A 144,179-nucleotide genomic window follows, 5' to 3' on the forward strand; every position below is an offset into this window, starting at 1 on the left:
TCTCACCACTGGTTGGCCAAAAAACCCAAGGTGGTATGTCATGTCTGATATTTTGAGTTCTTCATATAAATTATTTGAACTCCTTGTAGTAGTGTTGTTATTATTTTTAAAGGGACTATGTCATGAAAACTTCGTGTTTTTTTTGTTTTTTTAAAGGACTACTTTTTCAAAGTTTTGCTTATAAGATTTCTTAATCACATCAATTTAAACAAAACGCGTGTAAACACTCATTAACCCATCAATTCGTTTTTAAAGAATGCACAACGAACTTATGACATTTACAGACTAGAGTAGGCTTTAAATTAGCTAAGAAAAATACTTCAGAAATAAGTAATTTTCAAAATATTACTGAAACAATTTTTAAAGTATATTATTAATTAGTATTCTATATTTTTTTCACCTTATTTTTTCCAGATTAATTCAAGAAGAACTATTTACAAAAAATTACCTTTGGTTATTGATTGACGTCCACTCACCTAAGAAAATGGAAAATCTATCTTTTTTTCTAATTTACACAGCCAAATCTTTCTTGATACTCGTTTTGGGAAAGAAAAATACATTTTTTTCCTTTTGTTGGAATTTTGAGACAATTAGCAGCCCAACTATTTTCAATAACTTTCATTTTATCAACCTTGTACATTGGAAATAAGTATTGTGTAGGAATGACTCAACATAGTTTTCTTTCCCATACATCACAGAATTTCAAAACTTACTTGGGTTAGATATACAAAAGAACGATTACATCCTAAAATTCTTTGGCGTGAAGAGCAAGAGTTTCAGCTGGTCTCTGTAAAATTATCTATATTATGTTTTGCTTTTTTTTATTATCAACATGAAAAATAATTACGGGTTTTTAATAACAGAAAGGTTAAGGGGAAAAAAGTAAAAACTTACCAATCGTTGAATCGATAATCCAAGAAAAATGTTAAGTGTCGCATTTTACGAGGGCCGACTTGTATCACAAAATATATACAGTTTTAGTGGCATAAAAGGATTTTACAACAAAACAATCCGTCATACTTTGTTATGAAGCTTAAATAGAAAAATAATACAAAAATAAATATACAAATTATCCTATTTTATTCTTTGGATTAAGGCAACTGATTTGAATTTTCCAAGTAACCATAAACTATAATTAAAAGTGATTTACACATACTAATATAATATTCTGTTTACTAATAAGTAAACACTTCTACATTAATATATATATTAATTTGCCTCATGTTCTGAAATATTTTAAAAAATTAGTTTTTTTAACATAAACTTGAATGTACTTTCTAATCAACCTTAAAAAATTACCTGGCATTACTCTATTTTTTGTTATATAAGCTATTTATATAATGAAAAGTTAATTAGTTTTTTTTTTTATTTTCTGTGCAAAACAAATGCAAGTTGTGAAATATTAGTTATTTTTAACCTTAGTTAATGTTGATTAGATTCAATCAAATATAAAAACAATTATGCGTCATGTATATAAGTCTACATAATGTAAATATCAAGCCTTATATTTAATTGCATATTTATAACTAAATATATACACAGAAGTTCAATAGTTACTCATAAGTTCAAATAATTGAACATATTCAAATATACTTTCCAGATGAATTTTTATTATTAATCCAAATATTTTTAATTGGTTTTTTGGTTTGTGTTAGTTACAGCTCATACCTTTCTTAACTTTTTGGGGATTTAATGTTTAACTATTGAAATATTCTTGTATTAATTAGTAAGGATATTATATATTTTTTATCTTTCTTCTATCTGAATGGTTATTTCATGATATAGGTACTTCTTGTATTCAAGTTTAACAGTCAAATATGATATGATTTTGAAAGAAGGGAATAATATGAACAAAATATCGGTAATAGGTTGATAGGTTTTCTTCTGTATAAAGTATTAATTGGTATTTAACAATTTATTAGTATATAAATTATATATATATCTATTTTTAAATTTGGTATTCTTTTTGCCAAATATATTTTAGAGTAGAAACTCATATCCCAATTTTAATAAAATCCTTATCAAAGTGTTTTTGATATTATATTTTGTATCTTTTTTCATCATTTTTTTTTTGCTCTAACTAGCATGAGCCAACTTACCTCTTATTAACATAATTTTTAAACAGGAATATCTCTTTAAATATTTAAGTGATTAACTTTTAGATTGTGCAAAAATATTTTTATTTCTAAAATATAATTAGGGTTTAAACATTGTAGTTTAGTTTTAAAAGAAAATAAATGCATTCAAAATAAGTTAGAAATTCTGAAAATGAGTCATGGCTCATGTACATACTACCATAGCTTATCCTCACAAATATACAGCTATTCCGAAATATTTCTAGAAAAAAACTCGGAAAAAACATTGAAGAAGTTAAAGAATGTCAATTATCAGCGTACGCCACCCAGTCCCACTCTACCTTATTATATCTGAGTACTATGATAGGATAACAAAACATACTTATTTTGTAACAATATTCATTTTAATTTAAGGGTGATTAGAAAATCCAGGAAAGTAGTTTCATTAAGTTTTCAAGAGAAGTCAGTGATTAAAAAAGGACATTATAATAATTTTGTGTGTTTCTTACGGCATTTTTGATGTTAATTCCAAATTAGCAAGTAAAGTTTTAAAAAAATAAAAATTTGTAAAATAATTTACAATTCTATTAATTCTCAAAAAAAAAAAAAAAAGGAAATGAAGAAATAACGACCCTAATTAGTGATGTAAAGAGTGAACAATCGGGTTTTATGAATTAAAAAATAATATTCAATTGATGTTTCCAATTGTTTGTAAACAAATCAAACTCCAAAGTAACTTTTCGGCCTCTACTCCCTTCCTTTTTCAACTTTTTAAGACGATAAGAATTTGATAAAAAGAAGAGTGTCAAGTTTGTTTGGACTCTGAAAGTATTTTGAACTCATGAAAAATTAGATATTGAGCCCAATTTTGGAACAAATTAAGGTTGAGTAAATAAATTTCCATTTATACGTTAATTGTATGTCACTATTGACCAAAATACGATGATGAAGAAGATTTAATCAAAAAAAGTTTATCGTAAACTAGATGTCACCACTAACTTGTAACTAATTCACTTTATCGACTAGTGATCGATTACAATGTTATTATAATGGGATCATTATTCATAAAAATTGGCTATAATAAGATAAGGTTTATGTGTGAAATAACTGTCATTTTCTATTACCCAAGAAATCACATCACAAAAAAATATGATGCTCTCAATCTACAAATGTGTAGTTGTTTTTTTCCCTTTATCTTTTTGACCCCCACATAAAAATCCTTTTCTGATAGGCACTACATACTTTTGTGTGTTTTCTCTCTCAATTTTTTTGTTGAGAGAATATAAAATATTCATGATATATGATTTTTATATCCACTACTCATACTGGAAAAAAATATATATAATACTAAAAATATCTTTTTCCCCTCCTGCAAATAAATACATCGAATATACATCTCAGCTTTCATAAAAAGTTATGTGTTTTTTTTTGTTTTCTTTGGTAATATATTGATTTCGTGACCTAAATATACTGCTTCCGTTCCTCATGAAATATTTATAATTACATAACTTTTTTTACCTGAAATAAGATACATGTATACTTTTTTTCAACTCTTCAAACAAAGGCGAAGACAAATGTATTTAGCCTAATTTGTATCCATTTTGATTGAACCGGTGGTTTTTGGTTGAATTGTAAGCATTAAAAAGTTGCTGGTACATGTACTAGGAAATCTGAAAAGTTAATACTGACAGGGAAAAGTTGTAATAGTTTAGATGAGTGGATTGTAAAATCAAAGTTGCCTTTACTCTACAACATAATTTAATTTTTAGATCCACAGTTCAGATACCTAAACTAATTTCATTTGTATATGTTGAGAAATATGGAAACTAAGTAAATGAAATGGTGATCCAGACCCTTTAAAGAATTTTTCGGAGAAGATAAGTTTAGCCCTCATAACGTTATATTGACGCTCATAACGTTTCTACAAAATTTTCATGAGTTGATTTGCTGTTTATTACAGGTAACAGGTGCGTGAACTCGTGATGCCAACAGTGAAAATATGTACTTGGTATTCTCACAGTCTTACGAACTCTAGATTGCTTTGATAACCAGAGGGAGATAATCATAGGGGTAGAACGAATCCTGGATATCAGAGTGGAACAAACGGACAACCGGGTAGCCTATCTGTCAGTATCAAACAACGCCTCCTATAAACAGCGGGGCTTCTAGTATCATTGACCTGATCCACTGGTCAGAAGGAGTGTCAGAGCCACCTCTTAACTGTTCCTTAACAACTTCCGAGTTGAAGAACTCTATCCAAACACATTAATGAAAGTCTTGAAATAACCATGCCACTCACAAATTTGTGAGAGGGTTTTTAAAATGATCACACAAGCTTATTCACAGTATTTCTCACAAGAAAGGAGAGATGGAGTAATTAGGAATCGGAAGGCCAGCAGGAGACAGATGTCCAAGTATGACTCCAAGCAATACCTCTATAACATTCTAAATTAAATAAATTATAAGAATGATATACTTAAACAAAAAGTTGAAACTCTTCAATTAATTAAAATGTATTTTGAATATTTCGTCATTTAATGAAAACCAATTTTTGTTAATAAATTATTCTGAATTCTGATATTTATTTTCTCTTGTTATATATTCAAAAACGAAGTAAATAAACTAATAAAATTAAACACTTAATATGAATATCTATAAATTATATAAAGAAAACCGGCACTGGAAAATATAGAAAAAACTGCATTTTCTCTCATTTTTAAAGTTAAATTAATGTAGCTTAGGGTTATTCTACCTTTTTGAAAATTACATTTTTGAAATATACGTGAAAAAACACAGTAAAAAAAAACACTACCAGTTTTTGATTTTTGAAAAAATGAAAAGTAAGACCCGCGTTATTGTTCATATAGCTTGAACAGTTTTGAAAAATGTTTAAAGATAGCACAATGGTTCCAAAGTCTTGAAATTTCACAATTTTTTTCAAAATAATTGTTTTGGCCTAAAAATGTTCTAAACACGACGTGTTACAAGAAATCTCATCATATAAGAAATTTAAATAAATAATTTTTTTTTCAAAAAGAACAAAGACTACATAACTTGCATTTTTTTTTGCTGTATGTCCATCTGATGCTCGTTAAAAGAAATTATAATTAGCAATTTATGTGTCCCAAATTATTAGAAATTGTTAATTTAATTATTAAATAGAAAAATCAGGTTAAGTTAGGATAAATTTGTCCTCTGATAAAAATTCCCTTCATTCGAATAAAAAGACTTTAGCACCTAAATCCATCGAATAATTCGTTATTGAGTATTAAAAATACTCATAACAAAAATGTTACCTTTATCTGGCTTTTACTTGATCCAAAGAGTATTAACAGCAATATTATAATCAATATGTCAAGTAACTAAAACTTATTCAATTTTAAACTGACATAAAATTTCAGAGCACGGCTATTTAGTTCAAATTTTTCATGACGGAAAAAACGTGATCAAATTAAAGGCATGAGTTTTGACACAGCCAATTCAAATATGTGTCTTTTTCTTCAGAAAAGAACTAGAAAAAACCTTTTATTTCTTTTATTGAATTAATCATAAGCACAGCATTCCAGTACTATTTTGGACTTACGTCTTCCCCTGATATTTAAAAGATTTCAAAAGATCATAAATTAATACAGCTAAGTATAATACCATAATTGAAGATCGTGAAATAGCTAGTATCGTATAAGATGTGTGACAAGAGGCCCTTGATTATTCGAAGCAATGTATGGAAAAAAATCTGCCTCGACACGACTATAAAGAATTTTTTAACTTGATAATTATATTCCTTGGTGATGTGAAGACAAGAGGTGTAAAATTTATGTAACCTGGTTCTTATTAACCACCCCAATGGCTATTAAAAGTTTTATAGTACCTAAAAATTTCAATTTTTCTATCTCAATTCAAATAAACTGACATACAGGAGGGAGGATAGCGCAATATTTGTTTATTTATAGTGAAAGTATATCTAATGGCCTGGATGTCTGCTCCTCAAGCCTTAAGCGCACCTAATAATGACCTGAATTTAATAAAATTCCTCCTTAAATATTTCTCCACTAATTCAGAAATATCGAATCTCGACATAACAAAAAAAATTCAAGCAATTATGGTAGTTGTCCGAAGACCTTGTTGTATTTTCTTCATTTGACAGTGCAATAGATTAAGAATCAAACAATGTTAAATAAAGGCCATCCAAAATTTTAGTTTTTCACTCTCAGATGAATTAAAATATAAAAACTTGGAAGATTTTATAAAAGAAAAATCAAAGAAACTGTTTTAAAGTCTGGACCTCCAAGATAAATTTCTTGAGACGATCTTGACTTATGGAATGATCGAGATGACTACTGACAAGCTCTTATTACCTTCATAAATTTAAAGCTTTTTATTGATCTGGCTGAGCGTGGAGTTGAAAGAATATAGTTGTGTATTAACATCTGATGAATTGCAGCTCCTATTCCTCCTCCAAGTGGTCGAAGATCATTGAAGCTATTATATCCTTGATTCAAAGAAAAATACTCAATGAAAGTTTTAATTTTAAAAAAATATGTGCAATAAAAATAATTGTAATTTTTTTAAGTTATAATCAAAATTTAGAAAATATACGAAAGTTATATTATTGAAAAAAATATTTATATGTTTTATTTACGTTGTAATATTTTTTAAGGTTACCCCAGAATAATCTTGATTTAAAACTAACTAAACTAGTTAAAACTACAAGGAAAGATTAGATAAATAAAATTAATTTAGTTTATAAAGGCTTTTTTATCGAAGAAGGTCAGTAAAAATGTCAAATTTATGGTAGTTTAAACTGCTTTGTCTACTTCAAGAAATAAATTGACCATTGTTACCTTAATATACAAGGTTAGTCTTTTTCAAAAACAAAGAGAACTAATATAAGAAAAAGACACGATTTCACATTAAGGCAAGTCCAACCAAAGCTATAACCCAAGTGGCAAACGAAGACCATGTGATTAACATTTGTTCCAAGCGAAAGAGCCAAATATTTTTCTTTAACATTATTTGGTATACTTTCTTGACTTCTTTTCGAACATTTCCAAAGCTCGACTAAGTTTTAGTAACCTACAAAGAAGTGAAATTACTTTCCAATCTCGCATTTACAAAAAATGAATTACATATTTTTCTTTCAATCATTCATTCTATTTGTAAGTATAGGTTAAATTTTCAATAATTCGTTTTAAATTAAAAATATATTTTTCTATAAAACATTTTGAAATATTTTATACATGATTTATATGGGTAAACGGATTTTGATGTGCCCCCTCTTATTTCCAATCATAACTACTTTTTTGAACAAGATTTGATAATTGCTAATCCCTTTTTTTCATTTTGATAAGAAATATTGATCATATAGCATCTATTATTTACATCTTGACATAATCTCATACATATTCTATCAACTAAAAGTGTTCAAGAAATTTTATTTTTTTAAATTTTTTGAATTCCAGATTCAATCCCAGTAGGACTTGGCCTGCAATATTGATTTTAATCCTTTCAGGCCCACAAGGAGTTGAAAAGAAAATCAAAGATAATTATGGTCAATTCTTGATCTCTTTGATCATATTAGAAATGATTAGAATTAATTTTTTTTATAAATTCAATAGTTTTGCCAGAATTTGATGGGATATTGGTGTCCCTCCTCTAGCTGTGAACGGTAACTTTTTATTATGTATAAATAAAATACTGCAGTTATGTTATGGAGTTGAATTCTTAACATCATTTAATTATTTTGATATACTTTTTATTTATAATTCAATTAAGTAATTATTCTACTATGAAAAATGGATTAAAATTAATCCAGTAAATACTTTAAATGTGAAACATAACGAAGCAATTTCTATCTCTAACCAAGTATAGAGCAAGATTACAAACCATACAAATGAACAAACTTCATTTTTATATTTTTGCTTAAACAGTGAGTATATATATCTCTCTCTTTGTGTTCAAACTGCAGAATATGTCCACTATGATTGTAAATTATAAGAGATACATTTTTTCTTTTCATTGGTCTAGACGATTGGGGTGCCCTCTTACGCCCTTCATAATAACTAATAAGACTCTTATCAATTACAACTTTGAAGTCAAGTAGCGATAACTTATTTGGATATTCAATAATGAATATAAACGATATGACATCTATATCTAGAAGATCGTAGTAGATTCTTAGATAAAATTGTGTTGATGACTGAATCTTAGTGGGACGAAGCAGTTCTTTGATCTATGAGAACGACTCCCTAATGCCTTTGTTGTAGTTCTTAGCAATTGTAGAACAAAAATTTTATGAACCTTCCGTTCAGATAAACCATCATTGGTCTTAATTTATATGTTTTATCACTCTAATCATCTTTGAGATTATCATCTTAATGAGAATTTATGAACAACTCCACATTTAATTATAAAGTATTTATAAAAATATTTCTATGTAGATGTATTACTTTTCAATCTGTCTACAAATAAAAAGTACTTTAATATGAATATTCTAAAAGAAAACAAAACAAAGATACATGTCCCATCCTCAACAAATTTAAAATCAAATAAAAAGAGAAAAAAATGACCAGAGGGTCACCTGTGCCCCAAAAAATTTTAAACTGTCATAACATTGGCATTTTTCATCAAAACGTGGCAAAATTTTCAACAATCACTCCTTGTATCATAAAAATATTAAGCAATCAATAAAAATTTAAATTATAAATACACGAAAAGCATATGATAGGTAGAATGTTATCTTATGGCATTCAAAATAATGACATGATTTGAAGACTTATGTAGGACGAATTTAAAATCTACAATTATTCTTTCTAATTACTTAAAAATATCTTAAATGTACTGAAAAATAATGCAAGGACAAAGGAATGAAAATACCGGACACCAGTGTCCCGTCGATGCAAAAGGGATAAAATAATAGATGAAAAATCATATTGGTGTACCAAATTTTATTAAAAAAAAAAATTCATTTTTTATGGAATATAATTTATTATTATGATGTTTTGAAAAGTTCTACTTGAAAACCTAATTCAAATATATATTGCAGTTGAGGTAGAACTTCTAGAAACTAAGTACTCATATGTAAATAAAACTATAATTTGTAATACTTCAAATACATTCATTAGGGAAAAAGAAATTGACAACCTAAATCATAATTTCATATAAAATAAAAACCTGTAGAATATCAAGGCATTTTATCTTTAAATTGTTTTTTTTCAGGCTTGGATGATTACATGTAAAGTATGAGATCCCGTTTTTGAAATTATAATAACATTTTGCAAATAGTTAAATAATGTGAATTATTGATTTTTTTTATTTTTAAAAGTTGAATTAAGAAATTTTTTATTGCTCAATCATTTAACAATAACATAAAATATAATTAAACAGTAATTAGAATTTTAACCAACAAAAATGTTTTTAATATTAATAACTAAAAAATTGTAACGAAATAAAAATATATTTATACAAATTTCAACACTTTAATAATTACATAATTTTCTGTTGCACCTTCCTTTCGGTCGGCAGACGTGCTGCCCTTCCAGTTTTAGTTTTATACATTAATTAAATCAACACTACATTCTTACCGAAACTCTCCCTCGTTGATATTGATTTCCTGATCATCTTCTTTATCCCTTAGGTATTGTCTTTGTATTAGTTCTTGCTCCGCGCATAATTGTCATTATTTTTTATATAAAGGCTTCTATTCTGAACTTTGAATGGTAATTTGACCATGTTCACACTAACCAATCACCCATTCTGTTTAAAAAGTTCCATTTTTATTCAGATTATTGATTTCCGTACGGATGGACATGGGAAGAAGAGGTGCTTTAATTTTCAATCGCTGAGGCACAGAAAGTGCACTATTTATTTTCCAGTGCTGATTTAAAAATGTATCTAGCCTTGAAATGTGAACTAATGTTAGTTACTAAGAATATATCAATATATTTTTCAACATTTAATATTCATGTCAAATAAGATATTTTTTATAAACTTGTGTTGAAGATCCACTAATTACATTTTTTATAGCCTTTGTCTATGTAATCCATATTTAGTATTTTCTTCTTTTTAAGCTCAGAATGGGTAAATTTGCTTCTAAAAAACTTATTTTATTATTTTCAAAAAATATATAGAAATTTTTTTGTTACTATCTATAAACATTTTGACTGAGGAGTTCATGTAATTGAATTCATTCATATTCAATATTATAGTGAACTAATGAACATTGAATATTAACCTCAAAAAATATAATATTATTCAAGTTATAAAATAAAAAATACTCAATACTTGGACGTGCACTTTTTCACTTTTCTTTAAACTAGATAAAGGCTATTTTATATTATTAAAATACTTATGAAAAGAAAGCCAAAATTGAATTAAACCCATCAGATTATGATTGCTCTAAAGAATTAAAATAACTTGTTTTATGAACTAATATTTTGATTACATAAAATAAATAGATCAACAAAAAAAATATTTGATATACTGTAGAAATTCATTTTACGATTGCTTAAACTCAACTTCCTTTTTATTTCATAGCTATTAAAATCTCAAACCCCTTATTTGGTCAAAAAAAAAATAGAAAAAAAAGAAGAATAAAATTATAGTGTATGCCGCATGTATAGAGTATTCCAAAATTTACTTAATAAAACTGTATGAAATTGAATATTTTATATATTTGATATCCGTCCTTTAATCACCCAGACATGATTAATATACATAAAGTAGTAGTTGCAAGTGTGGTATAAAATCAAGTATTACCCAGTATGTAAATGCACAGAGTGGGATTTTAAATTTGGAAAATTAATGGAAAATGTATATCAAAATGTCATATAATAAATATTAAAATATCATTAAATCATTATCATTAATGTATATAATGATATTATTAAAATATTGTCAATATTAAAATATATCTCCCAAAAATAATTAAGCCATTCACAAATATTGTACTCTTACATGTAAGGATGCATAGTTCCGATCCAGCGAGCTAGGAGACTATATTTCCTTTCGTCAAAACATAAAGATCTTAAAACGGCTGTGTTTTTTTTTATTTATCCGTTCCCAATCGTCTAATTGGGACAAAACATACCAAAATATTGTCAAATAACAATGGGAGATAATAACAGAAATGAAAAGATAAATGTGTTAGATTTTTAAGAATTTTCCCATTACCATAATTTCATTTTTAATATGGGTAATGATAATAGTAGGAAGGAGACTTTGTGGCATCTCACCGAATTTATTGCTGTCTGGACCGTTGAAATGACTGTCTCTTTCCATTTTGTTGAGATAGTTGGCTCCTGACTAATCTGTTTAGGAGAGGAAATCTCCGTAGTTATTTGCAACGATCGCATTTACAGCAGAAGTTAGAATGGAGACGAAGGAACACGAGAATAATAGGTACCCTGAACTTTCTACAGCTTCCTTATAGGATGATCATATAACCCTATATTACAGCCATTTTTCATCCATTTAGGTAAAAAGGATTCTTGTGAATCACCTAGGAGCCTAACCTGATTAAGTAGACCTCCGAATTTCGAACATCTTCTCTGAACTATTTTACAATCAGAGCTCTTAATTTAGCTTGCCCCCAACAAACTACACCAATTTAAAACTCTAGCAGGACACCAGACTTGTTAACATCGATTTAATCTCTCTTACATAATTATCTATGGATTTATTTGCGTCCCCGGGCCTGCGCCCAACATGGAGACAACAATAATTGCCGCAGGACGTTTGTATATATTTGGAGGACATCTTAAGAATTTTTTATTAATATTTATACAGTTATGTGAGTTGAATCTGATAAGTACGATTTCATAAACATAGATATCAGGGTTGCCAAGACATTGAGTTCTAAGCTTGTGGCGGATTGAAAGTACCTCACCAAGTATACTACCTATTGGTCACATTTTTTTATTTATAATTCACTGAACAAATTTTGATTTTACTTAATACTTTAAATATCTTTCTATAATACTTGAAATGGAAAATACTTTATGTCTCTACGGATAAAACAGAGCAAATAGTTTTATATTATACGACTAATATGTAAATTTTGTTGGGTTTCAGCTCTTAAACTTTTTCAATTAAAGAAAAATAATGTTTTTATCAATACATAGATAAATATGTAGGAACAAATATTTGGGTATTTGAAACGAGTATTCCCATCAATGCTTAAACGTATTGTAAATAATGTATAAATTAATTAATAATTTTTTTAATAAATAAAGAAATGAGAGTGATGAATGAGAAGTAGACTATCCCATTGCAAAATAAAAGTTATATGGTTATATATATGCCACATTAATCATTAGTCTAATGATACTGATTGATAAATATATAGTATGATAATAAGTTATTTTTTAATGAGGGTAAACAGAGGAGCATCAATTACACCAGGGAAAAATCGCAGGCTGAAAATTTTCATGCATAGAGTTTATTTTGAAGATTATGATTAAGTTTGAAATATTTATTAGTTATTTTCTAATATACATTAGTTTATTTTTGGTTTAATTAAGTTTTGATAAAGATCTTTAAAAAATTACTTTTATTTTCACTATTACTTAAAAAAACAATTATAGGGTCGAAAGAATATTTAATAAGTTGACTAACTTGTCATAAGCTATTGGAAGAAACAGAGCTTACCAAGACATGGAATGCATTTTAAGCAAATGTAAAAAAAACTGCTTAATATTAATCGAAAAAAATAAGAACCGCACATTAACGATTAAGCAACTTCTTTTTTTTTTACAAAACCTAGCTATAAAACGACATGTTATAGATAGTTTAATAAACAAAGAACTCATGTCAAAACATATAAGCTGTCCAAAAAATTACAAAAATATGGAAACATCACAAATGTACATAAAATACTTTAATTGTCATTCTAGCTTTATTTAGATCAGGAACTTTAATTTACTTGCTAACTAAAGCAGATTTGATATTTCAAGTTTTGAAAACAACTTCTCAAGTCTCAACTTTCTCTAAATACACATTGGTACAACTTGCCTCTAAACTAACAATATGTCAAGAGAATGTTGGCTGGATATATTATAGTTGAATATTGTTTTTTTCAAATTTTTTTTTTAGAGAGAAAAATAGTTTGGCTAAAAGTTGTTGGACCTACATGTAAGTAATTTTTATACATGTACTATAATATGTAGCCATTGAACAAAAATATTATGTCTTGAACCAGATATGAAATGTAGCTAGAATCCCTTTTGTGTACTCCAGTCAATAAAACAGTATTTAGAAAACACTTGAAATGCATGTAATGTGGCTTTTTCAATGTATGCATGTTTAGATTTAAGAATTAAGAAATATCACACTGATGTAGACAAAACCGAACAATTTATGAAACAATGATATTACAAATATTTGTATTTACACTTGCAAATAACTATTCTACATTTAAAAAATGTTTATTTTAGCAATACATATTTATACTTATCTGCGTGGGTACAAAAAGTAATTCCCATATTTGCAGTTTGAATATGTTATTTTTTATATCTGATTCTGAATTGAATCAAACATAATTTGAAGGTAAATGAGATGGAAAGTCTTATGAAAGTAGAACAAATTCCCTTTGCCCTCCATCTACCTAAGTTTATTAGGTTATCAAATGCTAATAACCATCTTATCAATAATGTATCAAATGCTTCCAACCACAAATTATCGGCATTTTATCATTATTGGCGCTCACAACTGTTAATTTCTGAAATTTAATATCTACAAAACTGAGTAATTAAAATAAAATATATTAACGTCTTCATTTAATCATTAGCCATGTTCGGTAACATTTTTATAAAGTAAAAAAGACAAAGTATTAAATATTTTAATCTTTATTTATCAAATGGCTTTGAAATTTTTTCTAATATTGAAGGTGTATGTAAAGTCTATTTAGTGTTTTCATTCCCGTTGTAAATTACATCATAATTAAAGAACATGTCATCTTGGGGTTCAAAGTTGATATTTTGATTATAAAAATGGACAAATTTCCAATAAATCTTGAAGAATAAAAAAAGACATACCAACTTCATCGAATAATACCTTTATGCTGTATAAAAAAAGGGATATTTGAAATAAACCAAATCAATGGGTACTGTAAATCTCTATGATATGGTAAATTTTTACTATTGATTTTGTTTTGATTCCTTCCAAATTTAATAGTTAAAATATTATCTACACTTCATAAACAGTAATGTATATGATATAGATGTATAGGCATATTTTTGATACATATTAGGGTATTTTCTTTAGCCAATGACATAAAGTTTGATTGTATATGTCTCTTCTAATATGACCAACATCAACCATACTAGGTATCTACTTAGTTCATATGAATCCAAAAATAATTAAAAAGATGAAAGTGATTTTATTTTCAATTTTAATTATTTTTCTCCCTTTTTATGAAAATGGTTATCCTGAGGTAATTTAATTTTCAAATCTTTTCCATATTTTAAAGACCCCTCGAGATTATTCACCATATATCATCATTTTTATGTTTCAAAAAAAGAATTTATCCGATTTAGTGTGAGAACTATAGTATAATCATTATCTTTTCGTACATATCTTTCTTAAGTAGCTCCACATTTTTTTATTCATGTTGGATAAAATTTAAAAGATAATAAGAAAATCAGAGCCTTAAAAGATTTACAAAAACTGTTTGAAGTACTTATCTAATTCACCTTTGATATTATGTATATATATTATTATATTTTTGAACAAATGTTCAGTTAAATAGTATAAATCGAAAATTAACGTGGTGGCCTTGACAATTTGACGATTTTTTTTAGAGGAGAGCAGCTTAGATGTCATCAGCTGTGAGAGCACAGAAATACATACAACTTCACCTCTATATTTATCAAGGGTATAGACAGGAATTACTCCAATGTAGATCCTCAATTTTACTCTGGGTCCCACTAGAACTTACACAAATAACTTCCCAACCAATATTCAGTGTATTTTACCATCAGCTAATCTATCAATACGTAATGAGGGCTAACCTGCTCCTAACCTAAATCTTTGGAGTGACCATGTCATTTTTTGTTTTCTTATGATTACATAACCAAGGTTATATTTTATACAACTCTAGTAATGGATATTTGTAGTAAAGGTTTCTTTTAATACATTTAATAATGTTTGATTCATTGCTTTCAGAGTAATATAACCTTTTAAAAAATTTGTAAAGCCAAAAGATATAACTATAATTGTTTTTAAATGATGGAGACGGAATTCTGAAAAATATACAGCATGGGCGCCGTTAGGGGATTGAAAGAAAACATGGTACACATACAGTTTTACTAAACTTCAAAATGTAGTTTACAGTTTTTACATCATTTATGAAGTGACACTCTGAGAAAGGCTCAACAATTTAAAAATCTTAACTGGGCTACTTATATCCTTAATATGAGCAATTTTAGCGTCACAGGATAGTTAGGTGTGCCCATCTTCTAGAGCAAAAAAAATGCAGCCACAAATTTAATATTACAATGTGATAAATAATGTAATACAATATTTTATCAAAATCAATCAATAATATTTAATCATTTTCGCCAAATTTCATCGAGATATTTAATATAACATCCTATTTTAGATGGGAAAATGTAATTTTTTTTTTTTTGAATAAGTAATTATTTAATTGTCTTTGATGTAACTTTTTTAATTTTTTAGCTATAAGTTGATATAATTTGATCAGAATTGAAAAGTCAGTCATTCGAGAGAAATTTGAGAATTTGTAACGTTTGGTCAAATGAATTTGCATGATATTATTAATTTTTCTATGTATTACCGTTACTTTATAAAATATCAGACATGCGTATGGGCCAAGGCAGAACCCTTCAAATTGTTGTGAGAATTCATTTATCTGATCTACTAAACTAATAACTTATTTATACTAAAAGTTGTATTATACAACTTTTCATGGATCGCATTTAACTTTATTCTGAAGACAAAATAGTGAGTTAGTTATCTTTAAATAAATTTAAACAATAATACATGAACTAACGTAATATTGTGTTACACATACATGTGTCTAAATCAAACAATTTTTGTATAATTGTTCTAACAAAAAAAAGTTGAAACATTTAAAAATTAAATATTTTTAATTTAATGGTAAATTCGTTAGTTTAATTTGGGTAAAATAAAAAGTTTTTCCATATCGTTCTTTCTTTGGACTTTTTATATTCTGAAACCTAGAAGGATATTTTCCAGTAACCCACGTTTTTTCTTGAGTAACCTTATGTAAATTTATTTCTCTAACAGCAACCAGGATTCAAATTCCTGCACAAAATATTTTTGTAGCCCTTCAACTTATTTTTTTGTTTAAAAAAGAGATCATTCTTTGAATAGACTTTAAGAGGCACATTTTTTTGCTTAGCCTCCTAAAACTATTATTTATTTTGATGCTAAAATAACTATATAACATGTTTGTAAGGATAATTTACTAAAAAGTATGAGGATTTATGAGGCAAACAATAATGTATGTAATGTTTGTATATGCTGGATAATCTTCATTTATATTATTATTTATTCCTACAAAGCCATATTTTGGAAAACAAAAAAAACAAGAGCAGAATATATAAAAATAAAATTCATGCAAAATAATCTCTATTAATCACCCATTGTAAATACAACATACATTTAGATACCAATGCTTTAAACTAAGTATTAAAATGCTCTGGTTAGCTTAAGTAGATTTCTTATCTACACAATGTGGACAAAAAACTTGAAGTAGCATGACTAAATTGCAAAAAAGTGATTATTATGGAGTCTAGAGAAGAAAAACCAAAAGCAACACTATATTTTTAATCAATATGTCCTCCTTCACAAGCCATAACAGCCTCAACAAGCCAGCAACCAGATTGGCATGTCTTGACGTACAACACCACTGTCATATTGGTAGCTCGAAGAAAATCCAAATTTGTATGAAATATTTGGCATGCTGGTGGTTGAGTTCGGGGCTAGAGGAGGCCCACATGGAGGCAGGTCAGCAGTTATTCAAATTGTTGCTACAAAATTTTTGTTTCTTCTTGGCTATATGGAACGTTGATGAACTTTTTGATGTTATAGGCAGTTTGTATTGATATGTCAACGGTTTCTGAAGTCTTTTCGACAATAATACCAGCTTGAAAGAGAAATTACACGTGTACTTTTGTTGCTCCGATATTTTAGAATCAGGAAGGGATAAAAAGTAAAATAGTTTTATTTCTGTTTCAGCGGTTGTTTACTTGCATAATGCGACCTCGTAATTAAAAGTAAAGGGGATACACACGTAATTAAATTCCATAGCAAACTTCAGGTTCCCACTTTGCATATGAAATCCCTCTCACATTACTACAAATTTGCACTAATTGGAGACTTAATCAATTTTTAATGCATTTTTACATAAATTATTAGGTCATTCCGAAGGTTTTTATGGCTAATTGCATAACAGTTTTCAATCAATATATGTAAGTGCAAAGGAAAGGCCTTTTCCTTTATGTAATTCGATAAAACATAAATCATTCTAGCCCAATGTTTTAAGTGATTATCATTGCACATTTATGTATTTATCAATAATTTTTGGTACAATAGTTTACTTGGTGGATGTTCAAATACATTGTAAAAAGAGTAGTATAATACAAGTTTTTAATTTAATTAATACTTGTTAGACGTCTGTTAATTTTTCATTCTGTTTTTTTATCTAGGAATCAATAAAGGTAAAATAAATTAATCGTACTATTTTCTATTCAAGAATTTATTACAAGTGTTTAAATCGTTTCATGGCATATTAAGTTTTTTCGAGAAAATTGAATCCTGTTTTCAAAACACGTAAAGACAACTTATATTACTTTTCTGGGATAATTATCCATCCAAATATGAATCCAAGATTTACTTCTATCATTACATTTTGATTTATTTGTAGTTACAAAATCTTATAATCATTTATAACTTGATGGCTAACTGTTTTAATTAAGCACTTTCCCCTCCAGAGAGCCCATATCATAATCTCTGTAGAATTATGTTTGTAAAGTTTCAAGAAAAATGTTCAAGAGTAACAAATATTCAAATTTGAACTCTTTCAAGCGCAACATTGTTGATTTATTCGAATAATTTGACGAAAGCTACATGAGTCACACACTTTTGCTGACTTCCAAGGCTGGATAAAGGCTGTAATTGATGCTTCTATATTGAATAAACATATTTATTGAAACAAAAATTTTAAGCAATCATAAAAACTAATACGTTAAAGTCTCACCATTTCTATAAAAATTTGTTACTTTATTCAAAAAAGTAAATTGTAAACATAATTATTGTGTATTAACCTCACCAAGTATGTTGATTGGAGATCATGCTTTCGCCTCGTTTTGCTTGTTTGTAAGCAAGATTACCTAAAAAGTAACGGATCGATTTGGATGAAACTTTGTAAGAAAGTTATATGTGACAACATTAGGAGGCTATAAAATTTTTGTAACGTCAAGGTCTTACAAAATGTTAGAAACGCAAATCAACCCTAATTTAAAAAAATTAAAATAAACAAAGTGTGTTCCAAAACTAAGATGACTTTGTACTTTTAGGAAAAAACATTTACTTATTTATCAATATTTATGTTGCCACCTTCACAGGAATCCCCCTGAGATAAAATACACTTATGCCATCGTTTTCCAATTATCGAAGTTCTTCTCAAAAGGACATTTCGATATAGCCTTGAGCTCTTCTAACAATACAGTTTTTATCTCATCAATCGTTACAAATTTCTGTCGTTTCATAGGTGTCTGCAGTTTTGGGAACAAAAAAAAGTCACATAGGCCCAAATATGGTGGTTTAATATGATTATGGTGTTGTTCTTGGCCCATTAATTCGACGATTCTTTTTACATAAATTAAACAGTTTCGGAACAAACTTCTCTGATACTTGTATATTGCCAAAAAAGTTCATAATCATAAGTTCATAATTTTATGGTATGAGTCAGCCAATATGTCCATATCCTCAGTAACTTTTCTAATAGTGGTTCAATTTTTTTTATCTATTGTTGACGTGCTTAAACGACTAGAGCAAGGCTCATCATTAACATCTTCCGGCCATCCTGGAAGAGTTCATACCACTGGTAAACATTTTTTTTTCTTCTCAGAACTATTTTAGCGTACACCAATGTCAATATTTCAAATGTTTTGGAGCACTTATTTTCGTTTTTTAGGCAAAATTTGATTTAAATTCAGAAGTGAGGATCACAAAAATGTATAATCAAAAACAATCATGGAAAATGATTTTAGGCATAGTTGTACACTCTACCGAGTGCCCATTTTAAACCTACCAATGAATTGGTCAAGCCCTAGATTCGAGAGTTATGAAAGAGAGCTTATTATTAACAAAATAGAACATATTTTCAAAAGAGAATGTCTAATGGAGAATAATGTTTCAATTTATACATATTGGTGGTTAAATAAAGATTGTCCCTCGCTCAAATATTGCTGATTAGCAGAGATATATAATTGTAATTTCAAATATGGGATTATTAATAGTCCACCAGTTATAAGAATAATCATTTTAAATTGGGCGTAAATAATATGAAGAGATGAAAAGGGAGTTAGATAATTACATAACTAAAAACAGAATAAAATAAGAAAGGACTGAGGATATAAAGTATACAATTGTAAATAATCTACATTCTGAATAATCATATTTTTCTATGATTTAAGAGTCTCTATATATTTTTATCTGCGAAAAGAACTTGCAAAATGTCAAAAATTACTTTTTTTCAAGGAAGGAAAAAATATGATAGTAAAAACTTGATGGCTTTCTTTCTAACAATGTTGTCTCTACGCAAAGTTAAATCCGCGTAGATACTAAGAGAAGCAACTCGGAAAAAAAGGGAGAAACCACACTGTATATAGAATAAAGAAAAAAAGCGAAGGGGGAGTGTATAAAGTTTTTTTTTTTTGTTCAAAGTAGTTTGGTTTTCAACCTCATGAATGAAAGATCTTCTCTTGAACTTTTGATTTAAAAAGAGTGATAATAAGCATATTTTTTTGAATAATATCATACAGAGTTTTGAGGACTAAAAATATCTTACAGGTAAGTTAAATGTGTTATTATATCTTTTTTTAGAAAAAAAAATATTCATAATGAAGCCTAGAGCATTATGATTAAAATGTTATAAACTATTTTTATAAAGATTTTGACTAAAAAACTTCACGTAGATATAATTTGATAAAGTCAGTCATACATAAAACTATGATAGTGATAATAAATAGTATATTTTTAACATTTATTTATGTAAGTGTTGATATTTAATCATCATTTGAAGTGAGATATAATTTTATAAAATACATACCAGTTACTGATTAATAACTTTGCCGTGTTTGGAGAGCTTTTATAAAGGAAACAATTTAGGAGATTTGAGATAAAGACATTCCATACAACTAATACAATTATCATCATAAAATATTTTGTTTGTGATCAAAATTATCAAAGAGTTATGTAGTAAAAAATGGACTTCTCCATTAGTTCATAAAGGTGAACATTTGCTTGGGTATTTTATTAACACTTTATGAAATAGTGTATTAAAATATTATAGTTCTAATGAAAACGATTTTCTTATCCAAATTTTGCTCGTTGATTTATATATCTCTTACACCCTGGATATTAAACGAAGACCATCTCTACCGCGAAACAAAACTCTCTGATCACAATACCATTTACCTCCCAAAACGAAAATAAGACTTGCTTGCAATTTTTTTTATAAATCGACCTGCCTTTGGAATTTGTCAGGGATTTAGGATTGAGCTTTAGCCTTTTTTTAGTTAATTTTTTTATTACATATTTATATTATTTGCATTATACAATTGGTTTTTTTCTTAAAATTTTACATCGGTCCTACTTATTAATACTCTTACATGTTATGTATATCTTTTACTAACAATAATATTTATATATTTTACTTTTTAATTATGAGTTGACTGTTATAAAATGTAACTATTGACATTTTTTGAAAAAAAAAAAAAAAAAGAAGCTCAGTTTTCGTGAAGTTATTTGTTTAACTTACTTTTATTTTGCGATAAAATCTTTTAAATAAAGGAATCGAAAGGTTTGTCTTCTACAGAAATTGTACAAACTTTTTTTGCATGAACTCTGAATTACTAATAAAATAAACAGGTTTTAGAATATATTATTATTATTATACATTTGCAATCTGATAAAATATTTTATAATGTGATAGAAAATTTCCTATAGCTTTAATAATTCAAAGTTTTTATAAACTTTTTCAACTTTATGTATAATTTTTTTTTTCAAATTAATTTTTGATCTCGATATATAAGTTCCATATATCCATATAAAAAACAAATTTAGAAAAAAGTGTAATATATATTGTTTGATTCATATCTCCAATCATATACAACTATACTATATAAACACAAATATGTGGACTAAATAATGAAATATTAAGTGATTAACACTTTTTTTCAATTTTTAAGATATTTAACTCTATTTTTCCAAAAAAAAATTGATTTAGATGAATTTAAATAGTTTTTGTTGAAGCGTGCTACTTTTTACTTAATCAAAAATAACTTACTTTCAATATTTAGTCACTTTCCTTTTACCACATTCTAAAATTTTATAAATCAAAGAGTGTTGATTGTTCAAAAAATCCACAATAAAATTCTTTAAACTAGAATATATAAAAAAATGATAGAAAATGAGCGAAAAACCTATAAAAGAAAAAAAATTGAAATATTATTCAAGAAAATTAGTGATATGTTTTTGCTATAAATTTTAATTAATTATCCATTTCTGTTTTGATATATAATCTATTCAAATATAAGGCCTGTCAAAATAAAAACATGCCATAGTAATTTTTCTCAAATTGTGTCTAGATTAAAAATACATTCTTTAACTATCTATCCTTTAATTTTATTCTACAACTATTTTGATTAACTCTTTCTTTGAAGTCAAATATTTAACTTAATTCACATTTTCAATAAATGAATACAGTTATGATTGATTCTGTTGAGCTCTCTGTTACTTCCCTGGATTATTTATGAATCCAAGAAACTAAAATATTATTGTAAAAATCTTGTTTGTGTCACATTTTTTCTTTATACATTTACACGTTAAAATGTCATGAAGTAGTTTTCTTCTAGAGACGCACACTCATGTCTTTTATATAATTCGGGAGTGTATCCTTATAATCAAGCTCCTATGGGTGTCGCCCAAAGTTGCAATTAATGCTGTAGTAGAACTAGTAATGTACTATCAGGCATTCCTGGTGTCAAAAATTATTTAATGACATTCTCAAATTTGGAAGAGACTTTGATGAACTTATTTTTTGGATTTTTGAAATTTTTGCATGATGTGAAATTTGGGGCATCATAAAGTGAAAAAATAAGTTTAGTCTTGTTTGAAACAGTGATATTGGTTGGATATATGTTTCTTTTGTCTGAGGGTACAAGATCTGACTGAACTAAAATTAGAGATATTTTGCAGAACCAACTTTTTTTTACTAATTTGCGTTGTTTCATGGCCTAGCAAATAAGTTTTCAGATTTTGTACCTTGTATTAAACATCCCATGATTTATTTTCAAGATATGTTATATTAAAATAATGCAGTTCTCTTGACCGATGAGCAAGATCAAGCAAAAGATCAAGTCAAGCATGTTCTTTCTATCCTAGAAGGACTTTTATTAGTCATTCTATTCTAATCCAAGTTTAACTGTTAAAATATTGACTGATACATTTTACACTAGTATTTTATTTATAGTTCTTCATCAAAGTTCAAATTATGTATTCAAAAATATTAAGTTTAATCAAATCATCAATTTTGGTTCACACTACTTAAGTCCTACTGAAAATAATAATGTTATGAACTGGAATATGTACTATTCCATGGCCAGTATATAGGAGTTACTTTTATCTCCCTGATAAGAATATTGACATTATCACTGATCATAAACATATCGTCAGTGTAATGAATAGCAAGAATATAGTTGCAATCTGTATTACAAGGATTAAGAGAATACTGTCTAACTTTTTGGGATTCAAATATACCGGTTGGTCCATTGAAATATAAATACTTATTAATTCAATAATTAATTAAGGCTGAGTGATTGAAATTTATTCATATTTCGACATATTAGAGCATAAACAAATAGTTACAAAGCAAATCAAACCTGAACTTTCTAGCTGACGTAAAAGTCAAGAAAAGGACACTTGAACGTGTTCGATAAATTTCCATTCGCGGACTCTAAGCAGTTGAGCGTTTCCGAGACCAATGGGTGGATAGAAGCTTAATTAGATGGAGAGGCCACTTTTGACATCAGTAATAAAAGAAACCTATCTCCTCTGTTAGAAGAATCTTTTGAATGAGCCTTTTAGTTATTTTTTCAATATTTGGGCCCCTACAGTCCTGATGCCAACTGTTTGAACTTATGGGTGCATGTCGAGGGGAAGGCCTGCTAAGGGCAGCTGTATAAATGATTAAAAGAGCTCAGACACACATCTATTTTTAGATTTTTTTAAATATATAAATAATTTGTAAATTATATCATGTTGAAGTTTAAAATTAAAAGTGTTTTTGAAATTAATGGAGCACTTGATACTGTTAAAAATGTCTCTGGTGTGAACACACTCCTAAGCAGACATTCATTCTTGTGCCTCTGTTTTTCTACCAGAATATAAAAATAATATAATGATACCGTCTGCGGCACAAAAAGGAGAACAATTGGATCCTGATAAGAAATCATTATCTGATGCTTGTAACTCTGATGCCGAATATCAAAATGTCACTCAATTGTTGAAAGACTGTAAATTTTTGAATAGTTTGCACAATAGTTATATTTTTTTAACTACTGATCACAATGGGATTAATTGCCCAACGATGAAAATTATGCTCTTCTTCTTTATCACTCAAGAATTTTTGTCCCCAATGAAGCAAAAAAAAAAGATACACAGAATGCACGACAATTTTACATTTGGCCAAAAATGAATATTGAAGTTTTTCGAATGGTACTGAATGTATAGAACTCTTACCCTCTCAAAAAATTGAGCTACAAAATAAGAAGAACTGCTTCTCGCCCTTTTGAACTTTTTGGGAAACATAATGGGGCTAATTATCTCATTCTCGCCGACCGATAATCTGTATTACATCTGATTACACATTTACGCGTCTTGGTACAAATACTTTATGTCTGCTTTCGAACATTGGTTTTTAAGATTATGGGAAGCCTCTTAATCTAATATTTGATTGTGGTCCTTAATTCCAAGGAAAATTTGAGGAGTAGTGCAAGATCAATAATATTAATCCATTACAGGCGATAATTAGTTGGAACAGTTCGAACAGTGACTCAAATGTGATAATTATATTAATGAAATTTTTCAAAAGATCCCTGCGACCCCAAAAGGAGACGGTTAATTAATTAATCTTTTGTGTCAATATCAGTAGCATTTAGATGCTGGAGGATATATTTGATTTGGATACTTATTTTTTATCTAATCATTTGTTTCAATCTTGAATAAATAAAAAAAATATGCATATTAAAATATGTTCATTTTTTATTTACATTAACAAAATTTCAAGAAAAATATTATAAATACTAGTATAATTTTTATTATTTGGGGTAATAATAGAAACAATGTTGTCAAATATTGTATCTGAAACACCAAAATTTCGCTCTTCCCTTACACATTGGACTTTTGCAGCGTCTTAACCGAAGGGTATACCTTGTAAGGATAACACCATTTTGCTTCTCAAGGTTTTACTAGCTGCTTTTCAAAAAAAAAATACAAACTGAATCAATATGACCGATAAATTATTATTGGGACAGATAGCCTACATACGTTACTAGGTTTGAACATCAAAAATACTACTGACTTGTTTAATATCGTCCACCACTCCTACCTTAATTTAATTCTCTCTCCATAGACCGCTGTTTTTTGTATACATGAGATCAACTCTTCCTATATTCCTGTTATATTTAGATGCTATCAACAACGTCAGGTTCATATACTTTTTCAACTCTCTTACCTTAAAAAAATGGAATATCTGAGAAATTGTCAGGAAATTTCGTTAAAAGTAAGATATTTGCTAGGACATCAATACATTCTTATAGATTACTAATGCTTACCCTACTGGCGAGAGGTTATTTGTATAAACATCTAAATTCGAAAAAAGAAAAAAAAAACTGTAATAAGTGAATAAAAATGAATTTTGACCAACAACAAGGATCACAAAAACATTTCTAATTGAAATTTAATTATCTTCACGTGATAATTCCCTTTCCCTGAAAACATAATTTATATTTGAATAACACTCTGGATTCGAGCTTGACTTTTAGAGTAATGTAGCGCCAAAGTAAAAAATGTATACTTTTCTTCGTATTATAATATTAAGTGAAGTTCTCGAGACGACAGATAAACAAAAATAAATTAATAAATTTTCCATGTAGATTAAAAAATTAATACTTATATGTAGTGTCAAATTAATTAAGCTATAGCATGGAATGGGTTAACCACAAATTCGCTTATGCTTACTATCACAAGGCTTTACCTACATTTTATAAGCTTGTGAATGATTCTAGAGACTCCGTTTATGAAGCTTGCCGGGAGATGATAATGGAAAAACAAAAGCAATTTGCCCATAAAGTTCAAAGGTCTCTCAGCCTCTTGAAGTAGGATCAACTGTATTAGTGAAAAATCCTTTATCCAAGCAATAGAATCAAGAGTCTACCATAATATCAAATCAAAATAAGAGGTTGTACGTGGTTTCTCATAATGGGAGAGAATCTTTATACGAAATTGAAAATTTTTATGACCATTACCAAATCAATCAAAACGTATGGTTACTGTTATAAACAATAGTTATTTTATATTTTATTAAATTTAAATTATTTTATAAATGATTTTATCACATGTCAATTTGTGGGAAGTGATGGGATTTCCCTATTTTATAATTGTGTTTTTTACTCCTTATGATGCCATAAATTGGTTGTCTTCTAGAGACTCACACGTAAGCAAATCTTTTATATAATAAAGCTACATATCGACTCCTCATTCAATCAATTTGATCAACCACAAAATATTTTAATGTACTACATATTCTACATATAAATGTTATTTGACTCAAATGTATTGTAAAGAGGAGTATGGAGCTACAGGAAGCATAAATAAGTTTCTTTAATTCAAAGACTCCCAATGCAAACGTAATTCTTCTTATTACCATACTATATATTTATAGATTATTTAGTTCAGATCTTTTTGTTAGACTTTTGGAACATAAATTCATAAGAAATGAATATTTAATTTAATTTAACTGAACTTCTCTAAAAAGTGTCATAATTCTAATATTAAAAACATTAAAATTTAATATATGTATATGTTTACACTCTTAATATAAGCACCAATGTTTCATGGATAAAATAAAATGTATAATCTATTTGATATACGCTGTTTCCCTTATATTATGTCACAAACATTAAACGATAATTGATGGCCATTTTTCCCGATTATCGATATAGGAAATATAATTTGATGTATTATCTTTTAAACACAATTTTGACCCTAATAAAAAGGATATTCAAAACAAAATATTTTTATTAGACAATTGAAAAATAGATAAAATTGAATAACTATTCTAATTTTATTGATGTAGTAAGATGCTTTTTAACTTGTTAAGATAATATGGCTTTGTTGATGCAGCAAACTATTCAAAAATAGCAATATTTTATTATTAATGCACTAAAATGGTAGATTTTATTGTAAGTTTTTTTAAATAAATAATTGTACCATTGCAAAACCCAGACTGATTTAATTTGTACTAATAGAATAAATCTACTGCATCACATATATGTTTGCTGGTTACGTAATATAAACATACAAATATAACCTTAGCAATGTTTAAAGATACACTGTACATATTGTGAGGAAAGTTTTCAATTAATTATGGGCAAAATACGATACCCTTGAGAATATGTGGAGGAGAATGTGGAAAATTCAGCTAGATAAAAAAAAATTATACTATTTATGGAAAGAAGGACGTTGTATAACTAAATGCTTGTTTCAAGAAATTTCACCAAAATTTTATAAAATGTGTATATTTAATATGATAGATATAAGCTTTAATCTTTATATTTAATTCTACAAATTATACATCAAATTATCATTGTTTTACAAAAAAGGGATGTCTTTGTATAATTAACTATCCAATGAAGTTTTATTCAATAATTATAAAAAAATATTCTTTATCAATTTTAGCTTTAATTTGAAGTAGAAACTATATTAAGATCAAATATTATCCTTAAAATGGGCTACTTTAGAGTAAACATTCTTTAAACAACACAACTAGAGACAAAGTAAAGGATAGACACTATTTTCATGGAAGAAATATTAAAAAGTGGGCTTCATTTTGTGATGTAATAAATATAAATCTTACAAATTTATTAAAGAAAGTCTGAAATCATCGCACGCCATCGAAAACTCAACGGACGAACATAAATTTAATGTATTTTCTTACGTAAAGACTCCTTGTCATTGTCGAAAAAATTTATTTATCTTTTAAGAATGAAGTTAATATATATTAGTATTTATTAACTGGAATTGAAAGTTGCCTGACGCCATGAATTAGCCAATATTTTATTTATTATTTATGAATGTTTTTCAATTTTTTGATCATTTTAAATTATCCTTCATGATAGTAAATCAAATCTTATTGATAATCAAATTGTTTTATAGAAATGTAGCAAATAAAATAACCAAGTAACTTAGCTTTATGAATAAATAAACCTCATTCCATTGCGGAAACAAATAATATATTGTTTTCATTGCAAATTATACATTATTTCGTTAGTGTATAAAGTATATTTTTATACCGAATTTGCCAATATCTTTACTTAAATTTCAGCACAATAAAAAACAACAACATAGAAATGGAAAAAATAAAGAAGATTGATTTTCTTTTGGCTATAAATAACATTTTCTAAAAACAACCCTAAAATCAACATTTAATAAGGGTTCTTGATTTTGTTTTAGTTTATACATTTTTTTGCAGATGGATGTTATTTACTTTTAAATCTACATTTATAATCACGAATGTAAGGTATTTTTAAGGCAAATCCAGGTTATATCAAAGCTGTAAAAACTTTCTGACTCTATAAACCACTTAAAATAAGTAGAACATACAATTATTGATCGAGATTTCAAAGAGTGGACTAAATGTGTTCTTATTATTAATTGACTCAAACAATGAATATATATTAAAAAAAGGATAAAGAAGAGTGATGATATGTCTTATTTTGCAAATAAAAAAAAACATGGCCTGGAACAAAAGTATTAAAAGATAAATTTTGTAATTCTTTGTTTTAGTTTATGAAAAAGCTTATACATATATATTTTATATTTTTAGTTAATTGGTCAGATGGACTTTTACGTATCATATTGTACATACTTCTAACATATAGGCTTCTGAAATAGAACTGTCGGAGAGCTGATATTTCTAAAAATATTAGACGTATCTAAATTCTCAAAATAACTATTTTCAAAATGTCACTTTTAATTAATTTGCTCCATGCCCACCAAATCTTGTTGCATAATAATTTATTAATTTGAAAATAATCCATAGTGTACATAATTTTCTATTTTGTATCTAATTGCCATTTTAGATTATGATTTTGCAGGTGTGGAATGTAATGTGTACCATATTTAACAGCTCCTACAAAAGTGCCAAAAAAACATGTCAATGGAGAAACAATTGTCACGTTAACAATTTTAATAGCTTTAAAATCTGTTGACTATCTATTTGGTGTGGGATTTTTGTAGTCAAACATATGCTCTTTAATAGTTATATCACTATAGAAAAAAGAGGGAAACAACCATAAAAACAGTTAGTAGTTAGTCAACTCTATTTTCCTTCCTTCAAGTTTCTTTAGTAATTTGCTAAGGGAAAAAAAAAATTATATTTCAACGAAGGTGGTCTGAAAAGTTTACAACCTTAACGTGAACATGGCAGTACTCGTAAATAAAAGCTATTCACTTTTATATAACATCTATTGACAGTTACTCAACAAAATTTAAGCCATTTTGGACGCGTAGTTGTTATGTAAGAGTCGTTTGAGTTAGTTGAGGTGAGTGTTTTTGTGAAAGTGGACAAAATCAGATATCGGTATCTTGGCGCAGTTAAAAAACAATCATTCTAAGCTTAAGCGCGGATTAGTTAATGTAGTTGAAACTTCGATACAGCATGATACGTCCAAAATAAAGAATACAGTCTAAACAGAGATCTGCAAATATTTTATCGAATTTCGGAGGCAATCACCTTTGTAAAATATTATTTTTTAGAGAAAAACACGGATTACTATTTGGATGGGTTGCATTGATGGAAACATCGCTGGTAGAATTGTGTAGAACTACGAGAAGACTATGTCGAAAAATTAAAATAAATATTCAGAAAAAATGTTTTTGATTCTTTTTAAGGTCGGAAACATTTTAGACGGCCCTCGTAAACTATCTAATATAATATGTTGGGGGACTAAAATCCCAAATAAGTATTAAACTTACCATATGAAAAGATGTAACAGAGATATTCAAATAATACTTTTAGAGCATATTTATCTGCTGTACTTCTGACAATAATCATACAACATATCAAACATGAAAATGAATATCAATGTTGTCTGAGAGGGGGGGGGGAATCCAAATATGCATATTATGATGTTTAAAATTTATTTAAATTTAATGAAGTTTTTAAACCATTGCTTCAATTCATGGGGTTCTTAAACCAAAATATGTTTATGAAATTTTGCGGTGAAAATTTGAAATTTTAATTTTTCCTGATTTTTGGTAAATATTGTTTTCATGTGGACGTTCAGCATATCCTTGTATAAGTATATTATGTGGTGTAGCTCCTATCTGAATTGCATTGTAATTACATTACTAATTTGCTCAAAAGGTATTTAAGTAATAATTAAGAGTTATTACATATTATTTTCTCTATAAAACATAAAAACCTTGAAGATAGAAATACTTGATCATATTTTAAGTCAAACAGAACTATAGAGCATACATCATGAACTTAATTATCCACAGTTTGGCTTTCCCCATTCCGCTTTTATTTCAATTATTTTGTTGTGACGTTAAGGATCATTACAGGGGAAATTAAAAATAATTATGTTATGTACTCGTATGTATCATTGGTAGGTGCAATTTGGAAGTAACCTTTAGATAGTCATTTTGAGTAAATGGTAAACACAAACGACAAGAATAATTATTTTGCATTTTTTTCTAATCTAATAACTTTCTTTTGGTTTATTTCTTATTTTTTATATATAATTTCACATAAAACAAAGAAAAAAGATTTAAACAATGTATTTATTATATGACGTACATTGGATAGCAAAAAGTATAAAATTGCTTGAGAAATAATCAATATTCAATCATTTATGATGATTACAAAATGGGGAATGTAATGTTATTTGCAATTTATAAGTTTATTAATTATCGTTTTAAAAATAATGTATATTGTAAATACTACAATATGGATTTATCATTCCTTCTTCATTTTATTTAAGTTTTGAGAAAAAACAGTCTTGAGTGAGCTAAAAGTTCATTGCATTGTTTATGTGTCAGTACAAATGCAATCTTAAATTGAAGTTAAGAAAACAGTCAAATCTTTATTTATATTTTTGTACAAACGGCCAAATAATCAGTAGACATATTTCATTTAATTATTGACTTTAAGTAGACATATTTCATTAACTATTGACTTTAAATTTAATTTGATTTAGTATGTTGCAATTCCTACTTACATAAAGCATTTAAGTATGAAACTTCAATATATGTTTTAGCAATATAAACCATAATTTGCCCCTACCTGTGGCAAACAAATTGAGTAATATTATATGTTATAGTTATACTTTCAGGATCTTGTGACTTTTTTAGAATATAAAGGGATTATTACAGCTAAATTAATAACATGTTACCAAACATGAAGTCTTCTTAATAGAATAAAATATATCTTTTTTTTTTTTTATGTTTAGGATATAAAATATATATGTGTATATACTTGTATATTAAAATTGTAACTTGAATAAGTAAATTATATAGCTCGAAATATTTTTCAAAAAGTTTAAAGCAAGCTTATGATATCTATAGACTAAAAAAACATTATAAGACCCTAAGAATTTCATATTTGGAAGATTTAAAAAATAATCTCTTTGCTAATGTACATGTATTGCGGTTTACCTTCCGCTCTTTCTTTTAAAATGATAATTGCTTTAATATCATTTCTTTATTTTTTGTATAAAGTTTGAAGTTTAATGGTTCGTGAAGTCATATAATTTACTTTATACATATGTACAATGTTTCTAAATACGTAAATATAGTGGTCTTGCAAAAGTAGAGCTAGAACCATTGCCCCCACGCCCTCAATTTTTTTAGACAAAGTGTAATATTTCTATAATATAACATAATGGTTACACTATTATGAGTTCCCCTTATTCAGAAACATATTCTTCTGTACTGCCTTGCTATTAAGCTTTATCAAAAAGAGTATTAATATCTACATATATGTAGATATTAATCCTCCTAGATTACAGATTTACAAAAATAGTTTGCTTCTCTTTTACAATTTTTTGATTAGTAGGAAATATTTTTTTTGATTTTGAAATTATTCAAATATAAAGTGTATCACATAGAACGATGTCCTGCACTTTCAAAATAACCAAGGGGAGGGTATAGTTAAAGATTTTAATCTGGGAGCATTTTTTTTTATGTTAAACAATATCAAGGAAGCAAGGAATTCTAGCACCTAGTCTTAATTTCACCCCAGCATCCGGTCTGGTATGGGTTTTTGCCGAGTGTTATCTGGCCTGATCAGGCATGTCTATGAGTGGTAAATTGGTATGCCAACATGCCGGAGTTCGTTCAATTCGACCAAAAAATAAACTGCCACCAAGGTGTCATACAGTAGTCTGCCAAGACCATGACACAGCACGGCCCAGTTTTCGAAGAGTTTTGCTATCAGTAAAGTTATGATGGGAGAAGGAAATAAGGAAGAACATAGGCAATAATTATTTCAGTGTCAATACTCCATTCAACTCAGAGTCCAACAAGGACTTTAATTCTAACTCTGCACTTAAACCTCAAGGGAAGTATCCGTCTTTTATTAGCATACACAAATGTTCTATCACATTTTTATTTCTTTGAACTTGATGAACTAAAAAGGAAGTTCATTCCTCAGGAGCAAAATGATAATGACAACAACTTAGAAAAGGAAAATTTATACTTTCTTTTACCAAAAGGATAAAAACAAGTGAGCTACGAAATACAAAGTTTAGGAGTACATTGCGAATTTTTAATATGTTGGTAAACAATAGGGTTAAAAAGAGTTTGCAATTTAAAATTTTTGAGTATTATTACCCTTTTTATTGGTTTGAGCCAGCTTTTGTATATATAAAAAATCAATAATCCATATAAAGTTAATTTTCTTGGTTCAAAATTTTATGCACTTATTTGATATGTGATCATCAGAATATTTAGAAAATGCATTTTAAAGGGTAAACAATATTATGTATTTTAAGGGTTTTATTTGAATAGGAATATTATTTGGATTTTTCATTTGTTTTTAGGGGAAAGGAATTCAGTTAATACTTAGGGTGAATCAAAATCAACTGAGCGTATGGATCCAAGTTAAATTTAACTATTTTTTATATTGAATCATAAATATGAAAATGTTGTTGTTGTAATGAAACATGACATAACTCTACATATTATGTATAAAATGGTGTGAAAGTATATTGTTTGTAGCTGCATTATAAATAAATTTATAGAAGTATTTTGCTTTTGCATCAATAATTTTGTACTCCAAATACAATTTTATATTAAAAGTAAAATAAAATATGTCATCATTCAAGGAGCTCTTTATATTATTTTACTTCAAAACTATGCCACTCTCAGTCATTTATTAATAAAAAAGATATTAAAAAAAAAGTTCATACAGTGGTTTTCAATTTATGAGCATTTAAAAAATAAGATCCACTTACTGTACATCCCTTTTACAAAAATACTTTATCATAGAAGACAAATATAAGTATTTATGTATGTACAACTATTAGATGTGATATAAGTTTTAATGTAATGATATAATTGGATTAATATAGACCTACATAGAAAATTGATTTTATTATGCATTTGTATGCATAAAAATTATTTTTTTGTATATACAAAAAAGAAATGTTATAAAACGTATTAAATAATTTGAGAAAATTGCAATGGGAGAGTAAAGCAGATTTATCCTTTTAATTTCTGTTACAAATATTTATTAGATTGGTTCGTAAATTTGTTTTTATATTGTAATATTGAAGAATCATATGCCGAAAATCGTCATATTTGAAAAAAAATAATTGAAAAAACTATTTGAATAATGTTTCAAAGTTGAATATTGCCCATTTATTGTCTAAATTTCACAATAATTAGAATATTAAAATTCCTATTTATATTCAAAAATAGTCAAAAAAAATAAAAATATAGCATTTTATAATTAATAAATTTATTTTATAAATTTAAAAAAAATCAAAAGTTGTTCCAATTGTTTTCCCTAAAAGAATGATTTTTTATGTAAAAACTATCAATAAACATTGTTGTATTTTTTTTAATTACTCCAAAATTTTCTGTGAAGGAAAAAACTTACAAAAATCATTAACAATGATGGCGTTGGAAAACTTCGATGGATGGGGTTTCGTGAATAGGACCTTGAAAAAGAATACACATTCTTATGGTAAATTTTATGCCCGTAATCTTTGATTCAGCGGTTATTTGGTTCTTCTTTTTTTAGTAATAACGTCATATTATTTGCAAACGTTCAAAAAATTAAAAAAGCTGAAGGTATATCGCCACAATAAATCATCGCTCAAATAAATATCATTAATCTGATCATATATGAAAATAATTCTGTAATGGAATAGCGCCCAGCTTTTTCTAGTTGATACCTGAATATATGTTTTTGCGTTTTCTAAAGCTGAATCATTATTCATTCAATATTGAAGAGAGAACATTAATATACGTATAATGCATAAAGTGTAGCCACGGGTGTGTTTTCTTATTAATGATGGAGAGTAACGGTGAAGAGTTTAAGTATAAATCCTTGTTGGACTCACACTAGGAATGAGGATCAACATCGCTGTCATTCCTTATAATATTATTGCATGATCCGGAGTGGGTTTATTTTTTAGCTCCTCACAGCTGATTTAATTAAATGTCCTGACAGCTAAGCTGCTCTTCTCCCAAACCTTTATCAAATTGACAGGGTGACCACCTTCATTTCCGGGGTTTTTTAACACAGCGGTGGATAGTATTATTCAATAAATGGTGATGACACTCGCTGAACATAGTCTTGCTCCAATGAATGCAGGCTATCCCTTACAACATCCACCTAGCATATTTCATTGCTCCTGGACGACTAAATTGTATTCCTCTATGTAAATATGGATCAATATTAACCAACGTTATACATCTTTATTTTATATAAAAATAAATATTTTTAAACAATGTCTTCCCAACATTTTGAGAAAAAAAAACCAACTAGTTCAATATATTTTTTTTACTTATATTTACATATGTATTCATACATACGTTTTTAGATATTTTTGAAAAATAATACATTGATGAAGATGCAAAAATCCTAATATTTTTTATTGTACCACCATAGATTTAATACTTTATTGATAATGAATCCTAAATATGGCTCTGTAATAGAAAGGGGATATAATTTTTTATTCTGTAATAGAATGCTTTATACTCCCTGTATATGTGTAAATATATTTGCATCTTAGTAGAAGATTGATTACTTCGAAAACTACGCATACACTTTTATACTTCGTCAAATAAATTATATCTGCTCCCAATTTTTCATTTATATTTTTACTTAAATATATTTTTTTAATGTTCATAGGTATATTTAAAGTGTACATACAAATATTTACTAAAACGTACCTTTCAACCAAGATTGAACTTATGCATTTTTCCTCAAAATGTAGGATTATCCACTAGGGTGCGCCAATGGATAAGGGAATAAATTAATTTTCTTTTTCTTTTCTGTTGTGTGCCTCCTTTACATTTACTCACTGATGTTCTTCTGCGACCTAAATCATGAACTAAAATTGATCTTCGTACTTGGTACGCCCGTAAACTCTTTAATTAAAGCTACTCCTTTTTAAGCTGCGTCATTTGTCACAAAAAGTGCTTTCATTCTCTCCTCCCTTTGTTAGTATTGGTGTATATGTTGTAGTATAACACTCTTCCGGTGGTAATGATAAAAATGCGTACCAATATCTAGATGGTAGAAAATTTTCTTTGTTGCCAATGTAAAAAATTCTGAAAGTTCTTTGAATACTTTCATTACTTACCGAATCAGCTGTTAAACGTGGAGTTGGCCTCAAACAACTTTTTACGGTGGCCATATTTGAGACCATCTTGAGTTTGTTTGCCATTCGTTACACCGCCATCAAAGAGAGCAAGTCCAACTGTAACCTCAGATAAATACTGATTCATTGCCTTTGTACCAACTTCCTTAATAATAGGGTTATCATGCGATTCAAGTTCTTTGAATAGTGTAAGGTACTTTTAAGTTGCCACATGAGCATCCGTAGCTATAAATTATGGGAACAAGTAATGTTTAATTATAAAAACCCAAATTGGCAAGTTTGCTCCAGTAATGTGCATCAAATGAAACACAAGATGAAGCTTGCCTTGGTTGCAGTCCCTTCCCCTGGAACATCCATATTTTTAGAGAATATATTGCTCGAGCCATACATCGTGCAGGACCTACTGCATAAGGAGTATAGAAAGAAACTGAAGAACATCCGTGTGGAAGAAATCCAAGAAAAATAACAAATTATTCCAAGAGCTCTTTATAATAATTCAGTGGTTGGTGAGAGTGAAGGAGATTTTCAGAAAATTGAATAATGTGATCCTTTGAATAATGTATTTGGAGTGGCATTTATTCTAGTTTCTTTAAGACAGCAATCTCTAAAGTGTGGCAACAATGTAATTAATGCACTTTTTGATGGCTCTAAAACAAGATTAGAGAATACAGAGCTAAGAAGAATCTCCATAGTGTGATGTTGACAGGCAAGGTGGAAGAGCTCACGTTCAAGTAACATTTCAATCCCCAGAAAGAGGCCAGATTAAGATCCTGTATGTGTCATTGTTGTGTCAAAGGAAAGCTAATTAACTATGTCTTTTATATTCCATTCTACAAAAACTAATACGATCTCCGAAGCAATTGAGTTTGCGTCCCTCCTATTAATCTTGGGCAATGGAAGAATCTGCTCTATACCCTCACCCGAAAATAAAATTGTTCAACGTTCCATTTCCTTTCGCCAAACCAAGTCAGCCATTAGTTTAACATCCCAATATAATGTTGAAGGAAGGTTTAGAGGATAGCATTACTTCAATTGAGCTGCCAGAAGAGTGCAGTTAGTAATTCGTTTCCTTCTTATAGAACTTGGGCTAATGGTAAGATCCTCGATGTTATGGCCAAAATGAGCTGCAATAGAAAGTAAAATATACGAGGCTTCTCGGTCACTGATCTGAGTTTTGTCTGAAGCTACGATTTGACTTGTGCCAACCTATGGTTGAGACACACATCTTTTAACTCGTTGAGAAGAGAAAAAAAGGATTACTCATTTTCTTCTGACGAGGAAGAGTCTGCTGATGATGACAGAAGTTGTTCTTCCAGCCATCCATAGCAGTAACGTTGCTCCTCCTCCAACCCTTTTTTTTGTTAGTTTCCCGATAACCCCATTTTCTGTCTTTTCCAACCATGCTAGCCCACTCATGCTTGTTTGCATAACATAATAAAAAGATATGTGTTTTCTTGAATTTTTATAAGGGCAAGGCATCTGGATTTGATATTTCAGATAGATTTTTTAAACTTAGGACAAACAACTTTTGAGTCTTAATCGTTCTTCCACTTGGTTGGCTTTTACTCTTTCGAAAATTGTAGTACTTTTGATGGAGCTTACTGAGCTTATCAATTATTTTATATGGCGCAATTATTGGTGTTTTTGCCTTATCCCAGATGTTAAAAATCATGGTAGCAGTCATTTTAAAGCATTGTTTAATTTCGGATTCTGATTGATGAAAATAAAAAACAACGGCTTGGAAATTTAGTTCCAGGGAATTTAGAAATTGTGTTGCCTAACAAACAAATTTCATCAGTTTATTTCATGCTCTCCAATGCCATTTTTTCTCTCCGAACTGTAAAGACAACTTATTATAATTAATACTCATTTAATTATATAATCCAGATTCTAAATATAGTTAATGTTGCAAGATCCAAATGAAGTCGTTTGAATTACTAATTACATATTATAGTTTAGCACCTTTCCTAAGTTCACTCCTTACACTAAAAAATAATAGCTGTTCATCTTGTAACCTATTCAAACATTATAAGATGACGAACCACCCGACAAGAATTCCAGAAGTCCTTTATTAATTTGTGGGCATTGCACAATCCCTAAATATTAATGTATTGACTTTTTTTTACGCTGGAATAGAGTTTCATTGAATTAAACCAAATTAAAAGCGAGCGACCATATATTATAACTTTTGGTTTTATGTCGCACACTAGTATCCATACAGGAAATAGAGATTTATATAAAGAATGATTCACAGAATCTAAAATCATAATATCATTTCGTGGATAATTTTACATCTGCAATTTTATTGTAACTCATTTTTATTTGTTCAATAGCAAAAAATAGATCAAATCTGGTTTTGTCGTACTGCAAAAGGTACGTTTCAGCTTCAGAAGTACTCATTTAAGTCCATATATTAGTACAAATATTGAGTTATTTTAAAAAATATGTCCACATTTTGTTTACATAGTTTAATAGTAAATGTCTGAATATCAAAAAAAAAGTTAGAAAAATTGTTATATGCAAATTTTTTGAATTGTTTTGGTATAGTGTTTTAGTGCAGTTTTTTTTTTTTTTTTTTGTGTGTGTAAATGGATTGACATCAATTAAAACGTAAAAACAATATTTGATCATGGAGAATATCTTATTTTTTTACACATATTATGTTCAGGATTTGAATGTCAAGTTTTTGTAAAACCTAGACAAGTTGTGACAAAAAAATTAGTTGTCGTCATTGCTGCGGATAATCCAAACTTTATTATCGATATATATGAGTTAATCTTCTGTTTCTTACTCAATATACTTTTTATCAAATCAATAATACCTAAAAGATTGGTTTACTTTGCGTTCTATGATATATATAGTATGACATATGTTATGATATTTTAAGCGACGAAATATATAAAAAAATAAAAATGTTTAAATAAATTTTCCTGAAAAAAAAAAAAAAAGGGTCATTAACTACTAAAAGTATGTTTTAAACTACTTACACCTGTTTCTACTAGGAAAAATACTTCTCGTGTCAATTTATAGGGTGTATTATTGCTTCTAACAAAATATATATGTAGTCATATAAATGAGGTTTCTCAAATTTTTTGACTTTATAGAGTTAAAAAAACGTATTTACAATGCGACAATTTTTTTAAATATTACAGCATTTTTTATTTTATAGAACCTATCCTTATTATAATAACTATATCAATTGAAGGTCAGAAACTAATAGAGGTATTCTTGATACTTCCCTTAGAAATATTGTCCAATAGACGGGAAATATTTTCTATGAAAGAATCTTAATTTTGTTGAGGAGTAGAATTGGACTCCCTTTCGACGACGCTTCAACAAAAATAGTCAAGTACGTTGATATCAGAGTGTTAAGGAGGCTACTTTTACGAACTACAAGATTTTCTAGCCTGTTTCATTCCTTTTTCATACCACTGATGATGTTATAAAGTGTTGAAAGACTGCATATAACCTTTTACTGTCAATGGCTAAACTCACAGCCTTCGACACCAGTGTCTTAACAATTTTAAACTGCCATAAAATTGACATTCTTCATCAAAACACGGTAAGATTTTCAACAATTACTGTTTATAATATAAAAATATTAAAAAATCAATAAAAATTTTATACCATCCATATATAAAAAGCATATGATAGCTAGAATGCTATTTTATTGAATTCCAAAAAATGACATAGTTTGAAGACTTATATAGTACAAATATGAAGTCTTATGATAAAATTTTTTTATAATTTTTATAGATATATTATTACTCTTTTGATTAATTTAAAAATATCTTAAATATCATGAAAAATAATGCAAGGACGAAGGAATGAAAATACGGGAAACCAGTGTCCCGTCGATGTGAACGGGTTAAATTTTAATTTAAAAAAGTCTTACATTCGTGTAAGGTCATTTTTTTTATTAATATACGTCAAGTTATGTATTTCATAACAAGGTATTTCAACTCTCAGTTTGTGCAAACTGGGCCTATCTATAAGTTATTTCATAAAAATCTTATTCACATAATGATAACTTGGTAGCAGAATCATACAAAAACACTTTTCCTGATGACCTTTATTGAATGAAAGTAGCTATTTTTAATCTACCTAATGGATTGTAAATGGATATGTAGAATGTAAGTATATTGTAGAATAGTTCAGTACATGTATAAGTATACATTATGTATCTTTAACATGGATATATAAACTGAGTAAATTTTAGTGTTTTGCTATAATATAATTAACTTCAATATTGATACAATAAAATTATTTTATTATTTTATATACATAATGTGAAACCATAAACCCCCAGCTTTATATACCGATATTTTAGTTGAAAATGTAATTCTTGAAATGAAATTTCCCTTTGGGTGTGTGTAAAAGAAACTCTTTGTGTATGATATTGCTTTAAAGAAAGACGATATGGTTTGATATATGTTTGTAGGTACATCATCTTCCTTGTGTTTTTTTCTCTTTGTACACACATATGCAAGTGGAAAAAAATGAGGTAATTTGTCAATGCTTCAAGTTTTCCAGGGGGATGAATAAATTTATAGATACTTTTTCTGTTTTGGAGTTCTCCCAATAAAACTTTGTTTATTGTATACGTAACTCAGACATGAATTTGTCTCCCTTCAAATCCATATTTTTTTATAATAATTTATTTATGAAAGATATTGACAAAGTACATTAATAACATAAGAAATAGTTTTTTTTAGTTTACTATCTTGAAATAGGAGCAGCTTCACATCTGTAATATGGTTTTTTTAATATAAATTGCATATTATATCAATATATTACGTTTATAAAATCCACAAAATATATATCCACCCATCAAAATTTCCCATTTTTTAATCATCCTAATACCTAAAAGGTCAATTTATACTTCATTTAAAAGAGATAAATAAATCTTAAATAGATGCCGCATATTTTGACTTCTGGTTAGTGCTTGAGATCAGGATAAAATTGATTTAATATAATTAATTGATTTAAAATTCCATTGGAAACTTTAACTATATGTATACTCACAAATTCTACTAGTTGAATCATTCTAGGCTCTTTGGACCTGATTCTGATAACACAGGTACTCTAAAGGTATTGTTACCCTTATGTATTGAAGCTCTTTTAAATGAAGTCAAAGTTAATAGAAATACAAGGTTAGACCATCATGTAATCGGGCTAGCTAAATTTTTCAATTTGATGTACCGTACCAACTGCTGGCAAAACAGATAGATTTTGACGTCATAGAGAATAACAACGTTATATTAACACCATAAAATACTAGAAATTATATGATTAATATGATACGTGTGTGTGCGTGTAAAACTGAACACTCTGAATTTTATAAAAATGGTTAAATAATTCTGTAATTTTTAAAGTGGTCGACGAATTATTTTATTTAACATGAAAGATGAGTGTCTTAGACACATGTCTATTCAATATGTCCGCCCATGTTCTCCACTACCAACTCCAGCCTGGACCGGAACTTGCTGCATGACTTGGCGATGAAGCTCTGGTCGAGGTTGGCTCAGGCATTCTCGAGGACAGACTTCAGCTGGTCCTTGATCTTCTATTGGACTCCTGACAGCATCCCCTTTAAACGCCCAAACACTGCAAAGTCAAGCGGCGAACAATCAGGCGAGTGAGGCCTTTTTCTTAAACTTGTTGAGAAGAATTTTCGACCTTGCGAGGCATTTTTCCTTTTCTAAAGGCTTGAGGGCTTGACGAGGAGTTATTTTGTAGACCTTAAGGCCAAGATCTTTCTTAACTAGCTGGTCCATAGTCCTTCTGCTGACTTTGAACTCCCTGGAGAGGCCACTGACAGTGACCTTTCCTCTCTTGTCCTCGACAGACTTTTTCACGGCAGCAACCATTTTGTCCGTCCTTCGAGGCCTTGACTTAGATCTTGTGGTCGCCTCAGGAGTCCCTTTGGCTACCACGCTGTAAACGATGGTGCAGCTGCAGTTCAGAACCTTGGAAGTTTCAGTGGGAGTTTTTCTCCGAGCGGAAAGTTCCAAAATTGCAACTCGACGTCTCTCCATATTATCTGCTGTTGTTTCACTGTTGCTATTTAGATTTTGCTGGAGTTTTGTTTATAACTAGTCAAGACCCTTGCGCCGAAGTAGAAGCCGGTTTCAACTCAATAAAATCATAAATATGTGCATGGCGTAAAATTTGAAGGAGTGTTCGGTTTTAGACGCGAACACCAGTATATACTCATTGACGTCACTATTAAAAAACGTGGTAGAAGTCAATCGTCTATGGGAGAAGCGTTACGGTATAACCTTATATTTTTATTAACTTTGAAATGAAGTATAAATTGGCGCATGAGGGCTTCAGGTTATCAAGAATTTGAAAATTTTCTTGGGTAATACATTTTTTTTTGTTTTTATAAATACATTGATGGTCTGAAATTTGATAAATATTGAACGAAAAATATTAAATAAAGCTAATTAGTTTAAATCCAATTAATTAAAAATACTGAATGAACATTGAGTTATTTTTGTATTTAAAAAATTGGTGGATTTATCAAAATAAATTAGTGTTCATCTAAAAAAAACTGGAATTTAGTGATGCGCACATAAACAATCTTTTACAATAATCCAGAACGAAAAAAAATCCCATCCTTAATTTTTAGAGTATACAATACAGCCCAATAATTTACAGAAATATTTCAGTCAATTATATGCCTAGTACTCAAATTTCTGGGATTAGTTGAGATTCATAAAAATGAGACATATTATTTATGGGACTTAATTTAGCCACAAATTGCATATTCAAATAATATCTATAAATTTTTAATTACTTCACAGTGAGAATGAATTTTTGCTATTTTACAGAAATGTTACTTCAAAAAAAAAAATCCTATAATTTTTTAATACTTCGAAGAATACAAATGTAACTTATACTCAATTTTTAAACAAATCACTTTTTATAAATTATTCTCTAATCTCATTTTATTAATGTAACTTTTCAGAAAGCTTCTGAAACTTCTAATCAGAGTAATTTTGTTTATTTTTGGTTGTTTTGACAATTCATTTCTAAGATACATCAATGCATATTTTTTGATCAACAATTTAAATTTTGATGAATTTAATTAATTAATACACAAATATATCGTTTTTTCTTCATCTTATAAAGTGAAACCTTATGTTGTTATATCATATTTATAGCTTAATCAAAAGTAATGATGCTAACTTAATACTCCTAAAAATTCGTTTTGAATTAATTAATATTTTAAATTACAAATTTTGTAAATATGAAAATAACAAATTATATTTTTTTGAGACTTCAAACTCAGGTTTAATTATAAAAAGCTTTTTAGTGTTATAGTTGAATAAGAGAGCAAAATGTTTGAATAAATAGTTCAAAAATGTTGGAAACTTGAACATTGCTATTATGTGTCTATTTCGACTATGTATCATGTAATAAAATTGGTTGTTTTTTTCTTTCTTTCTTTCTTTTTTTTTTTTTTTGGGGGGGGAGGGGGGTAATGTTTTACACAAATTTACTAACAATATGTTAATTGCTATCTAACTGAGGGGTTAGAAAGTTTTTTACTAAGAAAGTATTGAAAAAATTAAAAAGCAACTTCTTTTATGTAGTAGATTTTTCATTTGAACATTGCGTGTAAATGTTATAAAGCATTAAAGTCCTATAAAAGATGAAAATAAATTTTTTATTATCATGAAATGAATAATATACTCTGAGAAAAATTTAATTACAAAAAGATACATGGAGTGACCTAGCTCAGTGAACAACTTGTTCTAAAGAAATTATTATGTTGAACTCAATGGATCTAGGTTTCAATTTTCCTGAAGATAGAAACAAACATTCAGTAAATAAACTTTAAAGACCATTTCTATTTCACGTGGAGTAATTACAATGATATAATGTTTATTAATAATTAATCTTTGCAACTCCATTTGACAAATTAGAGCAAGATTCAAAAGAGTATTTTATATTAGTAAATTTATTTATGTATTGCTTTTTTTTAATGAAGTCTAAATTAATGAAGTAAAGTTAATGATAGTCATTAGTTTTGATTTTACTTATTAATGGGGGTGGGATTTTGAGAAAGCGTAATTAAAAGAAGGGAGAAAGATTTATAGTAGTACTCAATTAAGACCATTTTTAACATCAGCTGCCTTATATATATATATATGATATTTGAGGGAGAAAATAAATTACTGCTCGATAGAGGAGAGCATTTTACATTTAAGTTATCATAAGTGCAGGGATAATATTAAAGATATATTGAAATGTATACTATTATTATTATTTGGTTAATCTTTTAAAAGAAAAAATATAGAAAAATGAGGTGGGATATCTTTTTCCAGAGATAAATGTTGACACCACGAATTCATGTTAAAGACTAAAAAAAACACAAAAACACACGAACCAACCATTTCTCCTTTTTTAGTCACTAAGCTGTACTTTTCTCTACAACAATATCATCCCTCCTTTTAATGAGTACAGACTTCTCCAATCTGGAATAAAAAATTGCATCATTCCAGTTTTAATTTTAAAGTGAGAATGTTTTAAGCAAGTCTAATACCAAAAATGTTTTTCTTTAATTTTCCATAATTGATTTATAAAACGTAAGCATCTTACGACTTTTTGATACATTTTCATTTTATAAAAAAATATAACCAAATAGTATTCTTAACAATTACTATAATAAGAGCTAGCACTTTTATAAGAAGCTCATTTCAAAATGAATTAGTTGTGAATATTTATATGATGTATGAAGATACTTCTTATCCCTCCCGTTTATCTCTGAATAGTGTATCCCCTTAATCCAAAATACATCAAAATGATGAATCATAACTCATATACTTCTTATTGGTATTTTGCTCTTAATTATCGTCTTGTTCTGTATCTTATTTTTCTACCTCACAATTAAGGAGTCCTTATTCGCAAAGAAATTGTAAAACATGGGAGTAAGCACACTTTACATGATACTTTTTATAATGATTAGTCTTAGTGACTTTTTTTAATTTGATGGAAACACTATTATGGATAACCTAATACATTTGTCTATATTTTTGAAAACAAATTTTTATAATAGCATGTACCTCAAAAAATTGGATTGTGTTAATTAATGAAAAGATAATTTTTCTAAAAAATAAAAGGCAATTATATCAATCAAAACATATTGATGGTTGTATAAACGGTTAAATATTCAAGGAAAACTAAAAAGTAAATAAATGTGTTTATCAATGCATTTATCGATTTCTAATTATATAATTGCTGTTTTCATTGAAATAAAAAAAAACCAATTTCAAATCAACTAATGATTAAAAATATGTCAAGAAGATCAATTGAGAGTTAAAACGGAAAATAAATTTAGAACAATGATCACTATGGCCGTCTGTGTTTCAGTTTTAGAGCCTTGTGTAATTTAAAACTTTTAATCTTGCGTTTGTCAAAGAACGTATTAATTTAGTTTCTTGGGGGTAAGGTGGAAGGGTAAAAGATAATTTTAGAAATAGTTGGTCACTATTATTATCAAGTTATCTATAATTAGCTTACAAATACAATGTTGTAGACGATTTTAGCTCTGCCACCTCCTTTGTTTATGAAATATATTTAAAAATGGGTTTTCTTTTTATTTCATTAAATAATAAAATTTTGATTCCTAAGTGAGTCTCAATATAAAAAAAATCTACGAAATAGAGGAAAAATTTACTTTTAAACTTCAGCCATACATTTAGATATTCAAATATTACTATTTATTAAAGATACATTGTGTATTTTGTATACACTCTGAGAAAATTACTGAGAAATCACAATTTGATATTAAATGATTAATTTGATGAGTAAATGTTTTTAATTATTCCATGGTAGTTGAACTATATGAGTATCGCTATACTAAGGCCATGAGAAAACGTTTTAATAAATTAAATTGATTGGAAGTTTCTTTGGAAGCTTTCCTGAAATTGTTCATGAAATTTCTTTGATCAAATTGACAACACTGCTATTTGAACTTATTTTAACAATACTTTTTATATTTTTACTTGTAAATAATGTCGTCTCCCGTGAAAGCAGTAGTAGTTATTCTCAATATGAAGCTATTACGAGTACTTTTTTTATTGTCAATTAATTATTACTTATACAAGTATATGAGAGAAAATAAAAGTGACGTAATGACTTCAATTCTTGCATGAAGTAATATAATAATAATTAAATCTAATAGCTATTTTTTCGAAAAAAGTATAATTGTCAAATAAATATATATATTATATTTAGCGTATGCAGTATGTGTTTACAGGTAACTTTATTTTGAATTCTTAGTTCTCAAAAATATTGTATAGGCATATTTTAATACAAAATTTAAATTTCATTTAAATAGTTTTTAAAGCAATGCTTTCTATTTGAAGATTATATATAAATTGCAGCTACATTTATGCATTGAAAACTGTTTGCAAGAGTATAATATAATCAATAATGAAAAGCAAGGTTTATATACCCTAGGTTTATATACTTAGATATATTTTATGTATGGCTTAAATAAAAAAGATATACAGGGAGCGGGGATCAAATTGTTGCCTACTTTAAACCTTGATAACTTGAAGCCGACATTATCAAATAAAAAACCGGTTACCACATAGGAAAGCTATTCTTGTCAGCTGACGATACGTAGTTCAGTGAGCATCATGTCGTCATCATATGAGGAGATAAAGGGCTATAAGTGGAACGAGGAGCTTTCGAGGTCCACCATAGTCATGGCATTGGTTAATAATGGAGGTGAAATCTCCAATTCAACGATTGCTTCAACATTAGGAGTGAATTTACGGACTGTTCAGCGTATCCGTAAGAAGCTAGAGGACACCTGGGATGTTGATACCACATCTGGGCTGCCATGAGAAATCAATAAGGGACTGTATATCTGAGGATTTAAGTTGCAGGAGCTACAAGATGCAGGTGGGCCGGATCTTGACCCAGAAGGTAAAGGGCAACAGGCTGATGAAGTCAACAAAATTGCTCAACAAGTTCAAGCACCCAAAGCAGCCCGGGATGCTGTGGTTTTTCTCTGATGAAAAGAATTTCTGTCAAGATCAGAAGGTCAACAAGCAGAACAACAGGTGGATAGCCACCTCCACTAGCCATGTGAGGAAGGTAATGAAGACCAAGTTCCCTGCAACAGTCATGGTGTTCGGGGTGGTCAGCAGTGAAGGTCATGTTATGCCTCCCCACATGTTTGAAACGGGTCTAAAGGTCAATACACAGGTCTACCTGGATTTTATCGAGAAGGTGGTTCTGCCCTGGATCCAAGGGGTGGCCGGAGACAGGCCCTGGGTGTGGCAACAGGACTCAGCACCCTGCCATGTGTCCAAAATCTCCATGCAGTGGTTAACCGAAAACTGTTATGACGTCGTAACCAAGGATTTGTGGCCTCCTAACTCTTCCGACCTTAATCCTTTGGACTATTTTGTCTGGGGCTATGTCGAGAGACATACCAACAGACATCCCCATAGCACCAAGGCCAGCCTGATGGACTCCATCAAGGAGGTATTTGGCAACATGGACAATGAGATGGTCAGAAGAGCCTGCGGCCGTTTCAGAGGCCGTGTTGAGGCGTTATTGATGCCAAGATTGATTATATCGAATGAATGGCTACTCTATACCTATATGCTTGTCGTAGTTTTGATTTTCAATAAAAAAGTTAAAAAATGTATATTTTGTGTTGTTTTTTGTAGAAAAATATTTTGGCGACAATTTGATCCCCGCTCCCTGTAGTTATATTTTATGATAAATATGGGAGTAGCTTCTTGAGATAAATTTACTAATTATTTGTTCCAACTGTGATCAATTGACTCTTAAGTCTCTTCCCAAATAGGTTAAAAAACTAGTAATGGATTCATTTATTATGAAATTGTTGTTTTTTTAGTGTAAAAAGTTGACTCTTCTTTTTTGTAGTTTTCATTTTTATATTAAGTACTTGTAACACATATTATGAAGTCATCAGCTTTAAATTAGAAATGTGGGGGACGAAAGGACCGTGCCTAAAAAAAGAAAGAAAAACTTAAAAAGATTATAACTAGTATCATTTTTGGGATTCAATCAATATCTCTTAGAATAACCTTTAAATTACACTATCCAACAAAATCACACTTTTTTTATGCACAAGAACAGCATATGCTCAACTTAGTACAATTTGATCCGCCTATTCCAAATTTGGTCTTACTTTTTTTTGCATAGCCTCGTGACCTTCAGAAAAAAACCATTCATTTTGTGTTATTTTTACTATTTTTAAGGTTCAAAGCTGTTTTCATCAGATCTAGGCAGATCCTGAGGTAATTGGCAATTTCAGTTAGGGACATCTGTCATGAGCATTTCTAGCACAATAGTTCTTTTGGCTTTAATTTTGTTTTTTTGAAGATACAGCAAATTTTCAAAAATAAAATTTATTTGCGAAGAATTATTAAAATATAAACAACCGTACTTCTATAACAAATCCGATCAAAACTTGAGCTGTGAGCATTTTATTAGGTGTAAACTTAAATTTGATGCATTGGATAAAGTATTTTTTATTTATAGATTTTGTAGTTATATGTTTTTGTTTTTCAATAAATCGCATATTGATATCCTCAACCTTACATATGTACATTAATGTATTTACAATCCAACCCGTACAAATGATTATCTTTAGTTATTAATGAGCTTGTTGTTATTTTTGTCCTTATTAACAAAATTGAATGTATGTATGTAATAATATTGTTATTTTGTATTCCTGCTTTAATAATGGACAGTCCCTCAGATACTACCTAATTTTGATACAAGGATACATACTTATATAAATACTATATCTACAAACATTAATAAAAGTATGTATTTTTTCTATTGCATTTTGCTTTTTAGAAAAAGAGATGTGATAAATAATACTTTATTATTTTGTATTTATGTTAATACATAGTTAAGGAAAATAAATTGAGTAGAAATAATGAGGATGGAAAAAACAAAGGAGTTATTAATTGGCCATTGTGTCCATAAAAAGCATGGTTTTATTAGTAAGACTGGACCTACTACTGAAAATTAATATTTTTGTCTACAATTTCAGTAAAAATAAAACTTTTGTAAAGTACAACTGCATATTTATAACTACATATGTGGATTGTCAATAGAAAAACATGCTAAATATTTATTTTTTTAAATTTGAGTATGAATTATATTTGTATTTTTTGACTAATAATCCTCAATATTAGTTAACAACTTATTATTGTGAGCCGTATGAGTGTGTTGCACGTTACACTATAAGTAGCCAAAATAGATCGTCACAATATAAGAATGAGAAACTGATGGATTTCCTTTGAACGGCAATATCGTTAACAATATATATATAATTTTTTTTTAAACAATAGCTTACATTCTTATGTACCTTATATCATCCCACAACTTTGCTCACCTTAACGCTCACACTAATCATCAAGGTTGCCGGAACAGAGTCAAATTTAGGAGCCAGTTTTATAAATATGGCATAATATATTGATGGTAATATAATTATATAAGTTTTAATTGATATTCCATTAAAGGTTTTTTGCACTATGCCCCTCTGTTGTTAATTGATACTAAACAGCAATAAGAATGTTGAATGTTAAAAAAGAAAAAAAGCTGTTAAAGGAATAGCACTCAAGTTTAAGTCACTTAGAAGAAGAGGATGACGTGGAGAGATAATTAAAAATTATCACCAGACGTTCTAAAGAACTCCACAAAAATTTCATACTAGCTCAAAAAACCAACAAAAAAAACAATGGATTGATTATTATCAATGTCGAAAATAAACATCGACTCCGTGGAAAAACATCCCTTGACAACATAAATAAACTTGTTTCTTTGACGGCCTTTCTTTATTGTAAGTGATCCAAAGGCATCAATGAAGGAAGATCTGCTAAATATAATGTTTTCACTGTTAGAGAACTGGGTAAAAATTAAAGCCCAAGAATTAAATGTAATTATTTACATGATAGGAGAGTTCAACGGTTATAAAAATATCATCATTCAAAGTTTGTACCATGCTTTTAAATATTCCATCCATTTTGCAAACTTATAGGTAAACAGGAAAAAGTAGCCTTGTTAATTAATGTTTATTGTCTCAACTATGAAAAGAGATTATATTTTTGATATTCGTTTTCCGCCGTCCTTTTTTCATAAACAAACTAATCATTTAGAAATTTAATCAACTTGAGCGAGCAAAATGCAAAAAGGTAACGCATCTCAGATCTCCTAGACACTGGAGTTGATGTGATGAAGATTACGGACATTGTTAAGTGTTGTAGAAGCCTGGTTTTTAAGTTGAACAAGATGGAAAAAAAAGAGTATACTGCTCCAGGATGTGTGGAGAAGTATACAAAGTTTTTGCTAAGTTTGAAGAATATAGAGGAGGATTACACTAAGTCGGGGAATCGCCTCGCCAGCGACTTTTCTGTGGCTCCTAAGACAATCAGGAGTGCTGCAAAGTATAGCTTGAGATTATTTTCTTTCACATGGATCCCACACCACTTTTTGATAGAGAGCAGAAAAGCCAGGAGACTCGATATGTGCAAGATAATCCTCACATGGATCAAGGCAAATTTTTCAATTGTGAAAATTTTCTCAGAAAAGAAGATTTTCCCAATTGATCAATTCTACAACCGTTGGCTTGCATAAACAAAAGAAGAGGTCATACGGCTTTACCACACCAAATATCCGGGTCAAACAATGGCCTTCGGCGTTTTGGCTTTTGATCGAAAGAAGGTACCACTGTTCTTTTTCAAGGGTGGATAGACAATTGGACAGGAGGGCTATTATAAAATGCTTACGTACACCATCTTGACATAGATTTAGACCAACTACCCACAGTGTAACTACGTATGGAATCAGGACGTTGGCCACTCTCACACATCTGACAAATTCCAAAAATTCTGTGCAGATAACCTGACTCGATTCTTGTCCAAAGATATATACCCCCTTCCTCACGAGATTGGAACCCACAGGACTATTCTAAATGTAGTACTTTTTATATGGAAACCAACAGGACCTCACCCCCAAAAGTAAACACACTGAATACCTCTATAGTGGGTGCATGGGACTAATTGTCAAAGGAATTTATCATCAACGCCTGTATGGGCTGAAGGCGACGTGCAAAGCCTATGATTGATAGGGAAGTGGCCTTATTGAGTGAAATATTTTGCAAAAGCCTTGTCTACATGTTTTCTTAACATTGTTTTTTTTACCGTTTCATAAAAATATAAAATTATTGATGTATTTCGAAATCCATTTCTCGGTTCCACAATTTGCTACCCTACCATGTCTCTCATTTAAAAGGCTAAAAATAAATGTATGAGAAGAAGACATCGATAAAAAAAATCAATTTTCAAAATGATTTTAACTGCATAAGTTTAGGGTTTCAAGAAGATATAATCTGCTATTCTTGTATTAAATCATTCTTCTTTTTTTTGTTTTTAGTATGAATATTTTTTTTTAAATATTCATTTGTTTATGCAAATTTTTGGAATAAAATAAGTATTCATCATTTTTGTTGCGGTTGGGTATATTTTATAAAATAATAACTGCAACATAAGGTTTCCTCACATTGAAGAAAAGAAAAGTACAAGAAACCAAAAGGAAAAAACAGTTAATTAAAGTTACTGAACCTCGATTTTAAAATTGTTAAATATACTAATACATCCAAAACAAGGCATATTATCAAATTGAATACTTCAAAAACATACAAGTGCTCAAAAGTATTGGGGATAAAATATAGATTTCAAGGGAAAAAAAAGACATTTTTAACAATCTCGGAATGTATAATATCCCAGTTCAATAAGGGAGGGTTATTAAACACTCTAACCATGTATACACTTTTTTATTTAGTATTTCGAAGTATATTTAACCCATTCGAAAATGTTTATTCATGAAGATAATTATAACATTCCATTTTTATTTACATTCAAGCAAAATTACGTCATTTATATTACTCATACTCTGTTGTATGTTAATCAATTTTTAGAGCATATACGTGTTTTTTTATCTGCTTCATAAGTTCATCAAGATTAATAGACCGATTTCAATATAAATATGGGGTGTAATTTTCCGTATTCGGGACTAGGCTTGAAATATCCTTTAGACTCGGGACGTAGTATTGAAGTTCAAGTCAGATCCGGTACTTGATCTTAAAGTTCAATTTGGATTTTGGAATCAAACTTGGGCAACTGCAGTGGTAAATAATCGTTTTCAAGGAAATGATTAAGAAAATTGAAAAAAATCAAATTGTATCTTAACATATTTGTTATAAAAATTTATGTATTGAAGTTATAATTGGAAAGTGTTCTAATTAATAAATAAAATATGGTAATTTGATGATCTAAATATATTTCATTACTTATCAGAGAGCACTTATTTTTTTAAAATTTTTATTTTTGTATACTTGTAAAAATATAATTACTTATATAATCCATTTATTATCATATATATATATATATTACTTTTTTATAGGTATGTTTTGATTACGTAAGAGGTGTTTTAATGGAAAAATATTGAAAAGAATACAAATTATTGATGAAGTAACTAATAAAAAATTGAGGAAAAAATATTTGTATCATTTGGAGAAGAAAGATTGATATATGTATATATTTTTTTGAATGAGATGGATCACAATCATTAGCATAAGATAAATACAATTAATATTGAATTTTTTAAAATTATTATTAAAAATTAAATAGCTTTGTAGATGGTTATTATATTTTAAATTGCCCTAAAAAGGCAATTTGTCAAGCTACAACCTAAGAATTTGATGAAACTAAATATACATTTAGATTTGTAGAAGATAGGAAAATGTTGAAATGATATACAATTTTATTTAAGAAATATTTGATCCTCTTGATTACATTCTGGGCTAAAAAAATTAGGCAATTTAATCATGTTCAATCAAGGTACACGAGATCAGAGTCATGGCTTTAAAAAAAGGTAATATATATGAATAATTATTGAATTACATTTTTTAGATATACTTATATTTTTAAGTAATACCTTGTTTGTTGAAATTAAAACTACTAGTTCTTTAAATAAGATCATTAGGGTAGTCTGAAAAGTGTATTACCTCAACGTGAAGATGGGAGATCACGTAAATAAAGGCTATTCACATCTATCTAGCATCTGTTGACAGTGAATTATTTTAGTTTCAGCCATTTTAGACGCGTAGTTTTTATAAAACAGTTGTTTAAGTGGGTTGATTAGTGTGTTTTTGTGAAAATGGGCAAAATCATTTTTTGCTCAAAATAACTAAAAATTTGGTGATTACCTGTCAACAAATGCTAAATAGAAGTGACTAGCCTTTATTTACGTGTTCTCCCATCTTCACATTTAGGTCAGAAACCTTTCAGACCACCCTTGTATTTGAAATTTGATACACGAAATAGTTTTTTTCTAAAATTGCAGCAATAAAAGTCTCTATATTTTGTAAGACCCTCATTTGAATAAAATTAGAATTAAAATTGGTAGGTAAAAATACAAAAATTCATAAATTTCAACGATGCTCAAGTAAGTTTTTAGGCACCTGGGTGTGGAATCACAATAATCCTATGGTACTTACCTAGTTGATAACAAATATTATTGGACCTAAATGCATTCCTTTAACAAATGGTACTAATACATCATTCCTAACAAATATTTCATTTGTTAACTTACTGCAGCAATTACTCATAACATATGATGATTAAGACAATGACATTGTTGAAGAAAAATATATCTTAATAAATTAAGCAATAAATAAATCATCTTTTGCAGCATTATAAAAAACTTCATACTACATAAATAATGACTGAAAGTGACGTATAAGACAAGATCTTACCACTAGAAAAACTGTTTGTTTGCAAAACCATCAAAATATTATCAAGTAATATGGTAATAAGGCTCTTACCAATTGCAATGCATGAGGTCCTTTATTTCTCTGTTTTAAATAAAAGACAATACGTGATCTGATCGCTTATTATAAACTCCTGGTATATGAGCAAACAAACTTTTGGTTACACTTTATACTTTGATCTTGAGGAGTGAAGATAACACAGGTTAAATTAAAAATGTTTAAAACTAAAACAAATATTATACGTATATTTACACAGAAAACGTTGGGGAAAATATAATTTCGTATTTTTCGATTAATTTCAATGCTCTATAAGAAGTGCTACAATAATCTAATTAAAGACAAGAATAGCCCATTCTATTCAATAACTTATATATTATAGATTTTTATAAAATACATTATATTTGATAGCAGGTTCATACAGTCGAGTTGTTCACAGTAGAGGGCAAAATTGAGCGCGAATAAAATTTGCTCCAACCACTGTTGGATCCGTAAAACTCGCAAATTTTCCTCGTTGATTTCGATGCAGTTTTCCCTTTTAGGTAGTAAACATGTTACTTATAGCAAATTTCTTTTTTTGAGACATCGATCCTCGCCGTATGCTAATTCACAACTGAAGCGCTTTTATAACTTATAACTTTTATAACGCCATATATTATGATCCGATGTGACCATAGATGAAAAAGATATACTTATGTAAAAAAAGTGGACTCCTAATACATTGTCACTTTTTCCCAATCTCAATTACGTTTAAACATTACTGGTTCCTTCAAAAATATGGAACAGCAATTAAAACCTCTAACTTTGATATAGTTAGTTTAATGATTTTTAAGTTATATATAATTTGAAAAAACAGATTCTGAAATATAAAAAAATATTTTATTATTAAAAATAATTCATATTTTTCAACATAGAGTGATTTCCAACCTTGGTTGGTGCTCTGAATTTTATAATTTTTTTACTTTACTGCTATTTTTCTGACCTTACAGAATTTTTCGGAGGGTACTCTTGCTGCTGTAATTCCTTTTCCTGTATATTTGGACCTTTGGCGTGCTTATTGGAGTTAGTCTCTCCCTCCGCCTCAGATTACACATAATTACTCAAACATTAAACATAATTTCAGTTGAAAAATTATGATATTTTCAAAATATATATTTTTTTCGTAAGTTTAACAAAATTTGTTACAATTACGTTACTCATGCCAAAGCTAGAAGCCTTGATTGTAGATATATATTTTTGACGGACGTTGTAGTGGTTAACTTATTTTGAGAGGAAACTTTCTATTCTAATATCTTCAAAAAAGGATTTATTATTCATAAATAATACTCTTGTGTAAATGTATGTACGTATATTTAAAATGAAAGAAATACTTTTTTTAATTGCGTATGCATAAAAGAGATATTTTTATCTTTTTTCATGTTACATACTATATCAAAATGTATATATGCACGACTATAAACATATTATCTCAATCATCAAAGAAGAGAAACATATATATAGATGTTCATGTTTGCATTTTTTTACAAGTTGCAATTATTTGTGTACCTTGTATAAGTTCGTTTTTTTACATCTTTTGAAAGATTTGCATATAATGTATTAGAGATATCTTATCTTTGCACGTAAAAAATATCAAACAAATATGTGTGAAGAACTTATCTTCATATTTGAAGTATGTAAATGCCGGGTGGCTAGAATATTTGGATCATTCCCAGATTATTGAGTCTTTGAGTCCATTAAAAATTGAATGACGCATGTAGCAAGCCTTCCTCTCGGAGACAACTCAAAAATAAAACGCTAAGTATTTAGGCTTGGTGAAGATGGGTTTAAATTTTAGTGTGTGCTATGAAACCAACTTAAACTAAACCAAAATCCTACCTGATCACGACATGAATTTAGATTTTTTTTAAATATCCCACAATATTTATTTTGTGAGGTCAAAACTCGAAGGGCTTCTTCATGTCAAAGCTTCAGGTCAGTAATAAAACTCCTCCAAAATGATCAAAATCAGATTAAAAGAAAATTTATTACATAACAAAAGTCGATTGCTTAGTCAAAAAAAAAAAAAAAAATTAAATATTCATTTATGGAGTTCATATACAGTTCAAATATAGTAATACAGCGAGCGCGTGTTATGAGCAAAGTCTTACTTTTGGACAAAATAATAAAGAAATTGGAGTTGGAACGCTATTATTTTTCTTGTTTAAAATATAAAGCCCAATTTGCAATGCAGTATAAGCAAAACATGCGTTTGAATAAATGGTGTCAGTCGTATTGACAGGAAAAAATAGAGGTTGGATAACTTTACTTTCTAATGTCGTCACATCCAAAATCATCTATGGTGCAAGAAACATTATTTTTGTTTGCTAAGACATCTTTAAAGAAACTGCCACGTGTCACAACTTTTTTTGAAAGCTTGAAATCTTAGGGTTATTGCGTTGACATTGGATTATAAGAGTAGAATCTATTTTAGACATAAAAAGCTAACTAGTTACTTAATCCAAAAGTTTGCATAGGTGAATATATATCTTCTTTGCATTAGAAGAAGTAATATATACCACAAAGATACAAGGGTGATAATAATATACACAAGAAAAAACAAACAAAATGTAAGAAATTAAATTTTCTACAGTTATAAACATATATATTATATATTCATGATGAGTGCTCTGAAAATTTTGTATTATATTTAATTAAAAAAAATAATTTACTTAGTTTTCAAACATTATTTTTTGTTCTCTCCATCCTACTTCTTATAATAACTATGCTATTCAAACTGGATTTATAATGGTAAACCAGCATTTTTAAATTTTTTGCGTAGCTAATTATTTAGTTATCTAATCATCCACAATTATGGAAAATATCAGAAGATTAAATTGTGGATTTTTTTATAGAAAAATTTTAAAATTCCCAATTGTATAGTAATTGAAAGAGAAACAATGAAATAAAAAAACACTGGGTATTAAAATACTCATGTTATGAATGTGAAGAATTGGAGTACATATCAAATGTTATTTTCAAAACTGAGTAAAACATAACTTAAAATGTGTAATATTATTATGAAACAAAATATACTTTACTTTTTTTTTTAAATTGATTATGGCCTTATTTTAGAGGAAGTTACTTGCTACACCCTGTACATATAACGGGGGAATAACAATATATATCGAATATATATAAACAAAAAATGGAAAACTGCTCAATATAACAGCAATCACAACTCCCAGCTTAAACTTGAACCTTTAACAGCTGAATTATTCACTTATTTATCCATGATGATGGACTTGTGCTGTGTCTTAGGGGTAAATGTTACTCTCTTTCCGTCTCTTTTCTTCTACCTTCATTCTTTGTTTCTATTATCCTCTCTTCATCCCTGCAACACGGTACCCTCCACTAATAGATATAAATGAAATACACCTATACATAAAAATAGTCATAAGACGTTGTTGATAATTGTAGGAGCTAATCCCCACAAATGATTAAAGCAACTAACGCCGTTCTGTACCAAATTAATCAAATCGCTGAAGAATGGCCCAAATATCTCATTCATAGTCCAAAATATGTTTTTTACAATACTTGTGAGGTACCTTTTAATTGATTTCTCTTTTTCATCAAAAAACATCTAATTAAATCTCCAGTTTATTAATTATCACTCAACAATATTTATAAAAAACAGGTATATTGTCTTCCTTAAAAATATTTAAGATTTAAAGCATCTACCTTTTAAATAGATGTAAGTATGTAAATTAACTTTTATTAAAATATTTCCCAAATGAAAAAGAAAAGGAAAAAAAAGCAAATATAAACTTAATTAAATTAAAAAGTTTCCCGTTATATATATTTTTTTTTTTTCGAAAATTAAGGGGCTCATTTATTATTTATTGATGAAGTTATTTTTCCTTGATCGTTATCAAAGTTTCAGCGTAATTTTAGAAACCTACATAACAACTTTATGAACACATAAACAAGGAAGTAAAATTTGGATTTATGTATTTTCATGAGGGGTGCAGTAGTGAACATCATTTTTTGAACGTAGTTAGCGAACTTATGTTCGACGTTAACCCAAATATTAAAAGAGTTATATTTCCGGATACATAGTTGACATAGACTTAACATTACGTAAATTAATCTTAACAACATCAGATTTAGGCATTAAAAAGATATAATTTGGGATTATTGTAGTGAAAATATTATTATTACAATTTCAATAAAAACTTACATTATGCATTAATTACTTTTAACGAACTTTTAATACTAAAATGTGATCATTAACTTTGATTAGATGTAGTGAGATATATGGAATAACAGTAAAAATTACATTTGTAGCAATAAGTATACCTTTAATTGAAAGAAAAGGAAATAGACAGAGCAAAATAACAACTAAAAAGTGAAAAAATTAATCAAATTTACCAAACTTTGATTAAAGACTGCAAATTTTGCAAATAGTTCCTAGAAAATAAATTTGTATTCAAAAAAAGAGGTTGTTTTTCTTCTAAATATGTTTTAAGAGCTAATTAATTCTGTTTCCAATATAAAAATCTAGTTTGAACAGATTTAAAGCAATTTTTAAGTGTAGAAAATCCCAGTTAACTAACGTAGGGGTAAAAATTAAAGTTTTACATATACTTGTCTTAACCTTCCATTTTGTTCCCTTTATAATCAAATTTACTGTTTAAAAGAAATTTGATTTTAATTGCTATTTTATGGAGGCTCTCACTTTTTAATGTTTACTCATAGTAAATAAAAAAAAAAGTTATCTTCTATTTTTTAAATCAAATAAATTTACCAAAAACTTCTTGCGTTGTCTGTAAGCATAAATAAATGTTATTTATTGATTTTGAAGTTTTAATATTACATTCCTTTAAACCTTCCACTAATGAACATACTTTTTCTAACGTGGTTAGTAAACTAGGTGAAAAAGAAACCCCTCCAAAATAACGTATTTTAGTATATGATAAAGGGGTTAACAGTTATAATCATTTCGTCATTTAAATTTGGTATCATTTTTTTTCAACATCAACATGTCATGCGTAAATATCAATTAATTAATAAAATACTTTTATAAATATAAGTCATTGAAAAAATAATCCCAACAACTGCGTTTGTGACTTAACAAAATATAATTTGCTATCCAAATAATAAAAACATGAAATTTTTTTGCAAATAAAAATTAGTATGAAATATTCATTACTTTGTGCAAATTTTGGGAATCCTATTAGTTTTGATATGGCTGCACGTATTTTATAAAATTATAGCTACACTAGAACTATTTTTTAGCCACTCAGCCATCACATTGAAAAAAAGGAAAAATCATAAGGAACGTTTTTCAAGCTAATCAGTTTATTACTTTCATTAAACCTGGATTAAAAATTGCTTAAAATACGAATAAATTCTAAATAGGGCATTATCGAAATGAATAAGGAATTGCATATAATTTAATTAGGATTAGGAGAATACCAAAAAGTATACGAGATAAAATGTAAATTTTGAGAAATAGGAAGCATTTTTATAAATCGTTGGGTGTAAAACATCTACAAAACAAACCAATATTTGGAGCTTATTCTATTTCCAAAGAGTTCCAAAGAGTATTTCCTATTTGAGTTATAAATCAAAAAGTGAGTTGCGTCTTAAAAACCAACTATAAAAATACGAAAGATTTGCAAATTTATTCAAAACCAAAAAGTTATTTCCCAAAAAAAAAGGTCAGTAAAATTGCACTTACTTTTTTCTTCAGGTCCAAAAAAAAATGAATTTTCAATGAAATATTGGATTTGTAGATAAAATAATGTGTGTAAAAATTTGTCTGAAAACCCTTTTGCATATAAATTTGAAATAAAAATTTATGTTAACTTAAATATCTATTATTATCTGAGTAATTTTGCTCTTGTTATCACTATCTGCCAATTTTTAATTTTTAAGAATAAATACAGCAAAACAATTCATTTTGTGCATAAAATTTTAGACATTAATACAATATTGTAGTATTTTTAATTTCCGAAATATTTTATCATTTAAAAGTAATTATACTAATCCAGAGTTGTTTTTCGACTTTAAAATTTTCAATTTTTTTGCAAGAACAAAAAATAAATTTGTTAGAATTGTGTTCCACTTTACGATATCAATAAATGTCATAAACTACTTTTTTGCAAAATTTGTGTAGAATACTTGTTTATTTCTGTAATTTTCTTGCTGAATTTCCTGTTCCCTCTTTGGCCCGAGCAAAGTAGGGTAATCCTTTGCTAGTAAATTTATAAACATCAGTAAATAATGCAAAATGTACAATGTTAGATAAAAACTTTAAGAGCATGCCTTGCCTGCCGATTATCCTTTAAATATTAGTACCGATTGAGAGGGTCAAAGCTTAAAAATAACAAATTTACTATTTTAGTAGACAATTAGTGCCATCCTATTGTACATAGGTAAACAGGATATTAGGTTAATTTGTTATTAATTTTCCTTTCTCAGGGTTTCATGATTAAATAAATAAAACAATGTATTTTCATTCAAGGTGCACCATTAGTGAAGGGTGTGGAAATAAGTTAGTCATACTAAATACATACAATCAAAATAATGAAAGGGTGGGTAATGAGGCGAAAACGAAGGAGAAAAAGGAAAAGCATGTTCCTTCATTAACATAATGAAAAACTCTTTATTTAGTATAATTAATTGATAGTTCATACTAACAATATGAATGACTCATGATATTTGTATGTAAATATATCTTTCAGAACATTCTCCATCCATTAAGACCATTCAACGGAACTCTATGAATGTAATGTATGGGAATGAGTGAATCTAGGGTGTTTTCCTCTTAACAACTTTGATTTATCAAAAAAAAAAATCAACAATAATAGTAACAGGAATAGAGGAAATATCCAATCATTATTTTTTTCCATTATCTATACTTAGTGAAGTCCTCTTTAAACTTTTTTTTGAGAAATATTGAGAGTTTAATTACCTAAAATATGCATCTTGGTAAAACATGCCTTCAAGTTTTGAAAATCGACTTTTTATATAAAATTTTGATTTCTTCTTTAACTTTCTTTCAAACAATGCAAAATATTATATTTTTTTAAACATTAGTAAATTATCTTTAAAAGATATTATTATCAACTTTTTGTGAAGTTATTCTCTTCTATTCAAAATAGAGTTGGAGTGAAAGGTAATTTTGGAAAACTATTACTCATTGGGCAAATTATCTATCTGCATTACTTTAATTAATAAATACAGACTAATAATTCAAAAACATTCATTAATCTATTATAGGCTTTGTGTTCTAATTTCTGAAATGATTTAAATTACCAAAGTGTCTTAACTAATGTTTAAAACTAAAATTTTATTGATGAGACTCAATTTAGAACCGATATTGTTCTATTAATAAAATTTTCAACTTTTCACTGAGAGGATTCATATTGTCTTGCTAGTTCAAGTGCAGTTTTTGAACCCCTACAGAAAGATTAATTAATGACATTAATTTGTTCTAAAAATTGAAAATTATCCGTTGAAGATTTGTAGTTGGTTTTGAAGTTCCGCATATGTTAACGATGCTTTTTTAATCATTATTTTGAACGGGTTAAAATTGATTTGAAAGGAATAGCATCAGTAAAAAGTAATGCCAATATTTTATATAATATAACAAAAGTTGATCCTATCTAGTAGTATCCATTTTATTATTTTCAATTTTTCAACAGGAAAAATTAAACAAAGTGTTTTGTGAGAACATTTATCAAACAAAATTTTATGAAAATGATGCTTGGCACAACTTTTATTCAATATTTTAGCCCTCAGCTCTAATAAGTGCATTCAATACGAGGCTTAAATCCCGTGAAAACCTTGGTCCACTCCTTCTTTATGCGAGCCTCTAGAGACCAGACACTCCTGTGAGGAGTAGCACGTGTCTGGAGAGGAGGACGGACACATGTTGAGGTTCCCCAGTCCTGATAGTTGTCTCTCAGGAAGGTCTGGGTCTTAGCGGTGCGATGAGAACAGCTCCTTTTGAGTGAAAACAAAGTTGTCCCCGAACTTTTATATGGCTCAAAGTAGGATTTTCTCATCCAAAACTTTGGTGTAATCATCTGCATAGAGCCACTCCTTCCTCTTTACAAAAATGGGAGGGTTAATTACACAACGGCAGAGACCATGGTTTTAGCTGGATTTGTTTTCTGAAGACATGTTTCACTGAAGCTGAGACGTTGTCTGGATATTCTGTTTTGATGTTGAGGCTATTTTACTTATTCACAGTGGCATCAACAGTGAAAAATTTTCATCGGAAAACTATTTCAGCTGGCTCTGTTCAGGGTTAAGATCTCTTGTTGTGTTCCTCCATAATTTTTGTAAAAATGTTATTTGGGATTTAAAATAAGGAAATGTTTGCAAAAATTACAGAGGAGCACAACTGGATATGATCACCCTGTATTATAGAAAATATTTTTTTTTATGAGTCGTACAATTTTACAAAGAAATTGAATATAGACCTCACATAATTATTTACTGCTATAAAGATTATCAAAAGGAAAAAAAATTTAAATTTTTCAATTAACTCGCCTACTTTTGAAAAATTAAAAAAAATATATATATTTTTACAAAGTTTAGTATTAATAAGATGTTGATTTTTATTTTTTTTGTTATTAGGCTAAATTAGGAAAAGATACATATTTATATAAAGTTCAAATATAAATATAATTAAATTAATTTCCAAATATAGTGATTTATATATCCAAAGTGATTATATGTGCTGTTATATGTACGTCATCTTTTTATTGAAAATTTATCCATTACTTTTATATTTCTGAATACAAAAAGATACTAAAATCAAAGAAGTAGTTAACGTTTAGTTCTATAAAAATCCTACTTTTTAAAATAATTATAATATAGAGAAGTACATAAAGGTTAATCATATTCTACTTGAAGTAAGAAATATTAAAATTTTGTTGAGATGTACCCTGTATATATGACATGACAATCTTTTTCGTTTGAATTACCAAAGGGCCTTTATATTATTCTTTATATTAAAATATAGTATATATTACCAGATTTTTTAGTCAGGGATAATTTATGTAAGCTTTTTTATCCTTTTTATACATTTGAATTAAAATAAAATCCACTTATTTATGTATTCAGATAAATATACTTTAAAATTAAAATAAATTCTTAAGAAAACGCAAAAAAATGAAGAAGAATGAAAATGCTAGCGGCAATTTATTTTATTAAATTTTTATATTCTAAAACTATGACAGAGAGAAGGTTGAAATGAATTGCTTACAAACAAGGAGGTTCTGTTCTTTTGAAAGTATTATGTAAAGAACATATGTTTTGATTCAATTGAAAGTCAAAAACGCTACCATATGATATGATGAAATAAGAAGAATATGGTAGATAGATTGTAGAACTTCCATAGTTACTACGTTGCAAAAAGATGATGTATTAAGAGTACTGATTCAGTAAACTTTGCTAATAACAAATATAACTAAATCCATTAATATTTAGAATTAACTTAAAAAAATATAAGTAAACAAATCTATTAGTATATACTTATCCATATAATCTATTTGCCATGTAAAAGTATTAGCTTGTACAAACAATAAGCAACGAATAAGATGAATCATTATTTGAATATTTTTGATTAATTATGATGAGGATAATTCAAAATGTGAATATCTCTCAGAGTAGTACTATTCTTAAATACATCATTTGAACTTACAAAATTTAAATAAAAAGATTACTAAATTATTATAGATAGAAATATAGAAATGGTAGATTGCACCATTGTCTTACAAATAACAGATAAAATTTGTATAAAAATATTTTAAATACAAATAGTTCAATGGTCTTTAATTTATCTACTAACTTACAATTTTCCCTGACTTATTTTAATTAAATACATTAAACTGTATCAAGGAATCAAAAATTCATATACTTTGGGTCTCAACATTCAAAAAGTGCAAAATAAGAGCTAGTACTCAAATAACCGTCTTGAATGATTGGAATTAGGCTTAAAAAATATTTATATACATCATTTTAATTTTTAGGAAGCACAAAATCTTAAACATTGTTTTACTGACTTTATTGGAAAAAAGTGTGTTTTTTTTCGCACAAAAACATTTTTTGGGCAAAGACAAAAAGGTCCTGTCAGAATGTATTTGTGTGTAAGTTTGTATGTTCCCTATTAACGTTATTAAAGATATCTAGAATCGTGATATTACTGCTTATTATTTTTACAGGGTTAAGGGTACTGAAACTCAACTGAATTAACACCCCTGTTATTAATTCATATATTTTTGTAATGCTCTTTGAAATAAGGACAATATTTTTTTTTTTTTTGTGATTTACAAATAAAGTAAATTCCCTATTTTTATCACAAAGTTTGTCTCTAAATTTGCAAAAAGTTTACAAAGATCTTAGCTGAAACTGCCTTACAAAAACATTGTTATGCGTTTCCATATATATAATTTGTACATCTTTTAATCTTTATACATAATTTATGTTTCTTTGCAACCAGTTTATTTTAGTAGCAGGTACTCAATGTATTGATAAACTTTTATTTAATATGTATACATATTTTAATGGAGCTGCCATAACGTCAATCATATTTGTTCATAAGATACGTTAATCAATAAGACATTTTAAGTTGACTTGCTTTCAAAAATTAATTTAAATACGGTTAACATCCGAAAAATATGAATTAGTTTGCGAAATTTTTTTGTAATTTCATATGTATTTGTTGATTGGATGCAAAAAGCAGATTTAGAAAAAAAACTTAAAGTGTTTTTAAATATAAAAATAGCCTCAAATCTTAAAAAAGTGATAAAGAAATAGATCTACAGAGTGGTAACCCAAAATTTGCATAAGTATGACTAAATTACAAAAAATGTGATTTTTATAAAAATCAAGGAAAAAAAAACTCATGCTGGAATTGGTGAAAAGAATGGGGTTCCCTCTATGTATATCATACTAATTATAAGAAATATACCATTGTAATTAGCAAGGGATACAGTGTATAAGTTTGCCCGCACGTCATACTTTTTTTTCATATCAAACTTGGAGACAGCGACAGCGAAAAAGTTGCAACTTACTTATAGAAACCTTTCAATAATAAAGAAATAACTTCGTTAAATGAAGCGACGCAAAAAATATATTATTGAAGTATGATAGGAGAGACTATGAGTTGATCTGTGGATTGAAGATGAGACTTAAGGAGATTACATTTCATTATGTAATATACTAGGATTATTTCAACGATGTGATCTCCTCCAGCCTGTTTCCTCAGTCTATGGATCCATTCTTTTCTCTCCCCTCCCCCTTATATACAGATATATTAAAATATTTAATATAAATTTTTCTTGGAAACAATTACTCATTACAAAATTAAATAAGAATTTGAAAGTGTATTTACTTAGTTTGTAAAGTAATCCCATTGAATTCAATGAACTTACTATGATTCTGGAATTGTGGCATTTATTACCATTTAACCATTGGAGTATTCGTTATAAAAAAGCTGCTATGTTTTAGCAAATATAATTTGGATTTCCATTTATTTGTATGTTTAAAAAAAAACCAATTCATCAAAATGTTTAATTTAAATAACACTGATGAAATAAGCAAAAAAATAATCTCTAAATGAATCAAAGAGACTTTTTTTTCTTCATCCCCTTTACCTACAAAGTAGTAAAAAAAATGAAAAGAGATGACTCATTTCTCTACAATCCTTTAAAGAGATTAAAATATTCATTTTTTGAATGAGGATTGCACACTCGAGCAAAATAATGAAAGAAATGGTTGGACCAAAATTAAATTAAAAAAACTTTTCATTTAAAAAATACATGCGTAGTTATTTTTATTTTATCCCTCGCAGATTTGATCTCCGTTGAAGTAGAACTAAATGTTTATATTGGATTTTTTAGCTTCATAGAACTTTTATGTTGTTTGTTGTACATGAAGCTCATATGAAGGAATAAAATAATATGTTTAGTGTGTCTTCTCTCATTTTTAAATTAAATAAAGTGTGCCTTGGATGTTTTTATAATCAAATTAATATATGTAAAAATGTCATTTAACGGCTTTTTCACCAACCCCTCAAAATTCGTTTTAATTAAATATACGTATAATTTTTAATACAACAAAGCGAAGTAAAATATTTGCATTTGAATGTTCAGATTTCCAAATATATGGAGGATTTATTTGTTGTTACCACATAAAAAAAAACACTAATATATTTTTTTAAATTCATATAAACATTTAGTCCACTAACCCTTTGCAACAAAATGAAGGTCTTAGAACGCCCACAGGCGTGAAACCCACATTTATTATTTTTATTTAAGCCGTAAAACATAAAAATGACTATTAAAACCTTTAACCTTAAAAACTTTGCCCTTTAAAGTTTTTTTATCAAGTTTACTTTATCTTGATTACAATAAATAAAAAGTGTTATAACCACAAGAAAGAAAAGAGACACATGAACCACCTTACTTAGAAGATTTTATTTTTTCTTCAAGTGCTTGATATCCTGTCTTAAGTTTTAGAATAGACCTTACATTTCAATTTTTTTAAATTCCCTTAAAAAAGGTTGTTTTTGTTTGATTTTTGGTCACTTTTGTTTTAATATTTATTAAGAAAATGATATAAAATAAGCTGGTTAGTTTGTATTGAATATAGATTACAATAATATTTTGAAGGAAAAATTGAATTGTAATCAAGGCTTGGTTTGAACGTTTGAATAGTCATTTTTGTGTTGTACGGCTTAAATAACATTAATAAATATAGGCTTCAGCATGCAGCCAATATGCTGTTGCCTGGTGTATTTTATAAGATTGATTTGAGTCAATTATAGATCTTGTATTCAAATATTTATTGAAATTAAATCATTGGTTGAAAATATAATTCTACTGTTTAAATTTGATGTGAATTTTATTTTTTTAAATATAGCAAAAGTACTCTCAGCATATACAACTGCATGAAACAATTACTTTTAGTGTTGATATTTCAAAAATTATGTAATATTAATTTAATTATTCAAAATTATTAAAAATAAATTATTAACTAACATAATTAATTGTTTTACGTAGAAGATAATGCATCTTTCTCGTTAATATTGGAAAAAAACTAACATTAATTAATATATATATATATGTTAACGTGAAAGAAGCGTTGATGTAGATGTCCGAAAGTTGAATAAACCATCATTCACTACGACAACATTTTACGAGCATTCTTCGGATATAATATACTTGAAAACATTTAAACTCATTATTTATATTTTAATATTTGACATATTCACAATTTTTATTCTATTTTTATCCACATATTATCATTGCTTGAATTGCAAATAAAAAGCACAAGTATGATATGTTTATTCCTACTAAATATATATGTATATATTCAAATGTTCAGTCAGTAGAGAAAGACAATTGGCATAAATAAAATATAAACAAAAGTGTTCTGGAGTAATTATATACATTTATTAGGTGAGAGTGAGGCTAGATGGTAATTTTATTGGCATATTACGCAGCTTTCCCACGTGCTTATTGAAATTTGAATTATTTTATTGAAAATTTCAAAACAATTTAAAACTTTCGGCACCAATTTAATTACAAATTTAATGGTATCTAGGCTGTATGATGTCAGTAATTTTTTTCTCCAACTTGTCCCGTAGTAAAGAGGATTGATTAATAATAATAAAAATTTAATTACATAATTTAATAAACATATAGAGAGGAAGGACCCAAGATTTGCATTGGCATGACTAAATTATGAAAAACTTGAGTACGGAAACAAGAATAAACAAACTTGACACACGGGCAAACATATTACGAGATCTTCACGATATAGGCCGGATACATAGCGTACGACAATGTCCTGATGGCAGCTTGGAGCGAATCTCAATTTGGATTAGAATTGCGGCGAAATATTTCTCCAAAAAGCTCTAAGCTATAAAGTCTAGAGGGTTGAGCTCATACTGGACTGAAGTCAGAAGTCAGCCAAATCGCATCTGCATAAGCTTTTGTTCTTTTTGCCTGAATGAGGGCTCTGATGGACTGCTTGAGGTTTTGGGAAGTCAGGACTTCATTATTCTCGGTACAGACATTAGCACCGAGGAATTACCACAAGCTGTCCTTTCTGTTGTTACTACCACATTTATATACTTAGAGACTTGGGATAAAATCAAAACTTGTTTATTTTTATTTTAGGTGTCTTTTGGTTTAGTAATAAAATGATTCAGGAATAAAATTTGAATAAATGCAACTGCATTTTTTTTTGTCCCCCACAGTAAAGTGCATATGTGGCCTGTCAACACTAAAGAAAGCTAATATGATTGTTCTAAACATTGAGAGTAGATTACATTTCGTATTCATCGTCGTGAATCGTCAATTTCTATCACCAATTTATTCGTATTAACCCTGTGGAGGCGCTGTAAATTTAACTTGATGCACTAAAAATTGATCATTACAATAAAAGTATAAGAAGTTGAGATTCTTTATTTGAAAAGATGCAATATTACCAGTTAGAATATTCGTATCTTATTTCAAATAAAAGTTGTAATCAATAAATAAAAATTTTGTGATGGAACAATGGAGCTCAAAGAAGAGCTAGCTTGAGAGAATTTATTCTTTTTTTAACTCAATATTCGTAGGTTTGCGTCTCAGTCGTTTCTAGAGAAGGAAATATACTTAATGTATATAGACTTCAAAGAGAATTCCTAAGTCAGACGGAGTAAATGTAATAAAAGTTATTGTGCACCTTAATCATCCTATAGTTAAGTACAATCATTTTAATTAACTCATGTATGTCTATAGAATATTGGATCTATAAAGTAAAATAATGATTTTAGATTTTTTGTGTTTGTTGTACAGTAAGAAATCTGTTATATTTCAGCACTGGATGTACTCACCCCTCTCAAATAGCTTCTGTTAATGCCACTTTAATAAGGAGTAATTCCAGAAAAATGCGGAGTGTATTCTTCACAAACTTCCCAGAAATTGAAGTAACCAAACTTGCCCATCTCTTTCTTACGTACATTTGTTATGGATTGAAATGAATTAAACATGGTGTCCCAATTTTAATATCCTCCATAAATTATATTTTCAAATATATTTGATTCTGTCAAATTATTATTGGTATTTTATTTCTATATTTTTTCTCATTTTATTTTCGTATAGAAAGAAATAAAAATACTATTATCAAAAATAAAAAATTATTTAAAGAATTTGGAGTCTATAGAAAGCTATAAGAAGGGAAGAAAGTTTGATTTTTTTATTCATATATAAATCCATCCGTTTATGTTCATATATACATACATATATAGTGTATGTCAAAATTTATTTAGTTCCTATTCAATTGGCATAGTTCAATGCTTTTCTGCTTTATATAAAGTATAAGTAAATAAAAGTGTAAAAAACTAAGTATCTTCTAAATATGTTAAATCTGACATATTAAATGAACTTGAGAAAAAAATGAAGGGATTCGAACAAACGAGGGCAAGAATAGTTTTTTATATAACTGTATCTACCTCTATGAATGTAATATTTATAACAGTAGTTTTATTTTGTTTAATTCATCAATAGGAGGAAAATAACTGCAAAACTTCAAGAAGGGAATATTAGTAGTGATGAAAATCTGGTGTATTTTTTAGCTTGCCCGTTTTTTTAAATTGGTCATCTGAAAAATGAATTTAAAATTCCTGAGCTGTTGTCATTATTACTGATATCTCCACCCTCGTTTCAGCTGATTTCAGTTGATCTAATTAAACTTCAAGACAGATATCTGCTATATTCCAAATCATTTTACAAATTCTTAGTCTTACAATGTTGAGTTTTGGTTTCCTTTTTCGAACATGCCTAAATTACATATTTACAATTATAACTCAGCAACAAATCCCCAATGTTAGTTTTTTTTTTTCTTTTGTGAGCAACTACAATTGTTCAATCAGGTTTTTAATATATTTGAATGTCATAGAAAATGAAGTTTACTACTCAGGAGTTTAGGAAAATAACATTCATTCCTCAGATACACAATTCTAAAAAACACGCCAGCTAAAGAAATATTCATTATTTACAATACTAATTATTACTTCTGAAAAAGTTGTTTTTTGAAATGTTGGAGGACTTTGTCCAAAAAATGTTCTTTTGTTAAAAAATGAAAAAAATATTGTTGGAGATCAATGTGTTGAGGTTGTACATAGCTTTCAAGTTATAAATTTTATAATTATTTACATTTTTTGTCCTTTAACATTTCATATAAATAATGCTAAAGACTAGTATAATATAAATATGTACATGGATGAACAATTTATAAGGTAGTTTATAAAACTAAAAGTTGGTAATCTAAATAATAAAAATATTTTTTCTCCTTTTGATGATTGGAGAGTGTTTAAACACCATATTTAATAAATATGGAGCCATGGGATATTTTTGTAATATACTTTTTTTACTTAAATATTTAAATCACATTATTAACATATTTTATGCATGATTAGATACAAATTGAGCAAATTATTGCTTATAGCACCATTATATATTTATAAACATATGTCTCTGTGGCTTTTCAAGCCCATGTGTAAAAACAAAAACTATAATTTGTGTGTATGATAATTAAATCTACAAATAAATATTATTATTTTTCTTTCTCACAATTTTATTTACTCAATTTTCTTAGTGAAGCTTATAAATTTAAATAGTTTGCAAAAAGCCTAATTTTTTTAAGGATTGGCAGTTATAAAACATAACGTTTGGCGGATTTTAATTATTTTATATATTAACATTCATACAAGTTTATTATTTGATGAAAAATATAATAATTTTTATTATTCATATTTTGAAGCAGCATTGATAATCAAAGCATTTAACAGTCTACATATAGTTACAACAAATATGAAAGTTATTACTGTTAGCAAAAAAAAAAAAAAAATTAAAATAAGTTTAAGTATTAAAATTTTAAAAATGATGTAAAAGTCCAAAGAACAAAACAAAATAATCCCAAAATGTAAATAATATAAATATTTAAAATACAAAAATACAAAAATAGCTTACGGTAATCTTCCCTTTCCTGACCAAAGCACAGGGGTATAGTATTCGAAAGACTAGCCAATCTAAAATAAAACTATGATTGAAAATGTATATATTTGATTTAGGGAGGTAGGAGGTGTGATGATAATAAAATTTCGATTTGTGGAAGAGATAGTCTTTGACTTGTATTCAGAGTGGGGAATATAGGCTTTTCTTATTGTGTAAAATTTAGTTGAGCGTAATAGCATCCTTGATGGCATGTTTATGATACAAAGTGATGATCTGACCAAGTCTTTTGATTTTGTATAGATATTTGTCGTTATCTCACAAAGAAGGAAAAAATGACACAAACCGACCCTGCATTTTTTTAAAGGACTTGATTGGGTAGTTTATGGAAGGATTACACTTCTTAGATATATACAACACATAAAGTTTATTAAATTTCACCATTTACGAACAGTTATGAAAAATGTCATTAATGCTATGACCTTTTTTGACATTTTTCTGATCAATAACAAAAAAAAAGCGAATAAATATAAAGCAATAATATATACACAGTAATACAAAGTAATTTTTGGGCTTGTAACACAATTCTTAAAACATATGTTTAATAAATTAATTTTTAAATAACTTACAATTAGGTAGTCAACTGGAAAAAATCGAAAAGGAAGAAGCGCAATACCTACTTTTTTGACTAAAATCAAGGTCTACCTATATAAATTAATAATGAAAAACGATTCCATAAGTATACTATAATCATGTAATGCAGATGTAACATTACTTTATATTTAAATGTATGCTAGTGCAATATTTATAAGGGGATAATACTCGTAGCAGTTGAGAAATTAATATATTATATATATTTTTTATAGGTTCATTAGAAAGCACTCATTGAATATTATTTTATTGCGTTCTTTTTTATTGTCTCTTTATTTATTTTTGGTAATTAAAATCTATTTAAAAAGACATTAAGATCATAATAATTATATATTACGAAGAGCTTAATTTGTTTTTTCCTTGTGTATTTATTTTTATATTTTTGATGGAACAAATATGATTTTTAATGTTTTTTTTTCTATAGATATTATCAGTAATTGTTGTCTTTTCTTCTGCTTTCATAACTGAAAAACAAAAAAAAAATTATTTTTTAATTATTATAATTATGGTCTGTCCTCAATTAAAAAAAATATAAATATTGTACAACATTTTAATTTTTAATGATACGCATTTATAAATATGATCTGTCAACAAAAGGCAAGACGGATGATTTTTTCAAAATGTGTATCCTTATACAAATTAGAGTTAATTTCTTTCAATAAAATAAATTTTTATTAAACCTTTGGAAAATGAAGCATATTGAACAACATGAAACTGATTTTTTGACAAATTATTGTCCGTTTACATCAAAATATGTGACACTTAAGCAACGGAGAATACTTTTTCTCAAAATTGAGTCTAAGATTACATTTTTATTTTTGAACAAATTATTTGTAGGTTAATATCAACGCATTATTTTTGTTAACAGATTAGAGGACCCACAAATTGAAATTAAATTAACCAAATACGATCTTAAAAATAATAAAATGAGAAATTCATAGATATTAAAAGGCCCATTCGGAGCAAAAATAAGTTTTCTATTTTAAATAAAGGCCTTGTCCCACAAACAAGAATATAAGGTCTATATTTGTTTATAATATTGGATTATGTGTAAATATGAAGAAAAAAATTATATGAAGGTTTTCTCCTTCTTTTGATTTTTGTTGTACTATATTTTAAGGTAGACACACCAAGAATATGCCATCAAACCACATTAAAAAATATTCCTTTTCCTTAAACATTATTTATTATTAATTATAATACTCCTTTGTCAATAGAACATCTCTCTTTTAACCAAAAATTAATTAATTTTTCAATAAGGCTACTATATAATCTAAAAAAAATAATATTTATTGTATTTTAAATAAATGTATAAAAAAATGATTTGTTGGGTATACGATTATTTTCTTCCTTTGGTATTGATTAAAAAAATTATGCTTTTCCTTAATTAACTATATAAATTGACTTAAAAGTATTTATATATAACATAAAAAATCAAATCTTAATAAATCAAATATGTGGTCTGTATTACAACAACAAGCCAAAAATAGTTATTCTTGTTCAAAAATGAGTCTATTTTTAATATATGAAATAAATTAATTGAAGTTTTCACAATAAAGTGATCTAAATATTTATTTAAATCCCTGCAAATCTCACAGAAAAGTCAGGCAAATTTTTGGAATTTAACTAATTCAAATGTATTGGAATGCCGTATCAAAAACCGTAAGGTTTTATGGAACATACGAAAGCTTTACTGTTTGAAATATAGAAAATATTATAAGATAATCTAATCCCATCTTAAAAAATTAAATATAAATTATAAAACTGATCAAAATATGCGAAAGAAACATTTGGCTCTTAATATTTATGAATTTAAAAGATGTAGATTTTTCATGTTCTTTTATATTTTTCCACAGATATTTATAAAGATCCTTTATTCAATTAATTTAGACATAGGTATGAAAATACACTAAAATAATATATGTGTGCTGTCAACAAAAAAGCAAGCTATAGATTTTTCCGCAATTAAGTTTGGATTACATTTATTTAGAAATTGAAACATTTTATTTGAAAGACTATATAGATATCAATATAAGTATCTCTTATCAAATTAAAGTTATAACTCTACTTAAAATTCTTGAGTGTCTTAAATCATCCGAAAATTTTGAGAAGAAAGCTTCTAATTGACTTAAATATGTCTATAAAATATAGGAATGTATATATATATGAAATATAAATAACTTTAGGATTTGTTCTTTCTCTTGATTCTTTTTCTGTTGACCGACCAAATATTTAGACTAATTTTTAGTACTTTTCATTTTATCCTAGATTTGTTCTTACTTATAAGGGTTTGCGTGGTATGTTTTTATTGAAGATACTTCCAAATATAAACAAAGTTGGAACTTGTTTAAATGCTTACGTTTTTACTCTCAAATGTTCCATATTAATCATACGCTATCTACATAATAAATAATTTCAGTTTTTATCCCCATTTTCAACATATTACATCACCATGAATAATAAGATAATTAACTTTGCTCATAAAGAACAAAGTCTTTGGGAGAAGAATTACAATCAAAATGACTCTATAACCCCCATATAAATCCCTCTTGACTCTGTCATAACTATGCTCTAAGATCCATCACACCCAAGGGATATTCATATAACATTTTTATGTATGTATGTAGCCTTTCATGAACCAAGATGAGAGTAAAGGCCTATTGTGTGAATCAGATGTTATATGCAAATTAAATGTTTATACAGTACATAATTAACCAAAAAATATTTTATAAGTCTGGGAGTCAAGATGCTTTTATTTGTTGTCTCAAATTGATAATGGTCTTTTGGAAATGTCTATTTAACTCTTTAGGGACTATAAGATCTAGAGTTATATTTTCTTTTAACTTTTTGATTTTTTTACTCAATGATAAACAAAGTATTTTTTTTTTTTTTAATTTTCAAAGATTACATATCTAGGTTTCAATTTATTCCTTGTTATCCTGAAGAGTAAAAAGAAAAATAAGTAATTTTATACAAAAAATTATTTTTCATTCTTATAATTGTTTCCTGAAACATAAATATTTTCTATATTTAAAATAAAAATTAATAAATTGTCTATCATAGTCATAAATTAAGAACTATTCTTTTTGAGCTTCATACTCACTAAAAATGTTTTTTGATTTTTGTCCGGAAATAATACATAAAAATAGTAAACATGTAACAAATTACTTTTTGATTTGTTAAAGTTTCTACATCTACCTCTCGTAAATTTAATTATTGGTAGATGGAATGGAATAGATTGAGAAATACTTTGTCGTTGTGATGTTAGACTTGTTTGTAAACTTCGTATTCGACTTTTGTATTTACCTAGTTTGCTAAAATAATTTTGAATCCAATAATTCCATTCCTTTTGGATAATTTGTTTTTATACAACACAAATATCCAAGAAATTAAAAAAAAATTCAAATACTAACGACTCCAAGATGATTTTTGATACAATCAATAAGTAACAGTCTTTTGATCCAGAACATCAACACCTCCCATAACAGACATGCATCCAGCCTCTATCACAGCCTCCACACGATGTCAAAACTTGGTGCAGGTTGCAACAATATAATCGACGGAAATCTTGGTGCATTGCTTTTTGATACTGACCTTGAGCTCTTGCACATTTCTTTGTGACGTCTTCCCAACCTTGCTCTCTAAGACACTCCACACACTGAAGTCGAGGGGATTGAGATCAGGACTTGGAAGAAGACCACAAGGTATTGTCCTAAACAATCAGCAAAGTGTTCCTTGCGTAAGGTGTGTCTTCAAGGCCGTATGGTTGGGGACACCGTCTTGAATCTACACATAGATTTTCTCAGTATAGTTAACACCAGAAAAAGCCAAAGAAAGATATTCCACCTCAGCACCTTATAGTAGGCTTCAACCCTAATTTTCTCAGTGGACTTGAACAGGAATGGATCCATTTTCTTCCCATCAGAGGCCACGACTCCTAAGCAATTTTTTCAGGCCAGATGTTTAGTCCTAAAGTGCCCTAGACTTCCTGAGGTAATGCTGCTATAAATTTGTTGTTTTATGCAGTTCAAAACCTGATCGAGTTGGAAAATCTTCTGCCTGAGACAGTTGACAAATGACTCTTAAAGTAATGAAATACTTTTTAGCATCTGGCAAGCATTCTGTAGTTGAGCAGATTTAATGTGTCCTTTGACAAAACTCTTAAAGCCGAGGTCGTCATTAACAGCCCTCCTGAGGGTGATGTCGAACACATTGAACTAGTCATTCAAACTGCGTAAAGATGCTGTTGGATCTTCCTTGAACTTGACCTCCAGGGACTTGAGAAATGTTTTATTTCGCTTTAAACCCTTTCCTTCACTTTTTGCATTCCTTTTGACTCATTTTCCAATTTCCTATGCTACCCTGATGTTCCGGAATTTCCTCACAGTCACGCCGACAATGTCTGAAATTCTTTTTGTATCAAAATCTGCGTCGAGAAGATCCCAAACCATTTGCCTTTTTGATTCTTGTTCACTCATTGTTTGTCCAATTTTTATTAAATTAAAACAATGCCTAAAATAACAACCCATGTATCGAAATATTACTTAAGATGTCACTTTAATTAGGGCAAAAAAAAAAAAAACTTAATGACATGGAAAATTTCCATGTTGCACTCGTTACATAAAATAATTATTTAATAAAAATTGTATTGAGGAAGAAATATGGATTATGTATCCATTCCAGACCCTATTATTTTCATTCTATCATAGTCAAAAGAGATAAGAAATATATTTTATTAAGCTAAACATCATATTCCCTTCCAAATTTCAAGAAGTTGACATTAATGAATAAGCCCGTTTTAAAATGTTGGAAGAAAATCTACATTTTCTTTTTGTGTAAGATAAATAGCTTATTTCCTGAGATGAAATTTATATAACTTTTTTCTGATTGTATCTCGCAGTCTTTCTCTCTGAAATGAATATAAAAATACTCAATATGATACTATGTATAGATAGCAAGAAGAAATGTCATTTTCAAAACTGACGTAACATTTATAAAAAAATTTAATGTGGAAGATACCTTCAACTTCTTATAAAATAAGAAATAATTAACTGTAGTTTAGAGGATCCGCATATTTTTTTAAAAAATAGGAAGTTTTTCATGTAAAACTGACAAAAAAATTTATTAAGATTATTTATTTATTTTTGTAGTATATTAAGTGAAATTGACAAATATTTTGTGCATTTAAGAAGAGGTTTACAAAAAAAAATATTTTTCGAACCGAATATATATATATATTTTTTTAAATAATATTATTTATTTTTTTCTTTACAATCTAAGTAAATAAGTTTTGATGCATACACCAACCTTTCAGATCAAAAATGAGGTGGAGGTAGTCCTGAGTAAATTTAATTTATTAATTTTATTGTTAATAGTTAACTTCTACCATACACAGATTCGTACTATCTCATTTTTTGGTTTCATTGACATTATTTGTTTATTTTTATATTGTAGATATGTAAATACATCTCAAAATTTCCCTACAAACTTTTCAAAGTTACAAAAAATGCAAAATAAAATATTTAATTTAAAAAAAGGATAATTGTATTAAAAAAACCTGACACTATACGAAAAAAAAGTTGAATAATTGTTATTAATCAGTGGTAAGTTTTCTAAGAAATTCACATAGACATCTAATGTTTTTTGTTCATTTATTTTAGAGCTTTCCTTTATTAATGTACTAGAACTATTACATTTATTTCATAGATAGTGTGGGGGGGACTTTTTTAGAGAGATGGAAGACATTCTATACAAATCAGAAAAGGATTAAAATATGTATATATGCATTTTTGATGTTTTAAGAATATTAAAGCATTTGTGAAAGATACAAATGAATTCATGTGTCCTAGCTTAGAGGGTTAAATTATAATTAAAAATTCATATATAACCTTGGTGTATAGGTGTTCATTGAAGATTGTTATAATAACAATCTTCATAATTTACAGTGTAGCACTAAATTTATTATGAATTTTTATTATAAATATATATTCTACCTTTGATTTAACGAATTAGATATAATAGAAGCTCATATAAAGAAACGGAGAATTAAATGCGAAATTTCTTTTGAAATATGTTTTTTTATTTTATAACACCAATAAATCTGGTAAAAACAGAAATGTAAAACTGTAGTAGATAAATCCAAATGTAAATGTCACGGTGATATCATGTCTACATCAAAATTTAATATACATATTTAACTTTTTCCTTAACTATTGTATTGATAATTGATGTGTTAAACTTTAATTACTTCATATATTGAAGCTAGTCTAACCGTTGAATAAAAAAATGACGTCCATTATCTGTTGACAAAATAATTTTTAAATTTTATTTCATTTCTTTGAATGGAGCAAAGATACAATGAAAATATCATGTTCTATGTAAATAACACTTGTAGGCTTTTATAACGCCTATACATACTCGTAAATGACCTCAATTTTGAATGATAACTCTTTATTGTTTGTAATATTTGAAAATATAAGAGACAAATATAATTAATATAGACAACCTTTGTGTCTACAAACAAAATCCTATATCTATTTATAGATATATTGTAGAAAGCCTCTAAGAAATATGTACAAAAAAAGTTTTTTTCCCTTCTTAGCTAAAGGCTAAAAATTATAGAAGAAGTTTGTGAAGTTGCGCAAGTAGAAAAGAGTTAATGTATATTTATGTTTAGGAATATGAAACAGGGGACAGTTGAAACAAGGGGCGGTTACTATTGTCGAGTATCACAAAAGCTATAGGTAATTAAAAAATTTCATCACAATGGTAAAATATAATGTAAATTATATTTTCTTTAAAAATGCATTTTTTTCGGAATCATTAACTTTTTAATTCTTTGCTTTTAACTTATATCAATCGAATGACTTACCTGTTTGCTAACAGTTGATATAATTTTGTCAAAATTTAAAGCAATCTTAGAAAATATAATTAGACATATTTGTAAAGCTCAACATTTGAACGAAGCTCTCATTCAAATAAAATTTATTAAGAGAAATATTTTTAAATAGATTCCAAGAATAGTTAACATATTTCTTGTTAACATTTTTTGTGTCAATGCTTGGTTTTTGATAAGTTGAGCCAAAAATAAAAATTTGATGCAGTTCCCCGGTCTCAGTTATATATTCGTACCTCAGTGGTTGTATATGATGAATGAGGTCAGAACAAAAATTTTGTATCAGATGTTTATTCTTTGATAAGGAGATTATGGATGTATTAGAAGCAGTTTGTACATAAATATGTGAATATAATGTACTCACATTTGAGTGTTTGTTTTTCTTACCTTCTTTGTTTTATCCCTTTCTAAAAGTATATTTAGGTTAAATTATGTACCTACTTACCTTCAAAATGGTATGTTTGCATGTACTGATACGTATCTACAATTAAAAAATCGTCAGATCTGGTAAGTCAACATAAAAACATGTTTTGTCCAATTAATTTTTTTACAAAACATATGAATATAACCCAATTTTTAGTCAATTATAGACCTTTTATTCAAATGATGGGGATAAATTGAAATACCCAAAAGTGTTAACTATAACTAAGGGCCTTTTATTGATTGATGGTACCTGAATTGGAGGTAATATGGTCCACTTTCCATATAATCTATCAATTTCGAACTAATTTACTTTAACAATACATTTTAAATATAGTAAATAGCCAAAAAATGGAAATACGTAGATCAATGCATCATGTGCTCGAGAATTTTTTTTTTCCTGAAGTCAATGTGAGTAGATTTGCGTCTTGGTTGTTCCTATAGAAAGATATATACATTATGTATATGGACTTCAAAGACAATTCCTAAGTCAGATCAAGTAAATTGTAATACTATAATATATACTCATACTAAATCAGTGCAAACTCATCTTCATCTGACTAATTAAAGAAACAATAAATAAATAATTGTGGCACGTCAACATAGAGACAATCTTGAACAAAAATCAAGAAAACGAGAATAACCCATTTTAATTTTGTTAAACACATTATCATACATCCAAATATTTCTTATTCAAATTTATGGAATAATTTAAGATATTCAGGAAATTTAGCTATTGATATTAATTTTTATTTGGTTTGAAAGATTTATAACGGTCCCGATATGGTCTTTCAATTAAAATCGATCAGTTTCTGATTCTGTTGCTGTGGCGATCAATTGTGTTTATTTTAAGTATAATTTGCGTCATACCTAGATGATTAATAAGAATATTGTTATTTATATATTGAGGATAGTTCGTTGAAAAATAAAAATCTAATCCACACGCAATTTTGAGAAAAGTCAACATTGAATTGTATTGGCAGCAACATATTTTTATGGAAATTGACGATAATTTGTTAAAAAATACAAATTTAATACAGACTGATTTTTTAGAAAAATCAGCCTAACTTTCTTTTGCGTTAACGAGCAACATTTTTCCAAAGTAGAATTTGGATTACATGTGTATTATTTAACTAATTGACGTATATATTCTAATAAGTAAAGTATTATGTTGAACTTTTAGAGACATTGGAAATTCTAATTAAATGTTGCAAAAAAATCATTTCATATATTTTATTTGAAAGACCATATCCGGGTTATATAAAGTCACATAAATAAATTAGGTGTTATTTACGATAATAATTTGTTTTGGGATTTTCAACTCATCCCACAAATTTTATAGTGAAGTACATAATTGATCTACAAAATTAGACTCTATGCATTTATGAAGTATAAAATTAAATAGGTCATTTATCATTTTCTTGACTTTTTTTGTTGACGTACCATATTTCATGTCGGTCATATAGTGTTTGCTATTATTTTTTTGTAAATAAATTTAAGTCGTTGCTTATAATATGCATAGTTATTTATGAACCACCAACTATTGTAATGAAGTTACTTGCATCCCCTAAGCAATTATTACTGCTGCCTCTTTTAATCCAGATTCGTTACAAATTATCTATTATAATTGCTTTTCTTTTATGAGGAGAGTGTAAAAAATGATTATAAAAGATACAAATATTTGTTTTATGAAACTGCATCAAGTATTAATTAACTATTTGTTTTTGCCTTTGTTCACTTTAAAACTGTAAGTAAATAAACATTTTATTTTGAATTAATTTGCTTTGAATATTTATATACTATTTGCATTTTAACGAAATATAATTTTATTTTTACAATTATGCATAAACAATTAATTTTAATTTACTGAAACCTTGGAAACTTTTATGCATGAATATAGTACAGTAAGTGTTTAACTTTTAAGTTTGAGCGATATATATTTTCACGTTCCTTATTTATATTTTTCTTAGAATAAATGAGTAAGGTCTTTCGGAGGCGTCATAGTTTTTTTCTTAATCCCGATAGTCCACAGATGTAGTCCAAACCCTCCTAATACTTGTGAAAATACAATGATTTATCAATAATGATACATTAAATTTATTTTCCATTCCTATTTCAAGATTTGATAAAAAAAATTTTATTGACGTCAAATGATTTAGCTAAATTTCATTTTACATTGGCTTTATTTTTCTTTATTTAAACCTCATCGCTGACTACAATATCAAGATAGAAAAATTAACTATGATACATGATAAACCGTACCCAAATAAATATTGAAGTGAGCATATGTTTATCATTCAAGATATTGAAGACAATACGGATATAGAATTTTCATAGGCTAAGATCATTCTTTATTCAAAAAGATATGAGGAAGTAGACAATAATATATAATATTTTATTCTTTTCACTTCACAATCATTATTTAAAAAAATATTTCTCATAATATGTAGCTAAAAGTAAGTGTTTTAAAATTTATACCGTACGTTTCTACATTCAAAAACTTTAAAATCCTAATTTAAACACATAATTGAAGCCCTCCATGTACTAAGGATGAAGTCAAATACATATGTACTTGTTTTAAATGTCATTTAGTCCTATAGTTTAGTACTTATACTTAAGTATTTATAAAAAAAGAGCAATAATACTTGGTTTAAAAAGAGGAAACTTATAAATACTTGAGTACTTTCGACTGAAATTATTTCGTGAAATAATCTTGTTGTTTTTTAGAAAATAATATATTTTTTATTTGTAATATGTACTTTAAATAAATAAATATTGATATAGGGAGACTTGGAATACAATCTAAAATTGCTAATGATTTTTTGAAAGATGATAAGCGTTTTCAATCTGACAACATAACTGTGTTGAATGACCAGCTTAACATAATTAAATATGTCATTTTATGTACGGAAAACAAGTTGTCTTCATTGCAAAAAATTCCTGGGATAATTTCCATTAATTTACTTCCTTTAAAAGTGGACAATCTCATAAAATGGGACTTAGACAAAACAATATATTGTTGTTTGTACTTTCTCTTATACTTAAAATTTCAATGATGTACGGAAGAGATTTTGCGATAAAAAATTTACTTGTTCAATTAAAAAACAATCGATGAAAATTGTCCTTCTTTATAAAAATTTCCTTCTAAAAAGGAGTATCAATTGAGTTTACACAACATACTACATTTTCAATAAGTTGATTGCGTAGACTTTGTTAATTATAAAATCCTACTTGATTGTTAACAACAAATGAAGTCGCAGCAGGTGAAAGCAAAGTCCCTTAAGAACTAATAAAACTACAATATTAGTAAATTTTCTAATTTCCTTAAATACATTTAAATATATTTTCTTCTTTTTTCCACTTCCTTGATATAAGTTGATCTACCAGTTGATACGAATCCTTTTGACCGATAACATGAAAAAGTCGCGGAAAAGATACAATAATTATTAAAAAAAACTAATTTAATAAATTTTTGCATATATTAATGAGGACTTAATTTCAGAAATCCGTCCTATGATCTTGCATTCAAACATTAAAGTGAAAAGTTTTTTAGTGTCACATGGCTGTACCTGTGTAACAAACTATTGGTCTCTTTGTATGATATGCAGATGAATATCTACTACAAAAGATATTTTAAGCATTGTTAATTTAAAAAAAATACGTATAGCAAGAAATAAGATACCATAAGTATTTTAAAATTACTCAATTTAATAAATAGAACGTCAAGTACTTTATTAAATTTGCCTATCAATATTGGTCAGAGATTTGAACTTGTTCTTTTATATTTAAATAATATTTTCCTCATTTTTTATTTATTGTTCAACTTGTTATCCACTAAAATAGTATATTTATTGGTTTAGAATATACAGTTTGAAAAAGACACTTAGCGAGTTTTTACTTTTTAAATCATATCCATAAAATATATAATTAAATACATGTGATACGATATTGAATTATTTACATAAATAGTTTAAATTAACTTTATATTATATTACTCAATTATAATATATATACATGAATCAATACGGCACATAACTTTGTCGTATCATGCAAAGAATTTATCATATCACTAAAAATAAACTTTTTCAGTTTCTCTCATTCTTCTTCTCTTTATTTTTTTTCTTTTTGCATGAATAAACTTCATGCTGTATTAATAGAGAATAAAAGCATACGACCAAAAAAAAATATAAAAAAATTCTTTCTTATTCTTTAGAATTTGGAGAGAAATAAGAAAAAAATATTTGCTTATAAAAAGATAAAAAACATACATAGAATTCGTTATAAGAAAGTCAAGCCAACCCATATGTATATTTAAACACATGTACTTTGCATTATGGATCCATATAAAGAAAGTGATTAAAAAAGTGTTTTACCCTTTATAATATATAACTTTTTAAATCTCTTTATTAGAGTGAGTAATCCTCTGACATAATATCTAAATTAGGATGGCCAATGTTCAACATTTACTTGTCTAATCCTTCCATTTTCCTCCCTTTATAACAAAAGTTCTCTATACCAAATCATTTGCAAAAATCTCAATTCACCTTAACGTAAAATATGATTAAAAATGACACCAAAGGCAAATGTCTTGCTTATTTAGACGAGACAGTAATGAATATAAACTGTGAACAAATATAATAAAACTTTTTAACTTAGAAAACACAAGTTGACAATGTGATTGAGCGCCCAAGCGATAAAACAATACCAGAGCCCAACAAACAAAACTAGGAACGCAAGAATGAGGAGCATAAAATAGGCTCAGCCTCCATTTTATAGATATTGATGTTCAGTTCTTGTGGGGCTTTCCTTTTTAGTAACTGATTTTTTATTTTTTATTTGTACCTTCCTTTTTAAGTAATTAATTTTTTTTCACAGTTAAATGATCAAATAATATGCTGCACACTGTATTTATACTGACACCGGTGGGCTATTGATATGACACCTTATTGAAAATTGGTAATGGATACAGATTTTTAAGGTTAATTTTACATATTTATTTATCTAAAATCAATTTCAAATCTTATACCTTAGTAAAAAAAATGTATAATTATATGTTAACCATGAAATGGCATTTTTTTTATTGATTTATATAAACTAAATATCAAAATATGATATTTTTTCTATATTCCGTTGAGAAACGATGAATTGAAGAAATATTTAATATTTATTGTACTACGGAACACACCATTATTTGGGTACTCTAGCCTGTTAGAGAGTGGTAAAATTTTAAATTATTCTAGTATTCATTTGTGTAGTAAGTTCAAAACGTTCGTACATGCTGATAAATGTAACATTTTGGTTAAAGAGTACATGTCTCTCAAGTGTTATAATTTTTGGCACATAAATATATTTCCACTCTTCGAACTGATTGAGAGGGTAAAAAAGGAAAGTAGTCTATTGACTTTTTTGGTTATGCAATAAGAACCACCCTAACTTACACACATAATATTTAATAAAAAAACTTTATTAAAACGGCATCATGTGTGCTTTCCCAGTTACTCGTGTTTATCACATAATTCCTCTTTTGTACGATATATAAGACAATTTTTTAATCAGATTTTAATTAAGTGTCTAAAAGTAGGAAAAGAAAAGAAATCTCAAAAAAGGGGTTAGAGTTAATAGGATCAAACATTTTTAAACTCAACTTACAAACAAGAAATTTTGACAATATATATTCTAATTTAACATGTTTATATATGCGTATTCTATAGAGCCTAAAAAAACTTTTCAAAATCTATATAAGAAAACTTTGATGAAAAAAATCTACTGATACTTATCAGAAGCAAAAGTGTAAAGACTACATATGTGGTACTTTTAAAAGCATAGATAATTACTATAAGGAAAATGTGAATATCAACATCATTTTGTTTTCTTTCTCTAGTATTAGCTAAAAATGGTCATTTTTAGGTGGTTCTAAATTTTGAGCATATTTAATATATACAAAATTCAATTATTTATCTAATTTGAAACATTTTAGTAATATATTTTATAAAATTAAGATTTATTTTTTCTTAATATCTGTAGCCTGTCAACATCAAAGTAAGCTGGAACAGTGTCTATTAAATTTACATTATTTGATAGCAAATAATAATTATTAAATCTTTGAAAGCACATTCAATTACATCTAATGTTGCCAAAATTGATTATCAAAATAAAAGAATGAGAAATTGATTTTTTTATTCGAAAGGCAGTATTATGGGTAACATCAGTCTTTTTCATCAATTATATGTTTAAATTATAGATAAAGCTCTTGTATATCTTTTTATACGTCAAATTTGAATACAAAGCTTTTTATTGATTAAACTATCTCTGTGAATTATTCACCTGTATATACTTATATATGAATAATATAAAATATTTGGATTTTTTCCTTTTCTTGATTTTGTTCAAAATTGTTTTGATGTTGACACACAACATATATAGAAAATAATACTTCTGGTGCAAAAAACTCAATATTTTATATTAATTAAAAAATATATTTTGTAGGAACGTATATATTTTGTGCATTTTGAGTCATGTAGTATGTATAGATACTATTTTGTGCATGAAAGTAATATAAAATGCATCTTTTCTGTAGTCGACGTCTATAACTTATGGAAAGTACAAAAAAATGTTGTTTAAAAAAACTTTAAAAAAATAATAATGAAAAAATCAGAAAAAATGAAATAAAGGTAAAACTAACTCATTTCTTCAATATTTTTGGCTCTCAACATTTTTTATATAAAAAAATTAAATCCATTAAAAAAATAAAAACAACAATGACTGAGATACGACAATTAATAAAAAAAATGAAGCTATGAATGCCAAAAACCATCAAAAAAGAATTGTACCTCCTTATCTTAAAATTTTGTCTAAGTTTTCTTTTGAATATCATCTCTCCTTAAATGAAGGGGTTTATTTAAAGAAGAAAAAAAGTTGGATTTTATTTATATCATAACCAAAGTAGATAGTTTTGAATAATTTATTCTTCAAAAACATAATGAAACATCAAAGCAAATAGATTTGCAATCGTTTATGTAAAAAAAAAAAAAATTAAAAACGAATATTAAACATATTTTAAAATACAATATGTATTGATTTTCTTTTAAATAGTACTTCAAATATTACATTGATAAAAGTCATAATAATAGAAGTAACGAAACAAATGCATTTATATAGGGAACATGAACAAAGTTATGGTGATCAATTACTTTTTTTTTAATGTTCTTTTAATTGGATAATTGGAATTACAACCGATTCAGTGTAAGTAAACCTTATAGTATTATAATAACCCCAACCAACCTGCTAATTGAAGTCCATTTACATAATGCATATTTTCTTCTCTAGGAGCGATCAAAAGTTGAACCAACACACATTGATTTCATGAGAATAGTTTTTCCGGAGCGTGTTGTTTATTGACCTACGCTCAATTATATGAATTTGACCCCATAAGGCATTTTTAACTTAAAATAGATGATTATTATTAGCATTTTTTAGTGCATTTTATTGAACTTTGACAAGTTAAAAAATAAAAAACAGAATCCTTTATATTTTTTAATATTTTTGGGCATTAAATAGTTGAATCAAATCATTCTTTGATATCCAAATATATTATAGGGTACACAAGTCAACAAAAACAATTTCAATATTATTATTATTATTTTGTTTGTTGATTTTTACAAAAAAATGAAAATATAAAATTCAAAAGTAAATCAAAATTTCTGCTGACCTTTTAGAACTGAAAACTCTTTGGAAAGAAAATATGTAGTACTTTCGCTTCAAATGAACTAATTTGGGGTAAAAACTATTAACAGCACCGTAATGTTATAAATTTTTTTAAAAAAACATAAAATATGGTTGTTTTTTAATCTTTAAATTAGATCTTCTTAAGAGAAGATGATTGCATATAAATTATCAGCACATATTTGAAATCAGGATAAATGTTGGAATTTTTTTTTTTTGGATAATAGAGTTTTTTTTTTTTTCTTAATCAAAAATTGTCAAACCCCTATGCAAAGGGCAAAAATACAACAAAAATTCGCCAAAACTGGATTTGATAAAGAAACATTTACGAAAGATTTGTAATCAGCACGTCAAGAACTAATATATATGAGATTTGAAATTTAATTTTGATAATGTAAAATTTTGTTGATTATTGCTATTAATTTATTATTGTTTTTTAAAAAGTGTTAAAAATACGTCTTGTTGATTGAAAATTTGATTTGAAGATGTAAAACTAATAAGACATTTTTTTTAAATTACACAAAGAGAATGAAAAAAAAAAAACTTATTTCCATAATTAATTATACAAGACCATTGTATTAATTATTTTTACTCTTGTAATCCCCTCTAATTTGTTCTTTCTAAAGGATAATAAAATTATAACTAATTGAAGTTCATTAAAAGGGTTTAGAATCGGATATGTTTACAACCATATATATAACTACATACATAAATACGAACATAAAGAAAAGCTTTTATATTTGAAGATTTTCATCTCTCTTTCTTTTCAGTATTTTTTATTATGTGAATAAGAGATTTTTGTGTAACTTGGAATTATGTTATTTATGTTTGTAAAGCATTTATTATTAGAGCCAGTAACTCATTACATATATTTTACAATGTACATTGTATATAAGATAGGCTTCAGATAACAAAATATGACATTACTTAATTAAGGGTACACCCCGATTTTTCATATAAATAAGTAATAAATTACAGTATAACCATGTTAAGCCTACCTAAGTATTAAAAAAACCATCACGAGAAGTGCTTTGAAAATAAAACGAAGCATACATATGTATGTATCGAAAGCAAACGTCTAAAACTCTTTCTACGTGACTTTTAATACATAAATAAATATTATATAATTCTACAGCTGTGTTATATTTTGTTTTATGTATTTGCAGGTGTACGAACATAATAATGTCAAGACTTGGTTCAAGGCCGAATATTTATTTTTGGGTTCGTTCTTAAATGATTTTTACAAACCTATTTTGATCCAGACCGTTAACCAATAAATTTATCTATTAATATGATATTTGCGAATATTATTTTAAATTTTTTAGTTAAAAAAGGAGAGGGTTAACATGTTTTGGCATGCTATGAAAGTGTCAGTTTGTAAGAAACACAATGTTAATATTTCCATTGTATTTGCTAATATTAATATTAGATTATTTAACAAAATGTTTAAATATGTGTTAATTCCTGTAAAAAAATGAATGGGTGATACATTAGAAAAATGTATATCTCTGATTTCTATGTTATCCAATGGAAATCTAAAAATGATTAACGTAGATATGGTAATACTTATCAAATAACACAAAAGAGTTACGAACCCACACAAATTATATAAATAATTAATTTAAAAAATATATAAATATGTTAAAAAATACATTGACAGGATACAAAGAAAGATTAATTGTAAAGGTTTTATTTTGTAGGAGGTATAGTTACTGAAAAATGCTGATAGACATACTGTGAAGTAAAAAAGTATTTGACCCCATTGACGATGCAGTAAGTTTCTCCACTTATAAATAATTTCTGTGGAATTGAGTTGCAGAAACTAGTTAACTAATGACCTCAGTGTGCTTTTTCTTGAGCCACTATGTTCTTGACCGTATGTTTTATATCATTGTCAGGCTGAAAGATCCATTATACGGCAAATGTTCAGTTTCCTATCTTAAAGGAAATACATTATCGCCCAAGGCATGAACTGGAGGATGGTCCATCCAGTCATTTTCGTTTCCTTATTTATCTTACATACCAGCAGTGCATATTTTTTATTACTCACAAGTATAACAGAGATTTTTTAGAGCGCTTCCTGCTTTGTCAAGGAATATTTTTTGCTTTATTTTGTGTTGTAAGTTGAGCAATGCTACGCCAGGAGCAGGAAATAAGAAAAAAAAATAATATCTAAGGACCAAAAAATTGTTGAAATCACATAAACACACATTTAAAAAAAAGTATAAATTAGAAATCTGCGAAATATTTGAGTTCTTATTAGTAATTTCATATCTAATTATGTAAATTGTCTGCAATTTTGACTGGCTCAGTTTTTTTTTAATTGGTTATCTGAAGAAGGAATTTTATAAATTCCTTCCCTGTTGTCATCATTAATTAATTCCTGAGTAGTGAACATCCTTTCTTATTAAATTATATTAATTGTATTTCAAACCTGATTGAACGTTTTTATGTGCACCCTAAAGATTTGTTGTAGCCTTATATGTTGGACTACTTGGAGTAGAATTGAAGATCGACAACTGAGTAATTCTTGCACATGTCCTTAATTATTTATTTCTCCCCCTCCATCCCACGTCAAAGCTGATTGCAGGTGATCTAATGAGATGGCATGACAGCTAAGCTCCTTTTCACCCAAAAAATTCTATAAATTGTCAGGATTACCATGTTTATTTTCTGTTTCTTTATTTTTGTATGCCCAAAATAAACACGATTTTCATCAGCATTGACATTTGTGAGCAGATAGGTCGTTTATCAATATTTCCAAAATATACTTTGATTTCCTACTAACATTTACAAGGCTTTAGACAATTTGATACCAGCAGTTTGCAGTAGAAGGCACTTTACCACTATCCCTCTTGTTTTTATTTATTATTATTTTTTAAAAATAAGTTTAGAATGATTATTTAAGCATTTCTTAAAAGGTGGAATCATTTTGGATTCAAGCACTCTGCGCTAAAAGATGAAAGATTATGGTCGTTTGAGTCTTGAAAATTTGCACATTTTAGCTGTTTGGCTACCTATATGCTCACATCGTGCATTAAAAAGTTTGTAAAGTGGTATCAGATGTCTTATATGATTTTTTCAGCTTTATACTGGATAAAAAAGTTATTCAAATCTTATAATCACTTGGTCAAAATTGGCAAACTGTATTTTTGAATTATAAAACTAAAGAAAATAATATAGTATGTACCGAGGAGTAAGATATCCAAAAGGATAAACTTTACTTTATTTGATAAATTAGATGGTGTAATGAATAATTAGAATTTATGGAACGTGTTTTATGTTGTTTTTTAAAGGCATAAAACTTTATTGTATATACGTACAAACAAATGTATGTATGTAATCTACTCTTTTATATTACTTTTATCAAATTTTATATTATTTTTTAATTACGATCACGGATATAAATTACAAACTAGAAAAACACTTATTTTATTCTTGTTATTTTTAACTCTTAAGGGAGTTTTCATATATAATTTTAAAAATAATGTAAATATACATTCGTGAGATGTTTGTTTGTTTTATGAGTTTTTTTTTATATTTATTTGTAGATATTAAGTTCTTTGAACAACTGTTTGACTCAGGAATTATCAACCATCATTTACCTTATTCATCATCTAGTAGAAAACTATTCCACACAATTGATTGTCACGATATCAAAATTTATGTAACAATTTTGAGACGTAAAAATTAGTATTTATTTATCAATAATATTCGATTTTGTTTTCACTGAAAATGAGGACGAGTTAAAGTTAGTTTGTCTCTTTTGACAGTATTTTCTATGGAACATATTAATACAAAAACAATATTGAACATAAATCAAGATCAGGAGAACATATCAATTTATTTAGTTAATGTATATATATTTATGTATATTCAACCAAATATTTTATATACGTACTATAGACAATTATGAGCTTTGTATTCAAATTGGTGAGATTTGTTAAGATATTCAAGCATTTTAGCTATAGTTTAAAACCAAAATTTGATAAAATATACTTTTTTATTGGCCTCAATATGTCTTATGAAAAAATATGTCAATTTATCAATATTTTATTCTGACAATCAATTTTATATACTTTACGTGGAAATCGAAATTCTAAATAGAAGCTTCTTATTATTTACAATTTATCAATAAATAAATTACAATGCAATCTTAATCTATAATCATTATGATTACAAACTGTGGAAAGATGTTATAAACACTTTATTACTACTAATAAACACATCATTAATAGAGAAAAAATATTATTGACCTGTTTATTCTTTATTTACATATTATAAGCACTATATGCTATATGTGATTTGGCTCGTCTTCGAAGACCTACACCATCGATTGTTGTTTTTTTTCGGGCTCATACGCATAAATCCATCATTGGTCACCTGTGACGATATTATAAACGTATTTCAAGCAATATTTTTACGTTAAATAATCACATTTATATTTTTTTATACTAAAGTATACTGTTAATAAAGATTTATGTTACTTATATAAAGAATTCACCTCAAACACTCTATACAATAAAACTTAATTTTGTGAAAAATATATTGAAAAGTCCATTCAACATAGTTTTACTTTAAAATTCTTTTATAGTTAAAAATGACACATTTTGATGGATAAATATCATTTTAATCTATGATTATAGCAGCTCTGTCAAATAAAGAATCTTTGTAAGTGTTTTTTAACATCTTGATTCAATTTTCCAAATTACAATTATTATTATTTTAAATTAAAAATTTAAAAGACCACAACACAACTTTAAGTTTAGTCTGAACATTTTGTATAATACAGGGCGCAGAAGAAATGTTTCCCATCTACAAAAACAAAACTGTTTTGTTCCAAAACTCATACCTCTATTAAATGATTTGAAAAAAAAAAATACATTTTTTTGGTAAATTACAGACACTCGATCTTATTCGATATGGTCTCTATTAGAAGGAATGACAGCCTCAATACGGTGCCTGACCTTGGTTCATGTTTTTTTTTAAATTTCATCCGGGTAGTTGGTCCAAATCTCGGAGGTTGAGGACCTCAGGTAATCCATGTTTCGGTGTGGTTTGGATTTGTGGTGCCCTCAATGGCATCCCTCCAAAATTAATCATGGGGGCTCGAAACAGGGGAACACGGGGCACACATTTTCTTGGAACAGAAATCACCTAAGTTTTGTACTTAGAACTTCATGTCTTGGAGCTCTGGATGTTCCTTTTGTCAACATCTTTGGCATGTTGGATATTGCAGACGGTCCTAACATTGACCTTAATGATGGAAGTGATGTCTTTTTGCGCTATATGTGTGTCAAGCAATTTGGTTACACTATACCTTTTTGCCTCCAGTTTCCTGTATGGGTGTCCGATTCCAAACAAAAAAAGCATCAAACAAATTATACTATTATTGCAATCATTTCATCAAAAAAATTACGCAACATCTTACTCGAAAAATAAATTAAATGTTATTTAATTTATGTGACAAATTTGCCCAGCCACCCTATGGCGTATTTGCATCAAAAGTATTCCTAGGGACAGTGTTCATGTTATTTTAGTTTGATCAAATAAATATAATTATCTACTTTTATATTTCGAACAATTATCAATGTGAATTATAAATAGTCACATTTATTTTATCTTCTTATTTTTATCACTGATGTTCCATTTTGTATTATGTTATTAAGAGTTAAAAAAAGTTTTTTAGTTTTTAATATAAGGCGAAAGGACGTTCCAATAAAATAACAGCAACAAAATAAGACATATGTACATATTATATATGGTTAACACTTACAATCAAAAACTTTTCTTCTACTCATGAGTCATAAATTACTCATATGCATTAGATATAAGAAATCCATCAAACAACATCAAAATTATTTACCCTTTAGATTTGTATAAGAATAAAGTGCTTAATTTCGACGAAAAAGAAAATAATTTGCTAATGCAGCAAAATATAGAAAATTGCTTAAAAATAGCCTAAAATATAGAATTGAGGCTTTTGACAAAAATGAAATTCCTTGAGGACAATAAACATAAAGTTTTATGTACTGTGCTACTATATATATATTCTTACAGAAAAAATACTCATCTCTAAACAACTTTTAAAAGATCATATTTTGTTTTTTCATACATTATGATGTATTTATACCTACATATTTTACAATAATTTTTTAACCATAATAAAAAGCCATTGACTATCATTTATTTGCAACAAAATAATGTACTTATGAAACAATTTGAAATTGTATTTAATTTTATGTCCTTTTATAAATGGTTAGTTTCCAAAAAGTATTTGAAACCCATTAAAAAACATTTGAAAACTTAGTAATTTCGATGAAAAAAAAATACGCTTGACATATTTCTTGCGGACTTTCAGTTAGACGATGAAATGATAAAAAATTCCAATGAAAAATTGTTATGTAGGAAGTTTGTAAATTATTTTTTTCTTGAAAAGTGAACAGATTATTCAATAATACTCAATTAAGCTTTAAAATGCTATTGATTAATACTTTAATACTACCATGTAATTGAATACTGTGATAAATAATTCCTTAAAATTTATTTTTGGCTTTATAAATAATTTGATTTGATCTAATAAAAATCTTTTACAATTCAATTATGGTATATATTTATTTAATCATTAAAACTAGATTAAATAATGGCTATAGTCGTAAAAAAAGGTATTTTTTGTTTCAATCAATCTAGATTCTTTTTTTTCTTTTTTTTGTGCAACAAAAAAAGTTACATTAAATAATCATTATTTGCTTATATTTTCTAAACATCTCGTTACCCATATCATTTTCAATATATTAAAGGAGAAAGCTCTAAGATTATCCTTTTTTTTCTATCATATTTTTCTCTTTTGCTACGATCATCATCACCAACCTAAAAAAAATGCTTACCAAATCTATATATCTTTTTTTGTTTGTTTTTTCATTTCAGAAAATATAGTGGAAAAGGACCTTACGCCATATATAGTTCTAATCTATTACGCACTGTCAAGAGAATAGGGTACCAATGAAATGAAAACATGAACACAGAATGATTTTCATCATTTTAATTCATTTAATTTTGATTGGGAGTCTCCAATCTGTCCAAGGTTTCTGTCCTGGTGGCTGCTCGTGTAATGACTCGATTCATGTAGTGCACTGCTCAGATGCTGGACTTGACATTATTCCCGGAACACTGAGTCCATATGTGAAGAAACTTTATTTGCAGCATAATCGTATCAAAAAAGTTGATGCGGCTTTTCAATTCTATGTTCAACTCATTGTGTCGGATTTTTCCCACAATGAATTGGACTCCTTGGCTGATAGGTAAGAATGAAATTTAGAGGTTTGATTTTTGTGCTGAATAATATAAATAATTTGGATGTTTCAGATGTTTTGCTTCCTCGCCTCAGTTGAAAGAGCTCAAATTGGACAATAACCGTCTTGAACATTTAAATAATTTAACATTTTCGGGCTTGAAGTCCTTAGAAACTCTCTCCATAAGAAAAAACTTAATCCAGAATCTAACAGTTTCCATATTTGAGAGTTTATCTCAGGTAAGCTAAAAAAATGTATTACTATATTTGTATGAAGATTATTTGAATACATTTGTAAATAGTAACAAAATAACGTACATTAAAAATAAAAAAAAAAGACATAAGTTTTGCAATACAACTTTATTATATACATAAATATTTTTTTTGTATGTCTGTTAGTAGGCTGCAAAATAAGATAAAAAATAATTTATTCAAGAATATTTTTACAATAACTAAAACAAAAGTTAATTGAATTGCAAAAAGAATGTAAAACTAAGTTTTTACAAACTTGAGTGTATCAAGAAACATGTCACTTGATTTCTTCAAAGAAGCTTTATTTGGTATATCTATGCCATAAACTACATCTATTCAAACAAATCGTGGATTATATTAAGTTTGATTTTTTAACATGTAATTTTTTGTCTCCGCGTATCTCCCATCTCTTTTATAGAATATTTCCTGATGTAAGTGCATTTTTTTAGGGAAATAACATTAATAAAAATATCAAGATACGAGTACCTGTAGTTCATTCGAAGTAACAGCAATTTTTTCAACATTGTTATAAAATAAAATATTTATTTATCTATGATGGTTAAATTTTTTAGATTTGAAGAGGAATTAATGATATACATAAATATAGAGTAGGTGGCCGCCAACACAAAAAAGAGTTTGAATATATATGTATGTACTATATTTCTATTTTTCTATTTATTGAAAATAATTATCATGATTAATCTTTCGGAAACACAACCAATTGGATTTAGAGATTCTAAATATTTTCAATCTTATAAAAATTGTATGAAAAATTGAATTTCAAAGCCCAAACTGTAGTAAACAAAATGTCATAATTCAAATATTAGTTCAAACATTTATACGTCATAAATTTGAACATAGAATCTCTAATTGATTTAAATATTAACTACTTGTTATTGAACTGTTGATATTATACACCCAAACAATTAAATAAATGCTTTTTATTCCTTTAAATCTATATTTTATTGCCCTATTTGCTCCTGAAACATTGAATCAGATTATATTTAAATCTTTATTTATATTAATAATACCTTATATGTACATTTAAATATTTTTAATGGAAGCCAATCTCTTCAAAAATAAAGGAAACTAATTTTATTCTCAAAATTATCATAAAATAATAAATTTTTATTTGATTATTTACTTTAAGAATAACAAGTTATGTCATTGTTTAAACACAAAACTTATAGTATTAATATTATTTTAATATTAGGGTTGATTTTTCTTGAATAACATTGACATATTCATATAGGTTTTTTGGCATTTGAATTTATATTTACGAACCCGAATTGCATGGAACAAGTAAAAAATTATACAGAATTTGAATTACTTAATTATTTTAATCGTTCAAATGTTTCTCTTGTAATAAAATAAATTTATTTTATGGTTTTCCTTTTTACCCAGTGGACTAACTTCTTTATAAAAGAATTTTCTCTAACAGAGGGCCTAATATTTATATTGATGAAGTTAAAAAATTAAAACTAATTAGAATTTAAAATTTTGATAAGCAATAAATGATATGTAAACCCCCTTCTATTACAGCTAAACACATTGGACCTAGGTGAAAATCCAATACATTTTATTGATGGAAGTGCCTTCGAATCCCTCACTCAATTAAGAGATCTTCGACTAGATCATAATGCTCTCACTATTATCCCTCCTTTCCCTATGGCCCTATCAAAAAACCTCATTAAAATGAAGCTTAGTTATAACAAAGATCTTCGATCTAGTGGAACAGCTTCCTTTCAACATCTAACTAACCTCCTTGAATTGGATTTAAAAGGTTCAGGATTAGAAAATATTCCATTTAGTGCATTTCATGGACTTTCGTCCCTAAAAACTCTGGATATTTCCTCAAACAAAATCAAAGTTATACCTCGATTTTCTCATTCACTTGCAAACCTTCGTGAACTGTTCATAGGAGGTTCTAATCTATATAGTGACATTCCCAGCTTTGGATTTCAAGGCTTGAATGGCCTTCGTCTTCTTGATATTACTCAATCTGAAAATCTTAGAGTTATAAGGACGAGAGCTATTTATGGCAATCCGTCTCTTAAGACCCTAGATTTGAGTGAAGCACAAATTCCAGAGATGCGTTTTGAAGATGAAGCATTCTTTATTAATCGGTAAGTTCATTTATATGGTAAAATTTAATCGATTATAAGCCTTCATTTTACTTTTTATTTCTAGTAACTCCAGTATAGAAAAGCTTCAACTCATTTTCCGATCTATGGGTCTTCGATCCATCAATGAAGGCTCTGTTGCTAATTGGACAACCAAAGTTGAATCTATTGATCTGAAAGACAATCCTTTAAAATGTGACTGTCGTCTGAATTGGCTTGTTAATTTTATTTCAAAAACATATACTACTTCTCACGCCATCTGTTCAAATGGAAAGCCCTTGAATTTGAAAAGCAATCTTACATGTCTGGTTGTGCCTGACTTTCAAGAGGACGAAGAATTTGTTCAAAAAAAGAATAAAAAAGATTCTGACGATGTTGAGACGGACTTTAAAACCTCGGAGTCGCATGCTTCGTTACCCTCAATGGATAGCAATCCAAACAACGTTGTGGGTGAAGCTTTTGACTATCGGCGGAGACATGAGAAACAAATAGTTATAATATCCCTCATCATTCTATCAGTTGTCATGCTTGGATTCATTATTCTCGTGTTTGTTCACTTCCGGAGCCGGATCATTGTCATTTGTTGGCGAAGGGGAGGTCGAGGAAATAGATCTTCTGCCTTTCATACTCGATCTTCTAGTGGAGAACTTTGCTCCTCTGAGAGTCCAAGTTCTTTTAGTAAAAAGGGCAATTTCAATTATTATTCATCACATCTCGCTCGTGGTGATCCATCATCCAGGACTTTACCTCATCATCAGCAGCAGCAACAGCATCACCCCCAAATAGAACATTCCACAACCAGCACCCTGTACAGGGATTATATTTCGTCCAATCATTTCCCAGTAAGAGACTATAACCAAATATCGAGTAATGACATTTACACAACAGAAAATGACTATTTCCTTCAATTAGCACACGATAGACAGGTCATCAAGTCATTACCAGTCTCTGATCTGTGAAAACTGTACCCATTGTTCACTGTATATTTTAAAAGATTCAATTATTGGTAATTAATTTACTTTTATAATTTAAAATAAAAGTTGATTTTATAGAAATTCCCAATTATATTCTTAAATTAACTTCACTAGCAATAGTAAAAATTACATATTGAATATATGAACTTTCACGTTGAAAAAAAAATATTGATGCACACAAGTATATTCATACTTTTTACCCATTCCTTATAGTGACTTGTCATTTATTTATATTTGAAATAATAAATTTAATATTTGCCCCTTAAAATAATTGCTTCCAAACCTCCCCTAAAAATTTTTGTAGCCTTAATTTAATTATTTTAAAAGCAAAACTTAACAACAGGACTTTACAATTATATATACATACGTAAAATAAAGATATATTTAAATATTGATTTGTTTTTATCATAAAACAAACAAAAATAACGGCTGTGAATACTTTGTAAAATATGGTATGGTTTTGGTATTGTATACATGAACCATTTAATTTTATTTCCTTTCTTTTCTTAAGAATTAAAATTATTATATAAGTTACTGTATTTTAAGAATTAGAATTTTTTGTCTATCACATAAGTTTAACTATATATTAATTAAAGTTATTGTAGTTATACTCGTATTTGATTATGAAAATGATTGAAAATACAGAACCCTAACCTTTTGGAGTATTCTTTGTGTTTTAATGATATTGTACTTTTATTAATAAGTAATTTCATATGGTCATTCATCTTCCTTTCGTAAATTAACATTTATATATTAAGGGGGAACAAGCTATCTATGAATCCAATTTGGTGCACTCTCTTGGGTAAACCCAGTCAATTACACTGCTGGTTTTTTTTTTGGTTTTTTGTTTTTTTTTGTTCGATAATTTGTTCAAATATGCACCAGTTATAAACAAATATAATAAATTGTCTAATTCTAATTGATATAACTGATCCCTCCTTTGAATCTACCCTGGTAGCGACAATACAATAATGGTTCAATTTCTGGGACTCAGTGAGATGTTTGTTTGTAAGGTAAGAGTGAATTTGAGCCCTCTAAAGGTGATTTTGTAGCAACAGAAATACGGGCTGAGGTCAAAGGTCGAAGTGGCAATATGATCTCCCTGTACTTTTGACTTCCAAACTCCCCAGATCTGAATCTGGTAGATTTTTTTTTTTTGTGTGGGGCGTGATCGAACGACAAACCAACTGATCCCCCACAAAACTAAAGACAAATTTTATAAGTTGGATCTCGAAAGAATTCCATACATTGCAAAGGGACAAAGTGGCAATGACTCTCTCGCGCTTGAGTCCTCGTATAGTGACTGTTATTAAGACTGAAGGTGGTTTTATTGAATTAAATAAATGAGAATCTATACAAATTTTTGTTTTTTTAAATCTGGTAATTAGTGGAAGAGAAAATTGCGTTTGAAAAAAAAATTATTTTCGTAACACAAATAAATTGGTTACAAATAATGAAAAAAAATAGATAAAATTAGATTAATAATATTAATGTTGGATTGTGGTTTAAAAATCATATAAATTATAGCAGTACTGAGTCTATAGACGTAACATAGTTACGATACATACATAGATGAGTAAAATAATAGAGCTAATATTTGTGTTAATTATGTCTCTACTGATGGCAAATCAAATGGTTTAACCTGTGAATGCTCTATAAATTTTATTTTTTTAAATCTTATTTTGTTAAATTATATTTCTAATTAAAGTAAATATCAGATGATATTTCAAAGTAAATAATGAAATTAGTCATGTATATGAATATCTAGTTACATGAGACTTGAAAAAAAACGAAAATATGCAAAATTGTAGCAGTTCCAAATTTAAAATAAGACAATCACAAATTTTCCAAGTCAGCTATTAAGTACGAGTTATACCAATGTGAATAATCAATGCTTGATAGAACTCCCATTTGTGCTGGCATTTTTACAACATTTATATAAATAAATGTTTAACTCCTTTGTACGCTTCATATCATACAGAGAAGTGAATATTGGCTCAATTTCAGTGAGTGTTAATTTAAAAAAAGTATTGGTTTGCTTTGACCAAAATATTATTAAATATTCCTTTCAAATTAAAAAATAATAACGTTTCAAATGGGCCTGCATTTGGAAGAGCCTGAGCAAAAAGTTGGAGGGATATTTATGGTTAGTCATTTATATTGTGTGTATTTCTTAGTTGGCCAGTTTTTTTTTTTTTTAAATTGGTAATTTGAAGAATAAATTTTCTTTACCTTAGATGTTGTCATTATTATTTAACTTCTGAGTAACGAACTTCCTTTCCTATTACATTCAATTATATTCCAAAGCTGATTTAACATTCTGATTGAAATGTTAGGATACCTAAGCTGCTCCCCCCTAAATATTATTCTAATCTTTAGGGGAGCCATGTTGATTTTTGGTTTCCTTTTATCTTTAAATATAGACCCTGGTTAAAATAAGCTATCTGTTATATTATTGGGGGGGGGAAGAGAGATAAAAGCTTATACAAAATTGATATTTGCAACAAATAATCTATTTACATAAAAAATAAAAGTACAAAACCATCTTTTGACAATCCAAGGGGTTATAAGTAATGACTCCTTGGAATATTAAGGAGATATTATACCATGTGCATCTGCAAATTTAATTAACTCTAGAACATCTTTTTATATGTTCCATTTATATAGTACATTGAAATTATATAATAAGTGATTTGGCAATTACCAGTGTATAAAATGTTGTTCAAATATATATACACATGAGTCATTTCATCTCTACTTGACAAATGAACGTCATACGACCATTTGTTAATTAGATGAGTGTAGGAAAAAACATAAATTATGCTTGCTTACTAAAACCACTCATATACAATTATCTTTTATTAATTTAAAAATTTAAAAAAATTACATCTTAAAGACGAAACTTTTTCCCTTTAATTTCAAGACCATGAAAAGTAACATACAAAAAAAATATATATATAACCGACAATTCGAAAAGCTGAAAAATGTAAAAATTATAATTTCTTATTGTTTTAAAAATGGATTTTAAAAAATTACGATTTTTTTCTCCATATATAGTCTTAATCGGCTATAAAACATTTTTTAATCCTATGGCTATAAGACAAAGAATTATCACTAGGGTAAAAACATGTTTAACTATTATCTATTTAACAATCAATTTGAGATTCAAAATTTTAATTTATTTTTGATATAAGTGTACATTTTAACAAAAAATAAATAAATCAATGAGGGAAACTTAAAATTATATTAACAATATATATAGAAGCCCATGCAGGTATTTTAATCACATTAGAATTTATAACAAAAACTATGTTTAAACTTTTTGATGACTATACAAAATTATGGATTGAATAAATATGACTTTTACAATAATCCCAGTTAATATCAAAAATTGTTTTGCTCTCTGTGTATATTAATAAATAAGTTCCTTTTCTTGAGGATTTTTCTCCAAAACTTTCTGAAGGGAGATTTTTTTTTACCGAAGTACAACAACTTTATTCTAATTAACTAAATTTCTGTAAATACAATATAAACATTTGATAAAAAAACAATCCACTTGAAAACACTTTCAAATTAAACAAACAAACCGGTATTTTTTACATATTTTAGCATGCCAAACGGTAAGGGGTTTTTGTACATTTAAATTTATAAAAGACCATAAGAACTTTTCAAATAAAATAGATAGTTTTTTTTTGGTAGGAACTAATATAAAGAAAAGCAAAATGACTCGTTTTTAAGATTATTCTATATTTTTCATATATTATTTGCATTATTTTATCTCTGTATTTTTCAGTGGCACAGCATTCAGACAAAAAATGATTTGTATTTTCCCTTGTGGATTTACAAAAGAAGCAAATCCTATCATCATCCTGGAAAAAAAAAAAAAATCCGTTCCATTTCCTCAGCAAAAGACATTTTGAGTTCGTAATTAAAAATTTCTCCAATCAAGTCAATTATTTTCTTGATGGACATACCAAATAAAAAATTAAAAAGTTGATTATTTAATATGGGTTCCTGCCATGTTATATAAGGAAGGATTTTTGCACATATTCATTGCTTATTTTTCCAACTTTGTTCCAAACACCCCGTAGTGATTTTAAAATCCTGAGTATTTCTTTTGGTCCCGTACCACGAAATGTGTCAAAATGAAGGCCGCTCTCAATCTCTATATTTTTTCTAAATTGTTTAGACCATGTGCATTCTCCATTCACCAATCTTCTGAACCACGTAATTAAAAGTGTTTTCCAAACACTTTTAATTCAGATAAGACACAATCCTCCATACTTATTAGTACATATAATTTGCTTCCACGTTATCCTTCTCTGGGCGGACTAGAGCAGAAAATCCGCGCACACCTCTTTTATATTGCTTGCACACTTTTCATTATCAGGTGTATTTCTTAACAGATATGTTACATTAGGATGGATTTGAATTTTCTTCGACATTACTTTTTCATGGCTATTTTTTATGTGCAACATTGCGTAACTGTATATTCGGGGGATTTTTTTAATGATGGTTAGTGCCTTATTTCTTGAATATGTAGATGTTTTCATTATTACTAAGCTATTGCGAAAATACTAAAATATTAGAATAATTTTTCTAACTTATATAAATTTCTATTGTCAATAAGATTTTGTATTGGTAAGTTGAAAAGAGGATTTTATTACATGTTCGGATATCGATGAGCTTAGAATCCAGAAGTGAATTAAAATAAATAATTTGACATCACTCTACATTTATTTATTTTTATTTTGAAAGTTTATTTTTGTTATCTTTATTGTATCATGCAACTTTTCTTGGAAAGATTAATAGAAAAAAAGGGTAAAATCAGTTGGTAATCAGGCAATTATTTTCCCATAATGGAATTATTATTCATTTATTGTTGCTAATTATCCACATCTTAACTATAGATTATTTAAGTTCTACCAATCAGCGTCAAAATAATGATGTGGGGAAAATAAGTTGTAAAATCGATAGTTGACAACAAAATAAATTGTAAACCTTTATTTTAGTAGCGTAACATCGTGATATAAACCAAAGGTTGTTAATTTTTATAAATTAAATTATATTTTAGTTTTTTTCAAATGGGTTTCATTCTACTAATGTATTTGAAAACAATTTAAAAAAACAAACAATCAATTAACCATTCTACCTTTTACAAGGTAAATCGGTATTGTTAATCTTGCAAACAAAATCATAAAAAAATATACAACAACTCAGTGTATATAAAATTCATACATATATAAATTTATATAATATAATTATATTATAAGACATTTCATTTGCATAGATTTTACAAAAAGCTAATTTAGTTATTTGCATATATAAATAGAATCCAATCTGAGTATAAGTGCCTACTGATACAAATTGGTTATGGGAAAATCTATGTCATTTAAGTATGTGCACGTATAAAATAAGTACTTAAAAGATTTTATTGAAAACATTGTAAAAACATTTTAACATATATATGTATTAAAAGGAAGAAAAGAATAAACAATCTTCTATGAGTATTAAGTTTCGTGAGATATTTAGAATATACAAAAAAAAAAAAATTGAATTGTGATGTGGTTTTCATCTATTGAACACAATCCCTCAAAGTCTCAGATTTCGGCTCTCAATATTTATTTATCCTTGCGTTAAACGGTATTAACCCCAATACTACATGGTCGATTAGATAAATCAGAACAATTGTAAACCTTATCAAAAACTTATTTAAGTGTCAGATTAAGTGTTTCCCAGCATATATGTTATATTATAACAAATAAACAATCACTGTAAAGATGGAAAAAATATATATCTGATGGTTTAATTAGCCAGCTGTTATAGTACAATCAAAAATAGCCTAATTATTCAAAAATCCCAAATTATTATATCTAAAACCCCTGCAAGAACAAGAATATTCAGCAAGACCAGATGCCAAGGTTGGACAAGAAAATATTGACCCATAACGATCCATCAGATCAACTTATAAAACTTTATGAATACCCTTGCCGAAAAAACAAGGAGAGCCATTGCACTGACTGTAGAGATCTATACTTTAAGAAGGTGGAAAAGAGAGTAAGAGATCAAAGGTATGACAATAGCTGTAGTCAAGGTAAGTTAGGTGACAAATATATGGAATGTTATGAAAATGAAAGTTCCGAGGAGATTAAAATATTAATGAGATCGAAGAGATAAAAGAGACCCGTAGGAGTAAGAAAGTGTCTGAAAAAAACTGTAATTCGGCTAGGGCGAAGTTCAATTACAGTCGAACCCCGTTATTGTACAAATTTATTAGCCTTTAATATTATTTGTCAGTGTGGATAAAAAATCATACTTGATATATATATAATTGTCTTACACAACAATTGAGGAGGAAAAGATAAAAAAGTTTACCCTCTCCCTCAGAGAAGTTACTTTCGCTCAATCTACACATAATATATATTCAGGGTCTTTGGTGTCACCTTCTTGCAATTTTGGCGTCTACTCAAAAACTGTTGCAGATTATTGACAGGAGATGTTGAAGTAGGTGTGTGCTATCGTTGGTACATTCAGAAAGTGGACTTATTTACTTGTAAAAATAATTCTCGTCTGTTAGTGATTAATATCTCTGAAGTAGGCATTTAAAAAAAAAGTTGTATATTGCGTATGGCCCAAATATAATTTTTTTACCATTTTTACAGCGTATGACAAAGATCCAAAAGTGTGAATCTACTCTTTTATTGATAATAGTAGGATCAGACTGGAAATTTAGAAAAGTCAATGAACCAAAGTCCTGACCTTGAGGCTCTTCAAAAAGAATGTCTATAAACTAAATTTTATTGATGTAATTAAATTTAAAACTTTCTGGAGATCAGGACAAAAGATATCAAAGAATAATTTGGAATTACTTTCTCTGGGACAAGAATATTGATCAAAAACTTTTATAGATCACAGTGATATTGCAGAAACCCAAAAAAATAGAAGAAAAATTAAAGCACCTATATTGTTCAATTCAGTATGAAAGAGAGAGAAAGAAACAAAGAACTTAATAGAAACTTGGATAACATACTTTTACATGGGTCATACCGTCATTAATACATTTTTATTGAGTTTCCGAGCTAGAAACCATGAAAAAAATCAAATTTGAGATCAAACAGAATAAGTTGTGTAATTGCTTGAAGGACTAGCAAAGTTTTTTGTTCAACCCAAGTTAAAGAAATCGTAATGTGAGCCATAGTTCTGGAATATATTTTAAGATACTTTTAGAGAACAGTTTGATGGAGGGGTTATATCTTTCCAAAAAATAGAATAATTCCAAATTTTGATGAATTTTCCATAAAAAAACCATTATCGAATATATAAGCAAACACTTTAAAGTAGATAAAGGTAACTAACTAGATGACAATATTAGACTAAATTTGCTACGGCAAAAAAAGAAACATCTCTCTACTTTCTAATTTAAGGAATATGCATGAAAAAATCAGGAAATTTACTAATGACTGTAATTAACGGAATAGTAGTCATGTTAATGGAAAAAGGTAACTACACCAATTCCAACCATTGAGAACAAATAATTTATTATATAATTTTTTTAAAAGGAATATCTCATTTGCAATTGAAGCAGTGTGTAAAAGAAGATTTTCCTAAAACTTTTGACTGTATAAAAACAAAAACTTGTCATAATAGTGGTAAAATAAACTTTTTCAAAATCAGTACTTCAATTTAATAAGAGTTTTATGGTCTAAAAGAACATTTACTATCACTCAAGATAATTTTCAAATAAATTAGATAAAAAAGAAGAAGTTTGGGTCAGAACTACTCCGTGTCGCCTTTCCTCTTCATTCCAGACTAACAAAACAAAATTACAGAAAAAATTCAGTGTATATGTCGGAAGTTTGGAGTAAGTTTTGGACAAAAGAAGCATATTATTAATATTTATCCTAATGATGTTTCTTTAATAATGGAGGAAAACTAAAAAAATGAACAATTAAAAAATATGATTAAAATAATATTAAAATTTAAAGATATATTTGATGGAATAACTTGTCAAACAATAAATAAGAGTAGACTTCCTTTGGTTTCATAAAGTGTATTGAAAAAATTACAGGTAAGGACTGTTTTACTGAATAAAGAGCTTAATAACTTGGATTAGAATGGACAGAAGATGAAGTTAACGTTAAACATTGGTCTAAATTGAGTTATTAAATTTTGATAAATTTAACCCTTTAAAAACTTAATGACCGTTAAAATACCTATGGAATCTTATGGAAAGCAGAATCAAATCCAAAATTGCGTAATAATTTTTAAGTGAAGGTAAATCTTGGTTAGGAAAAGCTCTACCCGTGTAGATACCTCTAAAAAAACTGAATGAGTAAACAGGATATGAACTAGTTTTGTTAGAAATAGGTGTACAAACAATGGTGAATATCAAGTTTTTGATTGATAGAACTTAACAGAGCCCCAACTTGAGTCCATTGGACTACACTTTATGGTGTAAAATATAGTCCAGAAGCTGTTAAATACACCACTGTTAATTTTCAAGACCTGAAGTAATCTGTAAAATAAGGATGGGAAACATTGACTGGAACTATATTTTAAAAGTTTGTATGACTTTCCGGCATTGCCTGTGAGGCTTTTGTTTTTGTAATTTAAATTGATATATTTTATTTATTATGCTTAGACATGTCAAAAAAATGTCTTTCAAGCTGAATAATGGTTAAAAAGTTAATTTTATTAAGAAGTGTTAACATTTTTTTTTTTTTTACATTTAGAGCATGGTCATAGTGAAATATAATATTCCCCCTCCCCCACACACACACAAAGTGTCGCCTTTTCTGATACAAAAAATGATGGTACTGTGTTACTTTTGGTCATTTCATCTATTGTTGTAAGAAACCTATACTCTCCTTTGTAGAATTTATTTCATAGGTTGAACTGATGGAGGTTGTGGAGAATAGTTATAGAGTCGTATTCAACGCTCCTAGAGGACAAATATTGTTTGCAAGATCTTCATTCTGTGCTTTCTTTTAAAGTTGAGTATACACGTATACAAATGTATCAATATTATCTACATACAACAGATACAAGAAGAGGTTTGAAGGAAAATAACGACAGTCAATTAGAGTATCCTAGGAAGAATGAAAAAGTATTTTCCAATTAAATTATTTTTTTGCATTGGTTTTTAATACCAACATAACTAAAGAAAATAAACAAAATTAATTGACTAGGTACACAAAATCTAACTAATATTTTTGAGAGACAAAAAATAAATAAATATTCCAATAATTTTTATCAAAGAATCTACAAAAAACTATATTCTTGATATCATGTTGTTTTGTTATCGTTTAGTTGAGGAGGCATTTTGATCCTGCAACCCTTTTCTCTTTTATATTAACATTAATAAAATTGTTCATTTGCATGTAATCCTTAACTTAGCTACAAGGTTATGATGTTATTCATCATTGTTACTGTCATATCCATGTTCTTATACATCAACCTTATCATACGGTAAAGATTTCGTACAATTTGACCATTGATGTCCATCATGACAGTCTTTGTATAATTCTTCTTCTGTTTTTTTAATTAAAATTTTTAGCAACCTTTCTGCGAATTTTATAGCGGCTTATAAGCCAATACACGGGCGTTTTGTTGATGAACAAATCTTGCCTTATATCCATGGGATATTTCCTGAAAGAAAACATTTTACCGACAAAATTTATTTCAGCCATTCTGTCAATATAATTAATTTTCACAAAGAAACAAACCTTAATGTGATTCTTTATCACCTAGGCCTGTTAATAATAAAACTTGCTTCTACTTATTAAGCGACTATTCCTTAAATATGGGATATACAAAATAAAATAAACAATTACTTTAGGAATAAATTATTAGTATTTTTGCCTCAGGACATTTTACCTCCAAGCCATTTTGCTACTAGGATATTCCTCGATAAATATAAAAGATTTATACGTTGTTTTGTTTATTTTTGAATATATTGCTGTTCACATTGATTTTTTTTTAATCAAAAATTGTAATGTGTATTACAATAAAGTTCATTTAAATATTTGTTTTATTTTGGAATAATGGTAGAATTATAATCTTGCCTCATTTTATGTATGTCGGTTAATCCATTAGTTTTTTTTAGTATGAATTCTCCATCATGTCCAATATGAACAGTGAAGCGATTAGCATTACTTCTTTTCGAATTGTTGACATTTTTGTTTATTTTGTTATTATATAAGCTTTATTGCCTATTTTCTTCTGGTTTGAATTAATACCATGATGATATTTTGTTGGTGTATGGATTGAAATTTTTGCGTATAATTATTATATATACAAAAAAACAACTATACAATGTGTTTTATACTAATAAACATTACATTTTTCGATTTACAAATTCAAATGAAACATCAATTTTAACCAAAAATAAATAATAATAACGACCTACTCATCTCATTTATTTATAAATTAAGGCAAAATATCCTAGGGCAAAATGGTTTAAGGGAAATGTTTTAGGCAAAATTACCTTAAGAAGTGCAATAAGAAAGACACACCTGGTAGAGAGAAAATAACAATATTCTATTGGAATCCCATCATTAATTTCGATTGTTTTTGAAGTGTTAAATTGATTTTGTTTTGTCTTCATATATTTGAATGTTCATCTATGAAAGAGCATCGTTTATTTTGCGATTGGAAAGGAACAAAAAAACAAGTTATTTTATCTTTGTACTGCTGCTTTTTGTATAATAATAAATATATATTTCTCCACAGAATACAGCATTTTTTTTTTAAATTTTTAGTATGCAGCACAAATTTGACAAAAAAAACTTTTCTTTCTCAATAATAATAAAATTTATCATCTATTGAGAATGAAAAATTGAATGCAGTTGTTATTATTTAAGTTTTTTTTATCCTCATATGCATTTTAGTCACACACAATCTTTAGAATAAAGAGGGTAATTTTTTTTTTTTGTATTTGATTGCGTTTGTATATTATATACATATGAATGAGATCATAATGCTTAATGAGGGACTTTTAGTGATAATGGGATACTAACATATAAGTACTTTAGTTTCTAAGTAAATGTGGCTCTTTTTTATATGTTCATATATCAAAATTGAGAAATAAAAAGTCATTAGAAAGTTTTTTCAAATTTTGTTGAATTGATTAAAGTTATTTTTAGAATATGTTTGAGAAAAACAATATAAGGTCATTACGTTATAAATGTATTATATATTATTTTAAAAAGAAATTTCACTGACATGGAAGTAATTATGAGAGGCAGATATCCCTTTACTATGAAAAGTGGCCTATTTCCCTTCTAATAAACAAACTTATTTTCTTTTTACCTTATACGACATTATCCATTACCAGCCATTACTTTTGAGGAATGTAACTTTCAATTATGTTTTTAAAAAATGTTAACAAACATTTTTGTATGCATTTGTGAGTCTTTTGTCAGCTTTACTAATCTCAATAAACTAATTATTTAGAATCAAATAGATATTTGGAAGAAATTAAATTAAGGCTCTGAGACGTCAAAATTGTTTCTTATACATTAGTTACTAAAATTTTAATAAATCAATATAGTTTTACCAATATAGAGTGTGCAGCAACAGGACTTTCTTTTTCCAAAAGGGAACAAAACAAGTTTTATACATTAAAAAACCTTTATTTTTGTTACATTATGATTTTACACATTTAAAGATTTTTTTATATCGATCTGAAAAATATATAACATAAAGGACGTAGCTTATTGTCAATAAACTGAGCAGACCACTTTTTTTTTGTTTGACATGACCCTTATTAGCAAATCAGTGTATAAATTGGCAATTTTTATTCCGGATGTTGGCCTACAATGAAACGATTTTGAAAGGTGCTCTGGGTTGCAATCACAGACTTTCCGGTTAGAAAAGTAGGCTTCAACGTCAAACACACGTTCCTTTCTACTTCAATGCATGAAAACAATGACCTACCCTGCTACTACTTTTACAGCCCGACTCTCTCGCATTATTAAAAAAAATGTTATAATATATTTTTTTAGTGATGAATTAACTTCCAATATGTCTGTCATATATCACTAAGTAGTCCAGAAAATATTTTAGTAAAGCTATTGTAACAAATATTTATATGTTATGTCAACGATAGTTATTTGAATTTTATGTTAGTGGAAGGTAATGCATGACTTGCATCATTACTTTGGAATATCATCGTTTTATTGGACCACTTTTGAATTCCAAAATATCAAATAATTGTTGTAACTACACATTTGACCTCAAACCAGACTGATGGATTGTGTCAGATCATTTAGAAGTCTAAGTTTTCAACTTATGCAACTATCAAAGGACGATTTTTCAGGTACTCTGAGTCCACTATGTAAAAACAATGGTCAGCATGATATTCCACAACGAGTCTCTGAAGACTAATAAGGGGATATTTCTCAAAATACATAATTAATTATGCTTAAATATATTTGGGACAACAGTAGCTCTTTTGGATTAAGTATTAGGTTTGGAAAGGGTCATATGTTTTATCTTCATAAGTGACTCTAACAAAATATCAATTTTACTTCCAAAAATATTTTTAATGTTATAAGTATTTGCTCATAGGTGACTAGGTATGTTCATATTTAAAATTAACTGTCAGACATTATATTTTTAATTAACATACTTTCAGTAATTTTGAACCACATTTTGGTGGTCAACCACTTTTTTCATACGTATTATGCTCGTAATTTGAGATACTATTAAACTTGTCAATCTTTTATTGAACCAAAATTCTAATTTTTTAAAGATATTTGCAATATTCTTTTTTTAACTTAGTTCTTAATAGTCTTATCAACGCATTCAGTAGCTTTTGTACTCTTTTACAATGTGTGACTTAATTAATTATTAATTATATTCGCTCGATTTTATAAATATTGTTTAAAATAAATAAGTAAATGTAGATTACAGAAAATTTCTTATAAAATCAACAAAAATATAAATTATCTAACTATTTGTTATAAATTATTTTTAAAATTAAATTAATTTCCACTTCACAAAAAAAGAGTATATTTCCTATCATAAAAAACTACTTTAAGTTACATATAAAGAGTAATTTTTTTATAATAATTAGAAGATGATTAATTTATTAGATCCTCACGTGTAAAAATTTATCACATAATAAATTATTTATTTGCTTCTATAATTTAAAAAAAAAAGAATATCTTCTTGATTATTTCAGACACTAAATAAAATAAAATTAATTAAGGAAAAAGAATTATTACCTGTTCATTATTTCAAATCAATTTTGATCATTTTTAAATTGATTTACAACCATTCAGTAAAATAGATCCCATAAATAAAAATATTTCAAACAATCGTATAGGACTCTATATTTACTACATAAGAAGCTTTTTTAATTTAACTATTGAGAAAATAAAGAAATAATTCGCACGAAAAGAACTACACATAAAATAATCTCAAAAACAATACCGGACGAGTAATTTTGCATAGTAAATTATTGTCTTAAACAACTTCAACCCTCATTTACTTCAAACAAGGAAACTATATATTTATAAATACAAATTTAAAATCCAAATCTTATTTTAATGTAATTCTTTTTATTGAGGGGGTAGCTTACGAATAAATAAATAAAAATCATGTATTTGGGTCTTAAAACTTATTGAAACAAAAAGGAAATCTAAGCCATATTACAAGAAATTCAATGTGATATATAAATCACGTTAGAGGAAGTGATATCTATATCAAACATGGTAAAGAATAACCATATATGTATATATTTTTTAATTCCTTCAAATTTTCAATATTATTTGGTTCTTCCTTCCATTTGATGTATTTTCTACTAATACTGAGATAGTAAAAATAGCCTTTAGTGAGCAAAAAAGTAGTAAAAGTAAAAGTGTCCATGCCATGTAAAAATATGATATTCTCTGGTTTAGATTTGTGCCTATTTGGAGCTATTGAAACGGAGGAACAAATAGCACTTTCCGCATTTATTTAACGGGAATGGACTAATCAAGTAGATATCCAATTTGTTTCCAAGTAAATCAAATACAATGTTCATCAAACTTTGAGAAGATACAATTGGCATTATTAGCTATAACAAGGTGAATAGAGTTGATAAATGGAAGTTTCACCGATCTCAATATTTTATTATTTTATTTAGGATATTAACTGTATCAAAAAATATAAATATATATATAGGTATATATTTTTTTTTTGAAAAATTCAACCTGACTTGAATTTGAATAATCAAAACAAATTAAAACATTACAGTATACTAAGTTAAATTTCAAGTATCATTCATAAGAATAGTCAAATACCATAGACGCTTATTTTTTTCATAATACAATAAGTATATATGTATTAAAAAAGAGAACTCGCATAACATATCTGAAAAATTACAAAAACACGAGCTCAATCAAACTCAAAAATTGGTATTTTTTCTTAACATGAACTGAATCTACTAAAAACTCAAAATCTGGAACTCGACTGAATTCAGTTTTTTTAATTCGAATCAAATACGAATTTGAAATAATATACATGACATAAAAACCAATACTATACACATAAAGTGCAAAATAAAAGATATTTAATTTTTTTGAGACAAAGTGCAAAAATATATACACTTCTTTAAAAAAATATTAACTATAAATATACAGGGTGTTCCAGAGTTAGTCAGACGCAACTTTGACGTAATATAAATGTCAATAATCAATTTTAGAAGTCTAGTTATTTAGAATAATTATTTTCCCGGATTACTATATCTTTTTTTCATTAATGAGTTGTCAAAATATATAAATAATATTTCCAACGTTATAGGTATAACCATCATCTACCTTTACAAGACCCTGTGTGCCGTCATGTCTGCTTTTTGGGTTTGGGAGCATTTTTTTTTTTTTTTTTTGGTTGAAAAATAATTCTGAAAACAGGTTGTTCCTCTAATAACTCCAGACAAGGAAAAAAGAAAACCATTTGAGCAATGAGGCTTTTTGCAGGCAGTAGGAAGAAAAATAAGACGAAATCCAGCACGATCTTCCAGCTAATGAGCTACAAATGAGCAAAAACGTGATGAGATCAATAAAAGTGAATTGGAACACAATACTTGCAAGCACAAAAAAGAAGCAAATTCTAACTGAAGCTTAATTGAGCAGAGAATTTACTTAGTTGGTACATCAATATTCAGGAGATGATCGTGGTTTTTTCTGGCAGAAAAACTTTTTGAAGCACAAATATTTTAAAATCATAATGATAAGATATTATCAAAAGATGGCTCAATCATTTTGTCTGAGGTCATAAACGTAAATTGAACACCGAAACCCAACTCTCTAATATTGTGGATAGGGAAAACTTCAAGCAAATAAAAACCTCGGGTAGTGTTCTTGATGGTCTTAAAATCAAAAGAGGAGCCTCTTTATAGTCCCTCCAAATGAAAGTGCTCCACTAGATTAATACTACTTACCATGAGCCTGAATTTGCATTACAAAAGAGGCACCCCATTTCATAAAGCCTTAAAAGTTTTAAGACTGGTGTAATAAAATGTTGAATCACTTCCTGGAGAAGTCATGTTGACTCCCTTTATTTACTAATATGTAGCTTATTGACCCCTTCATCTTAGTACAGGTCGAAAAAGAAACCAACTTTAATAAAATGCTAACCTAGGGCGCACAGATAGGATCATGGGATAAAATCTCAGAATTATTAGCCTGTGAAAGTTCTAAGAAAAAAACCTGGAAGAGTCTTCAATCTGTAATTAACAGGAAGTTCATTCGAGCAAAACATTGTATCTTATACTTTAACTATTTTTTAAAGATAATGAATGATGAACATTTTTCTGAAACTTATATTTTCGCGTATAAAGTTTTATTTATAATTCCAACTAATTCTGGACCACCCTGTATTTATTTATATATATATAAGAAAAATCCAATTTCTGCATTATATATATAATATTTAAAAAAACACATATTTTTTCCACAAAAAACGATAGGAAAAAGATAAAAAAATATATTTTTTTATAATAAAGGATAAAATTTAGTTATTTCTTCATTTTTAAAGTCTATATAATATATACTTTATTTGTATGTACAGTGTACACATATACCATATTAAGAAGAAAGGAGGTTTTTTAGAAGGAGGGGGTTATAGAACCAAGATATTCAGATATACTTCTTTTTAAAGAAAAGATAAGCTATCTTATATAAATTTTTGACAAGGAAATGCATTCAAGCGAAAGTAGAAGAATGAAAAATATTGTTTATATATACATACAAGGTCAAACATTTTTCTCAATTTGATAATGCTTATAATATTTTTGGTTCTTATATGTACATATGATGTTATTTAGGAGGATCTATGCATACTTACAATTTTTCTTTATTCATCTCCACTGTGAATATCATTATAAGGCATTGAAAAATATTACAATACAAAAATATTTTAATTAATACAAATTATATTGTTTCATGATAAATAAGGATTTTAATTGCAAAACCATTTAATTAAAATTTCCATAAATACAGGCAGAAAAAATAAAATGTTGGTTGATTTGAATGTACTTCCATGACAATATTTTAATTCAAAAATTATAAAAAATGGAAAACTGGAAAAACAAATATGGTTCATATTGAATGTGGAATAATTAATAATGTAAAAAATTATATAATTCGCTTCACAAAGAAAAAAAAATAGCTTTTAAAAGTATTGCAAATTAAAGGAATTTTATTTCTCAAATATTATATATACCAAAGTCACTGAATATCATAAAAAAATGACAGGGTCCGTGGTTTTCATCCCTGAAATGTATAAGTGAATAATAAGTTAATCAAAATATTTAAATAATCACATTCTACAATAAGCTTATGTAATGATGAGCATCATATTTTGTATTTGGAATAAGATACATCATGTGATACATATTATCTACATCCTTATGAAAAAAAGTTAAACTTGTTTGAATTGTAATTTTCGGACATATAATCCCTCATTTCAAATTTCAAATGCCTGTACATTTAATTCAAAAGACTTCATGTATAAATTTGAAAAAAATGTTTTACTTTTAGTATATGACTCATTCCTTTTGAGCTATCTAACGTTTTTTTTTTTTTTTTTTTTTTTTTAAATAAAGTAAAAGGCAAATATATCTTCTAAAAAATGATTATTTTTTTAAGTAAATACTTTTAGTACTAAGCTTTTCATTTTAGAAATACTGAGTTGATAAGATAAACCAGATCTACTTTGGAAATTATACCATCAATAATTAACGATATTATACAACAAAAAGAAACTATATAGGTAAAAATCTTTGATACGCGTCTGAGTTTTTTTGGTGTGTGTCAAGGTTATATGAGGTGTTATAATACAATTTTTATTTATAGACTTCAACGATGTTTTGATTGTGAATTTTGTTATTTCAAAGCTCAAATAAGGTGTTTATGTCCTTTCCGAACCTTCGACACGATTCTCTTAACTTAATTGTAAATAAGTTCTGAGCTGGATGCGACTTATGTATCATGGTTTTTTTTAATGTTTCTTTAATTAGTCAGATGGAGTTGCACTCATTAAGTATAAGTAAACATTATAATCTTACAATTCCTCCATCTGACCTGAGAATTGTCTTTGAATTTCATTTCCATAGTATATATATTCTTCTTTAATAAAGAAAGGGGTGCAAATCAACGCAGATTGTGTTCAAGAGAATAATTTTTCGCGAGTGCGTTCTCCAGTGAGCTGCGTTGTTTTATTTATAATGGTCTTTAAATTGAGAGATGTAATTGGTGCTAGAGCCAAGTAAGGAAAAATGTAATTTCCCTTTACTTGGAGGGTAGGTCTTAATAATAACTGATTATTTTGCCAAGAAGTTTACATTCATTTTGAAATTCAAACAAGCTAATACATATAATATTAGAACACATGCATATGACATACTTTATTACTATTGTATATAAATACTACGACAGTATAAACAGGTAAACGATAGGTAAATTGTTCCCGTTATTAAAACTAATATTTTGCACCAATTAAGATTTCAGGTGATATCTCAAAATTTGATCAAAATCGGATAAGAAATAAGAGAACGTTCAGGATTCAAAAGGCAAAGTGTTTCCAATCTTTTCGAAGAGGATGTTGATCCAAAAAAAATTCAGGTATTGTCAGCGTGACCGTTAGGACAGTCCCGAACATCAGTGGGGCCATGGAGAATGGGAAAGAAGTCAGAAGGAAATCATGAAGTGGTGGAAATGGATTGAAGCGTGATGAAACATTTATCAAGTCCGTGGAGGCCAATATCAAGGAAGACACAACAGCATCAATGTGCCGCTTGGCTGACGAGTTCAACATGGACAAGATCACCATAAGAAGGGAAGTTTATGATGACCTCGTCCTTAAGAGTATTGTAAAGACTCAATGACATCTTCTAACCGTCAGAATGAAGGCTTAAATGCTTGAGAGATGCAAAAAGTCCTTAATTACTTGAAGTGTCAACTGTCCACTTTTAAGATTTTCTCAGGCAAGAAGATCTTCACAGTTGACCAGGTTTTGAACCGCTGAAAGGACATATTAATAATCCCCTGAGGAAGTCAAATGCACCTTCAGAACAAACCATCTGGCTAAAACAATGTATATGTGAGTCGTGGACTCTAATCCTTTTTTCTTCAAGCCCATATATATAAATACTAATTTATGTAGACAAACTTATGATTTTTTATAGTTTGATTATTAATTTTAAATAATTATCCGAATAATAAATAAAACATCTCTATAACGTAAAAATGTCTACACATATTAACAGACTTACATAGCATAATATTTTCAATCAAGAGCAGTTTCATTATATGATTTCATTTAAAATTGATATACCCCTCTCGTCATTGGAAAAACCTCAATATATATCATATATGTAATTAATCTTTTTTCCTATTCATTCCATATTTATATTATTCTTATAAACTTATGTAATTGACAAGTAATTTACTCAAGAGTAGCTAAATTTGAAAAGCATATGAAAATCAATACGAGTTGACTGAACGTTTTCAAGATCCCCGAAATATATATTTATTTATTAAAAGTCGATATACTATTATTAGATAATTTGAGTTATAATTAACTTATATTTATGTAAATTTGACTAATGAATATTATCTGATCATAATTTAGTTTTAAAAATTAATCCTTATGTGATTCTTGTCAAACTTCCGACTGCCGACTCTGAAATATTTTAATAATAGTTAAAAAATATCATGTTTCTCTAAGTTTTTAAGAATTACAATTTAAAAAATATTTACCTTCCCTATTTAATTTAAATAATATTTACATTAAATAAAGATCGGCGATTTTTCTAATGGGTGAGCTTTTTCTAAGGCAATTTTTCCTGGTGAATTAATATCAAAGCAAATATTCCCTTGTAAAATTTTCACTAGGCAAGTAATCCCAAATGCTATGAGACAACATGGATCACATTTACAAAATTATTATCTAAAAAAACTATTTCTGCACCGACTGCTTGCGTTACAGACACGTTTGTTTACATTCAGTTTGTACTCAATTTGTTTCTTCTGAGTTTTCGAGCATTAAAAACCATAAGTTATTTTAGCGTAATATTATATTAAATCATAAAACTCAAGGCATTAAATGACATATTCGTTTTTTGTAACTTGACGGATACAATTTTATTTTCATAACTTATAAAAGTAATAAATAGTAATAAGTAAAAGTAATACCTGTAATAAATAACAATACATTAGAATCCAAATAGGAAATAAAAAATTATTTTCCCGATGCCCATTCCCCAAAAATTAGCCGATTCTCTGATTCCAATTAATACATCCTCAGTAATAATTTTCGATATTGAAGCTTTAATTTATAGAGTTAATGAGAGTTTAATAATTGTGTGCTTTAAAAATCATATACTTATATAGTTAAATAATTAAATAAACATTCTACAATAAATACTAACAAAAAAAAATGGACTTGATTCAAATTTAGTATGTGATATAATATAGGTATCAACGTGTAAATAGTAATTATTTATAAATATGTATTAATACATGAAATAAAGAGTCAGTCTGTTTGAAGTGTATTTATTGATATTAATTAAAACGTAGCATGGCGCAGTCGGTCGGATAATTAAGTAATTTCGAAATTCCGAAAAAACCTACGAGAGAAAATTAAGTATGAAAAAGAATGCCGACGAAGAGCGAATTAGAAATGGAAAATCAATTACTTATGGAGCGGATTCAAAAGCTGGAAAAGAATGTGGACCTAACAAATCAAGAACTTACTCTGACAATAATAAAAATGATGATGGAAGAACAAAGACAAGCTCGAGATGAAAACCGACAATTCATGTAGAAAATGTTCGAAAATTTCATTGATCACAAGGGAAATAAAGATGATGAGAAAGTCACAGAAGGAAGGTCATCAGCAAGTGTGAGAGAAGTGAAAATTCACATAACCCCACCACCTCAGATCGGAAACGATATGGAATTCAAAAAATTTATAAATTTGGCGAGCACTCTGGGACAACTATGTAACGGCGATATGGATGAATGACCGAACAGAAGCTAAGAAAAAAACAATATTCAAATTATTATGTAGTCCAGAGATGTTGAATAAAATCAATCACGCTATAGAAATCTACATTAAAAATGAAAATTCTGTAAAAGAAATTATGTACTTATAGAAAGATAACTAAGAAAACAAATAAATATAGGACCAGAACGAATAAAATTAGCGCAACAAAAACAAAAAGAGGATGAAAAATTTGATTCATTCTTCACATCATTATGTGTTCATGCTAAAAACGCTAGGTTACGTGAGATGACGTTTGATACTTAGATGTCAAATTTAATTATACTGGGGATAAGAAATGAAGATAAAAAAGAAATTATTATTATATAAATCACTAGATTTATCTCTTGCAGAAGTAATTTATATCAGCCGCAGTGAAGAGAAAGAAAAAATCCAGGAAGAGGCGTTGGCTAGAAAATCATCAGGATTAATATGTAGTATAAAGCAACAAAATGTTAAAGAGATAACAAGTCAAAATACTTGAGATGCTCTTATTGCGGAGGTAACAATCATGTAAAGGGAGGAAAATGTCAGGCATATGGAAAGAAGTGTAATCGATGTAGAAGAATAGGACATCATCAAAGAGTTTACAAGTCCAAACTATATGATAAACCATTCGCTACAATAAGAATAATTTGAATTAAGGAAGATAATAATAATCAAATGGTATTACTGGATTTAATTTGTGAAAGAAAGATTAAAATTTAAAAAAATTTAAAATGAAAGTAGTTCCTGATACAGGAGCAGAAGTTACTGTAGCAGGAATATAGCTTGTTAGGAAGATGGGATTAAATAAGAAAATTGTGAAAAAGTACGAAGAAGAGAAGATTCCAGGTGTTGATGGGTTTCAATTGAAAATTATTGGAAAGTCAAGAATTACTTTAGTGTTAAATTCAGTAAAAAGTACAGAAAATGTAATAATATGTCGAATTAGTACAGAAGTATTCTTATCTAAACGAGTTTGTAGAGAACTGCGAATCATATCATAGGATTTTTCAAAACAAATGGGTGTAGCTGCGGTGCAATCTGTGAAGAAAGAAGAGATATAGATTTAAAAAAAAAAAAGAATTGATGGGAAAATATAAGGATGTATTTTGTGATGAGAAAGAATTGAAAATTATGGAAGGGCAACCAATGAAGATAAGTCTTAAGAAGATTATCAACCATATACAATTCATAATGCAAGAAACATACTATTTATCTTTAGAGCAGAAGTGAATAAAGAAATTAACAAAATTGAAAGAATGAAAGTAAAAAGTAAAGTCGGTGATAAAGCAGTAGATTGGTGCCATTCATTAGTAGTTGTACCCAAACCATGTAGAAAAGTGAGAATATGTGTGGATCTTAAGAAATTGAATGATCAAGTTAAGAAGTCAATCCATCATCCCATGAGAACACCTTGGGACATCATATTAAGTATTCCAACAAAAATTGAGTTTTTTACTACGTTGGATGCAAAACAGGGATATTGGCAGATGGAACTGGAAGAAAAATCAAGAGAAATGACGTGTTCCATGACTCCTTAGGGTAGATATTTTTTTTTAATGGAGCTCCGATGGGATTCATAGCCACGGGAAACTCATATTGTCTTCGTGGAGATGAGGCATTGGAAGGTTTGTCAAACACTTACAGAGTCGTAGATTACATTCTTACTGTATCACACAATTTCGAAGACCATATTAAGAATGTCCGTAGAATCATTCAAAGATGTAGAGAAAACAAAATGACATTAAATCCACCTAAATTCGTACTAGCACATCCTAAATTAAAATATTGTGGTTATATTTTATCCAAGAAGAGTATTGAAGTTGATCCAAGTAAATTGAATGCTATTAAAGATTTTGCAGAGCCATCATCTGGAAAGAAATGGAGAAGTTTTTGGGATTAGTGGGTCAATTGGTACAGTTCTCACCAAGAATTAGTGAAGTTGTAGGTCCAACGAGAGAGCTTTTATCGTCAAAAGTAGAGTATGTGTGGCCAAAAATCATTTTTTATCCAAAAAAATGTATCCAAAAATATATTTCTTTACAATTTGATTCAATTCAGAGGTTGAGAGAATAAAAATAGAAAGATGAGTTTTTTTAATTACACAACAAGACACTCTCTAATGACATTTATAGCAACTGACAAATTAACTTTCATATTACAACATAAAAGTTATTACTTTAAAAATAACTGTCCATATAATGTATAAACTGTAAGAATTTATGATATACAGCTTGACTTCTAAATTTGTAATATTTTAAGTAGACAAGATTTAGTGATTTAACAAATCCAGTCTACAAACATTTATACATATGTATGTGTACAAGGAGATAGAAAAATTAAAGTTTTGATATCTAATAAACAAGCTTTTTATTCATAATGCTATATATAGATTCATATTTAGATAAATAAAAGTTTATTTAAGAGCTTCCAAATATTTGAAAGGAGTCCTAGAAATGAAAAATAAACTAAAACTAAAAGTTTTTATTCCAATAAAGTTTTTATGACAGCATAATCGGATTTTTCTCTATTCTTCTCCAAACAAATTAAAGCGCATAACTTTTGTACGTTTTTTCCAGTGTTTTATTAGAAGTTTATTTGTTATATTTCTATACATACAAATAAAGCATTAATTAGTTGGATTCATTTGCTCTATTATTTGGGCCTTTTTTACAAAATAAATTTGTAGAATATGAGACTACTATATAACTCTTATTATGTTAGATATTTTTCAAGAAACCCTCAATACATAGAACGTCATTCTTTTTACATTCTATTTTTTCTTTTTTGACATACTTAATGGTAGTTTTTTCAAGTTGAATAGTTATGAAATGAAGGAGTAAATTAAAAGAATTAAAAAAACTTTCTGATAACATAAAAAAATAGTTTAACCCGAAATAATATTTTGATTGTGTATTACTTTATTACAAGATTGTTTTTTTATATAGTTCCTTGTTTCATTAAATAACAATTCCTTTTTTAAAATATAACCTTGCAATGGTCAAAAAAGAAAAATATACAAAAATAAATTCTAGGAAAATAATTTTGACACTTTCTTTTTGTTACTAATATTTTTTTCTAAGTCAATTACGGAATGGGTGTAATATCAGCTTCAGTTCATCATCATATAATTTATGTATGTATGTACAAATATTTATAATTATAGAATAAAAAGAGGCTTAAACAAAAGATAGAAAGGGCATTAATGATAGTTAATTAAAATAACAATTGATAAGATAACTATCCTTTTTATTTTTGTTTGCTAAAATAAAACAAAATGATATAATTTGATGTTTGATCATCATGTTAAGAATATTAAATAAATTAAAAATACAGAGTGATGACTCAAAATTTAAAATCTTCTTTCAAACCACTAGCCTCAGTCCCAAAATGTCTAACATTTGTGTACTTGGCATCATTTGAAAGAGCTGATAAAAAGCTACGATTTGATGTTTGTTTTGTTTTTTTACGATCAAAAACGTTTGAGCAACAAGCAAAACGGCAAAGGGTATGCGATCTCCTCTGCGCACAAGTCGACAAGTGGACGCTGTTCTAAATAGGAAAAATAATCACGGAGGAGTGGAAGAACTTGTATTAAATTATTTCAATGAAAATAAAGATGTATTTTTAATTTGTTATTGTATTAACCTTCATGTCTAAGCCTGTTTAAATAAATCGAGTTAAAGCAACTTTTTGGTTCCAGGGTAAATGTTGCTTTCATCCAAAATTTGCTCTTTTCCAAGGTGTATAGAGAATTTTATTTTCAGAAATCTGCATAATGAAATAAGTCAATTTTTTATAGATTTTGAAGCATATTTATTTAATATAGTTTTGCCTATATAGATTTCTATAATATGTTTTTTAACTTACTTCATCAAAAGTGCGTTTGTTGAACTTAACATATTGTTTGAATTTAGTTTATCCTAACAAGCAATTGGATCTTTGTATTTGTAGAATGTTCGTAAAAACACAGTTCGGCCTAGTCAATTTTCTCTGAAATTAATATATGAACTAAATATAGTTTTTCACTCACTCATTATTACTTAAATCAGATAATGAGAATAGCAACAATCAGCCTCGATACGAACTTTAAAAAAAAAACTCAGGAGTCATGAGCAAATTACAGTCATTATATTTATTAAAGGGTCAACGCTATATATTTGACAGTTGATATTATTGCACGTAATGACTATTAGGTAGCACTAAATTGCTGTAGGGGATGGTTCTGAACTTTTTGAGGGCGCAAAAAACCAAAACGTGTATCAACTTATATTACCTTCCTCTACCTTTTTTCCAAAATATTGGGTCAGTAGTTGAGAACACGTTGTTTTGACAACAATGGAATACAACGACTTTAACCCGTTCAACCAGTGAAAAAGAATAAACGCAAGTATGATGATTTGCGCCGGTTTTAAGGACTGTGACATCATGAAGGGTGCCTGCAAGGTGAGGAACACAGTGAGGACCATCAGGATCATTTGTCATTTTTTTATTTTAGCCATGTGGCTGTCCAATAACTTCTGAGGACTACACCAGCCCCAACATCTGGACTCCCAAATGCCACGACTGCAATTCCTGTTACTTCAACCTGTGGGGGCGCAGTTTAACAGGACACCAACCGAACATCGTGCAACACGGTGGCCAAGTTAAAGCAGTCCATCATCGTGATGCCCAGAGACCGGGTTGAGGTACCATGTTTTCTGTTGGACAGTGTAATTAGATGCCTCCACATTGATCAAGTAAAGAATAATTGGTAACAACTTTAGTAGCACACCTCCATCCCTAAAACCGATCTAAGATTAGACTCAGAAAAGAAATAAATCATCTTACAATGACTCTAAAATTCACTATTTGGAGTTATAAGACTCATGCACTCTTATTTCAAGGCTCATTGCAAACTGACTCTTGGTGAGTGAAGTATTCCAAAAGACCTTGGAGTAAATCCTCACGAAATCAAATCTTATTGGTCAGGGGCAGCTCAGTAGATATTTTGTTGTCAGGGATTCCTTCCCACACATGAAAATCGATCCCGAATTCGAGAACCAACTCTCAAGAATTATTTGATTTTCCAATTTTTAAGCTCTACTGTCTAATTTTTTCTCTGCCATTTTGTATCTCTCTCTTTATTTCAGTTTCCTTTTCTTCCTAGCTATGATTATAGCATCTAAATATATGAAAACTTATTATGAGATCAATTCAAAAATGAATTGAATCCTTGAAATATTGTCATGACTTCATCTCAAATTGACAATGATGTATAGTGTTTTTGGGGAGGTTCTTCTTTTTAAATGCGTGTTAAGAATTTCAATTATCCAATCAGATTCATTTGAACTATTTTTAACTTTAAACAAATATAGTTTGAGTTATAAGCATGACACAAATCCTTTAGAAAATACTGTTCTATTACAATTTTTGCTGTTTTACAGTGTTATTAGTCTATATTAATAAGAATCAAAGTTATTTTGAAATAACAAAGTTACGAAAGAGACTGTATAAGTAGATTAATTAATGTTATTTTTTATTTAAATCATTTACTTTGTGGTCAATTACAGGATCCCCCGGCACATTGAAAGGAATCTAAAAGATGGTTCTCCAAATGTTAGATGTTTTAGAATGTAAAACGTAATCGCAGTCCACTATGATGGTGGGAGTAATTCAAGTAATGTGTAAGCCTTTCCTCTATTCTGGGTTACTGGAATAGTGACTAGTATCCAAAAAAAAAAGTATTTTCGCCTGCAATATTTTCCTGTTCTTAACCGCTCATTTGGGGTTGAGAATTGGGTTTGGACTCAAAATTAGTCTCCTTGCCATGCATCAAAGGTACATTCTGTTTAAAATAAAACTAAGGGTAATTGGTATTTCGGTCGAATAAACTTTGACTTCCGGCATTTCCAAACCTCATCATGACTGCATTGTGTTGAGTACCATTGAGAATAAGTTATAAGTTACCTACCACCAAAATATCCCCAGCTGAAAAACCTCAATGGAGGAGAACTTGACCAAAATGTCTAGTGTAAATTTACTGTGGCAAAAGCGTAGGAAAAAAAAGATAAAAATATATTGTGCCATAAAGAGCAAAATTTTTGTACATTAATAGCTCTGTATAAACTTAAAGTTATTTTAAATAAAAAATTAAGTAAAATTATTATTAAAAAAGTCATCAACCTATTTGCTTACACTATGAAAGTGTCTGAGCAATATAGAAATATACGGTATAAAGCCAATAATGGATTTAGCCTAATAAATCAGTTTAAAATTATTTCAACGGTGCATTTTAAATATAATGTTTCGTTTTTTTTCAAAGTGGAGATTTTCATCTAGCTGTTATTGCGCAAGCCTATTCAAAAAACTAATCTGCAAATATTCCTTGAACTCATCAAATTTTATACCAATAATATATTTTAGAAACAGTTTAAATATCAGGCAAAAACCTCAATAAATATATTTTATTAGTGAAAGAATTGTTCAATATTTATTTTTAAGCTATAGTTACAAAAAAAAACGTCACTAAAACTGATAAATAGCTACAATTTGATAAAATGTTGTTTAAAGAAAGTTGTGCACCTTATATATATTTATATCCTTGATAGAATACCCACTTATATGATATATTAAAATATTATATCTACTTATTTTCATGAAACATAAGTAGATGACGAAAAAACAACCACATATTGAGTTGGTGTTGGGGAAATAATCCCCAACTAATCTAAGGCATGGTAACAGTGTAGAAAAAATATATATCTGCAAAATTGGTTCAATTCTAATTTTAGATTTATTATAGTCTCTCTTGGGAGAATGATATAAATTTTTTTACGTAGTTATTTTAAAATAACACAATAATCCCTTTTTAGATTTTGTTGTTAACCAAGATAATGATGATCTTTTATACAAGTATAGCCTCTATTTAACAATCAACAAAAATTCTAAATAAATGAATCTTCTTCTAAAGCTATTTTACGATTTTAATAACTACCAATGCTAAATGAAAGCTGAATCAAAAAAAAGTTATGATTATTTTATTTAATCACCTTTCAGGGGAACGGGAGCAGATCTTAATGACAGCCTCATTCAGAAAATTCCGGAGATCCTTCCAGATTCTGGACATAATCTCGAATGTTTTGTTCCAAGAGGATCTTTTGGTGTATCACTCGACTTCCCGCCAAACAATAAAAGTCTATGGTGTTGAGATACAGTAAATTTTGTGGCTAAACCCTCGTCCAACATTTTTTTTTTTAATCTGACATCATTTTGTGACCATCACGCTCTGATGTTGAGTTTTAATTACCTCCAGACTCTCCCCACTAAGCAACTGTCCGGGTATAAGAAGCTTGTAATCTCAACATTGTCTCGTCCCGCATAGATCGTAACTAGGACACTCTGTTTTCTTCATGATTGCAAAATAAATACTTCGTTGATTCATGCAATTTTTATACTGACGCCAAAAACATTTCTGATTAGCCGACACAAACAACAAATAACGTCTTACCTGCGTATGCACAGCTGTCACAGGTGGTTAAAGTTTATTTACTGATAAAATGTCTCACGCTGTATATAAAATAACAAAATGTACATCGAAGTTGATATACTTATCTTGGATGTTTACAATGAAATTTAACATACACCTTGTCTCTTTTATTTCGTAAATTGATCCATTTCACTTGTCTATTCATGATGACTATTAATAATAATATATTAATGCAAAATTTTATTAATGGTGTGAAAATCATTGTACATGGACATCCTTATACTAATTTACGGTCCTTAATAGGGGTTGATTGACATTTTTGTCAATACTTCAACAGAAAAACACCGAACTGACAGACAGTTGAACTTTAAAAAAATTTACAGAGTTATAAAAATGATAAATGAAACGACAAAAATATACTACTATTATAAAATTGTTTTTTTTCCTACTATCAATTAATGTACTATGTGCATCCTTCAGAATAGCACATATTTTGCAATATAAGATAGTATCTTAGAAAATATAATATAGCAAAATAGAAAGGGTCCGTGAAAAGTTCTGAAATTCAACATGAATCAGTATGTTAAATTACTTACATAGAATCAATAATTACTTATAAAATACATTGAACATGAAACATGTACGTTAACGATGCAAAATTGTATTTATAAGACCTTATCTAACAGAATAAAGTGCATATAGAGCTCGTTTCTCCATTCCTCTCAGTATAGTTTCCTAAAAAACAAGCACATGGACAACATACCCTTCAGCTGACAGACTTTCCTAGAATCACGGCAGGATATCTCCCTGATGACTATAGAATTTGGCAAAGCCTTTGATATATTAACTCATGAATACATTATCCATACATTGTTTCGGGATTTAATAACACAAATGGTAGGGGTAACCATTTCTGGTTCTCGTACACTTATAAAGTATTATTTCACGACAAAAGGGGGGTTAGACAAGGGAGACTCAGTATCCGCAAAATCTTATTCTCCATTAGTGTTGATTGTGTTCACCAGGCTATTCGGAAGCATGATAAAATAATTGGTTTATCATCTATTATGGGTCATCCAAAGTGTCTTTTTTACGCTGACGACCTAACTCTTGTTCTTTGTGGAGAACTTTTACAAACTGTAAGATCTATCAAGAATATTATGACAATACTTAAAGAGTTTTCGTATAAATTGGGATTCGAAGATAAACTGTGATAAAACAGGGATAATGAGACCTTACAGCATTGGAAAGGATTAACCAAGTTTCTGAATATCAATTAATATTAAACTTCATGGATCCTGGACTGGAGGTAGTTGTATTCGTCTGAATAGCGACAAAATTATCACCAAAGTTAAGCGTGTGATTTTTATTTCCTCAGACTAAACTTTAATATGTCGAACAAAATCGAAGCGTTGAATGTTTATGTAATCCCAACAATAATGTATCTATTAAAAGTCTCGCCATTTCAAAACCAAATTTGTGATTCAGTATATCAAATACAACAATCCTTCCTTAAACTCGCAAGGATGAAAAATATTTCCTATGAGAGGAATCACGGCAGCTTCATTTGGGCAGTCTCTCGGTTATGTGTGCCTTGAACTTGTGGAAGATATTTAATTTTTACTCGGTTAGGAAAATATAGAGTAGCGATACGTTTTGGAGTTGTTTGCTTTAGGATTTTTTAATGAAAAATAACACTCTTTTCAAGGACAATCCTCGTGATAGTTACCAAAAAGTTCCTGAACAACTAGCAATATACTCTGAGCGTATGTAGGGTTTTTATGAAGGCACAAGAGGAGCCATTGAAAATCTAGATTTATCTCTTGGTTGGGAACGCCCCATGAAAGAAATCATGAGTCTATAAAAATCCGAACGGTCAATGCTGATATTGAGGCGATTTTTATATACTCAGCCTACTTGATTGGATAGAATGGGTGGCCATGCCTTCAAGGCCAGATATGGAATCTCCAAGTTAGTTCAGAGGTCTTTGCTTCCATTCTGAATGAGGGCCGGTCTGCTATCTACAGCAGATATGAGAAAGTGTAGAAAGAGACCAACAATGAAACTATTTCAGAGTTATTTGGAGAGCAGAAATATAAATAAAGACCCAAAAGATAGCATCAATTCCATACAAAACAAATATTTAGGAACCCTTAAGAAGTGGTTTAAATACCGCCTTTTATAAGTAACTTTAGAAGTTGGAGCCAATTATTTTAAAGTCCCCAGACGTTTGCACTCAAGTTGCAACACAGATAACGAAACAAACGACCACTTCTTCTGTGAATGTAACATATTAAAGGCCCTGTAAAAACGGGTCTCGTGGCTTTTTTTAGAGAATTTTAAGGCCGCGACTAATCGTGAATACTTTTTATTACTTTTTAAAGGCAAGGAAGAAGATAAAGTAAACATCATAACTTATTTATACTAAAAGCACGACAAAAGAAACATATGTTCGTGGCGTAATTTCTATGATAAAATTGGCAATCAAAGTTCATAAATCAATTAAACTACTGAGTAAAATGTCGCTTTTTATTTTCCTTTTAATATGTTTACTATTTTTGTTTTATGTTAATCCTTTTAATTTAGTTTCAAGAGTACATTGTAAAAATGAACTGTAAATTTATGAAATATCAAAGGACATATTGCCAAGAAAAAAAACTTACAGCTTAAATTATATTAGTAGCAACACTTTGTAAATTGAAAAAACAAACTGACTTATACATTAATAAATTAATCAAACATTAATTAAAAAGGGCAAAATATAAGAATTATTCTTAGATAACCCAAAAACTTATTCTGACAAAATATTTATGGAGAATACTGAAAATTTACGGCAATAAAGTATAATTAAAATTCAGTAAAAAATACTTTAACTAAACTTTGGGTACGGAAAATCCCATTTCTTGAATAAAAAGTGTATCTATATGCCAACTAAAATTCAAATTGAATGCTGTATGTAAAAAACAGTATGTTCCATATGATAATATTTAATATGTTTGTTCCATTTTCATTCTATTTTTTTTATAAAGTTCTTCAAAAGAAATTCAATTTTCTAATGTTGGAAGTATATTTAAAAATGTATTGCCTCAACATTATAACATACTGCTTTTCACATTTTAGAAATTTAGACATAAGTTATATATATATATATACAAAGAAATAAAAAAACCTAGAGGATAGTGAAATGATAACTTTTTAATGTTGTAAACATATAAGGAATATTGAACAAAATCAGATGAAGGAGAAATTTTCAACCATTTTTTTATCTCATATATACAAACAGCAAAATATTTCAAAGACATACTATAATTATGGGCATTGAATTGAAATCTGTCAGACTATTTAAGATTTTAAATATGGTCTATCTTTTATTTTATTATATATAATTTGGTCCTAATATAGCCCATCAAATAATGTCAATTTAAATTGCAATTGGTAGTCCCTCCAAGGGTTAATAAAATAGGTTGTTAATAGAAATTGATCATGATTTGTTCAAAAATAAAAATTTAAGCCAAACTTAAATTTGATAAAAATTATTCTTGCTTGATTTTGTGCTGCTAGTATGGGAAATGAAGGATGCTTTTGATAAAATATACTGTAATTGGCATAAATTAATACGTCATGTACCATTGGCACAAATGTACTTCCACGTATTGAAGGCGTAATGTGTATGTATAAAAAATTTGGCAAATGTATTTGCAAATGAGTCTAACGATAGCTCATAACCAAAAAACTTAATGGAGTATGACATTAACATATTAATATTTTAGTTTAATATTCAATAAATCATAATAAAAATATTTTTTAACTATGTATCAAGTTATAAAATTAATGAACTCATCATTTTCCTAATAATGTGAATTAATTATAACTATTTCCATGAATTTAATCATTGATTATAAAATAAGTGAAATAAGTTTGGAAATAATTTCATATCAAATCATTCTAAATAGACTATGTTTTAAGCCAAACCTGAAGTTCATTTAATTAAGTTCCGTAAATATATTTTTATAATTTCTGAAATATTTTTTGGTAAAGGTGGTTTAGCATCATTTTTTCCTTTTCAAAAGTAGGAAATACTATAAATTTACGTTTTACGAGAACTTATATTCCATTCTGAAATTATTTAAAAAAATTATGAAAAATGTACATTTGGCTAAAGTTTTTATATTTTTATGTTTTCTTCGTCAAGTGTTTTTTTCAAAATTTTAAAATATGAAATTAATTTTTACATTTCGGATAAAATTATAAATATGTTTCGTTGAGTGAGGACCAAATTGACGTATGGGCTTTAAAATCTACATATATGCGTATGTAGGTACTTGTACATACCTATTTTAAAAAAAATAATGTTAAAGATTGCCTTAAGTTGATTTATGTTTATTCATGTTGTAACTCAAATATTAATTTTACATAATTCAGATTGGAAATTCCATTTTTTCATTATGAATTATGATGTTTCCCAATTTTTACATTAAAATAGATCAAAAAACGTATTTCAAGATTTTTGAAAAGGTCAAAGGTTGTTAAAATTAGCCACAAATAAAATAATAAAATATTTGACATATTTTAGCACCTCTTTCTCTTGAAATAACATTTTTAAACAAAAAATGATCTATCAGTCTCGAATACTGTACTCATCCTCCCTGACTACTCTAACATAAAATTTAATCAAATAAAAAAAGTGTGTTTAAAAAAATAAAACAGGCTTACTTTTTATTTATTTCCCATGAATAAAGCAACACATATCAATGTAAAAAGCACTACAAACTTTTAAAATAAATACGATATTATCTAAATCATCATAAGCGTCGTTGTCTAAAAAATAATTCGAAAACAAATATTCATGGAGATATTAAATGTTCAAACTTTTTTGAGTACTGAGTGCTTAGATATCCCATCGGCACTATTGGGTGAAGGCTTAAATTTATCAATCCTGTAATTTTTATCATATATAATAGAAGAAAATAAAAGTATTTTTTGTTATAATTAAATCAAAATTTAATTTAACCAATAATAAATGCTTATAAATAAACTGATTTATTTTGAAAAATAACTAACACATTCATCAAGATTAACTTATAAATTAAAAAGATATCATAAATTAGTATTTATGATTATGGAATTTTTAAATTTTTTGTTGTTGTTGCTCAAACCCCGAGTTACCCTTTGAACTCATTTAATAATATATAATTGAATTCTTAAAAAATATTAACTGGTGTGACAATCTCTATCTTGGGAGTGCAACATAAATTTTTCACTCTATGTGAGTTGAATACTTATATATTATATTTAATAATATTATCATTCAGGGATATGTATTCGCAAGGCGGCGCCATTTTCTTCTTCTGCATTTGGAAACTAGGTTTAGTGAACAGTGTTTATTCCCGATTAACATTATTTAACTCCAAAACTCACTGAAATAAGTATATTTGCATTAAAGAAAAAGTATTTCATAAGTATTATTATACTAACAAAAATTAACTGAACATATAAAAATTACTCCAAGCTTGTAAATTTAGAAAATATTTCACAGGTCAGAATTTGGTGTACTCATTCCACTCAAACACCTTACATAGAATTAATAAGTAAATTATTTTAAAACCAAAAAGTACCAATTTACACCATGCACCATTTTGCCCCACTCTCATTCTGCAGATATAAATTAATTAATTACATTAGTGCAAAAATAACATGTTGTCCATAACTGAAATTTTTTTTAAACTTCATAATTGTAAAAAAAAAAATAACTTTAATGAATAGATTTGTTAATTATAAGTATTTTTAATCTGCAAATTTGTTTTTTGGGAAATTGAATTGTTTTTTTTCCTTTTTCTAAAGCTGTTATCTTTTTTTTTTCTTTTTGGAGCATCTAAGTATAAAGTGTAATCACCAGTGGAGGTACTCTTGAATGACGTAGAGTCACCCTGAGGAGTTTTAAGTTGCGCTCGCTCGACTCAGAAAAAATTAAAGATCGAAAACGCAGTAATTCCTTCTTATCCTCTTGCTTGATACAGAGTATCTCTTGATCTAATTATTTTCTTCTCAGAGCTTATTCTTTGAAATGTCATAACAGTTTAATTTTTGAATATTTTCAAAAATAAGAAATAAATAATTAAACTTTTCACATATTAATTATATATATCTAAATAATTTATTTTTTACAAAATGCTAAATTTTGAAGAAATTTTTTAGTTAACTCAAGCGGACACTAAACACTGTCGAAAACAAACTGACAAAACCACAAAAAATTCAAAATTGAATCTGGAATTAGAAAATAACAGTTTCTTTTTTATCTGACACTATATTTCAAATGATTATCATGGCTAAAAAATAAATTTAAAATTAGATCCATAAAATAGCATAATACTATACCAATCAAACAATAGAAACGTAGATCATCATAGGAAAGAATGGGGGTTGTTGCTAGAAGCCCTTTTCCCATAGATTATAATATCGTCTTTTATTTCATTTTTTTTATAAAATTGAATCACAAGTTTTGAAAATTTGTAAAATTAAAAAATTGATATATAGAAATTTTGTGTAAACCATAGTTTTTGCAAAAATTACAAAATAAGGCTCCACATCTCTGGAAAAAAATCATGTGATTGCAAAACTAAATTTGGAGTTGGCAAGTAAACCACTTCATAGATATAACCCCATTCTTGCATTGAGGTAACTACAGTGTATATCTATTTGAAAATGTTTTATTCTATATCTATGTTTAACATTAAACAATGCAAAATAGTATCCCCTCTTAATGGAAGCTATATTCATAAATAAATTCTACTGTTTTATTAATTTTACAAGGAATTGTACTTCATGACAATATAATGAGTGATAAAATTAGAGTGAAAACGGGTTTTTATCCTATTTGGGCTTTACTTTTTATAATAAAGTATCCGTTCAGGTAAAAAAAAATATATTTTTACAAAAATATTATCCGAGCTGATTTTTTTTAGATTTGATTTCAAACTGGCAAAAATACTTATTTTTCATTTGTTAACTCAATTGTACATTATGCATATTAAGCTATGTTTCAAGAAATTTTCAATTAAAATTTTTCACTTAGGTTTTGATTAATAATGTTTCATCTAATATACTTGATTGGTTATCGATTTCTGAGGTATTTAATAGAGATCGACCAAAGTGAATCATAAAAATGTTACATCCTTTTTACGTATTGCCCCTTCAATATTGAAAAAGACAATTGAATGATAGACAGGGATTTAAATCAAAAATGTAGGAGGAACAATATTTTTCTAGGGCAAATCAAAAAAAAAACTTAAAAGGGGGAAGATATGTTAGAACATACATATTTTTAGATATATATTTTTAAAATACATTTATTGTTAAGAAAAAAAGAATTAATATTTTTATTCAAAAATATATTTTTTTTCATATATTATGGATATAAACATTCATAAATAAATCTGTCATGTGCATTGTTCAATACGGATTTTGCTATATTTTAATTTACATAGAAATGCTATATATAATTTTATTTATATAAAATCTGGAATTTCAAAGGATTAATATAGTGATTGATAATTTGAATAATATTCAGGGGCGTGCAATTACAAATAAATGTGTGAAAAAGAACCGACGAAGTATTAGTATTATTTCTTCCTTAAGTACCCCTACTCACAAAATGGAAGGATGTTATTCAGACAATATTTGGGAATTATTGATAAGGGGGATATCTGCTGTCGTCGCACATAATGAGAGCTAATATTATTACACTGAAATGTGTGTGTACATTTTATCGATTTTTATCGATTGAAAAGAAACCAAAAGTTCTGGATTTAAGTTTTATTGACTATGAATGGTCTATTTTAAATAATTTTAGATATGTAAATATTTTATTGAGGCATTTTAAAAACTTATGTTTTTTTATAATATATTTATGTTGGTTATTTTAGATGTTTGTTTTAGAAGGAAGTTGTGTTATTCATACTTTTATGAGTTAAGTATGAGCATAATAAACCACCCAAACTCCGGGCAAAAAAGTAAAATAAAAATAAAAACAACAACAGACAACGAAAATGAGTTCTATGAGAGCTTCTTTAAAAATCCTGAATTTTTGCAATTTTTTGACGTAATTAAGGTACTGTGCAGCGAATGATAGCAATATTACAATTTTCACCCGTAACCACTCTCATTCTTTTTTTGAGTACTGAATATTTTTAATATACTTTCTAAATGATATTCCATAACAGATTATTTTTAAGCACTTAAATAATTAATTAAAAAATATATCATTCGCTATTTCTGATCAAATTTTCAATTATGTTATAAAAGTAAAAAAAATTGTGTCATTCAACTGTATTTTGTTAACTTTATTTAAGTATTATTAATAATTTCAAGGCCATAAATTCGTCAACAATGTAACAGAAAGAGATTATATCGAATAATATAGTCCAAAACTTGATTCATCATTCAATAATGTAGTTGTTTTTATTCCACAGGAAGTTATTCATTTTTCAAAACTGTTGGATAGAATTACCATCGTGGACACAAAATGAAAACAAGGTGATAAATATCGCTCCAAACATAGAAACAATTACTACTGGTCCATAAACTATCCAAGAGACCCAATTAGACATCTTTCAAAGTTTTATTGATTCCTCACTTTAAAGATTGAAAACTAAAAATCTGAAATTTTTTCGTAGATATAGCCAGATTTTGACAACCCCGCTTATGAATGACATTCAAACCACCATTGGTATAGGACTATATTCATATAGTCTTTTTTAAAGAATAAGAAAATTACTTAACTTAGAGTTTTATCAAAGATTTTTATAATAGTTATGCTTGTTGAATTAATAGGTAATTAAATAAAAAATTGGTTATTATTTTAAAAACTCATCGAGTATAATTTGATTTGTCTTATACTTATGTCTTTTGACTTTAAAAGACAATTTTTAGGTGAGGTGGAGTAATTAAAATATTATAATATTTACAATACTAAGTCAGTTTAGCTCTATCTGATCAATGAAAGTAACGTTACAACAAAATATTTTAAACTTCAAAATAAATCTTGTGTTTCGAAGATTTTTGTGAGTGGGTCATTTCATAACTTTAAATGTACATAAAATGTATCGACAACACGAGGGTGAAGTAAAAACACATATATTTTTTTAAGGTTACAGAAAGTCATTAATTTTAGTGACACAAGCATTTATGTCTTTAGTAATAAAATATGAAATATGAATCCATATTCAACCATGCATATAACGCCCTTCATCAAAAAAAATTGCCATCAAATCATAACTTTTTTTTTTTTGCATAGATGAATGCATAACCCATCATCGCAGAAAGAAAGATAATGATATGATTATTTTGAAAAATGAATAAATATATCATTAAATTCTCTTACATACATATATTATAATGAAATGAGATATTAGAATGAAGAGTACAATTCAATATCTAACACAAACCCATCTAGAGATAAAAATCTACTACGTATAAAACTTTGAAACGATAAGATAATTTATATACATACCATATAATTTTGAAGGGAGAAATGTGGGTAGTAGATAAAGGATCTAAGCAATGAGATTTGAAAAAAATAAACTGGTTGGCTCAAATCCCTTGTTTTTTCTTCTCCATTACAATAAATAAAAACTTTCTAAAGTAAACCTCATATGAAAGAAAAAAGACTTATTATTGTTAAAAATTCATCAATTATAGAACGTAAATCTTAGATCTTTTATTTGAAAAGAAGGGGGAAGAACAAGTATACATGGGAAAAAAAGTAAAAATGAATAATTTACTGAAACATACATCATTCATTTTTTCATATATATTTTCCACATATCTACTTTAATAACCAGAACCATTAATATCTAAGCAACAGAGAATAAGAAGTGTCACGAAACTTCTTTTATTTATACACATTATGGGGTAAAGGAGGAATAAATAAAATGATTTTGCATTTTCTGTGAAAACAGTTTATGGAATACTTTGAAATAATATTAAGAATAACTTTCTATCATTTATTTAAGTTTTTTTTTCTCAAATTCTGAAATGTTTCATCATTTTTAGACAATTTTATATAGGCGACCTTTAGCATGAATTTGATATTGCATGTCGAAAAATTATACTATATAATTAAAAAAGCGGAGAAAATGAAATACTAATTCAAACTACTATGTGGCTGTCGAATAAATATAGAAAACATTGGCATCACTGAAATCAGAAGAAAATGCAACATCAAATAACATTTTTTATTGGTTTCAAATACGTTTTTTTAACCATTTAATATACCCATTTGTATGGAATCATTGTTTACTTTTATAAGAACAAAGGATATGTTTAATAGAGATGAGTAATACTGAAATGAAATGTACACTACAGAGAGGAACAAAGATACTTAACATCCTTTATCCGTAGTGCAATGTCTTTCAATGTCTACTCTATTTCGTCTCCTAATATTTTTCGAAAACTTTATCATTGATCTCAAGCCTTAAATGTCATTAATGATGATAAAAAACAGATAACTTATGTACCTATTTGGCACTGAATTCATGTATAAAAATGTAAGATTTTTGTTAATTACTGTCATTGGTCTGAGGTATATTCATTTCAATATCTCACATTAAAATCCTCGATATAGTATATATTTGTTTCGTTCCAGAGAGCAAGAATTGTTACACAGAATCAAATTCTAAAAAATGTCCTTAGAGTGCTTCAATTTCTTAATTGGTACATTTTGTTATTCAATATTTTTTTGAATTAAAAACAAGAGGTCTTTATTCAAAAAAATTATATATTTGACAAAATTTCAAAAAGAATATTGTCACTATTATAATATTTTAAGGGTAATAGTAGAAGACCTGAATTCCTTGGAATTCTGGACGTTGAATGTGAATCGTTTTATATTTTGGTCAAACTTTCATGTGCATGGAAAACAAATATTTTTTGAAGTAAATAATAATACTCAAAAAGATATATAAATAACTACTATTAAAATGACAACTAAAGAGTCAATAAAGGATTCAAAAATTGAATAGTAGGAATTAAAATAATGATTTATTTCATTTGTGAGGCCAACATAGAGACATTAAAGAGCTTTCTATTTTAGTGTAAGCAATGAGTAATATGTATATGGAACCACTTGAACAAGGAAATTTTTTAAAATTCAATTCTTTTTAAGACCAAAATATTTCTATAATATTTATATTGACCTTGGGTCCGAATAAACAATTTTTAATGTAACCAAAGTTCCCCACATTTTATGTAAATTAAAAAGTACGAGAACTGTCTCCCTGTTTGTTGAGTGGTATATTTAATATGGTGGAAGTTTTTATTGAATAGATATTATAATTATGTTAAAATATAGTTGTTCAAAAATAAAAATAAATACTAGCCTTTATTCTCCATCTCCTAAATTATATGTACGAGTATATATCTGAGGCACTTTTCAAATCAATTTATCCCTTTAAAGGTGCAATATTGCCGGTAAATGTATCTTAATAGGCTGTTCAGTTTTAGTATAGTCAAATACTTAAGGAAATTTTCTGTCAGTTGATACCAATATATTTGTCATGCAATTTACGGGGTAAATATTTTTGTTGGTTGTACTGATAGGTTTGATGTTCTATAATTAACTCAAAAATATATCAGATACTACACAATTTCACAGAATATAATATAGATTTCTTTAAAGCTAATTATGTGGATGCTATATACTAATAATTTACAACAATATCTCTTCCTTCAAGCGTAAAATTAAAGTTTTATTCTAAACGATACTTTTTGAATAGGGCACGAGTAAAACAAAAAATATAAATTATCTGCAAGGTGGTGCGACTCAATGTACCCTCAGATAATATGAGTATTGATTGTTTGAGAGCGGCAGTGTCGCGTAAGATTACATCAACTGATGTGAACTCCTGCTGTATATTTTAGTTATTACTTATTCATTATTATAACTTAAAAGATATATAGTTGTCTATGATAAGTTTATTAATATTATAGAATAATAGTATTCATAATTGCAAATTCCAATATTAAGATATTTGAAACTTGTAAATTAGTAATTATTATAAATTATTAAAGTATCATCGTCTTGTGTTGTCCCTGGGGGGTCCAGAGGAGAATAACTTTGATTCCCTTCACAAATTGCTCTAAGACAAGAAGACGTTAAAGGTTCACTCTGGAGGACATCCCCATACTCTGTGTTATGTGAACCACACTTCTAGCCAGAAGATTTCTGAGTGGCAAGGTAAACTCAAGCTTCCGTGGGAGGGAAATCATATTGGCATTTGATACGAGATGCAATCCCATCCCTTTTTCCTTCGTCACAAGCAAGTCAAAATCCAGTTTAGGAAAATGATCGTTTGATCAACATTGAAAATGTAGAAAGTTTAAGGTCTTTAAATTTTCCAAAGAAATTTATAAACCCATACTTTTTTATGGAATGGTAACATAATTAGCAATGCCAACATCATAATTATGACCCCTGATGAATACTTAGATTTGTTTATGGAGGAGGTAGAGACTGAGATCCTCAAGGAGAGTATTTCAATTCCAGCTCAAGTCGAACAAAGAAAGTTCCGTCATTTCCTGCATTGTATTAATCTTTAAGTCATTGGACTCCAAAGAGATATCATTCTTCAAATCTTTTCTGGATTTTCTTAATTAATTTATTTTATTTGTGTTGATCAATTTATTTCTTTGGACTGCTTAGAAATTCAACAACCTTGTCTAATATACCATGTTTCTTCTTTTTAACTTCCTTTAAACCTTTGACCTTTTTTTCCAAATTAATTATCAAATTTTTCCAAATTTATTTAATCCAGAATAAAAAAGTTTAAATTCAACTTTAGACCGTGAGTTGCTATCGATTCATCCAACTACAAAAACACTAACAAACAGATTATAAGACAATGGTGGATGCATTGAAAGCAAAAAAAAATCCAAATGGGACAATCGGTAAATTTTCAGTCTTCTGTAGCTATTCGAAAATAACCTTATTTAACAACATTTTCTATTTGTAAATGAATTCAGAAGTTTCAAGTTTGAATTTTAAGGTTATGTTGTTAAATTTCAAAAGTTTAATTAAAGTTCATCTTCTAAAGTGACATAATCCTTATTTCTCATTTCGAAGAAAAACAAAGTGTATCCAACAGAATACGATCAAATCGACTTTACTTACCTCCAAATCGGATCAAATAAGTATTAGACCGCATTACTAAATTTTAATTAAACTGGCTAAACTAATAAAAATTACTGTTAAGTGGAGTGTCAAAACAAATTTACACATAGTTGGATAATGGATAATAAAGGAAACTGTTCATGAAGGAAGAGGAGAAATAAAAACTGAATATTTTAGAAAAATAATATGATATTGCTGTAAAGTGTCAGCATTCCATGCAAATACAATAAAGAGTATTTTTAATTTTCGTCAGCTATATTTTTTTTTTTTGATTGGTCTAGCTATATATTAATTCACTTTCAGATTGCATTCAAATTAATTATGAGAGAAGATGTACAATGTACATATTCCATATATACGGTCAGAAATCCCATTTCATAGTACAATACCATAAATTCTGACTTATTTAGTCTATAATTTTTTATGAAAAGAAACCATATTTAATATTGGAAATAAATCGCTCAACAATTTAACAATTTCATAAAATATAACCTTTGTACATGATTCATAATGATTGATTGGTTCCAGTTGATTTGATTCATCTTTTAATTTCCAGGAGAAGCATAGTAATATCAAACAAAAGTTGCCATTTCATTAAAGTTTCAACTTCGTATGGGCATCACCATCATGGAACTTCGTAATTGTATTTATTAATGATATCATTAACTTGCCGTAGAAATTATTTATTACAATACTGAAAAATTATTAGTTAAATATCATCAATCTTCTGATCATATTAAAATCTTTGAATCCAAAGACATATATTCTAAGGCAATCGAAATATTCGGTTAGTTGGAGAAGAGAAATTACTTATACAATTGTGCTTGAATTAATTGAAAAACTGGGTGGCTGGGAAATATCTAGGGCATGTCAAGGATTTGTTGTTTTTATATAAAGATCAAGTTCTCTCATTTCAAGATCTATTTTTTGGATCAAATGTTTGTAGATGTTCCTAACCGGAAAAAAGTACTGTGGGGTTTTTGTTGGGTTTACAATTTGTTTTTCTTCAAAATAAGGATTATATTCTTATGCATCACTTGAGAAAAGGAAGTTGAATCAATCTTTGGAAATTCAACAATATAAGAAGAGATTTATATGAGAACTCACTTAAGGTATGGGCTGAATGAAATATATTATTTCCATCCTTCTCCTCTTTTGGATATGAGATAATTACGAAAACATTTGTTTTCGAAATTATTTGTTATTACCGACTAAAATGTAGTCAGACCCCTCCATGTTGCCTTTATATCATTTCAGAGCCGAAATATGTAAGCAACTTACAAAAAAAAAAAACACTTACGAACTAAATTAGAAATAATTTATTCCATAGCCGCAAAAAATGAGAGAAGAGTTACAGGTAAACTATGTGAAAAACTAAATTCCAACTAAATCGGTTTAGTCTGTATTTCATTAATGGAGATGGTTGATGTTGGATTATTTAGAAAAGCACATATGGGATTAAAAAAGTATAGATAAGTAATTCTTCACAGCTCTGAGGATCAATAAATAGAAAATTGTGTCAAACACCTTGCTAAAATCAATAGCCATGAGTGAGCCATGAGCACCATAAACAACGACAATGTTTCGGTTCAGAAGAAATCCTTTCGTTTCAGAACCCATCTTCTCATTTTAAAAAAGCTCTATCTGCTTGAATTTACTGAACCTAACAATAACCTTTTTAGATTCGTTCAAAATCGCCAAGGGTCTCCAATAGCTGAGTTTTGTTCAATTCCCTTTTTGCAGAATGTCTTTTTTTTCCTTGTAAGGGATGCTTATTCTCTCCATATAATCTCCTAAACTTTGAATATAAGCGATCATGCCTTTCGAGCAAAGGGGGAAATTTTACTTTTAATGCAATCTGCACTACAGGCTTTTAATCATAATATCATAATTCTATCTTTCTTTTGTATTCATAGGCCACATATATATATATGAATTGGACATCCTTATTATATCAAGGAAGTTGCAACGTTAAAGAATATAAGTGATAATAAAGAATAAATTATGAAGTGCATTTATTAGTAAATAATGATAAACAAACATTGTATTTAATTTTTTACTATTTACTTTCTACGATCTTATACAATGTACATCGTATTGAATGAAACAAACCCTATTTTATACTGTTTATTACTTTCTTAGAAAACAATAAAATTGTTTTTTGTTCGTATAAATCTTTTTTGAAACTTATTTCTAAGAAGCTATATACATGTACAATGTGTACATGCTAAAAAAGGAATGAAGAAAAAAAGCTATTCTAAATAAATAATAAAACAAAATGAAAAACTGACCAATAAAATCATTTCTCTTATCTTAAACTGAATAAGGCACGGGTGTTGTATTAATTTCTCTAGGGAATTGATCTTATCAATTGAACGAAATAATAATAAAAATTGGGAGGGAGGAACTAAATTAAATTCCATAGCAAAACTTCCTTTTTTTTATCACTCTTATAATATTAATCATTTTTTTATATTTATATCAAGTTTTTATTCATAACTAATAATTTATCTTTATTTTTGATCAAAGTGTATATTTAGAAACCAAATTACTATGGCAACCCCTATATGTAACTAGTAGCGCCCTCTATACAGATGAAGAATAATCAATCATATGTACAGATAAGTTGAGCTAGTTATTAAAAAAATATTATTCGAATATACTTTTCCAGCAGAAAAATAAATTATTAAATTGGGGAATATCGAGCATTGAAATGCACAATAAGCCAATACCAATGGTAGGTGGACTGGCGAAACTTCCCACATTTCAAAGCTAACGATTTTTGCTATAGTTTGCCCAAGCTGAACTCCATTTTTGACTCCAAGGTATAACCCAAGATATTAAACCAGACAATATTAAAGCTTCTCTAATGGCACCTCTGATAAAAAATCCTCCTGAACATCCATATTCCACCAGTTAAAGTCGTCTTCTTGGCATGTATAAGCATTCAGATAACGAAAAGTTTAAGGTTTTCCCGAATATTGAGGAATATGGTCAATATTTTCATCGAACACTCAAATATTCCATAGAAGTATGCCTTATTTCATTAAAATGGGTAGATCAACTTCCCTGGTCACTTTTAGGTATCCGTACAGCCCCAAAAGAAGGTCTTCCTTTTTCTTTGGCAGAAATACTTTTCTGCTAATCCCTCTCACTTCCTGGTGAAATGATAGATCCTCAAAGTCTCCTCCTGAACAAATACTAGACGACCTTCATTCAGCACTGTTTCTTTTTCCCACTGTCCATCATTCAGGATGCCAAATCGATTACGCAAAAGAAATAAAATCCGACCTCTCAATTCGTTTTTCTTCGCTCTGGTCCTGCTCTCGAAGGTTTAAATTAACTGTATGAAGTTCCTTTAATATGTCAGACAAGTATTGCGATATTCAATGGGATTTCCAAGTAGAAGGGACCCCCATCAATAGGTTAATGGTCGGAATAGTTCCAAATGATACTATGCCAGCTATTACTCTTCCCAAATGAAGACCAAAAAGTCTTTCATACCTATCACTGAGATTCCTCAAAGAGAAATTTTATGAAAAGCGTGTAAACCATAAATGTTAGTGTCACAATTACTTCATAAGACTTTGTTTATCACTGGGTGCTTGTAAATAATAATAATTAAATTATCATGTTCTACAACTAAGGGGAAGCAGGCTCCTTAGTTATTATGAATACTTAATTTTTTACATTATTACATTTACATATCCCACATCAAGTCTCTAATTAATATAGTAAGGACTTGACATTGACCAAATCAACATCTCTTTTTATTTCATTTTGGATTCAAAATTATACTATATTTCATATAAATCCTGGAAGCAATAATTATTTTGCTCTATTAGGTTCAATTGATCAATAAAATGATGATTAGGAGAGCTTAGATATATCTCAAGTAATACCAAATTCCAATCTCAAAAATAGTATAAATAATTATGCTTTTTATAAATAGATACCATTTGGCTTAACAGGAAGATATATAAATAAAAGTTCTTGCAACTACTATTTTAAACATTATAAGTACAGATCATTAAAGATCACAAACCTGACTTGAAAATGATAGAAACACCTCTTTAGTATTTATTCATTAAATCTTCTTATATTAATAAATTTATTGATAATTTTGTTGAACTTTTTTCTGAATTTCCCTTCCTTTTCATAAGATCGGAACAGTTTTATCTAATCTTATATTTCTTCCACAAATTTTTCCATACATATACGCTCAAATAATCCAAACATATTTTCTATATAAGTGATTTTTACACATTTTTAAGTCAGAGGAGTTATATAAATTTTTAAACAAAGCAAGCTGAATTGGCTTATTTTAAATTGCTGTTGGGTAATCAAGATATATCGTTGGCACTTCACAAAGTGTGAAATTTTTGTTGACTAGTTTTAATTCAATGAACCATGGGAAAACGGAATTAAATGCTGTTTGGTGTACCAATTGTTTGGTGATAAACAAAAGCTTCGTACGATTGTCATTTCAAAGGAGTGAAGGTATCTGTATTTATGAATAAAAATAAGCCAAAGTTGTATACAAATTTTGGTTCATCAACGAGATGTCAAGTCATAGACCCTCTTCTAGACTATATTATTCTAATTAAATAATATAAGAGACTGGATGCGACAAATGTATAGAATGTTATTGTAAAAAGTTTAGTATTATCAGAACATGAATAATATTTACTTGAGGTATTGTAATAGTTCCAAAATACTTTATTATCAAGAAAAAATGCGCGGTTTCTGATAGATTTAGGGATAATACTAAGAAGAGATCCAAACCAAGCTAAGCTCCATACAGGAGGCAAGTGGATTCCTTCCCTGGGAAAGATTATATATATCTTTATATAACAATGAATATATTCAAGGATTGAAACTATGTCGGAATTTATTCACATTCAGATTTGTATATAAAGCTTTGGATTTGAAATATAAAAAAAATATGTTGATTAAAAATAAGTACTGCAACAATTTGAAGCTCTTGGCATAAAACTAAAATCTATGTGCATATAACAACCAACACATTTAAAAAATTAAATATTTCTAAGAGAAATAAATTTAATATTTATATGTACCTTTAATTTGACAGTTGATAAATCCTAAGTTCAGTCTTTATTCATTAAGATCAAAAGAATTGTACTTCTTTTTTCTTCAAGAGTTAGGAATAAAAAGAAGATGGTGGGATTGGAGGAAGATACTTCTAACTAGATCATCAATCTCAAAAAATGTAAGAATTCAAATTCCGAATTCCATGAGGGACAACAAGATGAAAATTCATACAAGGAAAACTACGAGACTTCATAAGGGGATTGAGTGGACTGCTTCCTTGGGAATGAGATACCAGGGTCGAAAAAATTAAAGGATCCATTTACAAGGAGTATATATTTTAACTATTTCGAATATTATTAATCATAATTTAATATTTTATTTGAATTTTTATAAAGCATAGCATTATGTTATGATATTACTTAATTTTTTATGTTTATTACGGTGATGGCGTCATGAAATTGAAATTATGAACAATATTAAAACAATGTTGGTTGCCTATTTACTAGTACACCCCAAAAAAGTGGGATCACTTAAAAATACAAAACCAACAAAAGTCCTTGTATATGCATATCATTTCAATAGATTTTTTTTTAAATTAACCATGAAATAGTATTCTTTAATGTAAGCTAGAATATTCTTTATAACAATGAATAAATTATAAGAATCTTAATATGAGTTTCGTGTTTCATCATTTTTCACCTTAAAAAAGGAATTTTATCAATTTTAGAACAACATACAAAATCATTAAAAACACTTTCACTTAAATTTTATTAATAGTACTCTTAATTTAGTGATTGTTTTCGGGATTAAAATGACTCTGAATGACTATAATTCCAGATATTTCATAATTAAGACCACTAAGAGAAAAACTAGAACCAATTTTGAATTCTGAGTTTTAAAAATATCTGTTATTTACTTAAATTCATTTTTAGAAAATTTATCACTCAAATTGTTCCCTTACATAATTTTTCAAATGTGGTTGAATATTCACAGAATTTGGTAAAATTACATATTATTTATAAGTATAAGTAGATAATTTTTGTTCAAATTTTCTTGCTAAAATATAAATTTACACACTATTTGTCAATATTACTATTCATTTTATATGCGTTCTGTATGGTAAAAAGCTCTGTTCGAATTATTTCTTGTTAACAATGATATAATACTATTAAAAAAAGATCATATATTTATAAATAATTGGTTGTCAATTTTGATTACCCTTTTTCTGTTTTTGGTAAGAATGGTTGAAATATTAATTTGAGATCACATAATGCTAATATTTAATTATTGGATATATAAATTACATCGTAGAATCCATACAAAGAAAAAAAGGATACATGGAACTTTGATGA

At 27.8% G+C, this 144,179-nt stretch overlaps 1 protein-coding gene across 1 annotated transcript; it reads left to right on the forward strand.

Moving 5' to 3' along the window:
- The first annotated feature begins 19,995 nt into the window (after positions 1 to 19,995).
- On the forward strand, positions 19,996 to 97,290 carry LOC121129734 (uncharacterized). Its single transcript, XM_040725455.2, has 5 exons — positions 19,996 to 20,129; positions 92,913 to 93,286; positions 93,351 to 93,516; positions 95,071 to 95,654; positions 95,719 to 97,290. Exons 2-5 carry the CDS (start codon positions 93,012 to 93,014, stop codon positions 96,608 to 96,610), a joined length of 1,917 nt encoding a protein of 638 aa, XP_040581389.1. The 5' UTR covers positions 19,996 to 20,129; positions 92,913 to 93,011; the 3' UTR covers positions 96,611 to 97,290.
- The last annotated feature ends 46,889 nt before the right edge of the window (positions 97,291 to 144,179 follow it).

Source organism: Lepeophtheirus salmonis, chromosome 14, assembly GCF_016086655.4.
Source record: "Lepeophtheirus salmonis chromosome 14, UVic_Lsal_1.4, whole genome shotgun sequence".
In the NCBI taxonomy this organism is placed as follows: Eukaryota; Metazoa; Arthropoda; class Copepoda; order Siphonostomatoida; family Caligidae; genus Lepeophtheirus; species Lepeophtheirus salmonis.

Coding starts and splice junctions, on each gene's coding strand:
- LOC121129734 (XM_040725455.2), top strand. CDS start 93,012: ATGATTTTCATCATTTTAATTCATTTAATTTTGATTGGGAGTCTCCAA. Junction 93,517..95,070: donor TATTTGAGAGTTTATCTCAG/GTAAGCTAAAAA, acceptor CTTCTATTACAG/CTAAACACATTGGACCTAGG. Junction 95,655..95,718: donor GAAGCATTCTTTATTAATCG/GTAAGTTCATTT, acceptor TTTTATTTCTAG/TAACTCCAGTATAGAAAAGC.